This window comes from Salvelinus namaycush, chromosome 7, assembly GCF_016432855.1.
Source record: "Salvelinus namaycush isolate Seneca chromosome 7, SaNama_1.0, whole genome shotgun sequence".
NCBI lineage: Eukaryota > Metazoa > Chordata > Actinopteri > Salmoniformes > Salmonidae > Salvelinus > Salvelinus namaycush.
In genome coordinates, this window is record NC_052313.1 from 37,176,071 (window position 1) to 37,320,249 (window position 144,179).

Consider the following 144,179-nt stretch of genomic DNA (forward strand, 5'->3'; position numbering starts at 1 on the left):
ATGATTAGTTTAATCACATAATTAAATTACACACAGAGAATTGATTTGATAATATACACACATTTAACAAACTCTTCATTTAACAAACGCTACAACACAAGTTTTAAACACGGCAATAGTTATACTTGCTTTCATCAACCAATGGTTGCGTGCCACATCGACTGTCATCGGCTGACAAATTTCTATAACATGTGGTTAGCTGATGCGTAAAATACTTTGCGTTGTAAGATCTGGCAGGCGTCACCCTTTATGTGTAGGCCTAATTTTCCAGCTGTATACTACCTTTAGATCGAGATGACATCTAGATTAGACAAGCCACTATTATAATACCACTTTTATTTTCATATCTGATATAGCAAATGAATTAGACTATTCTTCACATTGCAAAAAAGTTTATAAACCACTCAGCAGCTTCATCCTCCATTGTGCTGTCCAGAATGAACGGTGGGCGGATGCTCACCCAATACCACGTCCACCGCCAAATGAAATTGGCATTGAATTCTCTCCTTCCCACTCCTGTTATTACAGACCTTGACCTTTCAGTACACTGTTTTCAAATATTTGATTTTGCGCTGGCATTGGATGGGAACGGGAGAACCCTTCTCTCGTTTGGGACAATATATATTTTTTGTAATTTTATTTAACCTTTTTAACTAGGCAAGTCAGTTAAAAACAAATTCTTATTTACAATGACGGCCTACACCGGCCAAACCCGGACGACGCTTGGCCAATTGTGCGCCGCCCTATGGGACTTCCAATCACGGCCGGTTGTGATACAGCCTGGAATCGAACCAGGGTGTCTGTAGTGATGCCTCAAGCACTGAGATGCAGTGCCTTAGACCGCTGCGCTACTTGGGAGCCCCAAATATCTGTCTTAAATATCTTTATTTATATATGCGTTATCTAATTTAGATTGGACTATGGCATCTGACCACAGTGCCAGTAGGCACTTGGTTTCAAATGAAGACCATGATCTTAATTCTGGAGGAATAGAGCCCCACGGTGGAGCTGTTATAATACCCATAAAACTTAGCGGTCAAAACATGGAAATGGTTGTTTTTCCACTATAAATTTTCCCCATAGGGGATTTTAGAAACACTTAAAATAAGGGCTGTGTTTAGTGTAGGCTTGCTCTGGTGTGCTAATTTGATAACCATGTAAATCTCTATTGGACAAGGTGATTTTTATCCATATATGTGGCTATATTTACTCTCAGATTTGAAAATGCTAATTAGCATCAAATAATGCAAAACTGCAAATCGCTGCAAGCTCCTGCACGTCATCTCGAGCTGACACCTTTGCTAACAGGTATTGTCAATTTAAAACTTGCACAAGACAGTACACAGAATTGTCCATTTTTAAATAAATGTTGCCAATTTATTCATTACTACATTTAACTATCATTAGATGGTTAATCCAGAGATTCTTACCTTTCCCTCAATTCATCAGTCTCGTCCAGATCATGACATTTGTAGTTCTTTATATTAGTAGCTAATTAGCATTTCCTTTTTGGGGGGGTCAATATAGGCAAATATATTGATAAGTCACCTTGTCCTAGAGCGGCTATTCCCTAACTGGGGTACCAGGGGTATGCGCAATCCCGTCGGGGGTATGCCAAAAAAATGTGATTCACATTTTCAAACAGTACATTTAGATTTTCCAACGGGGCTATACATTTGGCTGATGTTTTTCTCGCCTGAGTTGCCTTGTTTCACTGCCAAAAATAAAATTAAACCATCTAGTGTAGAGCGAAATAACACAATGTCTAATACAGTTAGCCTAGTCAAATAATTAACATCCAACCGTTACTCTCTCGCGGGAATTCCACTAATAGTCCGTATGTAATCAAACATAGCTGCTGCTAATTCCGTTTGCTCGAAAATTGATAAATCGTTAAAAAAAATTGAGACGCATACCAGCTGTACTGGTAGTACTACACCGGTCGACGACACAAGTTGTTCTGCTTCCATGAGCACGTCCAATGCTAGCATCAGTAATTCTACAGTAATTCTATAGTAATTCTACTATTGTTGCTAACCCAGCAAGCATGGACACTGACCGTTGTGAATCTGATGCAGCCGAAGATCTTCTGCCCCTTACCCGGGAAAGCACCGAACAACAGACCGGGACGTTGGACCATCGAAGAGGTGCAAATATGATGAGAACTACATTGATTTGGGGTTCACTTATATTCCTCAGCCACAGTGTGTTATATGTGCAAAAGTACTATCTCACAACTCGATGAAACCTTCACTCTTGCGCAGACATTTAGAAACGAAGCATGCCAATTTGAAAAATAAGCCACAGGAATTTTTTGAGCGAGAATTAAGATGATTTTCGAGTAGTAAAACATGTATAAAAAGCAATAGATACTATTAATAAGAAGAGGCTAGAAGCATCTTATATGGTGAGGTACCAAGTGGCTAGGACAAGCAAGCCCCATACTATTGTGGAGGACTTAATTCTTCCTGCTGCCGTGGATATGGCTGGAACAATGCTGGAGAGAAAAGGCCATCAAAACTATACAGACAATGCCTTCATCAAACAACACTGTTTTACGACACATCAGTGACATGGCAGGAGATGTTTTGAAATAATTACTGCTTCGCAAAGAAGTCAGTGAATTCTACAGCTGGATGAGTCAACAGACGTGGCGGGCCTGGCACAACTCCTGGTATATGTCTGTTACGTTTAATGGGGGATAATTACGGAAGACACCCTCTTCTGCAAACCACTGGAAACCAGGACAACAGGAGAGGATATTCTTAAAGTACTGGACAGCCTTGTGGCATCAAATGGACTTTGGTGGTCAAGATGTTGGTATCTGTACTGATGGCGCAAAAGCCATGACAGGGAGACATAGTGGAGTGGTCGTTGCTCCCGACACCACTTGGATACACTGCAGCATCCACCGAGAGGCTCTCCACCGAGAGGCACTGAGAGGCTCTTGCTGCCACTGGAATGCCTGACAGCTTGAAAGACGTTTTGGATACTACAGTGAAAATGGTTAACTTTGTTAAAGCAAGGCCCCTGAACTCTTGTGTATTTTCTGCATTATGCAATGATATGGGCAGCGACCATGTAACGCTTTCACAACATACAGAAGTGCGCTGGTTATTAAGGGGCAAAGTATTGACATGTTTTTTTGAATTGAGAGACGAGCTTAAAGTTTTCTTTACTGACCATAATTTTCACTTGTCTGACTGCTTGCATGATGAGTTTCTCACACGACTGGCCTATCTGGGTTATGTTTTTTCTCGCATGAATGATCTGAATCTAGGACTACAGGGACTCTCCTCAACTATCTTCAATGTGCGGGACAACATTGAGGCTATGATTAAGAAGTTGAAGCTCTTGTCTGCCTGCATTAAAACCTCTACGGGATCGGTCCCCCCCATGGGACGGTTGAGCTAATGTGCGCTAATGTGATTAGCATGACGTTTTAAGTAACAAGAACATTTCCCAGGACATAGACTTATCTGATATGGGCAGAAAGCTTCAATTTATGTTAATTTAACTACACTGTCCAATTTACAGTAGCTATTACAGTGAAAGAATACCATGCCATTGTTTGAGAGTGCACAATTATGAACTTGAAAATGCATTAATAAACCAATTAGGCACATTTGGGCAGTCTTGATACAACATTTTGAACATAAATACAATGGTTCATTGGATCAGTCTAAAACTTTTCACATACACTGCTGCCTTCTAGTGGCTAAAGTCTCAATTGCGCCTAGATTCCTAAACACCATTTTTTTCCTTTGTATTATTTTTTACCAGATCTATTGTGTTATATTCTCCTACATTAATTTCACATTTCCACAAACGTCAAAGTGTTTCCTTTCAAATGGTATCAAGAATATGCATATCCTTGCTTCAGGTCCTGAGCTACAGGCAGTTAGATTTGGGTATGTCATTTTAGGCGAAAAAAGGGTCCGATCCTTAAGAGGACAAAACACAGGTCTTTCCATCATTGTATGATTTTTTTTGTGTGCAAATTAACTTAAGATTACGGACAATGTCAAATGTGATTTAGCGAAGCACCTGAGTGAGCTGGGTGCGCAATTACGCAAGTACTTTCCCGAAATGGATGACACAAACAACTGGATTCGTTATCACTTTCATGCCCTGCCTCCAGTCCACTTACCGATATCTGAACAAGAGAGCCTTTTTGAAATTGCAACAAGCAGTTCTGTGAAATTTTAATCAGAAGCCATTGCCAAATTTCTGGATAGGGCTGCGCTCAGAGTATCCTGCCTTGACAAATCGACACTGATGCCCTTTGCAACCACGTACCTATGTGAGAGTGGGTTCTCGGCCCTCATTAGCATGAAAACAAAATACAGGCACAGACTGTGTGGGAAATGATTTAAGACAGACTCTCCAATACAACCCAACATTGCAGAGTTACGTGCATCCTTTCAAACACACTCTTCTCATTAACCTATGGTGAGTTATTCACAATTATTGATGAACAAATAAGGTTTTATATGTAAGATGGCTAAATAAAACGCAAAATTATTGATTATTATTATTTGTGCCCTGGTCCTATAAGAGCTCTTTGTCATTTCCCACGAGCTGGGTTGTGACAAAAACTCTCACATTCTTATGTTTAATAAATGTATCTGGATCCCCAATGAAAGGGTGGAGTTAAGATGGAAGAAGCTTTTTCCTTTAACAAGTCTGACGAGAAAGATATACTGCGCTCCCAGGAACAGGCCCAGATCCCCGTAATTTGTGTGAAGTAAAGACAGAGGAAAAGAGGACGCACATCAGGCTGCCTTTTGAGAATCCCACTGCCATTAATTCTACTTGCTAACATGCAATTATTATTATTTATTTTTTTACCTTTTTTTAAACAGTGAGTCACATTGAGATTAAAAATATATTTTACAAGAGAGTCCTGTACACATTACAATAAAAACAGAATATTAAAACACACGTGTATAAAACAATATAATTCAGCACACAATTAACAAAAATAAACATTTAATAAAAGCAATCACATTCAACTAAACTCAGCAAAAAAAGAAATGTCCTCTCACTGTCAACTGCGTTTATTTTCAGCAAACTTAACTTGTAAATATTTGTATGAACATCAGATTCAACAACTGAGACGTAAACTGAACAAGTTCCACAGATATGTGACTAACAGAAATGTAATAATGTGTCCCTGAACAAAGGGGGGGTCACAATCAAAAGTAACAGTCAGTATCTGGTGTGGCCACCATCTGCATTAAGTACTGCAGTCCATCTCCTCATGGACTGTACCAGATTTGCCAGTTCTTGCTGTGAGATGTTACCCCACTCTTCCACCAAGGCACCGGCAAGTTCCCAGACATTTCTGGGGGGAATGGCCCAAGCCCTCACCGATCCCGCTCCAGAGTACAGGCCTCGGTGTAACGCTCATTCCTTCGACTATAAACGCAAATCCAACCATCATACCTGGTGAGACAAAACCACGACTCGTCAGTGAAGAGCACTTTTTGCCAGTCCTGTCTGGTCCAGCGACGGTGGGTTTGTACCCATAGACGACGTTGTTGCCGGTGATGTCTGGTGAGGACCTGCCTTACAGTGTGTTATTAGTTTAAGCAGACTGTGTTTGTATATTGTTGTGACCTAGATGAAGATCAGATTACATTTTATGACCAATTAATGCAGAAATCCAGGTATTTCCAAAGGGTTCAAATACTTTTTCTTGCCACTATATACTTTATTCTATTCTACTGTATTTTAGTCAATGCCACTCCGACATTGCTCAATCGTATCTTTATATCTTTCTTAATTCCACTCTTTAACTTTTATATTTGTGTGTATTGTTATGAATTGTTAGATACTACTGCACTGTTGGAGCTAGGAACACAAGCATTTTGCTACACCCGCAATAACATCTGCTAAATGTGTGTATGTAACCAATAAAATTTGATTTGAATATTTAATGCGTTAAAGACCATGTTATGAGGGTTGATATCCTGCCCAACTAAGAAAGATACACAGTTGCAATCATGCAGATAATGGAATGGAAACATAGAAGTGCATGCTTCACATTGTCACGTTCTGACCATAGTTCCTTTTTTATGTCTTTATTTTGGTTTGGTCAGGGCGTGAGTTGGGGTGGGCATTCTATGTTTTTGTTCTATGTTTTCCATTTCTGTGTTTGGCCTGGTATGTTTCTCAATCAGAGGCAGCTGTCGATCGTTGTCTCTGATTGAGAATCATACTTAGGTAGCCTGTTTTCCCCATTTTGGTTGTGGGTGATTGTTTTCTGTTTTGTGCGTATTCCTTACAGAACTGTTTCGTTTTCGTTCTTTATTATTTTTTGTCATTTCAGTGTTCAGTTTACTTTGTTTATTAAAATGAACACTTACCACGCTGCACCTTGGTCCTCTTCTCCTTCACCAGAGGAAAGCCGTTACACACATGTTCAATACAACCATACATTTATGTTAGTTTTATCAATAGGGGTGCACTTCATATAGGGGTGCACATTTCAATAGAGGTGCACATTGACACTGTCCACATAACACAACTGAAGACTTCAGAGGATTATGACATTTAGAGAAATGTGTGTTTTTGGTCCTGAGGTTAGATGAAACACATGAACAAAGTAGAATAAATATTATGTATGTGTGTGTGTGTGTGTGTGTGTCAAATCAGTTGAATATAGCGGAGTCACTTACCATAGGCCTACGAGAGGAGGGGTGAACGACCAGCTGATCATACTTTAGGTATGCGATGTTGCCTTTTTTTCATTCATCACTTAGTCATGGCAGCAGTTCCTTTCTTTTGAGGCGTACCTTTTAGGAGAAGTCTTCATTGATGAAGATTTTGGTTCCCTTCAGACACTTGGCTATCCTGAAATCTCCTCCTTGTTTTTGAACCTGAGATGTTTCACCACTATAGATCTGGACTGTCCATCTGGGAAGAAAGTGCCATTCCTATGCGCCCTCTCCATCTCGATGAGTTTGGGGTCCAGTTTGAGTTGATCTGCCAGGTGTTTCTTGGCCTTGACTTCGGTGTCATGCCAAGTTTCAGTCTTTACGTCCTCAATTCCATCGATTTAAAATGTTATTGCGCATTGATTGGTTCTTCGTGGTAGTCAAACCAACAACCCTCTGGTTACTGGTCTTTCTCATTCACCTCAAGGCTGCTGCTAGCATGGAGTCAGATATCTGCCAAAGTTTTGAAAGAATGTAAGGATAATAAAAATGTTCTGGTGTAAGAGATGTATTGCAAAACTAACATTGGCACGAATTGGATAAAAATTGTATACAAATTCTGCAAATACAATTCCTCTGTTATGATTACAGATCAACTTTTCACATTCAAATTTAGATCAAAATCTTGTTATGCAATTCTTATGTACAATGTTACAATTATGGTGTTTTGGCGGTCTCATCTCACTGTTGTAAAAATACATCTGAATTTAATGACTGGAACTTGCTTGCCTGGCTAACTCTTTGATGCCTAGGAACTCACTTTGATGTTGTGGGTGTGATGCATTGATAATGAAGGGGGACTTTTACTGTTTGGTTCTCTATGTCTCCCTCACTCAAACACACAGCCACAAACAACCCCTGAGCGCTGCCCCCTTGAATAATAACAAATCCAAACAGCGAGGGGTCTCAACGTTTAAGAGGAAAAGAATGTATGAGAGAACCAATCAATGCACCCACTCTATACAGGGTTTCCCAAACTCGGTCCTGTGGCACCCCCTAGGTGCAAGTTTTGGTTTTTGCCTTAGCACTATACAGCTGATTCAAATAATCAACTCATCATCAAGCTTTGATTACTTGAATCATCTGTGTATTTCTAGGGCAAAAAACAAAACATGCTCTATGAGATGGCTTGAATATTGAATTACAACTAGCTGTTTCCCGGACCAGTGGGGCACAGCTCCTCTCGCTGTGCATGTGGTCTGCGTATCAGCCAGGGAAGGAACTTGCATCAAGCCAACAAAACATTTCCGAGCATTAACAAGTCACCGCAATTTTTGATTTCAAAATAAATCTCTTGATTTGTCATATATAATTAAAGTCCTCAGATTTCTAATGCCAAAATAATAGTCCCTCAACTTGTCAGGTCAAAATGTAAGTTGCACAAAAATACTGTTAAGGTCCATGTGAAGGCCCAGGTCCCCAGTGAAGTCTGAAGTGCCAGTGTGAGTGACTGAGTCAGTGGCACTGTCCTTCAGAGGGGCAGAGTGTCAGCCTCTGTGGATGTTGCTGCTCTGTCTATTCCCTTTTTTGGGGGCTAACTGGCTCTCTCTGATGCAGGGCTGACTGAGGGCCTTGGGGCCTAGAGCTGGTGCATGGGTCACTGTCCTTCAGGGGAAATTCCACCCTATTTCAAAAACAAAATCTCCAGCACTGCACCCCAACATCAAAATCTGTGAAAATAGCAGGTTTCTATGTTTAGTAGTCAAAAGGACACTGATGAATCATCTGGTGTGCGCAATGTGATTTTAACCAACTATGAGCATGTAAAGGTTAGTAAATGTAAATGTATTCTAGTGTTTTAGTTAGTAAATAGTAACCTGTGTTTGAATAACCTTTGCCTGCTGATTGTTGGTTAGAATGTGGTGGTTGCCAATCTCTTCCCCTTTCCCCCCAGTGTATGGAAGTGGGGCCCCCCATTTCAGATTACACTCTTGGGGCCGCCAAAGATTGTGCTTTATGTGCTCAGCCATGTTCTATCTGGACCCCACATCTGGATAATTATTGCAGGACTGGGAGATCAGGCTATTTTCAATCTATAAACAATTTCAGAGGTATTAATATCGAGCATGCATTTGAGGCCAAAACCAAAAGCAATGGTGAGAACTTGATGTGTCTGATCTGCTCTAACCTGAGTCAGTCTTCACTGATCTTTCAGACTACCTGGATGCTTTCCATGAAGCTCAACAAAGAAGTATTACATTTATTTATTGTTATTTAACCTTTATTTAAATAAATTATTAGTGGAAATAAAACTATACCTGGGACATTTTGTCAGTCTTCAGATACAAAGTATACTGTTTAAATTAGGCTACAATTGTATTCATCCATATTCGAATAGTCATATGATTATTGAATGCTGATAAGTGACATACGGCCGGCCAGCAGTGGCTTTTGCTCTAAAACTTGGTGAAGATGAGAAAGGAGATCATACTAATGGAGTGAGGGCTTCACAGCTCCAGAAAAAGTCTCCCGTGTCTCTCGGAGCCCATAGGAAATTTTGTTGGAGACTCTGGAAAATTCTCAGCGCCGAGGGTTGACGTGCGGGAATACGCCGACCAAAGGCAAGTTTGAGATCAAGTGTATATTCAGTCCACATCATCACAACGTTGATATGAACGCTCACACAGAGATTTCCTATTTGAAAGACAGAGATGATGAGCATGTATTCGGAAGTTTCTCCGTATTCATACAGTGATGTAGAGGTTGGATGTCCACTGCTTCACTCGCCTGACAGTCTTAGTGGTACCCAACAAAAAGAAAATAGCATGAAAGTTAACTTTATGCAATTTATTCTAATATCAAAATCTGCTTGACAGCTGTGAATGACCACTCACTGCACAATTTGCCAAGCCTACAGTTTGTCTAGCCTACAGTAGTCCATGAAATGTCGGTCAAATAATTAAATAGTTGTAAGATAATACAACATATATTGAAAAGTACTGAGAAGTCAAGATGACATTTTAATGTAAAATGTATTACTTCTGATAAGCCTATGACAATTGATAATTTACCTACTCTAAATTGGCTAATGATTATTAAAACAAATTTCCAGCATATCTTTAAGCTGATAATCAAGCACTTCTATAATTTTGCTTTAAGGGTTTTCAGATCACAACTCTCCAAACACTAGCTAATCTTCCCTGTCGAGTTTGAGCATGAATGGTTATTCAATTGGAAGCTGCTCGAGCGCAGATCAAGTGAGAAGATGTCGGACTGCTTTCACGAGGGTACAGATAGGAATACTGGAAAAATAGTTATGCACAGAGAATTATGTCTCAAGACCAAGGAGGTGTGAACTGGCCGCATCTCTGAATCTACCTGAAACAATAATTAAGGTTTGTTTGATGCATTACAAATGATCTATCTATATCTCTATCTATCTAAATGATAAGCCTATTTGAAAACTAAATTAGTATTATTTTCACCTTAAGGCTTGTAGTCTACTGCAGGTTTTTTTACACAGCTGTTCACACCGACCATCTGAGAAAATCTAGACTCATCAATTCAACTGTATTTCATCTAAGATTTTCTCTGTTTTGAATGTTGAATCTTGGTCAGTCTGATTTTTTTCTGTGAACATATTCCCTGTGTTCTAAATCTGAACCAGCAGTTGGATCGATTTTCTCAGCTGGTCTGTGCGAACTGTAGCCTATACGGAGGATGGACCAAGTACAAACCACAACATGAATTTATTATTGAATGATGGCCATCCAAAATGTGGTGTTTACTCTAAACATTAAACATACATTTGGTTTATAAGTCAATTTATATTATTTTTGTTGAACAATATTTCAGAGTAGTTGATGTTCAATTCCCAACCCACATTTTTTTAAATGATGCATGCTGATTGATATTTAATTTATTTGGTCCTGGACTATATATAATTTGCAAAAACAATTGAGGTATATAGCCTACAACTGGTATAATTTGGTATCATTTATTTTCCAAATCATGTAGAAAAGTATAAGGCCAAATATTCTATAAAACCGTGAGAGAAAAACAATATAGGCCTATCTTTGAAGTTTTGGCTACACTTGATGAGTATTCATGGATATATATATCTTGTTTTTAGGTTTGGTTCCAGAACAGATGGATGAAAGATAAACGACAGCGTCTAGCGATGTCTTGGCCTCACCCGGCGGAGCCAAGCTTTTACACCTACGTGACGCACGCAGCAATCACCGGGGGCCTATCGTACCCCTTCCACTCTCACCTGCCCCTGCCATATTACCCGCACATATGCGTCACAGCAGCTGCAGTGGCTGCCACAGGTGCCTCGTCATCACCTTTCCCAACATCAATACGTCCACTTGACACTTTCCGTGCACTCTCGCACCCATACTCGCGACAAGAGCTGCTCTGTAACTTTCGGCACCCAGGTCTCTGCCAGTCTCCAACCGGCCTCGCCAGTTCCGCGGCAGCAGCAACATCAGCATCGGTGGCTGCAGTAGTTAGTGCGCCATTGAGCCATGGACCGTGCTTGTGCCTCAGCTGCCACAATAGCCAGGCTTCTGTTACTGGAACCCTGGGATCGAGGAGCAAGAGCTCAGAGTTGACATGCTCATCAACAGGTCAAAGGTCAGAGAGTGTATTTTTGCGGGGGTGTCGCCGGATTAAAGAGAGGAGACCTCACTGAACAGCCTCTGAGGGGACCTGGTGTATGTGTCTCCATTGTTTATGTTTCTTCTACTCGAAATATTCAAATGTGTGTAATAATCTAATACCATTAAATTCATATATCATCAATTTAGACAGGTCAATGTCGCAATGCTCCAAAAGTATTGGGACAGTGACAAATGTTTTGTCCTGAATGAAACGTGAATGATATGTGAGAAAGCTACAGATGCACAAATAACCTCTCAACATTACAATAACAGGGGAGGTTATCATTTATTATATTTTTGCGTCTCTAACTTTCTCACTCATCAATATTCAATATTCATTCAAGATTATCTGTAATCCTTATTTAGAATAAATGTGACTCCAAAATGCCACAATGCATTATTTACCATTAATTTCCATTGGGCACAAAATAATCTGAAACGCAACCAAAACAAACAGCAAATGCATCCAACAAATTTGTAGAGTCCCAAGCTAGATGTAGTCATTGCATGCTATGAATATGGGACCAAAAGCTTACATTTTTACTACTTTAATACATATAAGTGAAATTGTCCCAATACGTTTGGTCCCCAAAAACGGTGGGACTATGTACAAAAAGTGCTGTAAATTCGAAAAAGGTTCACCGATATGGTTGAACATACTCTCAAATGAAAGCTGACAGTCTGTACTGTAACCTCATTGTATCATTATCATGCTGGACTACAGATCCCAAACAACAAAAATTGTGTCAATACTTTTGGAGCTCACTTTTGGAGCTCATTACCCTAGGGTTTTTCTTGGTATTCAATTGGTATACCAAATAGGCTAGCTATCCGGTGCATTAGGCTATAGACATTCAGATACCAGGTATTATAACACTAAACTTGAAGCTAATTTATTTATACAGGCTATATATTTTGTATATATTTATTTTCTTTATTTTGTAGCCAATTATTTTGTTTATTTGGCCAGAGCCATCTTTGTGTTGTAGGCTAATAACCATCGGCTATTGATTTTTTTTACGGTTAAATTGGCGAATGTTGTAATTTGACATTTATATTCGATCATGACTTGTGGCAAACCATTTATTACAGTAGGCCTACAGTGCCCAGCATTTATGTGAAATTTGGAGCAGACATCTGATGGCCTGAGCTCAGACAACTGAGCCACAAAAACAATATCTCCGGCTGGGCTGGTACATGAGAGAGAGAAAACAAAGTATGTAAGATTTCTATTTTATGACAGTCTAATATCAAGGTAATGGTATACTCAAATTGTACTGTATTTCCAGCTCCAAAATGTTATATTTAAATAATCGATTTTCCTTCCAACAGATAGGCTAAGTGGTGACCCGTTTTATTTGCTAAACAATTACACAATTTACATTCCAATTACAAACATTAAAACAATGGCTGGAGTAAGTTTAGAAATTACAGTCATAGTGACTTATTGAACATTTAACACAACGAAAATCTAATCTCTTCATGGTACAAAAACGTGATCTCCGATTTCTAATTGCCAAATTGAAAAATCAAAACAAAATGATATAGGCTTACAGTGCCTTTAGAAAGTATGCTATGTATCAATCACTGCAAATATACAGGTGTCCTTCCTAACTCAGTTGCAGGAGAGGAAGGAAACTGCTCATGGATTTCATCATGAGGCCATTAGTGATTTTAAAACAGTTAGAGAGGTTAATGGCTGTGATAGGAGAGACTTGATGGGTCAACAACATTGTAGTCACTCCATACTAACCTAAATGAGTGAAAAGAAGGAAGCCTGTACAAAATAAAAATATTCCAAAACATGCATCCTGTTTGCAACAAGCTACTAAAGTAATGTGGCAAAGAAATTCACTTTTTATCCTATTATACAAATTGTTATGTGTGGTGCAAATCCAACACAACACATACCTGAGTACCACTCTTTATATTTTCAAGCATTGTGGTGGCTGCATCATGTTATGGGTATGCTTGTCATCGGCAAGGACTGGGGAGTTTTTCAGTATATAAATTGAACAGAATGGAGTTAAGCACAGGTGAAATCATGGTTCAGTCTGCTTTCCGGCAGACAAAGGGAGACTGATTCACCTTTCAGCAGGACAATAACCTAAAACACAAAGCAAAATAGGCACTGGAGGTACTCACGAAGACGACATTGAATGTTCCTGAGAGGCCTAGTTACAGTTTGGATTTAAATCTGCTTGAAGATCTATGGCAAGACTTGAAAATGTCTGTCTACCAATGATCAACAACCAACTTGACAGTGCTTGAAGTATGTTTTTAAAGAATAATGGGCAAATATTGCACAATTCAGGTGTGCAAAGCTCTTAGAGACTTAAACAAATATTCACAGCTCTCATCCCTGCCAAAGGTGTTTTTTATAGGATTTCTTTTATATTACAGAATATTTTGTGTAGATCGTTGACAAAAAATGGCAATTAAAACCATTTAAAACCCACTCTGTAACACAACAAAATGTGTAAAATGGGTGTGAATACTTTCCGAAGGCACTGTATGTTTTTCATATGGCACAACTTTGAGAAAATAGGGGCCTAACCTTAACACGAATTTAATGCTGAAAATGTAACAATTTACAAATGAACATGTTTAAGAGATCTAAACATTATATCAACTAAATATCTTAAAGGACTGCTCCCATTTAAATGCTACTTTATTATGTGACATGAATTCAACAATAACTTGTTAATTAAAAAGGAATGAAGTGGTTGTCATCTATCCACTCCTAATGATGATGAACTATTTTATATTTTTAAAATGTAACCTTTATTTAACTAGGCAAGTCAGTTAAAGAACAAATGCTTATTTTAAAATGACGGCCTACCCCTGCGAGACCCTCCCTTAACCCGGACAACGCTGGAACAATTGTGGCCGCCCTATGGGACTCCCGATCACGGCCGGTTGTGATACAGCTCAGGATCGAACCAGGGTCTGTAGTGACACCTCTAGCACTGAGATACGCACTGCTGCTCCACTCAGGAACCATATAATTAGGTAGGAGGGTTTAGGTTTTTGTGTTTATTTTCTTTTATACTGATGTAGATAGAGCTACTACTGTATATAGGAAACCGTCATTACCACACACTTCAGCACAGTAGGTGGCGGCATGCACCCTAAACGTTTGTTTGCGGAGCGCCATTATACCATAGAAGGAGAAGAAGATGAAGAAGAACCCGACCCCCCCCGTATTGTTTTTTTAAAACTCTTTCTTGCATGACACGAAGCTATCTAACACTAGATAGCTAGCAAGCAACCGTAAGTAGCAGATTTGGATGCATTTCAGTTAGGCCTAAGAATTAAACTGATTAGGCCTGTCTGTTTTTAACACACTAACGTTAGTTGAACGTTACATGCTAGCCAGTTTATATCATTGACAGCTAGCGAGCTATCACTAGCATCACTCTACGTTACGTTAGTCTATACAATTATGTTGAGTAACTCAGGATTACAAAACCGTATCACAGTCGTATCCAACAATGAGCATTTTCCTGCAAGGGCTTCAATGGAACATGTTTGGGCTGTTAAGCGTGAGCTTTGTCTATGAATGGGGCTTCCACTAGTTACCACAGCCACAAAGTCATAATTACGACTACAGTTTACCTTAACATCAATGCTGACCTTATGCCTAACCATAAATGAACCATAAATTAAGACCTAAAACAAATTTTTGTTTTCATAAATGTTTGTTATAGCCAGTAACAACCATCTGAATTGGCTAGTTATCTTTTGAACTTTTCATTTCATTCATTCATTTCATTCAGACCCTACCCCGGTCAACAGCACTGCACCCCCCACAGCAACTCGCCCAAGCCTTCCCCATTTCTCTTTCTCCCAAATACAGTCAGCTGATGTTCTGAAAGAGCTGCAAAATCTGGACCCTTACAAATCAGCCGGGCTAGATAATCTGGACCCTTTCTTTCTAAAACTATCTGCTGAAATTGTTGCCACCCCTATTACTAGCCTTTTCAACCTCTCTTTCGTGTCGTCTGAGATTCCCAAAGATTGGAAAGCAGCTGCGGTTATCCCCCTCTTCAAAGGGGGGGACACTCTTGACCCAAACAGCTACAGACCCATATCTATCCTACCCTGCCTTTCTAAGGTCTTCGAAAGCCAAGTTAACAAACAGATTACCGACCATTTCGAATCCCACCATACCTTCTCCGCTATGCAATCTGGTTTCAGAGCTGGTCATGGGTGCACCTCAGCCACGCTCAAGGTCATAAACGATATCTTAACCGCCATCGATAGGAAACAATACTGTGCAGCCGTATTCATTGACCTGGCCAAGGCTTTTGACTCTGTCAATCACCACATCCTCATCGGCAGACTCGACAGCCTTGGTTTCTCTAATGATTGCCTCGCCTGGTTCACCAACTACTTCTCTGATCGAGTTCAGTGTGTCAAATCGGAGGGTCTGTTGTCCGGGCCTCTGGCAGTCTCTATGGGGGTGCCACAGGGTTCAATTCTTGGACCGACTCTCTTCTCTGTATACATCAATGATGTCGCTCTTGCTGCTGGTGAGTCTCTGATCCACCTCTACGCAGACGACACTATTCTGTATACTTCTGGCCCTTCTTTTGACACTGTGTTAACAACCCTCCAGGCGAGCTTCAATGCCATACAACTCTCCTTCCGTGGCCTCCAACTGCTCTTAAATACAAGTAAAACTAAATGCATGCTCTTCAACCGATCGCTGCCTGCACCTGCCCGCCTGTCCAACATCACTACTCTAGACGGCTTTGACTTAGAATATGTGGACAACTACAAATACCTAGGTGTCTGGTTAGACTGTAAACTCTCCTTCCAGACTCACATCAAACATCTCCAATCCAAAGTTAAATCTAGAATTGGCTTCCTATTCCGCAACAAAGCATCCTTCACTCATGCTGCCAAACATACCCTTGTAAAACTGACCATCCTACCAATCCTCGACTTCGGTGATGTCATTTACAAAATAGCCTCCAATACCCTACTCAATAAATTGGATGCAGTCTATCACAGTGCCATCCGTTTTGTCACCAAAGCCCCTTACACTACCCACCACTGCGACCTGTACACTCTCGTTGGCTGGCCCTCGCTTCATACTCGTCGCCAAACCCACTGGCTCCAGGTCATCTACAAGACCCTGCTAGGTAAAGTCCCCCCTTATCTCAGCTCGCTGGTCACCATAGCAGCACCTACCTGTAGCACGCGCTCCAGCAGGTATATCTCTCTGGTCACCCCCAAAACCAATTCTTCCTTTGGCCGCCTCTCATTCCAGTTCTCTGCTGCCAATGACTGGAACGAACTACAAAAATCTCTGAAATTGGAAACACTTATCTCCCTCACTAGCTTTAAGCACCAGCTGTCAGAGCAGCTCATAGATTACTGCACCTGTACATAGCCTATCTATAATTTAGCCCAAACAACTACCTCTTTACCTACTGTATTCATTTATTTATTTTTGCTCCTTTGCACCCCATTATTTCTATCTCTACTTTGCACTTTCTTCCACTGCAAACCAACCATTCCAGTGTTTTTTTTACTTGCTATATTGTATTTACTTCGCCACCATGGCCTTTTTATATTTTTATTTATTTTTATATATATTTTGTTTGCCTTCACCTCCCTTATCTCACCTCACTTGCTCACATTGTATATAGACTTATTTTTTCACTGTATTATTGACTGTATGTTTGTTCTACTCCATGTGTAACTATGTGTTGTTGTATGTATCGAACTGCTTTGCTTTATCTTGGCCAGGTCGCAATTGTAAATGAGAACATGTTCTCAATTTGCCTACCTGGTTAAATAAAGGTGAAATAAAATAAAATAAATAAAAAATTCCGTAACCTTACCTAGCTAGCCGTCTGAGCTATTGTTTAGGTAGCTAGCTATATCTCACCTTTACTTTTCAACACTTTTAGGCAGCTAGCTACCATTAAGGAAAGAGTGGACAAAGACGAGGAGGGGGACACCAATACATTCTACAGAGATGGGTGCTGTTGTTTCCCGGTGGAAGGTAACTATATGCACGTTTAACAAGTCCGTAACAGTAGGATTATTATAGCTAAACTAGCTAAGTATTCTAACGAAGTAAAGACAGTTTCAAGTTTGATATGTGATGGATATTCGCGCTTTCAAACCACTTGAGCCACATACTCCAAATAAGTGCCATGATGTTGGAGAAATTGCGCACAACATTGCACAGGTCTTATTTTCCCAATTTGGACATTAATTCGCTTTCCAAAGCTAATAAACGTGGAAATGTGAGCAGGATTTTGTATTCCTAGTTGAATTAGTTAGGTAGTGTAAACAAAGTACAAACTTTTGTACATTTACATTTCAATAGCTCCTTAGTCATGTGACTTCCTTGACTCAAACAAGGTTCAGAATGTCCACTGACTACCCTTCTATATTGCACACCCTTTGGTTTGTCCATTTTCATCACACACGTTTTTACATGAATTTTTCCAAATTTAAAATTTCAATAGCTCTTTGGTCATGTGACCTACTGACTTCAAACAAGGTGCAGAATGTACACTGTCTACCCTTCTATATTGCACACTTGTTTGTGTACTGTAAAATATTGCGGTGTAATGTAAATGTTTTATATTTTTACATTTCAATAGCTCCTTGGTCATGTCAATTACACACCTAAGAAGCGTGCGGTGGATATACACCCGTATTGCATAACCTCTAGTCATGTGTCTTCTATATTGTTGTACATTAATATTAGTTTGACAATTAGGGGGTTCAGTCCAGTGTTGTGTTTAGCCTTTTAATATTTATCTATAATAATTCGTAGTTTTAAGTACTTATTTTCCCTGTTTTTTTTATTTTCCACAGTGTTTAACAGAGGTACACAATAGGAGAGAGACAGATAATGTCTCCTTTCATCGTTAATATCAACCATAAAGGAAAAGGGCAAAGTACGAGAGTCATGTTATTAATTGTTTAAAGCAGGGATGGATAGTGAGGTAGGCTGCAGTGGGTTTGCTGGTCAATACATATACTGAACATGCAACCACAGTAATGGTGGCCAGTAAATCAATGAATAAAAATGTTATATTGACAAATTAAACAGAAATTGTAGACCTTTTAATCTTTTCCAACATGTCAACAGACAAATAAGTATGAAACATTTCAGTGTTAACTTTCTCTTTATCCCTGGTTGATGTACATTTCAGAGCCTCTTAAGTGTGGATGGGGTAGAGCATACATTTTCAACAACAAAGACAGCACTTCCAGTTTGTGTTCTTTACTCTGTTGAACTCTTTTGTTTTCATTCCTAGGCACAGCACATGGAACCACCGTTGGCATGCAAAACATTCAGTCTTAAACAAAACAAAGCGTAATACGTTATAAATAATATCAAATATCAATGCAGTATCACGAATTAGCCAGCCATTGTGTTATATCATACATTGTCTTACATGCCGTCACTGTCAAAAGATTCTAAACATGTTAAATAAAGTTACTAACCCAGTCAGTCTTTGGGCCACATCCAGGTTCTTTATCAGTGGCACACATGAAGCAGTTGTTGGCTTTGTTGAACTCTGAAATCATAGGCATGAACTGAACCTATGGCTGTCCCACACAACTACATAAAAATAAAGAATTTACATTTATTTTGAATTAAATGTCATTACATACCAGACATTTTTAGTGTACCCTCAGCCATTTATTTTTGCAGTTGCTCCATGTGTTTTTGTGAAGGTTGTATATGAATTTGGGAGGGGATGTTGGGGAAGTTCTGTGCAATGTCCTTGGCCATCTACACCAAAACATAAAATAGGGTTTTTGACCTAATTGTCACATAACAGCTAACCATTCATTATTGAAAATATAACTATCAAACCTGCATTACGAAGACCCCGTAGCTGAAGGTGTCCTGCTGCATGGTGTGTGTGTGTTATTTCCCCTCCTTTCCACTTTGTCCACCCAGTCGTCTTTTCCATGGCAGGATCTTCTCATTTTGAAGTGTTCTCTTTTTTATGTAACCTTAATGGAATTCTGATTAGTTATAGGCAAATGAATACACAGGCCAAAATTGTATGCTGTTTTCCTTATCACTATAAATCTAGTAGAGGTAATTTCCTTTATGACCCATTCTACACACAGCCTAGATTATAGGCACTGAACCATTTACAGGACAATAATAAAAGTAGCATATAGGATCCAACCCTATCACAGAGTGAATAAATGTAGAGCGTTTGTAGACTTTTAGAAAAAAATATTAAGTGACAGTTTCATCAGTACGTGCTTAAAGAAAGCCGTATTACAAAGATCACAGATGACAGTGCCCATCAAGTCTATGACAATAGAGAATTAATTGTAAGTACCAAAGTGTGTTTGTCAAAATAATATCTGAAAATGTCAGTTGTTGAACATAATACTTCTATTTGCAATGACAATTCATGATATATGCAGTTGAGGAATATTCCATGTACCAACATGAAATGTAGGAACGAACATAAGACATTCCCACATACAGTATACACATACATAGAGGCATTTTTCAGCTATGATTTTACCACTCAGAATCCAGAATGGATAAGACAATGGGGCCAGCACAGGACATAATACACCCTTACAACAATCTACTTTTTGATCTTCTTGACTTCTTATCTGGTAAACTGCTACTGTGTGTCAAGAAAAGAGCCCCAATTAGGGGTTAGTGTACTCCAGTAAAAAATGGCTGGTTTAGATTAAAAACTATTGCCCTGTGTCCTTGTTCATAGGGGCATGAGAGACTAGTCAATGGTAGAATTGAGTTGGCACTTTATTGGCCCAAACACCCACAGACCCACAAGGTTGAGGTTACTCATGGACAGTAATTAGTATATATATATTTTTTGCATTGACACATTGTGTCTTCTAACTGTCCAAGAATAGGGTCCAAAGTGTTAGGAAATATTTGTTCCCATAAATACAAAAGAGTATGTCCCTCCTCATACCTCTGGCAATTTAGTCAGACTGCCAGACTGTGCACCACAGAGCCAATCAGGAGAGAATACATACAGGTCAAGGGTGCCAATTGAAAGTCAAGGGGTGTGTCTGTGCCTTTTGGATTACTCTCTCTACAGAGAACCCCTGTGGTTCAAGTCAAAAGCTACCCTTCCCCTTTCAGTCTGCTCTGCGTATGTCTGAAAGTGACAGAGCCAGCAGCCAAGAGAGTTTTTCACAGTATGTCATAAAAAATTATGAATGTATGTAAAATTGCTATTATGTATTAGATCCAGTACAGGGAATAACCAAGACCTGAATTTGAATGCACAATCCTCTTACCTCTTCACAAAAATGTACCTAAATCAATTTTGGGAAAATGATTTTACTCACAATGAACATCCAGTGTTTTTTTTAAATTGTATTTCCTTTATTTAACTAGGCAAGTCAGTTAAGAACAAATCCTTATTTTCAATGACAACCTAGGAACAGTGGGTTAACTGCCTTATTCAGGGGCAGAAAGACAGATTTTTACCTTGTCAGCTCAGGGATTCGATTTTGCAACCTTTCGGTTACTTGTTCAATGCTCTCACCACTAGGCTACCGGCCGCTGGTTCACATTCAAGAAACTCATGACAGCATTGTAGTTACCGAAGTTCACCTGAAATAAATAATTTCACATGCCACTAAGCCAAAAAAAATGTATCAATAGTTAATCCTTTAAAATTCCACTAACAGATTGTATTAGTACCTTGGGCAGACTTGCGCACTAAACTTCTTTCTCCATTTAGAATGACTTGGGCTGAGTAATGATTTAGGATGTAAATCTTTGTCCCGTGACCGCAGCTTTTTGTGGTTGCTTGAAAGTACTATTCGATTGTCTGTATAAGGAGAGAAAGTAAAACCACAAATGCTATTGAAATTTAAAATTTGTAAAAATTAATGTAAAAATGTGTGAGATGAAAATGGACAAACTAAAGGGTGTGCAATATAGAAGGGTAGTCAGTGTACATTCTGAACCGTGTTTGAAGTCAGTAGGTCATATGACCAATGAGCTATTGAAATTCAAAAATGTAAATAAATCATTTAAAATAGTACGAGATGTAAATCGACAAAAAAAAGTGTGTGCAATGTCTGTTAGCTACAACCCGTTTTGAAAGTAATAGGAGTAATGGTTAAAGAGCTATTGAATTTTGAAAAATGTGATTTGTCGCTATGTTGACGGTCCCTAACTGCTGTTGGTGGACGTAAGGCATACTACAGGTGAATATCCAACCTGAAACTGTCTTTACCTCGGTGAGTATTCTAGCGACCCAGGTTTATATGCGCGGATATCGACTCTGACACTTGAGCTTGCTTTTTTGGCCCAGTCGATGGCTCGCTGGGCTTCGGAACAGAAGGTTCTTCTGTAATTTTGGTAATTAACAGATAATCTATGGCAATCAATGGTACCTTTGGTAATTTATACTTGTATTTATTTTTGTATGTCTGTGTCCATATTGTTCTTGAGTTTCTAGCAGATAGAACATCTGGTTCAAGAGAGAGCCTATTTAATGAAAAAAGTATTTACAATTGCATTATTTTCAATTAACTCTCCAACTCTTCCAACTATTGGCTTTTCTCACAACATTTAGAACAAAGACATAGTAAAATAAAGTATGTTAACAAATATATGAAGGATATTTCATCCCGAGCATCCACACATTTTTCATTCACAAGAAATCTTCCAAGCACAGAGACAGATGTTTTATATTTGTTTCAATCAATAGTTCATCTTATTCCACAACTGTTCTGGTTTGGTGTATCTAATGCCAAATTATTTCTCAATATGTAGGCCTATGCTACTCTTTAGTAGTAAGCACAAATGGTATTCACTTAGTTGATGGTTTATATTTAGGATAATGTTTTACAGCTTTGTCATTCAATTATTTCCTATATTGTAAATATAGCCTACTTTGTCCACTGCTATACATAACCTTAAAGGGGCAATCTAGGATTCAAACAGCAACGTGGTACTTTTTTGGGGGGGGGGGGGGGGGGGTAAACACCTGAGGCATGGGACTGGGGGAATGTAGGGCCAGAGATAATTAGACACCTGTGATAATCTGAAGAACCCCAAAAAGCCACTAGATGTTTTCTGAAATATACACTTAACAAAAATATAAATGCAACATGCAACAATTTCAAAGATTTTACTGCGTTAAATTTCATAAGGAATTCAGTCAATTGAAATAAATTCATATTTTTCACGACTGGGAATAGAGATATGCATCTGTTGGTCACATAGGGGCGTGGACCAGAAAACCAGTCAGTATCTGATGTGACCACCATTTACGTCATGCAGCGCGACATCAACTTCTCATAGAGTTGATCAAGCTGTTGATTGTGGAATGTTGTCCCACTCTTCTTCAATGGCTGTACGAAGTTAATGGATATTGGCGGGAACTGGAACAAGCTGTCGTACATTTAGATCCAGAGCATCCCAAACATGCTCAATAGGTAACATGTCTAGTGAGTAGGCCATGGAAGGACTGGGACATTTTCAGCTTCCAGGAATTGTGTACAGATCCTTGTGACATAGTGCTGTGCATTATCATGCTGAAACAAGAGGTGATGGCGACGGATGAATGGCACGACAATGGGCCTCAGGATCTCTTCACGGTATCTCTGTGCATTCAATTTGCCATCAGTAAAATGCAGTTGTATACATTGTCCGTAACTTATGCTTGCCCATACCATAACCCCACCATGGGGCACTCTGTTCACAACATTGACATCAGCAAACTGCTCGCCCACAGAAACCGGGATTCATCCGTGAAGAGCACACTTCTCCAGCGTGCCAGTGGCCATCAAAGGTGAGCATTTGCACTATGTAGTCAGTTACGATGCCGAACTGCAATCGGGTCAAGACCCTGGTGAGGACGACGAACACGTAGATGAGCTTCCCTTAGAACAGTGGTTCACAATTATTTTTTTTCCCGTACCCCTTCAAACATTCAACCTCCAACCCCTCTAGCACCAGGGTCAGTGCACTCTCAAATGTTGTTTTTTTTGCCATCATTGTAAGCCATTGTAAGCCACTTATATGGTACATTTTATTAAACATAAGAATGTGTGAGTTTTTGTCACAACCCGGCTCGTGGGAAGTGACAAAGAGCTCTTATAGGACCAGGGAACAAATAATAATCAATAATGTTGCTCTTTATTTTGCCATCTTACATATAAAAATGTATTTGTTAATCGAAAATTGTGAAAAACTCACCACAGGTTAACGAGAAGGGTGTGCTTGAAAGGATGCACATAACTCAGAAATGTTGGGTTGTATTGGAGTGAGTCTGTCATAAATCATTTTACACAAACAATCTGTGCCTGTATTTGGTTTTCATGCTAGTGAGAGCCGAGAATCCACTCTCACATACAGTTGAAGTCGGAAGTTTACATACACCTTAGCCAAATACATTTAAACTCAGTTTTTCACAATTCCTGACATTTAATCCTAGTAAAAATTACCTGTCTTAGGTCACTTTATTTTAAGAATTTGAAATGTCAGAATAATAGTAGAGAGAATGATTTATTTCAGCTTTTTTTTCTTTCATCACATTCTCATGTATTGAGATCAACTTTTGTTATTGATCAAATACTTATTTTCCACCATAATTTGCAAATAAATTCATAAAAAATCCTACAATGTGATTTTCTGGATTTTTTTTCCTCATTTTGTCTGTCATAGTTGAAGTGTACCTCTGATGAAAATTACAGGCTTCTCTCGTCTTTTTAAGTGGGAGAACTTGCACAATTGGTGGCTGACTAAATACTTTTTTGCCCCACTGTAAATATATATATATATGTGTGTATGTATAGGTGTATATATATGTATATATATATATATATATATATATATATATATATATATATATATATATAAAATATTTTCTTTTTAATTCATTTATTAATTTATTTTTGATTGGGGGGTACGTTTATTTTAGAAAAATCCTTGTTTCCGATCTCCTAACCCACAATATGTAAATGTACTGCTTTCTATGTCGGTTGCTGATGGTTCATGTTTAGACCGGCATTGCTTAGCAATATAATCTTGTGATGCTATATCTTGCTTATCTCAGGGATTGACCCAAGATGACGCTTAAGTACGCAATATGTTTAAGTTGCAACTTATTCTGTTTAGGTTTATTAGATGCTAATTGAACACTTTATTCGCGGGAGCCTCCTCAGTTCATATGTTAGTAGAAGTTCTAGGATAGTGAGAGGTGAACGTATAGTTGGGATTTTATTTTTGTTTTACCTCTTGTTCGAGGTCGCGCCGTGCTTTTTTGGCATCGGCCAGACAATGTGTTTATTATTTTTATTTTTCATTTTTTTTCTCTCCTATTCGTGTATGCTTGTTAAAGGTGGGTTGATCGGGGGGGGTAAATGTTGGGGAAAGTAGGGGAACAGGGTGGGAAGTAAAGGTGCTTGCAGGGGGGGAGGGGTTGGTTGGATACTGCTCGGGTGTAGGTGCTACATATGCTGATCGTGATGGTTTGGTGCGCTTTCTTACCTTTTTATTGAGTTACATGTTATGCAGGCCACCATAGGAACTACAAACGAGAGGGGGGCGGGGCTTACATTCACTTCCTGGAATGTCAAGGGTTTAAACGAACCAATTAAGAGAGGCAAGGTCCTAGCCCACTTGAAAGCACTCTCGTCTGATATTATATTTTTGCAAGGAACCCATCTGAAAAATAATTCTCATAGCAGACTTAAATGTAGGTGGGTGGGGCAAGTGTATCACTCTAACTTCTCTGCCAAAACAATAGGCAGAGCGATTCTGGTACGGAAAGGAATTCCCTTTCTACATAAAACCACTATTGCGGATAAAGAGGGTCGTTATGTGATCGTAATAGGAGAGATCCACTCTACTTCTGTAACTCTACTAAATATCTATGGGCCAAACATTGACAACCCCTCTTTTTTCAAAAGAGTCCTTGCCCTGATTCCAGATATCTCCCATACTAACCTGGTCATTGGAGGGGACCTTAACTGTGTGCTAGACCAATATTTGGATAGATCCTCTACCCGGCGAACCCCTACCTCCTATTCAAGTGAATTCTTGAATACCTACATAAAGAATTCTAACTTATTTGATATATGGAGGATCACTAACCCTACGGGTAGGGAATACTCCTTTTACTCTCATGTTCACAATGTTTATACTCGAATTGACTACTTTTATGGTTGATGCTAAACTACTCCCCTATACCTGTAATGTGAGGTATCATGATATTATTATCTCGGACCACAGTCCACTCACCTTCTCCCTGAGATTGGGTGACATCGTACCAAACGAGAGGGTCTGGAGGTTGAATCCTCAGCTCCTCACAGAACCAACATTCTGTGTACATCTTAAAGACCAAATTACATTTTTCTTTGATACCAATGACAACACAGAGACTTCCCCAGCATTATTGTGGGAAACACTGAAGGCTTATTTGAGAGGCTGTATCATCTCCTTTCAGGCTGCCAGGAGTAGGCAAAACAGGGGAAAATTGGTAGAACTGGAGGGACAAATTCACTTACTGGATAGGGAGAATGCTAGACATCCATCGTTGGTGAAACATAAAAAAATTACCTCTTTAAAATTTGAATATAATCAGGTTCTCTCAGCTAAAATTGCTAAATCTTTTCTCTATGCCAAGCAAAAATATTTTGAGTTTGGTGACAAACCACACAAATTACTCGCCAGACAACTTCGAAAAAATGTGAGTGACCGAATGATTCACAAAGTTAAATCTGCATCTGGGGAATTACTCTCTTCCCCCAAAGACATCAATGACAGATTCCGTCAGTTTTATGAGACTCTATATACATCTAAAGCGGATCCTAACCCCTTAATTATGCAAAACGTTTTGGAGGACTGTAGTCTTCCTGCCCTGAACCAGGAAGATTCTAACTTCCTGAATAAGGAAATATCTCTTGAAGAAATTCGAGAAACAATTAAATCTCTAAAGAGTGGCAAGACCCCGGGCCCAGATGGATAACCTGGTGAATTCTATAAAACATTCAGCAACATGCTCTCTCCCTACCTGCACAAAATGTTGGTTCAGGCCAAGGAGGATGGAGCTCTCCCATCTACTTTGGATGAAGCATTCATTACAGTTATACATAAGAAGGGTAAAGATCCGGAAGAGGTAGGGTCATACAGACCAATATCCCTCCTTAATACAGACCAAAAGATTTTAACAAAAACTCTGGCTAACAGGCTTAGCACTTTAATTGGCAAATTGGTCCATTCGGACCAGACCGGCTTTATCCCGAACAGAAACTCATTCTTCAATCTCAGGCGCCTCTTCAACATTATGTATTCTCAGAGGTTACCCAACGTGGACCTTGCCGTTATATCTCTTGACGCCGAAAAGGCTTTTGACCAAGTTGAGTGGTCCTATCTATTCAAGGTCCTACAGAAATGTAATATTGGAGATGGGTTCATAAATTGGATCCAGCTTTTATATAGGAACCCCTGTGCGAGAATACTCACTAACCAATCATTGTCGCCCCGATTTAACCTTTACAGAGGGACAAGGCAGGGTTGTGCGCTGTCGCCTATGCTCTTCGCCCTAATCATTGAACCTCTCGCTCAGGCGATTAGATCTCATGCAGCAATACACGGCTATAATACTAAAGATACTCTAAATAAGATTTCCCTATACGCAGATGACATTCTCCTCTATGTAACAGAACCCCAAGCTAGTATTCCAGCTATTCTTGATGTGAATAATTTGTTTGGTACCTTCTCGGGATACAGAATAAATTGGAACAAGAGTGAATTAATGCCCATACGGTTACAAAACACCTCCTGGCTAGAACATCTTCCAGTTAGGTACATTTTTCTGAAGATAACTTATCTAGGAATTGTAGTTACCAAACAATACTCCTTACTATTTAAAGAGAATTTCCCCTCTCTGATGCAAAAACTCAAGACAAACATACAATTTTGGAGAATTCTCCCAATTTCTCTGCTCGGAGGAATTAATGCCATTAAAATGGTCTTCCTCCCACAACTGCTCTACCTATACCAGAACATCCCAGTATTCATATCTAAATCCTTTCATAAACAACTGGACTCAATTATCAATCCTTTCATCTGGGATTATAAAACACACAGGATAGGTAAAAAACACCTCTGCAAATCCAAAATGGAAGGAGGATTGTCTCTCCCAAATTGTATATTTTATTACTGGACCGCTAACCTCCGCGCTGTTACGTTTTTGCTGGATGACGCACGTCCGTCACCCCGCTGGCTTAGTATGGAGCGTGAGGAGTGTCACCCCTTCTCTATTGGTGCTGTGATTTTGTCGCCTGTCAATCTGGAGAGGTCACTTTATCGTAACAATCCTATTATACATAGCACAGTCCGAATCAGGAAGCAAATTAAAATCCACTTTGAGCTTAGACCAATGTCATTCATGCTCCCTGTTGCCAGGAACCCCTCCTTTTCCCCCTCTAACCTTGATAACACCTTTGAGCAATGGGGAGAGTTGGGGGTAAGTACCATAGGGGATTTATATATAGAAGGGACCTTTGCTTCCTTTGAGTTGCTGAGGGAAACTTATAATCTTCCCAGAAGTAACTTTTTCAGATACCTACAAATCAGAGACTATGTTAGAAAACACCTCCCAACATTTGGGAACACTAAGCCTTCCATGTTTGACGGATGCATAAAAACATCCCCCACCTCAGACAAACTGATATCTCGTCTATATGATGCTTTTCAATCTGTTAGCACACCTTCTACAGATGCCATTAAGGCAAAATGGGAGGAAGAACTAGGGACTGACATTTCGGTGGCAGACTGGGAAGATAGCTTGGAGTATATCCACACCTGCTCCATTAACTCCAGACATCGTTTAGGATCCTCTCTGAAGTTCTGGAGACTTCAATTGACCCAGACCCGCTTCTGATAATCCTGGGAGTGATTCCCTAAACGGATTAACCAACCCTCAAAAACAACTAATCTCTTACAGTCTCATTTCGGCAAAAAAACTAATGTTGTTGTTTTGGAAAAGGAGGGATGCGCCCACTACCAAAATATGGCTCAGCGAATTGGCAAACACTGTACACTTAGAAAGAATTAGATATATACTGAACAATAAATTATCAACATTTGATCAAATCTGGCAACCTTTCCTCTCTTACTTGGCCCATTCGGCGCTGTGAATTTGTACTTTTTAACGCACTCTCAATTGTAATATTTTAACCTCTTTGGGCTGCAGGGGCAGTATTGAGTAGCCTGGATAAAAGGTGCCCATTTCAAACGGCCTCGTACTCAATTCTTGCTCGTACAATATGCATATTATTATTACTATTGGATAGAAAACACTCTCTAGTTTCTAAAACCGTTTGAATTATATCTGTGAGTAAAACATAACTCATTTTCCACTTCCTGACAGGAAGTGAAAAATCTGAAATCGATGCTCTGTTCTAGGGCCTGCCTATAAATGTCCTTGATATTTATTAGTATACATGCACTTCATACGTCTTCCACTAGATGTCGACAGGCAGTGAGAGAAGAAATGGAGTGTATAACATGATCTGAGGTCGAATAAAAGCTCTTGGCATGACGTGACCCCAATTTCCTGTTTTCTGGAACGCGCGAGAAGTGACCTGGTATTGCCTTCTGTAAAGCTGTCGTTATAGACGACTAATATCTCCGGCTTTGATTTTATTTGATACATGTGACAATATCATCGTAAAGTATGTTTTTTCAATATAGTTTTATTAGATTATTGAAATTTTTTCGGGACGTTAGGCGTGTTGCTTTGTCTGCGTATGTTCAGGAAGGAGAGCTTCGCGCCACTTTGCTAGCTTTCCGTGCTAATTGACTGGAGAAGAGGACATTCTAAATCCAAACAACGATTGTTCTGGACAAAGGACCCCTTGTACAACATTCTGATGGAAGATCATCAAAAGTAGGACCCATTTTATGATGTTATTTCATATATCTGCCGTACATGTGTACTAGTAGTTTGCGGCCAGGTTTTGGGCACGCTCTCGCCATAACGTAAACTGCATATCGTAATGAAGTTATTTTTAGAATTCTAACACGACGATTGCATTAAGAACTAGTGTATCTATCATTTCCTATACAACATGTATTTTTTAGTAATGTTTATGAATAGTTATTTGGTCAGAATATGTGAGTGTCAGAAAAATATCCGGACGTTGTGGGAAAAAGATGCTACGTTAGCACAATGTATAACCACTGATTTCAGCTCTAAATAGGCACATTTTCGAACAAAACATAAGTGTATGTATAACCTGATGTTATAGGACTGTCATCTGATGAAGCTTATCAAGGTTAGTCAAAAATTATATATCTTTTGCTGGTTTGTTACGATCGCTAACTTTTGCTGCTGGGGAATGGCTTGTGTTTCTGGCTATTGTGGTAAGCTAATATAATGCTATATTGTGTTTTCGCTGTAAAACACTTAAGAAATCGGAAATATTGGCTGGAATCACAAGATGCCTGTCTTTCATTTGCTGTACACCATGTATTTTTCAGAAATGTTTTATGATGAGTATTTAGGTATTTTACGTTGGTGTCTGTAATTACTCTGGCTGCTTCGGTGCTATTTCTGACGGTAGCTGTGATGGTAGCTGCAATGTAAAACTGATTTATAGCTCAAATATGCACATTTTTCGAACAAAACATAGATTTATTGAATAACATGTTATAAGACTGTCATCTGATGAAGTTGTTTGTTGGTTAGTTTGGTTGGTTCTTGGTTAGTTAGGTTGGTTTTGTGCATGCTACCTGTGCTGTGAAAAATGTCTGTCCTTTTTTGTATTTGGTGGTGAGCTAACATAAATATATGTGGTGTTTTCGCTGTAAAACATTTTAAAAATCGGACATGTTGGCTGGATTCACAAGATGTTTCTTTCAAATGCTGTATTGGACTTGTTAATGTGTGAAAGTTAAATATTTCTAAAAAATATATTTTGAATTTCACGCCCTGCACTTGAGCTGGCTGTTGTCATAAGTGTACCGACGTCGGGCTTGCAGCCAGAAGAAGTTAATCCATCTTTGGGCAGCATGTGCTGGCACCGCCACCCGAGCAGTCGGGGAGGGGAATAAGGGGAAGGGATAAAGGGGGGAAGAAGTGGGGGAGGGATAAAGGGGGGACATCTACCCTCTTTCTTTCTACCTGTCCTTGTTCTGTATGTCTTGTTTTGTAATATTTGTTTTGTACCCAGAACTCTGGGTCTTTTTGTTTCTGTCTGCTCTTTTATGTTTAGATAAGAATTGTATACCTGTCTTTTATACCTATACACCATTCTTGTGTGTGTTCAATAAAAAATATTTGAACAGAAAACTGTACAGATAAAGAAAAACCATTCAATGAGTAGGTGTGTCCAAACTTTTGACTGGTACTGTAAATATATGATATACATATATACACACACACACATTAGATTACAAAAACACATTCATGTTAAGCAGAAATAAAACTTCACAAATCACCCAGAAAAACATTTACATTCATCCACCAATAAATCCCCAATCAATACTTTATATTGCCCGAACGGCACCAGAACATCAAGATTAAATGTATTTTGAATTTTGTTCCAGCATTACGGTGCATTAAAACTAAAAGCAGATTTACCTAGCTAGGTGGAGACCCTAGGAACCTCAAGAGTTAACCAATCCTAGCAACTCAACAGCAAGGTTAGATACGATGGAAGTTTATGGAGTAGGACAAAAAGGGAGTAATGTAGAGATCTACTGGTCTTTAGCAAAGTCCAGCCACCTTTTGATACAGGATACAGTGATGAGTATCAAAACTGTCACCTGTAACAAAACAAAGGGCACTATGCTAGATGGCATCCAAAGGTTTAATAGTAGTAGCAGTTGCACTTTGATAAATAACATCACCATAATCAAGAACAGATAAAAAGGTTGACTGAATAATCTGCTTCCTATTGCTTAGAGAATGACAATATGTTTCTGTAGAAAAAGCCAACTTTAAATCTTCGCTTCTTTTAAACGTAAAATCCATATCAATCTAAATGCCTAAGTATTTATATGCGGGAACACATTAGATTGGAGAACCATCTAATGAGTGAACATGTAGTTCATCTGAAACATTTTTCCAAGAGTTTAAAACATGTTTTCGTTTTGCCCATAGTTTTAAATCAGCAAGGGATTACTTGTCGGCATTTTTTTCCTACGAAAACTGAGAAACTCAAGTTAGAATAAATTTCACAACTGAAATATGCAAAACAAAGACACAGGGTTTTGGTGCCAAATATTCTAGCATACAAACTCTTTATGGACAAACACTCAAGTCTTATATCCAAATCTGAACAATTATTGCGTAAGCTTCAAAGCTGCAATAATGTGATCTTTATCACACCATCTATCAATATTGCTCTCCTAGTGGCAGGCGAGGAGATCGGTGGCTAAGGAGTGAATGCAAAAATCCTTGTCTCAGTGTTAACACTGAGTTTTTTACCCTTAGCCTCCTCTCTTGTAAATGACACGGTTTGATGTGAGACAAGCAACTTGCCAAAGGTGGTGGAGACATGTAGGCATTTTCTGCCATGTAGCAGTGACATACCACTGAATATTGGGCCCATTAGGGGCTTATTAGTGGATAAATGACCAGGGAGCTCAGCCATGCGCGGAGATGGACAGAACCGGAGACCACTAATCAAGCCTGTCTATTAGCCTGCTGTCAGATTGCCAGCCAACTGGTAACCCATGGCAACGGAAAGAAAAGTGAACATTAACATCAATTTGAGATCCGTGTGCTGTAAACAGCCTTATAGCTGGCCTTATGGTGCTCCAGAAGGAAAAGCGAGGATATGTCTATATACCAACAAATATGATTTTATGTATTTTTTTATGTTGTAGTGTATCAAATACAATTGTGGAAGCTAGGACTGGTTTCCCTCCACACTTGAGTTTGTACTTTCTAATGACCTTTTTTTAAGAGGACTCTAATTACCTGAAGAGCTCAATTGGCCCCTTTGGGCTGTACAAAAGCATTGATAGTTGCATCTAAAGCTACATTCTGGAATTCGAAAAACAACAAAACAGTAGCGCTGACATTTTTTCATTTACTGAGGGATAGTGCTCGTTATCCCCTCTCAAATTCATAGACAGTGCTCTAGATGCAAGAACTGACAGTTCATGACATCTTATCCACATGCTGGTTTTAAAAAGGAATACAACCTTTTACTAGGAAATCCATATACAAAAAAATGAGGGTTCCTCAATGATTCTTTGGGAAGGGTGAAGGTTCTATGTGGAACCATAATGATTAAAAAAAACATTTGAGTCCTTCAATGGTTCCTTACAGTTCTTTGCTCTTTTTTTGGTAATTAAAATGTAGGGGAGGAGGCTTGTTACAATATTATGGGGCGTGGTTTGCTCACAGCTCTTTTTGTGCAACCGTAAGTGAGAGCGTCATTCCAGTTTATCTAATGTGTTGTGTTATGGGGCAATATATTATATATGACTATGACCAGTGACAGTGTCTTGTGAAAGACTCGTGTATGTGTCACGCCCTGACCTTAGATATCTCTGTTTTTCTATATATTTTGGTTAGGTCAGGGTGTGACTAGGGTGGGTACGCTAGTTTTGTATGTCTAGGGATTTTGTATGTCTATGTTTGCCTGATATGGTTCCCAATCAGAGACAGCTGTTTATCGTTGTTTCTGATTGGGGATCATATTTAGGTAGCCATTTTCCTCATTTGTGTTGTGGGATCTTGTCTATGTATAGTTGCCTGTCTGCACTAGTCGTATAGCTTCACGTTTCGTTTGTTGGTTTTGTTGTTTTTGTTAAGTGTTTCTTTCAGTAAAGAGAATGTACGCATACCACGCTGCGCCTTGATCTCATCATTACGACGATCGTGACAGTATGGCTTTGTGTCAATTGAGAAAGGTTGATAAAATCAGTCAGTGGTTCTCAATTCTCTCATCAGGGACCTCCAGCTGTTAGTTAACTCACTTGATTCAACTTGTCACTTAACACAATAAATATTGGAATTTTAGCAATATAATATGGCTGACCAGAATAACAAATCCTGTATGGTTCTTCAAAAGGATCTGCAAAGAACCTTTCAGATTGAAGAAGGTTCTTTATAGAACCATTTTCTATAAAGATTCTATAAAGAACCATAATAAAGGGTTCTACGTGTATACACCTGTTCTGAAAGGCCCCAGAGTCTGCAACACCACCAAGCAAGAGGCACCACCAAGCAAGCAACACCATGAAGACCAAGGGGCTCTCCAAACAGGTCAGGGACAAAGTTGTGGAGAAGTACAGATCAGGTTTGGCTTATAAAAAAATATGCAAAACATCCCACGGAGCACAATTAAATCCATGATTAATAAATGGAAAGAATATGGCACCACAACAAACCTGCCAAGAGAGGGCCGCCCACCAAAACTCATGGACCAGGCAAGTAGGGCATTAATCAGAGAGGCAAAGATAACCCTGAAGGAGTTGCAAAGCTCCACAGCGGAGATTGGAGTATCTGTCAATAGGACCACTTTAAGCCATGCACTCCAAAGAGCTGGGCTTTATGGAAGAGTGGCCCGAAAAAATTGCTAAAGAAAGAAAAGAAACAAATAAGCAAACACGTTTGGTGTTAGCCAAAAGGCATGTGAGAGACTCCCCAAGCATATGGAAGAAGGTACTCTGGTCAGATAAAATGTAGCTTTTTGTCCATCAAGGACAACCCAATGTCTGGTGCATACCCAACACCTCTCATCCCCCCGAGAACACCATCCTCACAGTGAAGCATGGTGGTGGCAGCATCATGCTGTGGGGATGTTTTTCATTGGCAGGGACTGGGAAACTGGTCCGAATTTAAGGAATGGTGGATGGCGCTAAATACAGGGAAATTCTTGAGGGAAACCTGTTTCAGTCTTCCAAAGATTCGAGACTGGGACAGAGGTTCACCTTCCAGCAGGACAATGACCCTAAGCATACTGCTAAAGCAACGCTCGAGTGGTTGAAGGGGAAAAATGTAAATGTCTTGGAATGGCCTAGTCAAAGCCCAGACCTCAATCCAGTTGAGAATCTGTGGTTTGACTTAAAGATTACTGTACACCAGCGGAACCCATCCGACTTGAAGGAGCTGGAGCAGTTTTGCCTTGAAGAATTGGCAAAAATCCCAGTGGCTAGATGTGCCAAGCTTATAGAGACATGCCCCGAGAGACTTGCAGCTGTAATTGCTGCAAAAGGTGGCTCTACAAAGTATAGACTTTTTGGGTGGGGTGAATAGCTATGCACGCTCAAGTTTTCCGTTTTATTTGTCTTATTTCTTGTTTGTTTCACAATAAAAAATATTTTGCATCTTCAAAGTGGTAGGCATGTTGTGTAAATCAATTGATACAAACCCCCCAAAAAATCTATTTTAATTCCACGCTGTAAGGCAACAAAATAGGAAAAATGCCAAGTGGGGATGAATACTTTCACAAGCCACTGTATATTGTGCACATTTTTGAATTTCCAAGCATGTGTTTATATATTTAAATGTCATATTGATGTGAAGAAAAGGTCAAGCACAATACATTAATGATACATATCTCCAAGCCTTTTAATCAGCTTCAGACTTCCGTTATTTAAGAACCATGGAGATGCAGTATAATATCTTTATTTAAATGTTTTACTCTATCCTTATTTTAGAGGTAAGTTCACTGAACACATTCTGATTTACAGCAATGACCCGGAAAACAGTGACAGGGGAGAGGAGGGGGGATGGATGAGCCAATTGGAAGCTGGGGAGGATTAGGTGGCCATGATGGTATGAGGACCAGATTGGGAATTTAGCCAGGCTACATCTACATGTCCTTGAAGACAAAAGCAGAGACCCTGTCTATGAACCAATCATTGCATGTCCGTCCACCCCTGTCATTCCCTCACATACCCAAGTACAGGCATGGACCCAGACACACACACGCACAGGTTTAGAGCTGCCAATCATGTTGAGGACAGATCTTTGAGGGAGGTAGGGCATGAAAATAGTAGTTTATAATTATTTCGCTCTCATCTCTAAGTCCATTCATTTCATGGACAAGGAATGTCGAGCCAATTCTTTTTTTAAGCTGGTCATATGTTTTTTGTTGTTGTGTGTGTGCGTGTGCTTATGCATGTATGCACCTACTTAATACACAGTGGCCAAATCTCAATTTTAATCATAAGACCATACGACCTTCAAACTCATTCTGGACTTCGAAGCCAGTTTGACTACATTTTTCCATTGTTCCCTTCTAATCAGGGACTGATGCAGACCGGGGACACTAAGTGTGTGCAAATAATTATCAAGTGTAACAGAAAACTAGCAGGCTCCAGACCTAGTAGGGTAAGAGTTGATGCCCCTGACCTACGCCCTGTGCAGTTTGGACATCTGAAAGGGCATGGCATAGGTATGGTAATAGCTCCACCTATGCTTCAGATAGGCTAGTTAGATTTAATGCACTATTGCTAACACCTGTCAAACCTTCTCAGATCTCTGAAGTGCACAGAGCGTTAGGGTTGAAGTTTCACATTGGGATTGGGTCAGTATACTAGGAATGATACCTTGCCTAGCTGCCGCTACATAACATAGGCCTACACAACAGATCCCTCTGCTGGACATGGATCATGTTACAACTGATCTGCTCCAAATAGTGAAAACCAAACTCTATAAATAAATCTTATGGTTTTATCAATTTTTGTTAAATTCTAATAGACAAGAGAATATTTGAAAAGGATGGCACTGGCCATATATGAATACACAAAAGGCTAAAGAGCAGGAAAACTAGAACTCAAAATGATTATTGGGTTAAAACAAATATGTGGGGTAAAACTGATACATACATTCCCAGAGAATTAGAAAATAGCATTTCAACATCATTGGTGAGCAGTGTGGCACACACACAAGTAGAAAGAAACCCTTTTGAGTTTGTCCTACTACCACCTTGAGTTTGAGTTTATTATCACTAGTAGCATGAGTAAGACATGTCACATTTTCATTGAAACGAATACAATAGATATTTGATTGATATATAGAAACAACATTGAAAACGCCGTGATTTTTTCTTTCCAATGTTCCAATAACGGCGTTAGGGAATGACGTCTGATGTCGTAAATCCCAACATCCGGGAATCTGAGTAAACACGGCTTCTGGCATGCGCAGTTGTTCCTCGGCGCTTTGACTTCTGCAGTAGGTAAGTGAAGGGGAGGCAAATGGAGGTCTGCGCGGAAACATTTTAACAATCGATCTTCTATCTAAAGTCGTTTTGGATCCACTCCGACACATAATTTATGTGAAGACAGTTGTTTTGCACAAATTGTTTTGCACAAATTAATAATAATTTATGGATTCGCTGTTTCTTAGAATTTTTTTGTGAAATTCTCATTGAACTTGTTTTTCTTCCCAGGAACCCCTCCCTAAAACAGCAGCTTTTCTCTTACGCTATCCTGGGATTTGCCCTGTCTGAAGCCATGGGTCTGTTCTGCTTGATGGTTGCTTTCCTGATCCTGTTTGCAATGTAAATATGTCTTCTGCAGATGGTGATCATGATTTTGAAACTACAGCTTATACTACCCCTTTTACTCGAGCAACCAAAATTGTTCCTTGTTGGTCATGAAATTGTACATTTTCCAAGTTTTTGTTGAAGGATGACAAAACAAAAGGCATGTATTGTAAAGATGTTACCAATTACAAAATTAAAATTCATTTATTTCACAATTTAAAATGTATGAGTTATTTTGTGTATTTCCTTGCAAAACACTTTCAAAGGAACACTCGATTTTGGATTAAGATGTATTGCTCTATAGTGTGTGCCCTTGAGCTCAAAACAAAGCATATAGTTATGTTAACTGCAGGTTGGTTGCAATCAAGTGAGTTTAAGTAAATTACACTGTACTTTTGGTTATATGTGTTTCTTAATTGCAATAAATCAACTTTCACTGGTGTAATACAATTTCCTCTATTGCTGTTCCATGAAGATAAATGGTCAACATGATTCTGCTTTACATTTAGTTTTGGGGCTTTTTGAACTTCCATTTGATGTATGTTAAAGTTGCCCATAGATGCTGATGTTGGGTCAGTTTTGCATTAGGATTGGGGAAGTTGATCTGAGATCTTTACCTAGGGGAAAATGTATCACGACGCCATACATTCCTCTCGATCTTGGAAAATATTTTAGATTTGGGATGAGATTTAGTTCAACTGTTGGATTGCATTTGAATAGACACTTCCAATCTCTTTGTAGTGAGGTGGGTCACGAACTTGCATTTTGAGATTCTAAACTTCTTGAGCGCTTTATTAATAGCGTTAAGTAAATATCTCACAGTGGTTGGATCCTGTGCAGAGACATGAGCACTAGGCTTACTCCCTGTGACACAAGTGCCTGGGCTTTTGAATTGACCCCCGCATTATAGCTCGCATTGCTTTGTAGTACTGGGATAGCCTTTGTTGGAGCATACCTGTTGGCTTTGGCTTGGCACAAAGGAGGATGCTGTAAGACAGGGAAGGGGGGATTAATGCAACTGGCTGTATGTGAGTGGACGGTGAGCTGTGCTGATAAATGGCTCTGGACCTGTCTGATCCTGAACCCCCCTGGCTATGACCATTATTCTTCAACTGCTCAGCCCATTCACACTTCCAAAAATAAACTGCTTCTGCTCCCATCCTGATTTGTAGCTGTTTTTGTTTAATTACTTATGTGCTATGTATGTAATTCAGCTCTTAGCTGCTAACTACAGCCTACATGTGTAATAAAACGACTGCTATTATGGTGCCTGGCACAAGGCCTGGGCTTTATCTGGCTATCCTGCTCATGACCCTACAAGATCGAGTTGGTAGCACACACCTTCCATATGTATTTTGTATTTCTGTTACTCTTCCTGGGGTCCAGCAAAATGAAGGCAGTTATACAACTTTTTTAAAAACATTACAATGCATTCACAACAGATTTCACAACATATTAAGTGTGTGCACCTCAGCCCCCTACTCTACCACATATCTACAACACAAAATCCATGTGTACGTGTGTATGACCGGTGGCACAGGAAGTAGTGCTCTTGCCTCCGCACTGCAGGATCTATGAATCGATAGCTCAAACATTGCCTGTGTTAGGCAACATTGCATGTAATAGGCTTATGGCTTTCAGGGATCCTTGGGACTTCCCAACTCTGACGTTACTACATTGAAGTTGACATTTAAAATGGGTAGGGACATCCTAAGGATCCCGGATAGCACTAACCCTGCCCCATTCTATTCTGAGCAGCATCACATGGTAACCATGGTAACAATTTGTGATATCACGTGATATCACAAGATGGCGACTTCGTTATAGATGGATACGGTGATGTGGTGTAAGTACAATCTGTTGGGCTCAACTATATTATCTATATGCATCGGATAGAGTACATATTGGCTTTATTCTCAATGCAGATAAATGAATGTTTGCATCTACGCCTGTTCGCGATCTTTGTATTTGTTTATTTTTGCAATGAAGTCGGCGGCGCTAGCGTAGCGGTGACTCACAGTGTGAGCAAACGCGTTAACGTTAAGTGGCTAACGCTAGCTAGCCTGGACTGGCTCTGTTATTGTTGTAGAAACGTTTTATACAGTTTAACATTTTCTTGTTGCTATATGTTTTCTCGCAAATTAATATTTATTTACTGTATTCCCATTATCAGCTTTCTAACTGCGGTGGACATTGTCATCTATTGCGCATCAGTTATCGCACCAAGAATGGCTCTAAATGTCTTTGGTAAGTTATCTAGCTAGCAAACTGTTCGCCTCTGTCAGTTTGATACATCTCTAGTTCCAATACCAGCTCTAACGTCATCTTCCTAGTAATGCATGTGACAGATATGCAAATGTTATGCTATAGAAATGTGGTCAGTGTTTGGCTATCCAGCTACTTTTTTTGGGCATTGTCGGGAGGCCTGTAAGAGTTCTTTCGCGCGAGATGAAAACAACGTATTTTGCGTCAGCAGATTTGTAGATAAGATGTTGGCTAGCTAACTAACAGTTTAGTCCAGTCATTATCAACGTTAACGAATTAGCGTTACAGCCTTTTAGGTCATGTCAAAACCCCTTGATCACCAGAGGGCATCACAAGGTGTTGAATGACACACTTTGTCAGCTTGTCTGTGATGATTGACAAAGGACCCTTTGTTGTTGTTGCATCAAACAAAAAACAATGATAGGGGTAGGCATCGACATGTCTGTCACTTTTGGTCCGACTAGGAAAGGGAGAGAAAATACATAAAGAACAGTTAGGGGACAGGAAATTGCATTTCAAGTTTAAGATAGAGCTGACATCCAGGCTGTGGGGGATGAGACGGCAAGCTCTGTGCTTCTGACAGATATCCAGTGTATTCTGTCGGAACACGCATGCCATAGTCCTTTCAGGATGTGGGGTGTGGTTGAAAGCACAGTCTGCAGCAGTCTGTAGTGCAGTCATTTTTTGAAGGTCAGAACATCCTTGTAGTAGCCTAATTCAAATCTTTGGCAGTAGTAAGTAGTAGCTATCTTTTAAAGGTATCCTAGGCAATGGTATTGACCCAAACTGCATGTGCTACAGTAGTGGTACGGTTTAGTATAGAACAGTGGTCATTTTTTGTAAGGATATGTTGCTATGAGTGGAGACAGTGCGACCATATCAACAATGGCAGACGTGTTAGAAGAGTTTTGTGTTCTGCCTCTTTTATGTTTATGCTTCCTACACTGCTATGTGGCTGAGGCATTAAAGGAGAGCATAACTGTCTCTTGAACTCTGCTCTACGAGTTAAATGACAACAAAATGGTGCATTACTGCCAGTCCACCACCAACATGGATGGATGTGCGGAGGCTATGTCATAACTCCATGGCCAGATACCACGTCTTGGGGCCAGCTGCACCTCCTTTTTAGCGAGGTGAGCTGCGCTGAAAAAAGTGTAATATGAAAAGTAAATTCCATGCCCCCATAAAACAGTTTGGCTTGGCACCATGATGTATAAATGTTTTAATGTATGCATGCTCTTACTTCTCAAGTACAATAAGTGTAAGCTAATATTAATGTTAGATTTATTGTGAATGTGCATAAAATCCACTGCATTAGTTTGGTATTGTTGATTAGGCTAGTCTCAAAGTATCTTTCGTGTAGCCTAAAATGAGTAACCTATATTATCCTCGAAGGCAATTCAGATGTGCTAAAGGCCCGCTAGTGTAATACATTTTTTTGTAAAAATATGATGTCTGTGTTACTGAATCTGTTCACTTGCTGTAGATGTAGCAAATAAAATTTGTCAGGGTGGCTTAATCAGCACTGTTTAAGTGTAGTGTGATAAATTGATCACCTGGAGGCACTGTAAATCAGGAAACAAAGATTTTTGTTAGTCTGTCAATGTTGAGTTAAAAAAAAAAAAAAAATGCAAGACTTGATATTATGTTCTTCCTTCCTCAGACCATGATGAATACAGACCACCAGTGTGGAAATCTTACCGTGAGTATAAATGTATTCTAATGATGAAAATATTGTAGGGAGCACTGTAATCATGATGTTTTACTTGTGTTCTGTTTTTGCACCAGTGTATCAGCTCCAGCAGGAGGCACCACATCCACGGCGATTGACCTGCACCTGTGAGGTAAGCAAACAGATATAGATTAGAGACAAATTTCAGACAGTCGTAATAGATTCTCAACCTTAATATAAGATTATTTAACAAAATTCTTCCAATATGACAATTTTATATTAACTGAAAACAATTTACTGCAACACTTGATGAACTGTGACAATATAGGTTTGCACAGGACTCATTTCTTCATCCTGCTCCCGCAGCTTTTTATACCGCACCCACCACTTCCTCCTGTTTTTTTGTCTAACTCCCACCTGCTCCTGCAACAACTGGTCCCCCCCAACAGCAGTTCCAAAATGTTATTTTAGGCTTAACTAACTTGGGAGCCCTGGTCCCAGCAATTTTGCCCCCCTAGGCAATATCAAAATGCACAAAAACAGCCAAATAAATAGGTTAAATGATCAGATATTCTCACATGGCCAGTTTGTTAGGCTACCGGTAGGCTATTATTGGGCTACATATCAGCCAATAGGCTAGGGGTAATTTGAAAGAGTTCCAGAGTTGGAGAGAAGTAGAATAGAGTGGGTACTTGACTTGAGCTACGTTTTGCATAATTTTTAGGATTGGGACGATTTTCAGGCGGAGACGTGTTATTTCCAGTCAATGTAGTAAACGACACTCACCGGCCAGTTAGTAGATACAACCATCTAGTACTGGGTCGGACCCCCACACTTTGCCTCCAGAACAGCCTGAGTTCTTCGGTGCATTCTACTAGGTGTTGGAAACATTTCACAGGGATGTTGGTCCATGCTGACACAATGGCATCATGCAGTTGCTGCAGATTGGACGCCAGTACATTCATGCAGCGAACAACCCGTTCCATCTCATCTCAAAGATGCTCTATTGGGTTGAGGTCTGGGGAGTGCGCAGGCCACTCAAATAAACTGAACATGCTGTCATGTTCTAGGCAAAAAAATTTTACTTCTCAATTGTCCAGTGTTGGTGATCGTTTGCCCACGAGCTGCTGCTTCTTGTTTTTAGCTGATAGGAGTGGAACACTGTTCACACCCCTCTTGTTGGGGAAGGTAAAATGTTTCAATTTTAACCTAATTTCGTGCAATACAACACATTTGGCATGGGGGAGAGATTTTTTGTTGCTGTTTTTTAAAGCTAATTTCCTGTAATTCTATCGGTTCTTCCATACCTTTTGTGTGTTTATATGATACCAGGGGTCAAAGCCCGGTACGTATTGACCCCATTATGGGTCCGGATTCGGTCCACAGTCCGCCAGTTGATTATGGAGGTCCGAGATAGACACTGTCATGCTTGAAAAACCCAGGAGGGTGGCAGTTTGGCCGGCAGCGACGGTCATACCCCGCTCAAAGTTGCTTAGGTCACTAGTTTTGCCCATTCTAATGTTCAATCAAACAGTAACTGGATGCTTGTCTGCATATTTTATATAGCAAGCCACAGCCACGTGACTCACTGTCTGTAGGAGCGATCCATTTTCATGAACTGGGTGGTGTACCTAATAAAATGTCTGGTGAGTGTATTTACGTTTGTCATTTAGCAGACTCTTATCCAGAGTGACTTACAGTTATAGCTCATATTTAGGAAGTTTCAGAATCCCAGAACTAAAATCTAACGTAATTGTGGCAGATGCTCAAATGTTCTAGGAGGAGATTAGAGCTTGGCTTATTTAAAGTTATATCTGTATAGATTCACATACCAGTATAGATTTTTACAATACTGTCTATAATGGTATTTTAAAGATGCAATATGCAGAAATCGCTCCACCATTTCCTGGTTGCTAAAATTCGAATAGTTCGCCTATTTTCAATTTGTATGACAAAACAAGCGGCCGTTGTGTAGATAATGATTGTACATCTAAACCGCTGTGAAATACAGTATTTTCCATAACCAAAAATATTGTTTTGAAGATGGTGTAAAAGATGCAAAAACTAAACTTAAGAATATGAAGCATAGAAATAGCGCACCGAGAACAGAGATGGCGCCGGAGATGAAGGCAGACTTTTTACATGTCCCCAACCGATTGTGTTTTTTTGTTTGTTTATTTGCCTTGTTTGTTACACATTTTTTAAACTTATTTTGTACATAATGTTGCCGCTACCGTCTCTTATGACCGAAAATAACTTCTAGACATCAGGACTGCGAATACTCACCACGGACTAGCAGAATCCTTTTTTCCCTTTCACGAGGATGATGAGCTCGATGCGAAGGATATACTGCTTTCTCGGGAATAGGCCCTGATCCCCGTGATATGCGGAGAAAAAGGGGCCGAAGGGCGGGAATAAACCACTTGCAAACGTGCAATCTTTGGAGAATAAAATCGATGACTTACGCGGAAGATTAAACTACCAATGGGACATTTAAAAACTATCTTATGCTTCACGGAGTCGTGGCTGAACGAAGACACTTAACATACAGCTAGCTGGCTGGTTATACACTGTATCAGCAGGATAGAACAGCGGCATCTAGAAAGACAAGGGGCAGCGGACTATGTAAATAACAGCTGGTGCACGATATCTAAGGAAGTCTCGAGCTATTGCTCGCCTGAGGTATAGTATCTCATGATAAGCTGTAGATCACACTACCTACCTAGAGAGTTTCTGTATATTTCGTAGCTGTTTTACATACCATCACAGTCAGGCTGGCACTAAGACAGCTTTGAAGGAGCTGTATTCCGCCCTTAAGCAAACACACACCCAGAGTCGGCACTCCTTGTAGACTGGGACTTCAATGCAGGGAAACTTAAATCCGTTTTACCAAATTTCTGTCAGCATGTTAAATGTGCAACCAGAGAAAAACAAATTCTGGACCACCTCTACTCCACACACAGAGATGCATACAAAGCTCTCCGTCGCCCTCCATTTGGCAAATCTGATTCCTGCTTACAAGCAACAATTATAGCGTGAAGCACCAGTGACGAGATCAATAAAAAAGTGGTGAGATGAAACAGATGCTAAGCTACAGGACTGTTTTGCTAGCACAGACTGGAATATGTTCCGCGATTCTTCCAATGGCATTGAGGAGTACACCACATCAGTCATTGGCTTCATCAATAAGTGCATCGATGACGTCAACCTCAGTGACCGTACGTACCCCAACCAGAAGCCATGGATTACAGGCAGCATCCGCACTGAGCTAAAGGGTAGAGCTGCCGCTTTCAAGGAGCGGGACTCCAACCTGGAAGCTTATAAGAAATACCGCTATGCCCTCCGACGAACCAGCAAACAGGTAAAGCATCAATACAGGACTAAGATCGAGTTGTACTACACCTGCTCTGACGCTCGTTGGATGTGGCAGGGCTTGCAAACCATTACAGACTACAAAGGGAAGCACAGCCACGAGCTGCCCAGTGACACGAGCCTACCAGATGAGCTAAACTACTTCCATGCTCGTTTCGAGGCAAGTAACACTGATACATGCATGGGAGCACCAGCTGTTCCGGGAGACTGTGATCACGCTCTCCGCGGCCGATGTGAGTAAGACCTGTTAACTTCTCTAGGATAGGGGGCAGCATTTTCACGTTTGGATGAAAAGCGTGCCCAGAGTAAACTGCCTCCTACTCAGTCCCAGATGCTAATATATGCATATTATTATTAGTATTGGATAGAAAACACTCTGAAGTTTCTAAAACTGTTTGAATCATGTCTGTGACTATAACATAACTTATTTGGCAGGCAAAACCGAGGACAAACCATTCAGATTTATTTTTTTGAAGTCACTCTCTTTTCAATGGGTATTCATTGGGAATCCAGATTTCGAAGGGACCTTCCTGCAGTTCCTATCGCTTCCACTGTATGTCAACAGTCTTTAGAAATTGGTTGAGGTTTTTCCTTTCAGAAATGAAGAAGTAGCCATGTTCAGAATGAGGCTCCAGTGAAGTGTACTGTTTGTTAGAGGCGCGTGACCAGAAAGCATGCTACACATTTTCCTCTGATATTGAACACAGATCAGCCCGTCTTCAATTTTATCGACTATTTACGTTAAAAAAGACCCAAAGTTGTATTACAAAAGTAGTTTGAAATGTTTGGACAACGCTTACAGGTAACTTTTGAGATATTTTGTTGTCACGTTGTGCAAGTTGGAACCGGTGTTTTTCTGGATCAAACGCGCCAAATAAATGGACATTTTGGATATATATCGACGGAATTAATCGAACAAAAGGACCATTTGTGATGTTTATGGCACCTATTGGAGTGCCAACAGAAGAAGCTCATCAATGGTAAGGCATGAATTATATTTTTATTTCTGCGTTTTGTGTCGCACCTGCGGGGTTGAAATATGCTTTTCTCTTCTTGTTTACTATGGTGCTATCATCAGATAGTAGCATCGTTTGCTTTTGCCGTAAAGCATTTTTGAAATCTAACACATTGGCTGGATTCACAACAAGTGTAGCTTTAATTTGGCATATTGAATGTGTGATTTTATGAAAATTAAATTTTTATAGTAATATATTTGAATTTGGTGCTCTGCATTTTCACTGGATGTTGGCCAGGTGGGACGCTACCGTCCCACATATCCCAGAGAGGTTAAACAGGTCACCATTCACAAGGCCTCAGGGCCAGATGGATTACCAGGACGTGTACTGCGACCATGCGCTGACCAACTAGCAAGTGTCTTCACTGACATTTTCAATCTCTCCCTGTCTGAGTCTGTAATACCAACATGTTTTAAGCAGATCACCATAGTGCCTACGCCCAAGAACACAAAGGTAACCTTCTTAAATGACTACCGACCTGTAGCACTCACGTCTGTAGCGATGAAGTGCTTTGAAAGGCTTGTCATGGCTCACATCAACACCATTATCCCAGAAACCTTACCCCCGCTCCAATTTGCATACCACCCCAACAGATCCACAGATGATGTAATGTCTATTGCACTCCACACTGCCCTTTCCCACCTGGACAAAAGCAACACCTATGTGAGAATGCTATTCATTGACTACAGCTCAGCGTAGTAGCTAAGAACCCTGAGACTAAACACCTCCCTCTGCAACTGGATCCTGGACTTCCTGACGGGCTGCCCCCAGGTGGTAAGGGTAGGTAACAACACATCCGCCACGCTGATCCTCAACACAGGGGCCCCTCAGGGGTGCGTGCTCAGTCCCCTCCTGCACTTCCCTGTTCACTCATGACTGCACGACACCAACACCATCATTAAATTTGCGATTGACACCAGTGTCAGCCTGATCACCGACAACGATGAGATCACCGACAACGATGAGACTGCCTATAGGGAGGAGGTCAGAGACCTGGCTGTGTGGACAACAACCTCTCCCTCAACGTGATCAAGACAAAGGAGATGATTGTGGACTACAGGAAAAAGAGGGCCGATAACGCCCCACTTCTCATCGACGGGGCTGCAGTGGAGCAGGTTGAGAGCTTCAAATTCCTTGGTTTCCACATCACCAACAAACTAACATGGTCCAAGCACACCAAGGCAGTCGTAAAGAGGGCATGACAAAACCTATTCCCCCTCAGGAGACTGAAAAGATTTGTCATGGGTCCTCAGATCCTCAAAAGGTTCTACAGCTGCTCCATCAAGAGCATCCTGACTGGTTGCATCACTGCCTGGTATGGCAACTGCTCGGCCTCTGACCGCAGGCACAACAGATTAGTGCGAATGGCCCAGTACATCACTGGGGCCAAGCTTCCTGCCATACAGGGCCTCTACCAGGCGGTGTCAGAGGAAGACTCCAGTCACCCAAGTCATAGACTGTTCTCTCTGCTACCGCACGGCAAGCGGAAACAGAGCGCTAAGTCTAGGTCCAAGAGGCTTCTAAACAGCTTCTACCCCCAAGCCATAAGACTCCTGAACATCTAATCAAATGGCTACCCAGACTATTTGCAATGCCCCTTCTCCCCCTCTTTTACACCGCTGCTACTCTCTGATATCATTTTAAAATATATACACTGCTCAAAAAAATAAAGGGACCACTTAAACAACACAATGTAACTCCAAGTCAATCACACTTCTGTGAAATCAAACTGTCCACTTAGGAAGCAACACTGATTGACAATACATTTCACATGCTGTTGTGCAAATGGAATAGACAAAAGGTGGAAATTATAGGCAATTAGCAAGACACCCCCAATAAAGGAGTGGTTCTGCAGGTGGTGACCACAGACCACTTCTCAGTTCCTATGCTTCCTGGCTGATGTTTTGGTCACTTTTGAATGCTGGCGGTGCTTACACTCTAGTGGTAGCATGAGACGGAGTCTACAACCCACACAAGTGGCTCAGGTAGTGCAGCTCATCCAGGATGGCACATCAATGCGAGCTGTGGCAAGAAGGTTTGCTGTGTCTGTCAGCGTAGTGTCCAGAGCATGGAGGCGCTACCAGGAGACAGGCCAGTACATCAGGAGACGTGGAGGAGGCCGTAGGAGGGCAACAACCCAGCAGCAGGACTGCTACCTCCGCCTTTGTGCAAGGAGGAGCACTGCCAGAGCCCTGCAAAATGACCTCCAGCAGGCCACAAATGTGCATGTGTCTGTTTCTGACCGTTTGAGCAGACTCCATGAGGGTGGTACGAGGGCCCGACGTCCACAGGTGGGGGTTGTGCTTACAGCCCAACACCGTGCAGGACATTTGGCGTTTGCCAGAGATCACCAAGATTGGCAAATTCGCCACTGGCGCCCTGTACTCTTCACAGATGAAAGCAGGTTCACACTGAGCACATGTGACAGACGTGACAGAGTCTGGAGACGCCGTGAAGAACGTTCTGCTGCCTGCAACATCCTCCAGCATGACCGGTTTGGCGGTGGGTCAGTGATGGTGTGGGGTGGCATTTCTTTGTGGGGCCGCACAGCCCTCCATGTGCTCGCCAGAGGTAGCCTGACTGCCATTAGGTACCGAGATGAGATCCTCAGACCCCTTGTGAGACCATATGCTGGTGCGGTTGGCCCTGGGTTCCTCCTAATGCAAGACAATGCTAGACCTCATGTGGCTGGAGTGTGTCAGCAGTTCCTGCAAGAGGAAGGCATTGATGCTATGGACTGGCCCGCCCGTTCCCCAGACCTGAATCCAATTGAGCACATCTGGGACATCATGTCTCGCTCCATCCACCAACGCCACGTTGCACCACAGACTGTCCAGGAGTTGGCAGATGCTTTAGTCCAGGTCTGGGAGGAGATCCCTCAGGAGACCATCCGCCACCTCATCAGGAGCATGCCCAGGTGTTGTAGGGAGGTCATACAGGCACGTGGAGGCCACACACACTACTGAGCCTCATTTTGACTTGTTTTAAGGACATTACATCAAAGTTGGATCAGCCTGTAGTGTGGTTTTCCACTTTAATTTTGAGTGTGACTCCAAATCCAGACCTCCATGGGTTGATACATTTGATTTACATTGATCATTTTTGTGTGATTTTGTTGTCAGCACATTCAACTATGTAAAGAAAAAAGTATTTAAGAATATTTCATTCATTCAGATCTAGGATGTGTTATTTTAGTGTTCCCTTTATTTTTTTGAGCAGTGTATAATGTGAACAAATGAGCTGAGATAAGGGAGGTGAAGACAATAAAAAAGGCCACGGTGGTGAAGTAAATACAATATAGCAATTAAAACACTGGAATTGGAGATTTGCAGTAGGTGAATGTGCAAAGTAGAAATACTGGGGTGCAAGGGAGCTAAATAAATAAATACAGTAGGGGATGAGGTAATTGTTTAGGCTATTTATAGATGGGCTATGTACAGGTGCAGTGATCTGTGAGCTGCTCTGACAGCTGATGCTTAAAGCTGGTGAGGGAGATAAGTGTTTCCAGTTTTAGAGATTTTTGTAGCTCGTTCCAGTCATTGGCAGCAGAGAACTGGAAGGAGAGGCGGCCAAAGGAGGAATTGGCCCTGGGGGTGACCAGTGAAATACACCTGCTGGAGCGCGTGCTACGGGTGGGTGCTGCTATGGTGACCAGCGAGCTGAGATAAGGCGGGACTTTACCTAGCAGGGTCTTGTAGATGATCTGGAGCCAGTGGGTTTGGCGACGAGTATGAAGCGAGGGCCAGCCAACGAGAGCGTACAGGTCGCAGTGGTGGGTGGTATATGGGGCTTTGGTGACAAAATGGATGGCGCTGTGATCGACTGCATCCAATTTGTTGAGTAGGGTGTTGGAGGCTATTTTGTAAATGACATCGCCGAAGTCGAGGATCAGTAGAATAGTCAGTTTTACGAGGGTATGTTTGGCAGCATGAGTGAAGGATGCTTTGTTGCGAAATAGGAAGCCAATTCTAGATTTAACTTTGGATTGGAGATGTTTGATGTGAGTCTGGAAGGAGAGTTTACAGTCTAACCAGACACCTAGGTATTTGTAGTTGTCCACATATTCTAAGTCATAATTGTCCAGAGTAGTGATGCTGGGTGGGCGGGAAGGTGTAGGCAGCGATCGGATGAAGAGCATGCATTTAGTTTTACTTGTATTTAAGAGCAGTTGGAGGCTACGGAAGGAGAGTTGTATGGCATTGAAGTTCGTCTGGAGGGTAGTTAACACAGTGTCAATCATCTATGCATAGTCACTTTAATAACTGTTTGTACTTCCTCGACTAACCGGTGCCCCCGCACATTGACTCTGTACCGCTACCCCCCTGTATATAGTTTCGCTATTGTTATTTTACTGCTGCTCTTAATTACTTTATATTTCTTATTGTTATCTGAACTTTTTGAAACTGCATTGTTGGTTAGGAGCTCGTAAGTAAGCATTTCACTGTAAGGTTTATACCCATTGTATTCGGTACATGTGACTAATAACATTTGATTTGACTTTAAACAGGTCTCCCGCTTCTTAGACTTGCTTTCAATGAGAATGACAGATCTATAACTAACTTTTTTTTTTTCAGGTCGCCCAAATTGTTACATATTGCAGCTTTAAGTGCTAAATAAATGAAAAAGTTCTACAAATGATCTTACTTCATTGTCAGGTTAGTTCAGTAAAAATGGAGATAGCCCATTTAAAAACCACTTCACTCAAAACATATTTAGAACTTTTATTATGCAGTCCACAAGAGCTTAGGAAGTTGGAGAATTGGCCTGTGCTTTTCCACCCATACCTATAGGCTACTTAATTGAGACCATACAAGTAGACGCACTTCATCTCACACACCTAATGTGGATAGGAACCTGAAACAGAAAGGATGAGTGTGTGAATATTGCGACAGAAGTGCTTTTAATTCAATAGATTGTTTTTTAAATAATCTGTAGCACTGAACCATATTTAATCCCGACATTGTCTTGGCCACCTGCTCCTGCCCGCAGCATTAAATATGCAGACTGCGCCACAATGACCTCTATGGAGCTCTCTACTGTACAACAGATGTAGTACAAAGCCTGAATCATTACAGGTTAACTTCACATTGCATTTGGGACTTTTGTATTTCAACCACAACACAAGCTGTTCTGCAGCAGTGACACGCTGTTCCGTAGGTGGTTCCCTACCACCCTCTAGCCTAGAGAGCTCTGTAGGCTCCTTTAGACAGAATGAGCTGATTTGCTCTCTCATTGCTGCACACCCTGCCAGCACACCCTGCCTGGCCATTTATCATCTGACCCCCACAACTCTACCTTTAGGGTTGACTTCTGAAAGTGTCTGTTTCCTCTACAACTGTGGTCACCAACCAGTCGATCATGATTGACTGGTCGATCGCCAAACATTTCTGTAAAAAAAAACAACCATCAAGCCTTGCGTTCCTGTATTTTTAAAAATTAGTTTCGCACTGTTGGTGGTAGGAGCACTTGTTTCAGCAGCCATAGCGCCGGGATGGCAGTGTTCCCATTTTGAACCATTTCATGTGTCTGAAGGTAGAACTCTGCCTCCCTGGCTCAATGAATACAGTGATGAGCTCATGTTTAAATTATTCAGCACTACCAACACTGCGCATTTTATGGCTTATAAAAAAGTGTTGAACATTCTCTCTACTTACAAACGCAACAATCAGCACTGAAGCTGCAATGAATGAGTATAGCCAAGTATTCCGATAAGCTAGCTGCTTGTCTTAAAAATAAAAATAAAAAACATTTATATTGAGGAATATTTCACCTTCTCTGGTTATAGGAATAACAACATGAATTGGTGTATGAGGCAGAAATAATGCAGTGGGACTTGAGTTTTGCCATCTGCTGGAAGACTGTGTCCCCTTTTCTCAGCGGAAGGATGGTGAGTCGGGTGATAGGCAGCCTCAACGCTCCTCTCTCCCTCCCCTCAGACTGACCAGCAGCTGCAGGCTAGATCCAGTAAAAAAACAAACAGAAGCAAATTATTATGCTCACTTAGCTGTGGCTCACAAGTAGTACAGAATTTGATCTATTACCGTGGTCTGAGAACAACAACATTGGCAGGGCAATTCAAGCATAGGCAATATGCAGTGATAATGTATTGAGCCTACGGCACTAACCTCTTTGCTACAGAACTGTTTTAATTGGTTAATGTTAAAAAATAAATAGCATATTTTGACTCTGATCTTGACTCAGAAAAGGTTGGTGACCACTGCTCTTCAAAGATGGGACAAAACCACAAAGGGTTGCTCTCATTGTCTGTGCTTGTGAAGTGCTGAACAGTAGCTGAGGTCTGTCTTTTGTGTCAGAAGTGGTGATAAGCAGTATTGGTTTCCTCTACTAACCCACAGGGAGATAAAGTTTTGTTGAAAACCTGCTTACGCTAGCTGTTGTACAAAGATATGAAATTGCTCTCTTGATGAGCCTACTTGTCATTTGGGTATTGTCATAGTTTTGAAGGATTTCCATACTTAGTGTGTTTCCTAAAACAGTCTACATTTCCTAAAACAGTCTACATTTCAACACATGTTTTTAAGGTAATCTTCTCTACAAAGCATAGCCTATTTATGAATTTAGAATACATTTCTATATTCTTTATTTTAGGCTTAAAAATAAAACCTTACCAAGGTTTGGTCTCCTTAAAAATTGTGCGCCGTCAACCAATCATGTCAATGGGGAGCTATATGGTGCCCTCTACATTGTTACAAAATTTGAAAGGCGCACAGCAATGCGGTACGGAGATCAATTTGGCCTATGTATGCATAAATTGGTTTTAAATTCCCTCTACACCGACACAAACAGTATCCCGCAGACACTAACACACACCCTTGTTCTCAGCCATATTTGTCTTGAATACTTTGGCCTTTACTATTATTAGGTAAAGAAGCACAGATGGGATGATTTATAAATAATTTAATTGCATGTGTATTATTTGGAATTGAAGGGGCTCAGTCACACAGGCCATTCTCTCAGTGACACAATTGTGCCATGACCCTCTATTGACATTGAGGAGATGGGGAGCCCATTTGCATGAATTGTATCTCAGAAGCCAGTTTACTGGGTTTGGAGTGGGGGTTAATTATAAATAATTCAGTCTGAACAGTAGCTTTAGGAAATATAATATATAAATATAAAGTTAAAGTTGAGAGAGTGTTGATTTTAGGGGTTTCCATTTAATGTTTAGTCCACAAATCTTAGGCTATTCCCTGGAGGTGATGCCTTCCTCTGTCTGTCTGCTTTTTAACCTTCATAAAACTAAAAGTCATTATATAAGGTTACATGAGGTGAAACCAGGCAATTTAATAAGTAGAGCTGGGACTATAAACCCAAAATTATCGTCATCAACCATACTGATCAGGCATTTTGCTGATATCGTTTGTTACGATAAGTAGCCTATACTATAGCAATGTGAAGTTTGAAATTAAATACATTTCCTAATATGGGTGATTGTTAATGGGACAATTTATGGCCACAACTATTCGACTTGTAGTTTTAAAGGATAAAAAAAAAACTGTTGCAGATTAATGTTATAAACTTATTGTTCTATTTGTTATCGTCTCAATTCAGGCAATTTATCGCAATATGGATATTTGTCCAAATTGCTAAGCTCTATTAAGTAGTCTGCTCTTTTGCGCATACTGTATATAGCACTTTCTCTTGTCTGACACAGTACTGTATTTTAGTTTGTAATATGCTAAATGTTTTAATCGCAAATTATCATTGCAGACTATGCCTATTGTAGTTTTGTCTATGTTGCTTGCTGCCAGATTGGAAGTGATGGAAAGATTCAGATTTTGTCTGGTTGTTTTCTGCTCATTACTGTATGTCTGCCCGAAGGTAAATTGTTAGCTGACCTCTCGTGTGGACATGCACTCTTTACTGGGAATGTAAACACATGCTGGTGTAAGTGGAGGATTCAAGGGTGATTACCCTGCCTGTATCTAATAGCTTGTTCTGCCTGCACCAATAGAAATCAGATGCCCTGGCAGCCAGCCATCAGCTTTGATCTCTGACGCGAACTACAACGTCCGTCTGTCCGCCCGCCCAGTACCGGTCAAAAGTTTGGACACATACTCATTCCAGGGTTTTTCTTTTATTTTGACTATTTTCTACCTTGTGTAATAGTGAAGACATCAAAACTATAAAATAACACACATTGAATCATGTAGTAACACAAAAAGTGTTAAACAAATCTAAATATATTTTAGATTCTTCAAAGTAGCCACCCTTTGCCTTGACAGCTTTGCACACTCTTGGCATTCTCTCAACCAGCTTCACCTGGAATGCTATTCCAACAGTCTCGAAGGAGTTCCCACATATCCCGAGCACTTGTTGGCTGCTTTTCCTTCACTCTGCGGTCCAACTCATCCCAAACCATCATCTCAATTGGGTTGAGGTCGAGTGATTGTGGCCAGGTCATCTGATGCAGCACTCCATCACTCTTCTTCTTGGTCAAATAGCCCTTCCACAACCTGGAGGTGTGTTGGGTCATTGTCCTGTTGAAAAAATATATATATTCCCACTAAGCGCAAACAAGATGGGGTGGCATATCGCTGCAGAATGCTGTGGTAGCCATGCTGGTTAACCTTTCTGCGCACAGATCCCGATTTTCGGGATCATTTCCCTAAACAACCGCTGAATTGCAGGGCGCCAAATTCAAAAATATTACTAAATATATTTATAATCATGCAATCACAAGTGAAATATACCAAAACACAGCTTAGCTTGTTGTTAATCCACCTATCGTGTCAGATTTTGAAAATATGCTTTGCAACATGTTGTTCTAGCATTGATTGTATCAATCAATGCTAGAACAGTTAGCCTTATATTAGCTTGGTCACGAAAGTCAGAAAAGCAATAAAATTAATCGCTTACCTTTGATCATCTTCGGATGTTTGCACTCACGAGACTCCCAGTTACACAACAAATGTTCTTTTTGTTAGATAAATATTACTTTTATAACAAAAAACGCCATTTGGGTTGCGCGTTATGTTCAGAAAACTACAGCCTCGTTCCGTTCGACGAAAATTCCAAAAAGTATCTGTAATGGTCGTAGAAACATGTCAAATGTTTTTTATAATCAATCCTCAGGTTGTTTTTAACAAACATAATCGATAATAGTTCAACCGGACCGTAACCTATTCAATAAGAGAGAAAAGGAAAATGGAGAGCTCCCCTCTCGCGCGCACGCACTATTCAGAGAACACCTGACTACTTTTGAAAAATCTCGTTCATTTTTAAAAATAAAAGCCTGAAACTATGTCTAAAGCCTGGTCACAGCCTGAGGAAGCCATTGGAAAAGGAATCTGGTTGATACCCCTTTAAATGGAAGAAATACTGGCCAGGAAACAGAGAAAAAAGAGAAAAAAAATGAATATCACTTCCGGGTTATATTTTCTCAGGTTTTCGCCTGCAGAATCAGTTTTGTTATACTCACAGACAATATTTTGACAGTTTTGGAAACTTTGGAGTGTTTTCTATCCTAATCTGTAAATTATATGCATATTCTACGATCTGGACCTGAGAAATAGTCCGTTTACCTTGGGAACGTTATTTAAAAAAAGAAATAATAATAATAATCTGACCCCTAGCGTCAAGAAGTTAGGTGAAGCTTGAATTCTAAATAAATCAACAAAGCACCATCTCACCACCACCTCCATGCGTCACGGTGGGAACCACACATGCAGAGATCATCCGTTCACCTACTCTGCATCTCACAAAGACACGGCGGTTGGAACCAAAAATGTAATTTGGACTCATCAGACCAAAGGACAGATTTCCACCGGTCTAATGTCCATTGCTCGTGTTTCTTGGCCCAAGCAAGTCTCTTCTTCTTATTGGTGTCCCTTAGCAGTGGTTTCTTTGCAGGCATTTCTACCATGAAGGCCTGATTTTTAAACTCCGTCTCCTCTGAACAGTTGATGTTGAGATGTGTCTGTTACTTGAGCTCTGTGAAGCATTTATTTGGGCTGCAATTTTGGAGGCTGGTACCTCTGAACTAATGAACTTACCGTCTGCAGCAGCAGTTACTCTGGGTCTTCCTTTCCTGTGGCGGTCCACATGAGAGCCAGTTTCATCATAGCCCTTGATGGTTTTTGCGACTGCACTTGAAGAAACTTTAAAAGTTATTAATGTCCCGCATTGACTGACCTTCATGTCTTAAAGTAATGGACTATTGTTTCTTTTTGCTTTTTTGAGCTGCTCTTGCCATAATATGGACTTGGGTTTTTAACATCTTCTATATACCAACCCTACCTTCTCATAACACAACTGATTGGCTCATGAAGCTGGTTGAGAGAACGTGCAAAGATGTCAGCAAGGCAAAGGTTGGCTACTTAGCATAATCTGAAAAATATTTTGAATTGTGTAACACTTTTTTGGTTACTACATGATTCCATATGTGTTATTTTAAATAATTTTGATGTCTTCACTATTATTCTACAATGTAGAAAATGGTTAAAAAAAACTAAAAAACTTATGAGTAGGTGTCAACTTTTGACTGGTACTGTAAATACATATACAGTGCATTCGGAAAGTATTCAGACCCATTTACTTTTTCCACATTTTGTTACATAACAGCCTTATTCTAAAAAATACTTTCCGTAAGTATTCAGACTCTTTTGCTATGAGACACAAAATTGAGCTCAGGTGCATCCTGTTTCCATTGATCATCCTTGATGTTTCTAAAACTTGATTGGAGTCTACCTGTGGTAAATTCAATTGATTGGATATAATTTGGAACTGCACACACCTGTCTAATACAAGGTCCCACAGTTGACAGTGCATGTCAGAGCAAAAACCAAACCATGAGGTCGAGGGAATTGTCTGTAGCGCTCCAAGACAGGATTGTGTCGACCACTTCTGGGGAAGGGTACCAACAAATTTCTGCAGCATTGAACGTTCCCAAGAACACAGTGGCCTCCATAATTCTTAAATGGAAGAACTTTGGAACAACCAAGACTCTTCCTCGAGCGGGCCGCCCGGCCAAACTGAGCAATCGGGGGAGAAGGGCCTCACAATTTTTAAAACATTACAATACATTCACACATTTCACAACACTGTGCGCCCTCGGGCCCCTACTCCACCTCTACCACATATCTACAGTACAAAATCCATGTGCATAGTGCGTATGTTATCGTGTGTGTATGCATGCGTTTGTGTTGCTTCACAGTCCCCGCTGTTCCGTAAGGTGTATTTTAGTTTTTAAAATCTAATTTTACTGCTTTCATGATTTTCTTGATGTGCAGTAGAGTTACAGTGGGGCAAAAAAGTATGAATGGGGCCATTGTATCGTGAGATTTTGAGTGAAAACCTCCTTCCATCAGCAAGGGCATTGAAGATGAAACGTGGCTGGGTCTTTCAGCATGACAATGATCCCAAACACACCGCCCGGGCAACGAAGGAGTGGCTTCGTAAGAAGCATTTCAAGGTCCTGGAGTGGCCTAGCCAGTCTCCAGATCTCAACCCCATAGAAAATCTTTGGAGGGAGTTGAAAGTCCGTGTTGCCCAGCAACAGCCCCAAAACATCACTGCTCTAGAGGAGATCTGCATGGCGGAATCGGCCAAAATACCAGCAACAGTGTGTGAAGACTTACAGAAAACATTTGACCTCTGTCATTGCCAACAAAAGGTATATAACAAAGTATTGAGAAACTTTTGTTATTGACCAAATACTTATTTTCCACCATAATTTGCAAATAAATCCATTAAAAATCCTACAATGTGATTTTCTGGATTTTTTTTTCTCATTTTGTCTGTCATGGTTGAAGTGTACCAATGATGAAAATTACAGGCCTCTCATCTTTTTAAGTGGGAGAACTTGCACAATTGGTGGCTGACTAAATACTTTTTTGCCCCACTGTACATGTAGTCATGGCTCTATGTAGTACTTTGTGCCTGCCATAGTCTTTTCTGGACTTGGACTGTGAAGAGAACTCTTGTGGGGTATGCATGAATGTCCGAGCTGTGCGCCAGTAGTTCAAACAGACAGCTCTGTGCATTCAACATGTCAATACCTTTCTTAAATACAAGTAGAGATACAGGTAATTAGAGGTCGACCGATTATGATTTTTCAACGCCGATACCGATTTATTGGAGGTCCAAAAAAGCCGATACCGATTAATCGGACGTTTTAAATCAAATAAATAAATGTATTTGTAATAATGACTGAATGAACACTTATTTTAACTTAATACATCAATAAAATCAATTTAGCCTCAAATAAATAATGAAACATGTTCAATTTGGTTTAAATAATGCAAAAACAAAGTGTTGGAGAAGAAAGTAAAAGTGCAATATGTGCTATGTAAGAAAGCTAACGTTTCAGTTCCTTGCTCAGAACATGAGAACATATGAAAGCTGGTGGTTCCTTTTAACATGAGTCTAAAATATTCCCAGGTAAGAAGTTTTAGGTTGTAGTTATTATAGGAATTATAGGACTATTTCTCTCTATACCATTTGTATTTCATTAACCTTTGACTATTGGATGTTCTTATAGGCACTTTAGTATTGCCAGTGTAACAGTATAGCTTCTGTCCCTCTCCTCGCTCCCACCTGGGCTCGAACCAGGAACACGACAACAGCCACCCTCGAAGCAGCGTTACCCATCGCTCCACAAAAGCCGTTGCAACAGTTTGCAGAGCAAGGGGAACAACCACTCCAAGTCTCAGAGCAAGTGACGTATTAGCGCACACCCCGCTAACTAGCTAGCCATTTCACATCGGTTACATCAGCCTCATCTCAGGAGTTGATAGGCTTGAAGTCATAAACCGCAGAGCTGTTTGAATGAATGCTTACGAGCCTGCTGGTGCCTACCATCGCTCAGTCAGACTGCTCTATCAAATCATAGACTTAATTATAACATAATAACACACAGAAATACGAGCCTTAGGTCATTAATATGGTCGAATCCGGAAACTATCATCTCAAACGAGACGTGTATTCTTTCAGTGAAATACGGAGCCGTTCCGTATTTTATCTAACGGGTGGCATCCCTAAGTCTAAATATTCCTGTTACATTGCACAACCTTCAATGTTATGTCATAATTACGTAAAATTCTGGCATATTAGGCGGTCCAAACTGTTGCATATACACTGACTCTGCGTGCAATGAACGCAAGAGAAGTGACACAATTTCACCTGGTTAATATTGCCTGCTAACCTGGATTTCTTTTAGCTAAATATGCAGGTTTAAAAATATATACTTCTGTGTATTGATTTTCAGAAAGGCATTGATGTTTATGTTTAGGTACACATTGGAGCAACGATACACACCGCATCGATTATATGCAACGCAGGGCACGCTAGATAAACTAGTAATATCATCAACCATGTGTAGTTAACTAGTGATTATGATTGATTGATTGTTTTTTATAAGATAAGTTTAATGCTAGCTAGCAACTTACCTTGGCTTACTGCATTCGCGGAACTGGCAGGCTACTCGTGGAGTGCAATGTAATCAGGTGGTTAGAGCGTTGGACTAGTTAACTGTAAGGTTGCAAGATTGAATAACCCGAGCTGACAAGGTAAAAATCTGTCGTTCTGCCCCTGAACGAGGCAGTTAACCCACCATTCCTAGGCCGTCATTGAAAATAAGAATGTGTTCTTAACTGACTTGCCTAGTTAAATAAAGATAAAATAATAATAATTTAAAAAAAGAAATCGGCCAAATCGGTGTCCAAAAATACTGATTTCCAATTGTTATGAAAACTTGAAATCGGCCCTAATTTAATCGGCCATTCTGATTAATCGGTCGACCTCTACAGTTAATCTCTCCTCCACTTTGAGCCAAGAGAGATTGACATGCATATTAATAATATTAGCTCTCTGTGTACATCCAAGGGCCAGCTGTGCTGCCCTGTTCTGAACCAATTGCAATTTTCCCAAGACCCTTTTTGTGGCACCTGACCACACGACTGAACAGTAGTCCAGGTGCAACAAAACTAGGGCCTGTAGGACCTGCCTTGTTGATAGTGCTGTTAAGCAGGTAGAGCATCGCTTTATTATGGACAGACTTCTCCTCATCTAAGCTACTGTTGTATCAATATGTTTTTACCATGACCGTTTACAATCCAGGGTTACTCCAAGCAATTTAGTCATCTCAACTTGCTCAATTTCCACATTATTTATTACACGATTAAGTTGAGGTTTAGGGTTTAGTGAATGAGTTGTCCCAAATACAATACTTTTAGTTTGAGAAATATTTAGGACTAACTTATTCCTTGCCACTCACTCTGAAACTAACTGCATCTCTTTGTTAATGCACATTTGTGGCCTGCTGGAGGTCATTTTGCAGGGCTCTGGCAGTGCACCTCCTTGCACAAAGGCGGAGGTAGCGGTCCTGCTGCTGGGTTGTTGCCCTCCTACGGCCTCCTCCACGTCTCCTGATGTACTGGCCTGTCTCCTGGTAGCGCCTCCATGCTCTGGACACTACGCTGACAGACACAGCAAACCTTTTTGCCACAGCTCGCATTGATGTGCCATCCTGGATGAACTGCACTACCTGAGCCACTTGTGTGGGTTGTAGACTCCGTCTCATGCTACCACTAGAGTGAGAGCACTGCCAGCATTCAAAAGTGACCAAAACATCAGCCAGGAAGCATAGGAACTGAGAAGTGGTCTGTGGTCACCACCTGCAGAATCACTCCTTTTTTGGGGGTGTCTTGCTAATTGCCTATAATTTCCACCTTTTGTCTATTCCATTTGCACAACAGTATGTGAAATTTATTGTCAATCAGTGTTGCTTCCTAAGTGGACAGTTTGATTTCACAGAAGTGTGATTGACTTGGAGTTACATTGTGTTGTTTAAGTGTTCCCTTTATTTTTTTGAGCAGTGTGTATATATATATATATATATATATATATATATATATAAATTAGCAAAATGTCTGAACCTGTTTTTACTTTGTCGTTATGAGTTATTGTGTAGATTGAAGGAAGAAAATACATTTTTTTTATCTTAGAATAAGGCTGTAACTTAAAGTGGAAAAAGTCAAGGGGTCTGAATACTTTCCGAAAAGCACTGTGCATTTTTTAAATGTCGCCCCTTGTGTGCACATTCGGTAATACTGTATATCCTGATATGGTACAGAAACGTTCTGAAAATATGAATACCACCCGACTCTAATTGCAACAAAACATTTTCAACACTTTTTATTTTTTTTATTTTTTTTTTACCCCCTTTTCTCCCCAATTTTCGTGGTATCCAATCGCTAGTAATTACTATCTTGTCTCATTGCTACAACTTGTACGGGCTCGGGAGAAACGAAGGTCGAAAGCCATGCGTCCTCCGAAGCACAACCCAACCAAGCCGCACTGCTTCTTAACACAGCGCGCCTCCAACCCGGAAGCCAGCCGCACCAATGTGTCGGAGGAAACACCGTGCACCTGGCCCCCTTGGTTAGCGCGCACTGCGCCTGGCCCGCCACAGGAGTCGCTGGAGCGCGATGAGACAAGGATATCCCTACCGGCCAAACCCTCCCTAACCCGGACGACGCTGGGCCAATTGTGCGTCGCCTCCCGGTCGCGGCCGGCTGCGACAGAGCCTGGGCGCGAACCCAGAGACTCTGGTGGCGCAGCTAGCGCTGCGATGCAGTGCCCTAGACCACTGCGCCACCCGGGAGGCCCTCATTTTCAACACATTTTGATATGGGAATATCCAGTAGCATAGGCCTAGACAACTGCACAATTAAGTAGTAATCTGTGGCACCATGGGACATTTATTTAACGAGTTTCCGTTTCTCGAATTAACTCAAGAATATCAGAATCTCTATACTATCCGTCATCCATCAATCATTTTCTCCTATTTCCGTCTCATTCTGAACGTCGTAATATTCTATAAATCTACACAAACCCTGGTCTACATGATGACTCAGCGATACACAAATTGGCTTAGTTAATTTATTTACTAAATAAGCATACAGAATTACATAAACACACACACACAGGAGATATTATACATTGATTACTAACATAATGCAATGACAAGTCCCTGGTGAACTTTCCCGATATGATGGCTGGTTACACAATGAAAGGGGTGGTGTAAGAAAGAGCGGGAGAAGGAGAGACAAAGGAATTCAACTATCGTACATAATACGCTCATTGTGGATATTTAGCACCCTAACAATCACTCGTTCGGATTTAGAAATGCAATGTACATATTTACGCTTATGTCTTTGTCGTCTCTCTTTGTTGAAATCGCCAGGCCTATTTTATGGGGAGTCAGTCGACAAAGTCTTTGGTTGTCCACCAGAGGTCACCATGCTGTTTGTAATCGTAACTTCTTGGTCTCGGAGTGTCTGTTAGAACCGATCCTCCAAAGGTGTACCACGCATTGTTCAGAGATGCTTGTAAGAATAGTTATTTTTGACGTATCTATGGTGGTGAAAGGAAATTGTTCCTTGTCTCTCGTCTTCGGTCGAGTTTCCTAGACTATTTTACATATACAGCTGCTGACTGAATGTGTAGTCTAGTTTTCACCTTCACTCGTCGAGAGTGTGAGGGTCTTACCATTTTCAGGTCTAGTAGTTTTAAACCATTTTACACGCCAATAGCAACCCGGCATGTTTTGGTCTGGTAGAGTCTAACCATTCATGACGTTCGGCTCAACAGCTTCCGCCTGCTTGGTCTCTAGAGATATAACCATTTGTAACGTATTCAAATCAAATCAAGTTTATTTTATATAGCCCTTCGTACATCAGCTAATATCTCGAAGTGCTGTACAGAAACCCAGCCTAAAACCCCAAACAGCAAGCAATGCAGGTGTAGAAGCACGGTGGCTAGGAAAAACTCCCTAGAAAGGCCAAAACCTAGGAAGAAACCTAGAGAGGAACCAGGCTATGAGGGGTGGCCAGTCCTCTTCTGGCTGTGCCGGGTGGAGATTATAACAGAACTATGCCAAGATGTTCAAAATGTTCATAAGTGACAAGCATGGTCAAATAATAATCATGAATAATTTTCAGTTGGCTTTTCATAGCCGATCATTAACCTGTTTGGGCTGCAAGGGGCAGTATTGAGTAGCCAGATAAAAGGTGCCCATTTCAAACGGCCTCGTACTCAATTCTTGCTCGTACAATATGCATATTATTATTACTATTGGATAGAAAACACTCTCTAGTTTCTAAAACCGTTTGAATTATTTCTCTGAGTGAAACAGAACTCATTCTGCAGCACACTTTCTGACCAGGAAGTGGAAAGTCTGAAATCGAGGCTCTGTTCTTCTTCCTGCCTATAAATGGCCATGATACGTAAGAGTCTACGTGCACTTCATAGACCTTCCCCTGGATGTCAAGAGGCTGTGAGAGAAGAAATGAGGTGATTATCTTGGTCTGAGATGGAACACATCATCTTGGAATGACGTGTCCCCCATTTTCGGTACTCTGAAGAGCGCGAGGTGGACAGTGGGATTGCCTTCTGTTTACCTGCCGTTATAGGCGACTACCAGCTCCGGCTTTGATTTTATTTGATACATGTGACCATATCATCGTAAAGTATGTTTTTTCAATATAGTATATAGAACATTTTTCGGGAGTTTTGCCGTGTTCCGTTCTCTTCCGTTTGTTGACATGGAGAGCGTCGTGCCACTTGGCAAGTGTGCATGCTAAATGAAGAGGGAAAGTTGACGTTCTAAATCCTAACAACGATTGTTCTGGACAAAGGACACCTTGTCCAACATTCTGATGGAAGATCAGCAAAAGTAAGAAACATTTTATGATGCTATTTCATATATCTGTCGTAGATGTGAACTAGTCGTCGGCGCCCAAGTGTTTCTGGCTATTGTGGTAAGCTAATTTAACGCTACATTTTGTTTTCGCTGTAAAACACTTAATAAATCGGAAATATTGGCTGGAATCACAAGATGCCTGTCTTTCATTTGCTGTACACTATGTATTTTTCAGAAATGTTTTATGATGAGTAATTAGGTATTTGACGTTGGTGTCTAAATATTATGGCTGCTTTCGGTGCAATTTCTGATTGTAGCTGCAATGTAAACTATGATTTATACCTGAAATATGCACATTTTTCTAACAAAACATATGCTATACAATAAATATGTTATCAGACTGTCATCTGATGAAGTTGTTTCTTGGTTAGTGGCTATTTATATCTTTATTTGGTCGAATTTGTGATAGCTACTGATGGAGTAAAAAAGTGGTGGAGTAAAAAAAGTGGTGTCTTTTGCTAACGTGGTTAGCTAATAGATTTACATATTGTGTCTTCCCTGTAAAACATTTTAAAAATCGGACATGTTGGCTGGATTCACAAGATGTGTACCTTTCATATGCTGTATTGGACTTGTTAATGTGTGAAAGTTAAATATTTAAAAAAAATATCTTTTGAATTTCGCGCCCTGCACTTGAGCTGGCTGTTGTCATAAGTGTACCGACACCGGGCTGCAGCCAGAAGAAGTTAAGAGTTGAAAACAGCAGGTCTGGGACAGGTGGCGGTTCCATAACCGCAGGCAGAACAGTTGAAACTGGAATAGCAGCAAGGCCAGGTGGACTGGGGACAGCAAGGAGTCATCATGCCCGGTAGTCCTGATGTATGGTCCTAGGGCTCAGGTCCTCCGAGAGAGAGAAAGAAAGAGAGAACGAGAGAATTAGAGAGAGCATACTTAAATTCACACAGGACACTGGATAAGACAGGAGAAGTACTCCAGGTATAACCAACTGACCCTAGCCCCCCGACACAAACTACTGCAGCATAAATACTGGAGGCTGAGACAGGAGGGGTCAGGAGACACTGTGGCCCCATCCGATGATACCCCCGGACAGGGCCAAACAGGAAGGATATAACCCCACCCACTTTGCCAAAGCACAGCCCCCGCACCACTAGAGGGATATCTCCAACCACCAACTTACAATCCTGAGACAAGGCCGAGTATAGCCCACAAAGATCTCCACCACAGCACAAACCAAGGGGGGGCGCCAACCCAGACAGGAAGATCACGTCAGTAACTCAACCCACTCAAGTGACGCACCCCTCCTAGGGACGGCATGAAAGAGCACCAGTAAGCCAGTGACTCAGCCCCTGTAATAGGGTTAGAGGCGGAGAATCCCAGTGGAGAGAGGGGAACCGGCCAGGCAGAGACAGCAAGGGCGGTTCGTTGCTCCAGAGCCTTTCCGTTCACCTTCACACTCCTGGGCCAGACTACACTCAATCATATGACCTACTGAAGAGATAAGTCTTCAGTAAAGACTTAAAAGTTGAGACCGAGTCTGCGTCTCTCACATGGGTAGGCAGACCGTTCCATAAAAATGGAGATCTATAGGAGAAAGCCCTGCCTCCCGCTGTTTGCTTAGAAATTCTAGGGACAATTAGGAGGCCTGCGTCTTGTGACCGTAGCGTACGTATAGGTATGTACGGCAGGACCAACTCGGAAAGATAGGTAGGAGCAAGCCCATGTAACGCTTTATAGGTTAACAGTAAAACCTTGAAATCAGCCCTTGCCTTAACAGGAAGCCAGTGTAGGGAAGCTAGCACTGGAGTAATATGATCAAATTTCTTGGTTCTAGTCAGGATTCTAGCAGCCGTATTTAGCACTAACTGAAGTTTATTTAGTGCTTTATCCGGGTAGCCGGAAAGTAGAGCATTGCAGTAGTCTAACCTAGAAGTAACAAATGCATGGATTCATTTTTCTGCATCATTTTTGGACAGAAAATTTCTGATTTTTGCAATGTTACGTAGCACTCTGCAATGTTATAAGCACTCTGGTATTCAGCTCGGGCTGCACGTATACTGGTCTAAATGGTTGATTTATTCAGGGTACAGCTAGAACCACTACACACCGGTAGCAACCCGGCAGTTTTTGGTCTCTATTTAAATGGCAACCATTTCAATGTGTAGCCACCGCTCCACGTTTTCTGGTCTCATGTAAATTTCATTAGGAGTCCTTTTTATAAGCACTCTGGAAAAAGTGGCATTCCATCCTTTTGGCATAATGTTCGTGTTGTTACTGACTGGCTAAAATCCCATTTCATCTTCTCACAAATAGTTTCATATTTAATCATAAGTTTTACAACATTTAGATGTAACTCTGACATACATTGTGAAAGCTTGTAAAGTTACAATGTTTTCGTGATAACGTCTTTAATGATATCACAAATGATATGACATAATCATTGTTTGGATCCCCACCGACCATTTCCCACATTCTTTATGTTAGGAATATTGTTTCATTATCCATTTTTGGATGTTGAAGTTCTTTGGGCAAGAACCTCTGTATACCACTCACATTCCATTCTTGGATACTGAGAGGCAGAGGGAGAAAGGTAGAAACCATTTGAGACTGGTCGTTAAGTCATTATACCAACCCCCCCCCCCCTCTTGGTGGGGGGGGCGGGGGCTGCTGCTATCTTTGATCCTCACCCAGGAGGGAAAGTCATGACAGTCTTGTCACATTTCCATAGAAGTGCTGAAACCCCTCACAGATATTTATTTTACTTCATAGCCAGTTGAATATATAAAAGCAAAGGCTTGCATGAGTGTGATAAGCGATGCAAAATGTGTTCTGTTCTAGCTGCCACATTGAGTATTACATTCCGGCTTGGCCAGTCCCTAGATGGACACCGGTGCCTGCTAGCGTTGTCTCTGACTATGGTGCTTGTCCAGTGACCTTCCTCTGAAACACTAGATGGGCTAGTGGGCATTAGATCCTATTTAAGTTTGCTATACGTCTTCACAGTAGTCAAGTCGCGCAGCATACGGTGCATAATTCTTTACTTTATCCTCCATGTTAAATAGTGCCCTATGCATCCCAGTGTTATAGCTGATGCAAGTAGAGTACTATTGGGATGACTTAGTTCTCATCTGGTTGTCTAACTTTGACAATCCGAAAACTAGTCCGTCTATTTTTTACTTAACAATAGAATATTTATTTGCTTTCAGGTGGATAATCGACCCAAATACTATGGGAGAGAGTAAGTTGGCTTATTTCCATTTAGAATTTAAACTAGTTGTTTATCCAGTCAGTATCAGTATTTCCAATGTTCTGTCTTCTCCCCAGGTACCATGGGATGGTCTCCAGAGAGGAGGCTGACCAGCTGCTGAGTGTGGCAGAGGGCAGTTACCTCATCAGGGAGAGCCAGAGGCAGCCTGGGACCTACACACTGGCCCTACGGTTAGGCACACGCACACCCTTTCTACAGATAGACTTTCCAAAAAAGTGTGATTCATGACTTGTTTTTGGTTAGTTTTTAAACTTTATATATCTTTTTTTGTTTGGAGTTTTACCGCTTTTTTCTCCCCAATTTAAGGGAGGTTTTGGCCGGCCAAACCCTCCCTTAATCCGGAAGACGTAGGGCCAATTTTGCGACGCCTCATGGGTGTCACGGCCACCTGTGAGAGAGCCTCGAACCCGGGTCTGTAGTAACGCCTCAAGCACTGTGATGCAGTGCTTTAGACTGCTGCGCCACACAGGAGGTAGTTTTAAAAATTATTTTTAACACATTTTTATAGCCTTGTTATTTAACCTCAAGTCTAAGCCATTTGGTAGGGCGGGGTTTCTACTAAGCTAACATATGGAATTGCTTTAAGATAATCATAACATGGATCATTTAGCTATTTGATTTGGAATTTTAGGAACCCTTTAGGTACGCTATATATACAAAAGTATGTGGACACCCCATCAAATGAGTGGATTCAGCTATTTCATCCACACCTGTTGCTGACAGGTGTATAAAATTGGACACTCAGAGATGCAATCTCCATAGACAAACATTGGCAGTAGAATGGCCTTACTGAAGAGCTCAGTCACGTTTGACGTGGCACCGTCATAGGATGCAACCTTTCCAACGAGTCAGTTATCAAGTTTCTGCCTTGCTAGAGCTGCCCCGGTAAACTCTAAGTGCTGTTATTGTGAAGTGGAAACGTCTAGGAGCAACAACGGCTCAGCCGCGAAGTGGTAGTGATCGGCCGTGACCGGCCAGTGCTGAAGCGCGTTGCGCTTAAAAATCGCCTGTCCTCGGTTGCAACACTCACTACTGAGTTCCAAACTGCCTCTGGAAGCAACGTCCGCATAATAACTTTTCGTCGGGAGCTTAATGAAATGGTTTTCCATGGCCGAGCAGCCGCACACAAGCATAAGATCACCATGCGCAATGCCAAGCGTCGGCTGGAGTGCTGTGTAGTTCACCGCCATTGGACTCCGGTGCAGTTGAAACGCGTTCTATGGCGTGATGAATCACGATTCACCATCTGGCAGTCCAACAGACGAACGCATAATGCCAACTGTAAAGTTTGGTGGAGGAGGAATAATGGTCTGGGGCTGTTTTAAATTTTTTTCAGTCTGAGGCTTCCCTAAAACCCTTTTTGTCCCATATCTCTTTTGGTCACACTAAAGCAGATCAGCAGAGGTAATGAGTGTTTTGGGCTCTGATTTAGTGTTTTTATGTACTAGGGCAGCGTTTGCAATTCTCATAAAAATGCATTTTTCCAAACAAGCAATGAGGTTTTGAAATGCAAATAAACCGCATTGCTTCCTCCTGAATATCTGATATAAGAACAAGAAGGCTTTCTTTTCTCTCTGCTTAAGTGTCTCACTCTTGCTGATTCTCTGCTATAGTTGCTTTCCATATATACAATCACCTCCTGTGTAAGGGTGGGAGGAAAATGGTGTCCCACTATGGGCTGCCTTGGTTCTGAATTTGGAAAGGTTGTATTTTGGGTTAGGTAATGAACTTTGGGTCTGGTAAGGATTCTTAGCTAGTTCGTTTAGTCTCCTGAGTTCTTTGGGCCGGTTAGTGTTTGTTTTTTTTCACCCAGGAGGGTGAAGCATCTCCCTTTATTTCCCATTGACAGATGAGATTGAAATATTTGTCTCTGGCATCTACCCAATGATGAAGAATTCCTTGCATTGTTCTGGCTCATGTTGTGCACAGTGATGGGATTTATGATTTGTTGGTTGGCTCTTTTGTGGCCTTTTTCCTGTGAGATGAGGATGTACTTTTATTTATTTATAAATTTTTTGCATTCGCTATACAGTTGCTGTATTGACCAGCTCTAATAACCACTAAATGCAGGGAAGAAATTATTTGATCTAGCAGTCATTAACCTCTCTGGTACTTCGACAACAGCCAGTGAAATTGCAGGGCGCCAAATTCAAAACAACAGAAATCCCATAATTAAAATTCCTCAAACATACAAGTATTACCCACCATTTTAAAGATAAACTTCTTGTAAATCCAACCACAGTGTCCGATTTCAAAAAAGCTTTACTGCGAAAGCCCACCAAACGATAATGTTAGGTCACAAAAAGCAGAAATAGAGAAAATGAATCACTAACCTTTGATCTTCATCAGATGGCACTCATAGGACTTCATGTTACACATGTATGTTTTGTTCGATAAAGTTCATATTTATATCCAAAAATCTCAGTTTACATTGGCGCGTTATGGTCAGAAATGCATTGTCTCAAACAAACATCCGGTGAAAGTGCAGAGAGCCACATCAAATAACAGAAATTCTCATCATAAACATTGATAAACGATACAAGTATTAAGCATGGAATTATAGATAAACTTCTCCTTAATGCAACCGCTGAGTCAGATTTCAAAAATGCTTTACGGCGAAAGCACACTTTGCGATTATGTTAGGTTAGCTCCTAGCCACAGAAACCCATACAGCCATTTTCCAAACAAGGAGAGGTGTCAGAAATAGCATAAAAAATAATCACGTACCTTTGATGATCTTCATCTGGTGGCACTCCCAGGTTTCCATGTTAGACAATACATGTTCGTTTTGTTCGATAATGTCCCTCTTTATGAGCAAAAACCTCCTTTTTATTCGCGCGTTTTGTCCAGTAATCCGAATGCACAAGGCGCGTGCACTAATTCCAGACTAAAAGTTTTTTTTTAAATACAATAAAAGTTAGTAGAAACATGCCAAACGATGTTTAAAATCAATCCTCCGGTTGTTTTTGTCATAAATAATCAATAATATTTCAACCGGACAAAATCTTCGTCAATAGGAAAGGAGAAACAAGAAAGGCGCGTTCACGATCAGGGCGCATGGCTGATGAAAATTTCCACTGGTCACTGATTGAAAGTGCTGTATCTCTCTCATTTTTCAGAGTAAAAGCCTGAAACAATGCCAAAAGACTGGTCACATGTTGAGGAAGCCACGGAGCTCGTGAACTGGGTCCTAAGTCTTTGTATCGTGGATAGGCTTTCAATGGAAAAACAGCCTTTCAAAATAATAGTACTTCCTGGTTGGAAAGCCTGCCATATCAGTTCTGTTACACTCACAGACATTATTTTAACAGTTTTGGAAACTTTAGAGTGTTTTCTATCTAAATATACTAATTGTATGCATATCCTAGCTTCTGGGCCTGAGTAGCAGGCAGTTTAATTTGGGCATGCTTTTCATCCAAAATTCCGAATGCCCCATACCCTAGTGAAGTTAATGGATATAAAAACCTCTTAGAGCTTTTGTGAAAATTATTTCATTTTGTTTTCCACTGATCTAGGGTATGAGGAAGCAGAGGCAGGCAAAGGTTTTTTTATTCCTTTAGGGTCGGCTCTTTTTAGGTGTATGTTTCATCCTAGAATTTTCCTTTTTCCACCCAGCTGTACGGCCTCCTTATTCTTCCCGGCTAAGACAGGGTGTAAAAACGCTCTCCTACCCATAGAAATGGATTGTCACCGATGTTTTATTTTTCTCTTCCTCTTCTCCCCTTCTATCCTGGACCCAGCTTTGGAAATCAAACCAAGAACTTCCGCCTCTACCATGATGGGAAACACTTTGTCGGGGAGAAGCGCTTTGAGTCCATCCACGACCTTGTGACAGATGGGCTGATCACACTCTACATCGAGACTAAGGCAGCAGAGTACATCGCTAAGATGACCATTAACCCAATCTATGAGCACATTGGCTACACAACACTCAACAAGGAGCCCACGCTGAAGAAACACTTGCCTGTGTGCCAGGAGGTTCCCGATGGGCCTGCTCCACAGGGAGAGCGGGCTGACGAGGAGAAAGGGGTAAGGAACAATCTCACACTGTTCTGAAAATGTCAGTATTTTACTGTACTAGGAAAGGAAACAAATGGAGCAGGTGCTGAAATGAATCCAATGTGAAAACCAGGCAGAAGTAAAATATTTTACATGTCAAGTAATTCCAGCTCTACTATTCTAAAGTGCAGAAAGTTGGTAGCACTGGTCTTGTTGCTCACCAAAAGAAAGTAGACAGAACATTTGCTGGTGTGTGGTTGTGTGTGTATACAGTGCATTCTGAAAGTATTCATACACCTCGACTTTTTCCTCATTTTGTTATGTGACAGCCTTATTCAAAAATGTATTAAATTGTTTTTTCCCCTCATCAATCTGCACACACTACCCCATTATGATGAAGAAAAAACACATGTATAAAAATACAAGACTGAAATATACTATTTATATAAGTATTCAGACCTTTTACTCCGTACTTTATTGAAGCACGTTTTGGCAGCAATTACAGCCTCAAGTCTTCTTGGGTATGACGTTTCAAGTTTAGCACACCTGTATTTGGGGAGCCTCTCCCATTCTCCCATACAGATCCTCTCAAGCTCTGTCGGCTTGGATGGGGAGTGTTGCTGCAGAGCTATTTTCAGGTCTCTCCAGAGATGTTTGATTGGGTTCACGTCCAGTCTCTGGCTGGGTCACTCAAGGACATTCAGAGACTTGTCCCGAAGCCACTTCCTGCATTTTCTTGGCTGTGTGCTTAGGGTCGTTGTCCTGATAGAAGGTGAACCTTCGCCCCAGTCTGAGGTCTTGAGCACTCTGGAGCAGGTTTTCGTCAAGGATCTATCTGTACTTTGCTCCATTAATCTTTCCCTCGATCCTGACTAATCTCCCAGTCCCTGCCGCTGAAGAATATCCCCACAGCGTGATGCTTCCACCACCATCATTCACCGTAGGGATGGTGCCAGGTTTCCTCCAGACTTGGCATTCAGGCCAAATAGTTCAAACTTGGTTTCATCAAACCAGAGAATCTTGTTTCTCATGGTCTGAGAGTCCTTTAGGTGCCTTTTGGCAAACTCTAAGTGGGCTGTCATGTGCCTTTTCCTGAGGAGTGGCTTCCGTCTGGCCACTCTACCATAAAGGCCTGATTGGTGGAGTGCTGCAGAGATGGTTGTCTTTCTGGAAGGTTCTCCCATCTCCACAAAAGAACTCTGAAGCTCTGGTCTGATGAAACCAAGATTGAACTCTTTGGCCTGAATACCAAGTGTATACCAAGTGGATGTTCTTCAGCGGCAGACACTGGGAGACTAGTCAGGATTGAGGGAAAGATGAACGGAGAAAAGTACAGAGATCCTTGATGAAAACCTGCTCAGGACCTCAGACTAGGGCGACGGTTCACCTTCCAACAGGACAACGACGCTAAGCACCCAGCCATGACAACGCATGAGTGGCTTCGGGACAAGTCTCAATGTCCTTGAGTGGTCCAGCCAAAGCCCGGACTTGAACCCAATTGAAGATCTCTGGAGAGACCTGAAAATACTTGTGCAGCGATGCGCCTCATCCAACCTGACAGAGCTTGAGAGGATCTGCAGAGAATAGGAGACTCCCCAAATACAGGTGTGCCAAGCTTGTAGCGTCACACCCAAGAAGACACGAGGCTGTAATCGCTGCCAAAGGTGCTTCAACAAAGTAAAGGGTCTGAATACTTATGTAAATGTGATATTTTTATTTTTCATACATTTGCAAACATTTCAAAAACTGTTTTTGCTTTGTCATTATGTTGTATTGTGGGTTATAAAATGTAAAGAGGTCTGAATACTTTCAGAATACACTGTATATCATTTATATTGGATCATTGTGTATTCATAGCAACCCACCTTCTAAATCCAACAATTATATGTGGGAACTGAGTTTTCCACATTGTACTGGATGCAACAATCCAGTCTAGCACTCAATTTCATCATGATGACCTTATATTCCCATTGAGACGAATGCTGTTCTGCCACATTGGACTGGAGTGGAGCAGCACTGTCTGATTTGAGTGCCATTTTGAGTGGCTGGCTGCTCAGTCATTGAGGCATTTTAAACAGCACCACTTTGCATTATAGCCCTAGATCAACTGTAATAATAATATAATAATTAGGGGGTGCTTATTTAGTCCTGTTTCACTTATTTACAAATGGGTAACCTGTACAGGTGTGAAATGGAAATGTTTCCATTTCACAGCCAAGGGATCAGCCATTATTGAGCAATTACGTGGAGAACACTAACACAAACACATTTGTTTAAAATTATATTAAGGAAAGCATGGTGTTCTTTAACTAAAGTGTGGTTCATTCTAATTGAAAGGAAGCTCTGTTGCGTAACATGACGACAAATATTTTTGGGTAAATAGCTGTTTTGAATACATGCAGATCCTATATTGTTGTTTTTACTCTGAAAGTTACAACCATGTAGGACTTAATTGTCTGAAAGTTCAATCAATTGCACCATATCCTAACATTTTGGGATTTGTAATGATTTTTTTTCTGTATGTGGTAGATGTTTTTGTAGCATTCAGATTGTTAATGCCCAGTCTCTCAACCCTGAAACTACAGTGGCAGCGTCAAGCAACATTGAGCTGTATTGTAGGATTGAGCTCTCATTCAGTCCTCTCATCTCTCACTCACTCTGCCTGTGGGGTAATAGGAATATACTATAGCACTGTTGATAAAGCCGAGCCTGTTCTTTTCTCTGATTGGCGTATTCTTAATGTGACATAAATCCAGCAGTGACACAATGCTTCACCAGCGCTCACTCTCTTGCTTTCCCCCCCATGGCCTGTATTCACTCTGGGTTTTGTCTGTGCACCAGTGACCGTATCAGTGCGACATAGGGAGGAGCGGGTTAACTCCGCCACACACCTCATCTGCATAGATGCACCCAGTCAAGCTGGATTTTTTGAGGAATAATCTCGTTTCAGACACCCTGACCAGCACAGGGTTAAGGACAAAACTATGTGGCACTGTAATTTAAAGGAATACTCCAACGACTTTCATTTTTTTCCTTTCAGATCTTTGCATTCTTAGTGGATTCTACCTGCTGCTTTCGTTGGCTTGTTTTGGTTTACCTGCTGCATTGATTTTAATGATGCAAGCAGCGGTGCTGAGTACAGGCTAGCTCTGAGCTGCTCCAAGTTGACTTCTGTGAGCTCGCACTCCAGTTTTGTCAGTCCTCCACGTAGGCATCACTTCAGCTGTTCTCTGAGAAAACGGGGGGAATTTATCTTTTATTACCCACCCACCATGTTGTACATAGTCAGGGAGGGGAAGAAGTCTCTGGTACACAAGGCTATGAAGGGGGCGCAGAAGGACCTTCTGGCCACAGCCTGGGTTTGAGGATGGGGTCAGGGACCCAGAAGTCCCCTGCCACCTTCTGGAAACCTCTCAAACTGTTTGCCTATTCACAGCTCACCTCGCTGGTACGTCGAGCCACCCTGAAGGACAACGACCACGCGACCAAGTATGAGAAAGTCCACAATTTCAAGGTAAGACCTGAACCTACCTGTTCAGCGCTTCTTACTTTTCTTCTTCCGCTCTTCCTTTTTCACTGCCTTTACGGTGGTTATATCACATTTGAGGTTGTTTGATTGGCATATTCTATGTTTTTGGAATGACAGAGGTGGAGAATTGCCTGTAACTTTAAAAAAATATATATATTTGTGGAGTGGTTGAAAAACGAGTTTTAATGACTCCAACCTAAGTGTATGTGAACTTCCGACATAAACTTCCGGCAAAATGGATTAAGGACAAAGTCAAGGTATTGGAGTGGCCATCACAAAGCCCTGACCTCAATCCTATAGAACATTTGTGGGCAGAACTGGAAAAAGCGTGTGCGAGCAAGGAGGCCTACAATCCTGACTGTTACACCAGCTCTGTCAGGAGGAATGGGCCAAAATGCACCTAACTTATTGTGGGAGCTTGTGGAAGGCTACCTGAAATGTTTGACCCAAGTTAAACATTTTAAAGGCAATGCTACAAATAATAATTGAGTTTATGTAATCTTCTGACCCACTGGGAATGTGATGAAAGAAATAAAAGCTGAAATAATTCTCTATTCTGACATTTCACATTCTTAAAATAAAGTGGCGATCCTAAGACAGGGAATTTCTAGTAGGATTACATTTCAGGAATTGTGAAACTGAGTTTAAATGTATTTGGCTAAGGCGTATGTAAACTTCGGACTTCAACTGTACTTCGTCAAACATTTTATCCAACCTTTTAGATGCAAGACTCGTAATTGAGGACCTTGTATAAACAGAGTTAGGGTAATGTGGCTGTGCTGTCTTTTCATGGCATCACAACGGTGAACAAAGTGGACGGATTGTAGCTGGCCCTCCCACCGACCGTTTCCACATTCTCTAAATTAGGAATAATGTTAAATTCTTAAATTCTGGGATGTATTAGAATTGGGCCCTTTGTTTTACTGTGAAACTCTCTCCAGACTGCATGGTGAAGGAGAGGAGCCTCTGCATGGAATTTATGACGTGGGTGTTAGTTATAAAACTACCCCCTCCTAACGGGACAAACGGGTCATGACAATACATACATAAAAAAAAATAATTTGAATAACTTTTTTTTGTTGGTGTTCCCCCGACGGCATTGTGCGTGCTCCCGTTTGGGAATACCTGCACTAGAGCATGGGACATAAAGTGAAAACCTCATATTGCGTATCTGTTGTTTTTATAAATTCAATGGATTCATATTTTATTCATAAATATGTATAATTTAAAAGGTATAGCATTTTCACAATAATTAATTTTGTTTTGTGAGATTTAAAAAAAAAACGACTGCATTAACACCAGTCCATTAGGGTTTTCTAATTTGTTGTTTATCTTGTCATCTGCACAAGATGCCTATCCTCCACGTTCCCATTCACAAAATAACAATCTAAAACAAGGGGTGTGATTTTTATTTTTTGGGTAAATATTTTGGTAATCATGAGCCTTTTCACTGGAGATAAATGTTGAGCATTTCTGATTTGGTCTAGCCAATACGTGGCAGAACTAGGCATTTGTTTGTGATGTGGTCCCGTTTAGATTTCAGTGATAATCATGGCATTGTCAACCATGGTACTCACAAACACTCCCGCCACACTCCAACCACCATTAAGACTTGCTAGTCTGCTTTCTAGCGCTGCTTATCTCTCTCACAGGGATAATTCCCAATTGGCTCCTTCAGTGTGCACAGGCTGTGGAGAGCCAGGGGAAAGCCTAGTATGTCCATCTATCCTTCCATCCAGTAAGAGAGTGACCAAGTTTTCCATCCTTTCTTCCTCTCCCCTGCAGGTGCACACCTTCCGGGGACCCCACTGGTGTGAATATTGTGCCAACTTCATGTGGGGCCTCATCGCTCAGGGAGTGAAATGTGCAGGTAAAGGGAGGGTGGGAAGCAAACTGTGATCTCTGCTTTGTCTTTTGTCTTTTTACACACATCTAGTTTGAACCTGGTTTTGAGGAGATGTCACATACAGCACCATACAAGTGTCTACAGGGCATTCGTAACTTCACTCTGGTAATCTATTTAGAGTTCAGAGCACTCTGGTGTGAGAGTGTCAGAGCGCAGAATAAGTGATGAATTTACGAACGACAAGTTGTGCCTGTTATGACAGGTGCCAGTAAATATTGGCTAAAAAAACAGAATTGAAATGTTGCCTGTAAGTGACTATCACTAACCCTCTTGATAACATGAAAATAGTCTAACCAGCTCTGGAAAGGTGAATGAAATGGTCAGTGTGATCTGTTCTCTCATTTTTGTATTTAAAGTAGCTAGCAAGCTAATCAATGTTAGCCAATTAGCTTGGGTGCTTGACTGCTGTTGTTTTATTTTTGTTTAACCTTTATTTTAGGGAAAACAGATTCAAACCTACAGTGCATTCGGGAAGTATTCAGACCCCTTGACTTTTTCCACATTTTGTTATGTTACAGCCTTATTGTAAAATGGATTAAATTGTTTACCCCATAATGGAAAAGCAAAAACAGGTGATTAGAGATGTTGGCAAATGTATTAAATAAAAAGCTGATAACACATTTGCATCAACACATCTACCACACTGATCCTCAACACTGGGGCCCCTCAGGGGGGTGTGCTTAGTCCCCTACTGTACACCCTGTTCACCCACGACTGTGTGGCCAAACACGACTCCAACACCATCATTAAGTTTGCTGATGACACAACAGTGGTAGGTAGGCCTGATTACCGACAACGATGAGACAGCCTATAGGGAGGAGGTCAGAGACCTGGCAGTGTGGTGCCAGGACAACGATCTCTCCCTTAATGTGAACAACACAAAGGAGTTGATTGTGGACTACAGGAAAAGGCAGGCCGAACATGTTCCTTGGTGTCCACATCACCACCAATCTATCATGATCCAAACACACCAAGACAGTTGTGAAGAGGGCACAACAATAAATTTTCCCCTTCAGGAGACTGAAAAGATTTGCCATGGGTCCCCAGATTCTCAAAAAGTTATACATCTGCGTCATCAAGAGCATCCTGACCGGTTGCTTCACCGCCTGGTATGGAAACTGCTCGGCATCTGACCGTAAGGCGCTACAGAGGGTAGTGCATATGGCCCATCACTGGGGCCAAGCTTCCTGCCATCCAGGACCTATATGCTAGGCGGTGGAGGAAAGCACAAAAAATTGTCAGACTCTAGTCACCCAAGTCATAGACTGTTCTCTCTGCTACCGCACGGAAAGCGGTACCGGAACGCCAAGTCTAGGACCAAAAGGCTCCTTAACCTCTCTGGAATATGTGGGACGGTAGCGTCCCACCTGGCCAACATCCAGTGAAAATGCAGAGCACCAAATTCAAATAAATTACTATAAAAATTAAACTTTCATGAAATCACACATTCAATATACCAAATTAAAGCTACACTTGTTGTGAATCCAGCCAATGTGTCAGATTTAAAAAATGCTTTACGGCGAAAGCAAACAATGCTATTATCTGAGGATAGCACCCCAGCTAACAATCACAGACCATCATATTTCAACCCTCCTGGCGCGACATAAAACGAAGAAATAAAGATATAATTCATGCCTTACCTTTGACGAGCTTCTTCTGTTGGCACTCCAATATGTCCCATAAACATCACAAATGGTCCTTTTGTTCGATTAATTCCGTCGATATATCCAAAATGTCCATTTATTTGGCGCGTTTGATCCAGAAAAACACCGGTTCCAACTTGCACAACGTGACTACAAAATATCTCAAAAGTTACCTGTAAGCTTTGTCCAAACATTTCAAACTACTTTTGTAATACAACGTTAGGTATTTTTTAACGTAAATAATCGATAAAATTGAAGACTGGATGATCTGTGTTCAATACCGGAAGAAAACAATGTGTAGCATGCTTTCTGGTCATGCGCCTCTAACAAACAGTACACTTCACTGGAGCCTCATTCTGAACATGGCTACTTCTTCATTTCTCAAAGGAAAAACCTCAACCAGTTTCTAAAGACTGTTGACATACAGTGGAAGTGATAGGAACTGCAGGAAGGTCCCTTCGAAATCTGGATTCCCAATGAATACCCATTGAAAAGAGAGTGACTTAAAAAAAAAAAAAATCTGAATGGTTTATCCTCGGTTTTGCCTGCCAAATAAGTTATGTTATAGTCAGACATGATTCAAACAGTTTTAGAAACTTCAGAGTGTTTTCTATCCAATACTAATAATAATATGCATATATTAGCATCTGGGACTGAGTAGGAGGCAGTTTACTCTGGGCACGCTTTTCATCCAAACGTGAAAATGCTGCCCCCTATCCTAGAGAAGTTAACAGCTTTTACCCCAAGCCATAAGACTGCTGAACAATTAATCAAATGGACACCCGGACTATTTACATTGACCCCCTCCACCCCCATTTTGTTTTTACACTGCTGCTACTTGCTTTTTATTATCTATTATCTTTACCCCTACCTACATGTACAAATTACCTCGACTAACCTGTACCCCGCACATTGACTCAGTACCAGTACCCCCTGTATATAGCCATTGTTATTTTATTTAATCAAGTGGTAAATTGCATTGTTATGAAGGACAAAGCTTTTTTATGATGCCTTTCACAACCAAAATTACTACAACTTCTTATATCTGCTTGGCTGGGTAATTAACCTACTTGTTTATAAAAGCATTATTTGTTTTTTTAATACAACTTTTCACATAACAGACGGCTTCATCAACGGTTGTGTTATCAGGGCAGTAACTCAAGTCAAGCTAATTCTAAATCTTCACTAGTTACCACAGCCACAAAGTCATAAAGCACGCCTATTTCTATAATTTATCTTCTGAAAATGTGATTTTAACCCCAACCTTAACCACACCGTTAACCTTATTCCTAACCATAAATTAAGGTGGTGTTCTTGTCTTAGAGTAATGTTATACTATGCTACAGTGATTCTTGGGGACCTTCAATGCTGCTGACAGTTTTTGGTACCCTTCCCCAGATCTGTGCCTCGACACAATCCTGTCTAGGAGCTCTACGGACAATTTCTTTGACCTCATAACTCAATTTCGAGTCTCATAGCAAAGGGTCTGAATACTTATAGTACCAGTCAAAGGTTTGGACACCTACTCATTCAAGGGTTTTTCTTTATTTTTTACAATTTTCTACATTGTAGAATAATAGTGAAGACATCAAAACTATGAAATAACACATATGGAATCATGTAGTAACCAAATAAATTGTTAAACAAATCAAATAATGTTAGATTCTTCGAAGTAGCCACCCTTTTGCTTTTTTATTTTTAATATTTATTTAGGGGGTAGATCAGCTTTAATATTGCAGATTGGTGCTTCCATCAATGTAATTGTCTGCATAACTTCCAATCCCCCATATTTTTTTTGCATACATATCTTTAAAAAAAATATATATATTATTGATCGATTGACTATGACTTTTCAGATCGCCCAGTAGTGCTATCTGCAATGTTGTATCTCCCATATAAATAACATTCTGTTAGTTGCAAGAATTCTATATAATTTAAATTGAGTTTTGAATCTGGCGTCGTTTTGCCATAAATCATGTGTCATGGAATCGGTAAGTCAAAAATCTCTTCCCAACTATTTAGTTATCTATATGGCATGGCTGTCAATTTTTTGGTCCTTACAGTAAATGAAACTGGTATACTTTTTTTATTTATCATAATTTTCTTGAATCAATTATGGTCTTTAGCCTGTCTAGCCCCGTGGTTCCGCTAGCGGAACTCCTCCCACATTCCACTGAAAAGGCAGAGCGCGAAATTCAAAAAGTATTTTTGAGAAATATTTAACTTTCACACATTAACAAGTCCAATACAGCAAATGAAAGATAAACATCTTGTGAATCCAGTCAACATGTCCGATTTTTAAAATGTTTTACGGCGAAAACACCACGTATATTTATGTTAGCTCACCACCAAATACAAAAAAGCACAGACATTTCTTTCACAGCACAGGTAGCTTGCACAAAACCAACCAAACTAACCAAGAACCAACCAAACTAACCAAGAAACAACTTCATCAGATGACAGTCTTATAACATGTTATTCAATAAATCTATGTTTTGTTCAAAAAATGTGCATATTTGGGGTATAAATCATAGTTTTACATTGCAGCTACCATCACAGCTACCATCACAAATAGCACCGAAGCAGCCAGAGTAATTATAGAGACCAACGTGAAATACCTAAATACTCATCATAAAACATTTATGAAAAATACATGGTGTACAGCAAATGAAAGACAAACATCTTGTGAATCCAGCCAATATTTCAGATTTTTTAAGTGTTTTACAGCGAAAACACAATATAGCATTATATTAGCTTACTACAATAGCCAACCACACAACAGCATTGATTCAAGGCAACAGTAGCGATAGCGACAAAACCAGCAAAAGATATTAATTATTTCACTAACCTTCATAAACTTCATCAGATGACAGTCCTATAACATCATATTACACAATACATATATGGTTTGTTCGAAAATGTGCATATTTAGAGCTGAAATCCGTGGTTATACATTATAAAAACGTAGCAACTATTTTCCAGAATCTCCGGATATATTTCTGACACTCACCTATTCTGACCAAATAACTAATCATAAACTTTACTAAAAAATACATGTTGTACAGGAAATGATAGATACACTAGTTCTTAATGCAATCGCCGTGTTAGAATTCTAAAAATAACTTTAGTACGACATACAGCTTACGTTATAGCGAGAGAGCGCCCAAATCTGGGCGGAAACTAATAGTAAGCATTTTCGACAGAAATACGAAATAACATCATAATTGGGTCCTACTTTTGGTGAGCTTCAATCAGAATCTTGTACAAGGGGTCCTTTGTCCAGAATAATCGTTGTTTGGATTTAGAATGTCCTCTTCGTCTGTTGATTTAGCAACCAAAACTTGCCAAGTGGCGCGAAGCTGTCCATCGTCACCAAACGCAGCGAACGGAACACGCCAAAACTCCAGAAAAAATGTCAATAATCTGATAAAACTATATTGAAAAAACATACGTTACGATGATATTATCACATTTATCAAATAAAATCAAAGCCGGAGATATTAGCCGTCTATAAGGAAAGCTTTTCAGAAGCCAAAGCTGATGTCCTTCCCGCGTCTTCCTGAACAAAGGAAATTGGGGTCATGTCATTCCAAGACCTCTCTTTTGACCATAGATATAGCTAGACTCCCCATTTCACCTCTCACTGCCTATTGACATCTAGTGGAAGGCGTATGAAGTGCATGTATAGTCATAAATTTCTAGCAAATTGATAGGGAGGCCCTGGAACAGAGCCTCGATTTCAGATTTTTCACTTTCTGACAGGAAGTTTGCTGCAAAATGAGTTCTGTTTTACTCACAGATATAATTCAAACGGTTTTAGAAACTTGAGTGTTTTCTATCCAATAGTAATAATAATATGCATATTGTACGAGCAAGAATAGAGTACGAGGCCGTTTAAATTGGGCACGATTTTTCCCCAAAGTGAAAATAGCGCCCTCTATCCTCAACAGGTTAATGCAGGGCCGACAGACTTTTTCCCACTTCCACTTTCCTCTTACATGTTTGCGATAATGCCGCAATTAGTTAGTTGTAATTTTGGGTAGAGCAGACATTTTCATGTTTTAGTTATGTTTTAGTATGACAACTCCACCACTTATGACGATTATACCTTTTTTTATTTTCTGGCGGATTAAATTGAAATTGCAACCAACTTTCTATGGCTTGTTTTAAAAATAGCAATATTTGGGAGATTTCCTTTTCAAATTACTGAAGGTGAGAGGTTATAATCAGAATAAAGGGAAAGAGGTGTTTCTTGAACAAAGGGTGAGACATTCTTCCGAATTTGCTAGAGAACCATTTCGGATTTAAGTATAACTTTTGTATGATGTCTAATGCTTTAATAATTAATAATTTCTTCCCTCCAAATTCATATTCATTATATAAATAGGCACATTTTAATTTTGTCTGGCTTGCTGTTCAAAATACAATTTTAATGTTTTTCCTCATATATATATACTTTAAAAAACTGTTTTATAGGTGTAGGCAAGACCATAAGCAAATAGGTAAACTGGGATATGACTATAGAGTTAATCAGGGTGAGGTTAGTAAAATTATCTAGATCCTCTGAGGCATACAACTTGTGGATTTAAAAGAAAACATGAATCAGCATATAATGACACTAGAGGTCGACCAAATATGATTTTTCAACGCCGATACCGATTATTGGAGGACCAAAAAAGCCGATACCGATTAATCGTCCGATTTTAAATTGTATTTGTAATAATGACAATTACAACAATACTGAATGAACACTTATTTTAACTTCATATAATACATCAAAAAAATCAATTTAGCCTCAAGTAAATAATGAAACATGTTCAATTTGGTTTAAATAATGCAAAAACAAAGTGTTGGAGAAGAAAGTAAAAGTGCAATATGTGCTATGTAAGAAAGCTAACGTTTCAGTTCCTTGCTCAGAACATGAGAACATATGAAAGCTGGTGGTTCCTTTTTAACATGAGTCTAAAATATTCCCAGGTAAGAAGTTTTAGGTTGTAGTTATTATAGGAATTATAGGACTATTTCCCTCTATACCATTTGTATTTCATTAACCTTTGACTATTGGATGTTCTTATAGGCACTTTAGTATTGCAAGTGTAACAGTATAGCTTCTGTCCCTCTCCTCGCTCATCCCTGGGCTCGAACCAGCAACACAACGACAACAGCCTCCATCGAAGCAGCGTTACCCATGCAGAGCAAGGGGAACACCTACTAGAAGGCTCAGAGCGAGTGACGTTTGAAACGCTATTAGCGCGCGCTAACTAGCTAGCCATTTCACTTCGGTTACACCAGCCTCATCTCGGGAGTTTGAAGTCTTGAAGTCATAGGCTTGAAGTCATAAACAGCACAATGCTTGACGCACAACGAAGAGCTGCTGGCAAAACGCACAAGTGCTTTTTGAATGAATGTTTACGCGCCTGCTTCTGCCTACCACCGCTCAGTCAGATACTTAGATACTTGTATGCTCAGTCAGATTATATGCAACGCAGGACATGCTAGATAATAACTAGTAATATCATCAACTATGTGTAGTTAACTAGTGGTTATGATTGATTGTTTTTATAAGATAAGTTTAATGCTAGCTAGCAACTTACCTTGGCTTACTGCATTCGCGTAACAGGCAGTCTCCTTGTGGAGTGCAACGAGAGAGAGGCAGGTCGTTATTGCGTTGGACTAGTTAACTGTAAGGTTGCAAGATTGGATCCCCCGAGCTGACAAGGTGAAAATCTGTTGTTCTGCCCCTGAACAAGACAGTTAACCCACCGTTCCTGGGCCGTCATTGAAAATAAGAATGTGTTCTTAACTGACTTGCCTAGTTAAATAAAGGTCTAAAAAAAATCGGCATATCGGCGCCCAAAAATACCGATTTCCGATTGTTATGAAAACTTGAAATCGGCCCTAATTAATCTTCCATTCCGATTAATCAGTCGACCTCTAAATGACACATTTGTTTTTAAGCCCTGTATTTCTAATCCCTTGATATTATTGTTGGATCTGATTTTAATAGCTAACATTTTGATGGCCATAATAAATAGATATGCCAAACCTCCAAATGAGCTTCAATGCCATAACACTCCTTCCGTGGCTTCCAACTGCTCTTAAATGCTAGTAAAACTAAATGCATGCTCTTCAACCAATCGCTGCCCGCACCCGCCCGACCGCCTAGCATCACTACTCTGGACGGTTCTGACTTAGAATATGTGGACAACTATAAATACCTAGGTGTCTGGCTAGACTGTGAACTCTTCTTCCAGACTCATATTAAGCATCTCCAATCCAAAATTAAATCTAGAATCGGCTTCCTATTTTGCAACATAGCCAGCCTCCTTCACTCAAGCTGCCAAACATACCCTCGTAAAACTGACTATCCTACCGATCCTTGACTTCGATGTCATTTACAAAATAAACTCCAGCACTCTACTCAGCAAATTGGATGCAGTCTATCACAGTGCCATCCGTTTTGTCACCAAAGCCACATATACTACCCACCATTGCGACCTGTATGCTCTCGTTGGCTGGTCCTCACTACATATTCGTTGCCAAACCCACTGGCTCCAGGTTATCTATAAGTCTTTGCTAGGTAAAGCTCCGCCTTATCTCAGCTCACTGGTCACCATAGCAACACCCACCCGTAGCAAGCGCTCCAGCAGGTATATTTCACTGGTCATTCCCAAAGCCAACACCTCCTTTGGCTGCCTTTTCTTCCAATTCTCTGCTGCCAATGACTGGAACTAATTGCAAAAATCACTGAAGTTGGAGACTTATGTCTCCCTCACTAACTTCAAGCATCAGCTGTCAGAGCAGCTTCCCGAAAGCTGCAGCTGTACACAGCCAATCTGTAAATAAATACAGTTTAGATGAGAAACTCTGCTCACATTGAATAACTAGCCTACTTTTATTTGTCTACATATACTGATCAAAAATATCAAGGCAACAATTTCAAAGATTTTAAGGAGTTAGTTCATATAAGGAAATCAGTCAACTGAAATATATTCATTAGGTCCTAATCTATGGATTTCACATGACTGGGAATAAAGATTGCTGGATATTGGCGGGAACTGGAACACGCTGTTGGACTCATCGATCCAGAGCATCCCAAAATGCGACATGTGGCTGTGCATTATCATGTGATGGCGGCGGATGAATGGCATGACAATGGGCCTCAGGATCTCATCACCGTATCGCTGTGAATTCAAATTGCCATCGATAAAATGCAATTGCGTTGGTTGTCTGTAGCTTATGCCTGCCCATAGCATAACCTCACCGCCACCATGGGGCACTCTGTTCACAACATTGACATCAGCAAACCGCTCGCCCACACGACGCCATACACGCTGTCAACCATCTGCCTAGTACAGTTGAAACCGGAATTCATCTGTAAAGAGCACACTTCTCCAGCGTGCCAGTGACCATCAAAGGTGAGCATTTGCCCACTGAAGTCGGTTACAACGCCGAACTGCAGTCTGACCCTAGTGAGGAAGACGAGCGCGCAGATGAGCTTCCCTGAGATGGTTTCTGACAGTATGTGCAGAAATTCTTTGGTTGTGCAAACCCACTAGTTTCATCACCTGTCCGGGTGGCTGGTCTCTGACAAGTGAATGTTAGTGATGGAGTGATGAATCACGCTTCACCATCTGGCAGTCCGTTGGACGAATCTGGGTTTGGCGGATGCCAGGAGAATGCTATCTGCCACAAGGCATAGTGCAAACTTTAAAGCTTGGTGTAGGAGGAATAATGGTTTGGGGCTGTTTATCAAGGTTCGGGCTAGGCCCTTTAGTTCCAGTGAATGGAAATATTAACGCTACAGCATACAATGACATTCTAGACTGTTCTGTGCTTTCAACTTTGTAGTAACAGTTTGGGGAAGGCCCTTTCCTCTTTTAGCATGACAATGCACCTGTGCACCAAGCAAGGTCCATACAGAAATGGTTTGTCAATCGGTGTGGAAGAACTTGACTGGCCTGCACAGAGCCATTGAACATCTTCGGGATGAATTGAAACGCCGACTGCGAAGCCAGGTCTAATCGCTTAACATCGACACTAATTGTGTGATGGCGGGGATGCAGGGCTTTGTTCCAAACAAAAAACGACAAGTGTGCTTGCTTTATTTCTTCAATGACAATGCTAGGAGAGGGGGAAAAAAGTTTAAGGCTCTTTCCTGTAGTAATAAAAGTGCTTTGGAATTAGATTGGAGACGTGTGTATGGCCACTTTGAGACACCAGTTAGACCTCTCACTCAAACCCTTGTAATCATTTTTTATCTTGCACCTCTGTCCTAACTGACGCCGGAACTTCTACAGATGTGTAAGCTGGAGCATTGGTACATTGTGGGAGGCAACTAGTCTGTCTGGAGAGACTAATTTCAAGGAGTAATATAACTGTTTATTACGGCTTTTCCTGGCACGGAGGCTTGCTACACTCGCACGCAAATTTCACGCCGTTGACGGAAGTCTCCCCATGTGATTTCGGCTTAAGGATATGAGTGATTTGATCTGGAAACTCTTTTCAGAAACTCTGTTCGACAGAGGCAATGCCTGTGAGGAACAACACCAAAGCTTGTGTGTCAAATTTAATGAAAAAAGCTTGTCATATAAACGTGTGTGTCTCAAGATCACGTGGTGGTCATTAGTTCATTGCCTACTAACCTTTTCATCCTTGACCGTAAGATGCCAAATCATATCAAAGCGTCATCTCACCACTGACCTTGCACTGAGAAAGAAGCTGACGTCACAGGATTTAGACTGCTGTCTGTGGGTGCATGTGTGTGCTGTATTCTAGGTTCTTTATCAGCCAACACAAATACCACTCCGATAGTAAAGTTGGCAGGATGTCAAGAGCATTCACTAACGCCAGTACATTGGCACTGGCATACGTGGCTGTAACAACCTAAGCATTTTGAAACTTTAATTATTTCAAATAGGCCTAACGTAGCAAGTTAGCAATAAATGTATGTTCGACACTTTCCCATTTGCCCTCCATACAACAACAAAAAAACTACCACTGCTTAATGCGTTATTTTCGCTAGGAAATAATTAAGAGTGGAGTTAGATCTTGCTTTTTCTATTCTTCTCTTGAGTGCTCAAGGTGACACCAGCAGCCTTGGCAACCCACCCGGAACTGACATCATGCTCTAGTTTTCAATGCCACTTTAAGGGCAAATTGATCAGAGACCTTAAGAAATGATGTGCATGAGAGTGGGTTCTTACTCTTGTACTTTTTCTTGATTAGAAGTATTTGTCTCTCTTTCTAATGTGTAATTGCTTGATGCTCTTGTAATACAGGGCTCCCTTGCAAAGGAGATTGATCTCAATGGGACCGCTTGCATAAATAAAGGTCCAATTAAATAAATACACAATTAATCTCCAATTGGAAATAACATTGAGGACAGTCTTTATGCATTGTAACATAATAATACTTTAGTGCTGCTGCTCTACTACCTGCCATTTTTAATTGTGATAATGAGACTTCATTTAGACAGGACTCCCCTGCCTAAATAAAGGTTAAATTAAATGATACAGCATTTTTGCAAATCCCATCTTTTTTTCCCCCCAGATTGCGGTTTGAATGTCCACAAGCAGTGTTCCAAAATGGTGCCAAATGACTGCAAGCCTGACCTCAAGCATGTCAAGAAAGTATACAGTTGTGACCTTACGACACTGGTAAAAGCCCACAATTCCAAGCGACCCATGGTGGTGGACATGTGCATACAAGAGATTGAGTCTAGAGGTGAGCAGTAGAAAATGACCCACTTGGTATGTTTTTTTTGATATAGGGTTATGGTTTGACATCCTCCAGTAACAATGTTCATGTTACTTTGTTCAAATTTCCTGATGAGTAATGGAGAGATGTTAATTTGATGAAAATGTAAAGCCGTTTAATTTGTCATTGTCTTTCTCTCCCCTCCTCCTCCAACTGGAGGTGTTCAGTCTGAGGGCCTGTACAGAATCTCAGGCTTCAGTGATCTGATTGAAGATGTGAAGCTGGCTTTCGACAGAGGCAAGGTCCTTTTTCCTTTGCCACTGTATCTCATTCAGTTGCCTGCTTTCTGGGTGGGGCAGTCAGTGGGTATCAATTGGACTTAGGCCTGGACAGCATTTTTCAAGGACTATTGTTGCAAGATTCGGGAGAACTAGGTTGTACAAAAAATGATTTCATTGTTCATTAATTACAGTTATTTCATTGTTGATTGGCCTTACCTGATAACTGCAATTGAGTGTCAACTGAGTTTATAATCTCTAGACCGGCTGCACAGCCACAGAACTATGTCATTCTAAGTTATCCCTTTGGATACTTGCAACCTTTGTGGCATCTTTTAATTAACTGCCCCATCTATAGCCAAGTTAAAATCCTCCCTCTGTCTCCCAATAGATGGTGAAAAGGCGGACATTTCTGTGAATGTGTATGAAGACATCAACATAATCACTGGCGCACTGAAACTGTATTTCAGGGATTTACCTATTCCTCTTATCACGTACGACGCCTACCCAAGGTTCATGGAGGCAGCAAGTTAGTCCTAAACTTAGCACGTTTTATGAATTTTTGTTATTGGGTGTGTGTATTATGGTTCCTGTACTGCAGACGCTGACTGTGTGCGTTTGTCGGGTTCTAGAGATAACGGATCCAGACAAGCGGTTGGAGGCCCATCATGAAGGTCTGAAGCTGCTGCCACCTGCACACTGTGAAACACTGTGTTATCTTATGGCCCACTTAAAGAGGTAAGACCAGATATCGTTGTATATTATGGTAAAACAGGCATACAGTGCCTAGTCATTGAGGAGAGACAATGATTAGATGTACAGTCTATTAACAACAATTAAAAAAAACATCTGGAGATGTCTGGATTGCATAAATATTTGCGCCCCTGAAGCAATACTTGGTGGAAGCACATTTGACAGCCATTAGGATGTTAGTTTTTTGGCCACAATTTAAAAAGAGCTAATATTTGTGATTTTCACACCACTTTGCACTGAGCTGGAGGCAGTATACGTTTTTATAACATATACTGTGGCTACTTAGTTGTTTGAAACCTGAGCATTTTATTACATATTATGAAGCATGTTTTACCTTACTTCAATGTAGCCAAGGCAAAATCTCACTATCAGTGGACGCAATCATTTTATTCTGACATTAAAACTAGTAGCTTATTTCTCATGTTCTATTGGTTTTCAACTTTCTTTCATTGTCCGGTAGCCAAATACAAATGTGTGCGTAGCCTACTGCCTTGTGCGTATTGCTGCCATAATAATGTTAAGAAATAGTTTATCAACGTTTTAAGATAAACGTTCTGATCTGTTGCATCAGATTCATTGCTTAAAATTTTTTTATGGCACCTAGGCCTACTGGTTTTATGAATTTGAGATATATCGTCCCACAACTCTCCTAGAGTCTGTTTGGGCTATTTCTTTCTCGACAAGCTGACCAATAGAGTAGGTAAACTTTTCTACTATGGGAGATAGTAGATATCCCAAAGTAATTTGAATTAAATTGATTAAATGATATTGCCTAATTAGCCTACTCCCGTCTACAATAATTCAAAATGGATTACTAAAGCATGATTTGGCCACAGAGGATCATTAACTTCAGTCGGAAGGAAAGGCCGCGAGCGCTGCAAATACAAAATAGATGATTGTTGAGTTGCAACTGTCACTGAAAAGCAGAGGCATATTACAGTATTTCTAAATTCAATCGCAGGAAAACATAGTTTGGAAAGCAAATGGCTATTGCTGTAAAGAGAAGCAATGAAAATACATTAGTATTTTAGTTATCAAAATGTTCAATTTAATTCAGAAACAAACAGTAGGCCCTATAGTCTATCTTATTGGCACCAGCGGAGAGCATCGGCCACCAGCTGAGAGCATCTGTAACGGGTGTCGTCGGAAGGATGAGACCAAGGCGCAGCGTTCTTTGTGTTCAACATAATTTATTAACGAAGTGAAACTTAAGAAAAGACAAAACAATAAAGAATATACCGACCGAACAGCTTCGTTGTGCAAACTACCTGCACACAAACAAAGAACAAGATCCCAAACAGAAAAAGGGAAAGGGCTGCCTAAAGATGAACCCCAATCAGAGACAACGAAAGACAGCTGCCTCTGATTGGGAACCACACTCGGCCAGAAACAAAGAAATACAAAACCTAGAAATACAGAACATAGAATGCCCACCCAAATCACACCCTGACCAAACCAAAATAGAGACATAAAAAGCTCTCTAAGGTCAGGGCGTGACAGCATCGGCCATATGAATATGCACACTGCGCATATTCACACTCATTCTCATTGTTGGGTCAGTACCACTTAAGTTTGTTTTTGGACAATAATTTCCTCCTCCAGTTTAGATGGACGTCATATTCTATTTGTGTCTCCCCTTATCGTTGGCCTATTATATGGACAAAGTTGTTTTTATTGCTTGTCAATTTCAGCAGAGTAGGCTATTTGCCTAATTAAAAAAGATTCTGCTAACGTCTCCAGTCATATAAAGTGTAGTAGAATTGCATGAAATGTGTTTTTCACATGCAAAGAAAGAAGAAATGTATCTGATATAGCCCAGGCCCTTACACTATATTTACTCAGCCATGCATTGATTGGTCTTTTTTTGCAAACAGTGATTGAGTTATGATTGAGTCATCACATTACAAATAGTAGGCTATCTTACATACGTCTGCAAATGGGATGATGCATGGTATTTTATGTTATAAAGTTGCATTTTTATGGTGAACATTTGCTTCCCCAAACTTTAAACTAACGCGCCGCCTATGCATAGATTTTGCTGTTCATTACTGGTCTTGTTGGCTGAGAAAGTAAATGTGGACAGTTATTCTAACATCTTCAAAGTGTGCTGTAAGGACACACGTCATCCTCGACTTGCATGTTCTGTTAAGATTAATTACCATAATCTAAATGTGATTTAAGTTGTTCTGAACACTGTGTGTGGACGCCGTAATCATGTTTACGCACCCAATGCATTTCTCAAATGTCCTGTAAATTAAAATGCTGCCAGTCAAATGTCCGGCACCACATTTTCTTAACGTCCCTGGCATGCACATATTTTGCCGCTGTTCCAGTGGAATCTAACAGCATCTCTCATGTTGAATGGTTGATTCCTGCCATGTCAATTTATTTCTGCTGTTATAGTATTTTATAACAATACAATAAAATAGAACATATTTAAAATATAATGTTTTTCCATATGAATAACTTGTGAGATGTTCCAAATTCTAATGCATCTCCAATACAGTCTGCGCATCCATTCACTTTGGTTTTCTTGCCATTGTAAACTACTCTTTGTACATTGTAAATTCAGTCACCCCCTTAATCGTCATGATCCTTATTCAGATAATTCAATCATGAAGTGAGGAAAGACACATCAGCGTGTTGGTACCAATGCTGTTTGTCTTGGCAATTAGGTGTTACAACAAACAAACATCTAAAAAACGATTTTGTTTGTCTTTTAAGAGCATTGTAAAATACAAATACTTAGGAAAAGTCAGGGAAGGACGACGATGTTGCAGATTTATTTTAATGGAGTGGCTGCAGTCCCGTCTTCTCTGCACCCCTCTTCACAAAAGCTAAAGGTCCGAAGCGTCGGCGCTGGATTCTCTACTTTGCACAGTCTCTGCTCTATTCGTTCAGCTCGAACAGGCTACTCTGGCAAATGATGCTTGTTTAATAAAGTTCGATCAAAGCTGAATCAATGTCTACAAGATCACATAATGATAGTATTCTATATTACAGAACCTAATATTATTTTTTATTTTACCTTTATTTAACTAGGCAAGTCAGTTAAGAACACATTCTTATGTTCAATGACGGCCTAGGAACAGTGGGTTAACTGCCTTGTTCAGGGGCAGAGCGACAGATTTTTACCTTGTCAGCTTGGGATTCGATCTTGCAACCTTCCGGTTACTAGTCCATCGCACTAACCACTAGGCTACCTGCTGCCCCAATAATAGCATAGTATAACGTACTAATTTCTTATGAGATTTTAGGATGATTGTGCGAATGGTCACATTTTTCTCATGCGGCTGGTATTTATTGAAACAAAACACAGGTATGCTACAGTTAACACCATCTGCTCTGAAATTTCCTCACTGTACATAATTCAAAGCAACACTGTAGGCCATAAGGACATAATTGAAGATCTAAATATATATTCCCATCAAGAGATCAAATGGTTGGCATGCAGATGCTGCATGGATGTTTCAATGATAAAACTTGAAGAATTATCATTCACAATTGACAGTGAGAAATGTGGAGGGTGACCACAAAAATGTGTGCGTAACGTAGATGTAAAGAATCACATGCACAACGTGATTCGGATCTTCAGTTCTGGGGAAAAGGGATCCATGAGGGCGGGATGGGGAGGTTACCTCCGGATCTGCAACCTCCTGCCTTATTTTAATTACAAAATCAAATGCCAGTGACCAACTGCCAATGGTGGTTCTAGTGTTAAAATGAGTAAATGTTTGTATAGCAACTTATTGTGTGGCTTAAGGAAATTCTTAGCACAAATACTTATGCAATCAAGACAAAGGCCTTTTTTTATTATTAAATGTTCATATTTTTTACTAGGCATGATATGTTAACAGTAGGCAATAATTGTTTTATGGTAGAATACTCATTGGTCTTGAATGAGCATGTCAATTACACTTTTTTTTGCTGTTACCCTTTCCTGCTCCTCTTCAAAGGGTAACCCAAAATGATAAAGACAACCTGATGAATGCAGAAAACCTTGGCATTGTTTTTGGGCCCACCCTCATGCGTGCCCCAGACTTGGATGCGATGACGGCACTCAATGACATCCGCTACCAGAGACAGGTGGTGGAGACGCTCATAAAGAACGAAGACATTCTGTTCTGAAAGGGGATGACAAACAATGAAGGAATCTTAAATCATGAATAAGTGATTTACTCATCATTTAGAGAGGAGGAAGTGACAATTGTGTTTTGAATATTTTCCCTTTGTTAAACCAAGACTTTAATAATAATGGAGTATTTGAGCCATTGTACATTCTCTCCCACTCCCAGTGAACCCTGTCTGAAGAGATGTCTGTTGGGTTTGGATCACGTACCTTAGACTTGTCTTTTGCATGTTCACCCCCCCCCCCCCCCATTTCTGTCGGGGGTAATTGATGGAACACACATTCCTTCTGGATAGCTAGTATGTGTTTTGTTTTCAGATATTGGGTCACACCAAAGAGATAGAGGACTCATCTTTAGCTCTGACATTATAGCGTCTGTGACAGCATGGGCAGTGCCATTGAAGCTACAACCCATAGGAATCCCCACTGTTGGCTACTTTTACTACTTTAAAATGGCAGAAGCATGGTGTAAGCCCTCAATGTCCATGCCAAAACAGGTTATATCCATGATGAGTCCTATCTATCTTTATGGGTCACACTCACTCATTAACTGCTCTCTCTGATCTTGTACTGTAGATGTGGCTCATTGTTTCATGATGGGTTTATTCTTCCTGTGAATCACTAATGTACCTGGATATAACATCGGTTAAAAACCTTTTTTATTTTGTTTAATGTTGTTTGTATGTTATTTTACATTCAAACACCTTTTTGAGGTGACTTATTTTTTAAGAGATGCAGTGGGATATTTATATAATTTCAGCCAGTAGTCCTAGCACTCACAAGCCATAATGGGCGCCTTAAATGTACTATGTCATATTAGGGGTGTGTCCAGTGTACATCTCCACTGCATTTACATTATAATGACATGCCACACAATTGGCACTCACTGCCCCTACTGTCAAAGAGCAGCCAATGTGATCAAGCCTCCCACTTTTACCTTGCAGCATCATTGTATGTGATGGTGCCTTTCAACCTTCCTATCAACATTGTCTATCTGTTTTGGTTGTTTGAAGTTTATTTTTAATTGTACCTTTATTTAACTAGGCAAGACAGTTAAGAACAAATTCTTATTTTCAATGACGGCCTAGGAACAGTGGGTTAACTGCCTTGTTCAGGGGCAGGACAACAGATGTTTACCTTTTCAGCTCGTCAGACTTGTAACCTTTTGGTTACTAGTCCAACGCTCTAACCACTAGGCTACCTGCCGCCCCAGTGTCTGTGTCCCTTTATTCCCTGTTCAGACTATGGCAAAATAACTTAAACTGTACATTTCCTGAAGAAAATGTGTGTGCTTTCTTTAGCTGTCTAAAAGTAGTAGTAGCAACCGTAGTAGTGGTAGTTTTGATTGATTGTATTAATATCAATAGCATTAGTGACTGTGGTAAAAGTAGTGTTTTCATTTTAACATTCTGAAAGTTTCAACAGTGGGAAGTTAATGTTGAGGTAAATCAGCCTATCAAAGTTTGGTCATACGCGCATCCTTAAAAACATAGGCATTGGGCTAATAAAGAATACTAGTATAGAACAAGAAGGCCTGCACACTATTAAAGCTCCCAATTCACTGCTTTATTGACAACGTTTCGATCTGAAACGGATCTTCGTCAGGTCAAACACACTGAGTGTTCACATCCCAAAATATACCGTCGTGGCCAAAAGTTTTGAGAATGACACAAATATTAATTTCCACAAAGTTTTCTGCTTCAGTGTCTTTAGATATTTTTGTCAGATGTTACTATGGAATACTGAAGTATAATACAAGCATTTCATAAGTGTCAAAGGTTTATATTGACAATTACATGAAGTTGATGCCAAGAGTCAATATTTGCAGTGTTGACCCTTCTTTTTCAAGACCTCTGCAATCCGCCCTAGCATGCTGTCAATTAACTTCTGGGCCACATCCTGACTGATGGCAGCCCATTCTTGCATAATCAATTCTTGGAGTTTGTCAGAATTTGTGGGATTTTGTTTGTCCACCCACCTCTTGGAAATTGACCACAAGTTCTCAATGGGATTAAGGTCTGGGGAGTTTCCTGGCCATGGACCCAAAATATCAATGTTTTGTTCCCCGAGCCACTTAGTTATCACTTTTGCCTTATAGCAAGGTGCTCCATCATGCTGGAAAAGGCATTGTTTGTCACCAAACTGTTACTGGATGGTTGGGAGAAGTTGTTCTCGGAGGATGTGTTGGTACCATTCTTTATTCATGGCTGTGTTCTTAGGCAGAATTGTGAGTGAGCCCACTCCCTTGGCTGAGAAGCAACCCCACACATGAATGGTCTCAGGATGCTTTACTATTGGCATGACACAGGACTGATGGTAGCGCTCACCTTGTCTTCTCCGGACAAGCTTTTTTCCGGATGCCCCAAACAATCAGAAAGGGGATTCATCAAAGAAAATGACTTTACCCCAGTCCTCAGCAGTCCAATCACTGTACCTTTTGCAGAATATCAGTCTGTCCCTGATGTTTTTCCTGGAGAGAAGTGGCTTCTTTGCTGCCCTTCTTGAGACCAGGCCATCCTCAAAGTCTTCGCCTCATTGTGTGTGCAGATGCACTCACACCTGCCTGCTGCCATTCCTGAGCAAGCTCTGTACTTGTGGTGCCCTGATCCCGCAGCTGAATCAACTTTAGGAGACGGTCCTGGCGCTTGCTGGACTTTCTTGGGCGCCCTTAAGCCTTCTTCACAACAATTGAACCGCTCTCCTTGAAGTTCTTGATGATCCGATAAATGGTTGATTTAGGTGCAATCTTACTGGCAGCAATATCCTTGCCTGTGAAGCCCATTTTGTGCAAAGCAATGATGAGGGCACGTGTTTCCTTGCAGTTAACCATGATTGACAGAGGAAGAACAATGATTCCAAGCACCACCCTCCTTTTGAAGTTTCCAGTCTGTTATTCGAACTCAATCAGCATGACGGTGATCTCCAGCCTTGTCCTCGTCAACCTGTGTTAACGAGAGAATCACTGACATGGTGTCAGCTGGTCCTTTTGTGGCAGGACAGAAATGCAGTGGATTGTTTTTTGGTGATTCAGTTCATTTGCATGGCAAAGAGGGACTTTACAATTAATTTCGATTCACCTGATCACTCTTCATAACATTCTGGAGTATATGCAAATTGCCATCATACAAACTGAGGCAGCAGACTTTGTGAAAATTAATATCTGTGTCATTCTCAACTTTTGGCCATGACTGTACACATTTCACCTCACATGACCATTGCGGACATGACGCATGGTGGGTTCAAAAAACATGTGTATATCTCCAATAATTACATAACATTGAGATGGGTGCATGTAATGGTTCCAAAAAATATATATTTACAAAATGACCAAGTGGGTAACCTGGAAGGCAAAACAAATCAAAGTAAAGTAACATTCAGGTAGGAAGTGGTCTGATATCAAACCTCTAGGAGACATAGTACACAAACGGTGAATCAATACAATTCCCTTCTCAATAATAGTTATCAGTATCTCCACCCCTCCTAAGAGTCTTAACACGTTCGATGCCAATGTATCTCAGAGTTAATGTTGTGACGAGCCTCCATGAAATGCGCAGCAACAGGGTTTCTCTGGTCAAGGGTTTTGATATTACTCCTGTGTTCTGCCATCCTTGTTTTCAGAGCTCATTTTGTTTTTCCTACATAGCATAGACCACAAATACACTTGATCAGGTATATCAAATTTTTTTGTGGAACATGTAATGATGCCCTTAATCTTAATGGCCTTGCCCGTAAAAGGGTGATTGAACTTGTGCATTTGTGGTTTAGTAAGGTACTCTATGTCACCACTTCATTGCTCCAGACCAGCGCAAGTGGGAGTTAGAGCACTGATTGTGCTTTTGGGTCCTACTGTGTCTCTGACAATGAATGGGTGACATAAACCTAAATAGAAACTGATAATTGTGCACGACTTCAGTATTACTTACTAAAACTGTTGTTACACTAAGGTTTTTATTATTTTATTTTGTTAGAATTATTTTGTTCTTACTGTAGGCCACTCCCGACCGATCACATTAGTAGTGCAACAGTCTAAGACACTGCATAGCTGTGTCGCTACAGATGCTGGTTAAATACCTGTGCTGGCCTCGACTGGGAGACCCATGAGAAGACTAGGTTTTTGGTTTCTCTCCCTCTAAAAACATAAATAAATAATTCTAAATAACAAACTGGCTTTATTTACAAATTATTAACCGTCTCACTCCATGTTCAAGAATTGCATTTTTCTCACTCATTTTATGTTATTTGAAGACAAAATCATATCCAAAATATTGTTATTTTCTAAACAAAGTGATTATTAATTTAGAATTATATAAAAGCCCATTGGATATTCTCACAGATATATTACTAACCCTGTTATTAGCAGGACAATATATATTGGTCATGGCTCCCGAGTGGCACACAATGGGCAACCTTGCAGTCTCCAGCTGTATCCACTGAAAGTGTGCAGGGTTCAAGGCACGAGGGTATGGGATGGGCCGCAGAGCCGCACACAGAAGACTGACCTAGCCCATGGGGAAGGGAGGAGGGTGTGGACCCCCACCGCGCCACACTTCAGGGGTCATTGCACTAATAATGGCGCTGACTAAGGACATGTTCCTGCTGTTCTGTTCTTAGTGCCAGTCTGCACATTCAAACTAAAACAATGTAACTAATAAGGACATCTTTATGCTTTCATTAATAAAATAATGATAAAAATACTCTTTCAAACAGCCAATGTTTATTTTGTTATGGATCCATAACGAATTACTATGGGAATAAATATGACTGAATTACAGAAATATCCTCCAATCCTCTATGTAATTATTGGCGGAGAGTCACGTCATATTTTTCAATATACTTTAGGCCTACTGTAGGCGACATGAGTCTCACTAGTGTTGAGTAATGTGCTGTTAAAAGTGGTGTAGGTCTTATTTATTTAAAGAGCATATTGAAGTTAGAAGCAATAGGATTTGAAGCAATAACCTACAACTATTTTAGCACCGTTTCAGGCTGCTCTGAGACAAGCATGGGGACTGGTCTTGATAAATCAATGAGATTTTTATTTTCACTGAATCTCTGTTTGGGTATTGGTTAGACTAGAATTAGAAAATGAGGGTGTAGAAATGTTACGCTCTTAGTGTAACCTTTATTTAACTTGGCAAGTCAGTTAAGAACAAATTCTTATTTACAAGGACTGCCTACTCCTTCCTCCCCGTCGGGGAATTGAACCCCGGTCTCCCACGTGCCCACAGGAGATTTTTTTTAGCTAAATAGCCAGGCACTGTACTCCCGACCGTCACGTTGTACATATTTTCCGTTCCATCCTAACGGAAACAGAGGGTTTTTCGTGTTCCTTGGAATAGAAACACCATAATATTAATCAAATTAATTAAGCAAGTACCAGTCAAAAGTTTGGACACATCTACTCATTCCAAGGTTTATCTTTATTTTTACTATTTTCTACATTGTAGAATAATAGTGAAGACATCACAACTATGAAATAACACATATGGAATCAGTTAAGAACAAATTCTTATTTACAAGGACAGCCTACTTCTTCCTCCGCGTCGGGGAATTAAACCCCGATCTCCCGCATGCCTGCATTCTCTAGTACAGCCATTATTGAAGGCTATCAAATGCTTCTCAAAGATGCCCTCTGGTGTTCAAACTAGCACGCCCTCTGGTGGTCAGACTAGCACTAACTACCATTAATGGTACCAGTGGTTCACACTTAAATAACATGACATAGAATTATGCTGCACCATGCAAGCTGCGCCACAGTATGCTGCAACTTTTAAAGGAGGAACGACTGTATGCTAAGCCTGTAACAAGGTCTGTGAGAGGGTTTTAGTCATGTATGCTATTTTGGCATAACAGTGTAGGTTAACAGGAAGAATAAACCAATATCACGACATGCCTTGCTCATATCGCTATCAAAATATTAGATTCCTATCGAATTATCAATATTGGTGCCCACCACCAATAATTTGCCAAAATGTAGGGCCCTATAAAATCAACATTTGTTTGTCTTCTCATTTTTTTCCCAAATTCGTTTTGGTTTCAGTTTTTCGCTCTCAAAATGCCTGTAGCACTCGTAATTGTAGAGTTTGCTAAACAAATAGCCACTGGATTGATGCAAATAATCATATAATTCTGCCAGGTAGGCATACTGTAGGCTACTTTGTAGTAACATTTAATTGAGAAGGTTTTTGGGAAAGCCTTCCCATCTCTACCAGAAGACGGTTATCATTAGCATCATCGATAACGGCTATACAAAGTGTGGACATACCCTCGCACCACACACACATATGGGGGCATTCCTGTGCTGTTTCAGGAAAATACGAATCACTGATGAATTTTGTTCAGGTCTTATGATTAATTTAGTATAAAAGTTATTCATTTGCCCAAGTCCAATACATTTTTGAACACTGTTGAATTCTGTTCTAATGTTTGTATTCCGTTTCCTTCCACAATCTCCGGAACACAGATTTGATAGAGCCCTAAAGATTATACCAAACCACGGCAAAACTGCCTTCCTCGAGCAAGGAAGTGGGAGTTGTGGCGGGATAGTGTAATTAAAATGTTTAAGTACAAACACTAACGGATCATTTATACTAGGCACTACCTCTAGCAATCAAACTACTGGAAACCAGTAATTTTCTATGGGGGGAGGAGACACGAGGATACATTCAGCTACTTAAGTCGGAAGCTATGAGCTCAGAGGAGGGATGGTCTTGCTAGCTTTAACACCGTGCTGGACAGGCTAATTACAAATGTGACGTTGTGCAAAGGAAGATCTTGGTGATTCCTAGTCTTGAAGGGACAATCTGCAGTTGCTACATCCATTTATAGAATTTTAAATGAATGATATACTCATTGATTTCTCAAGAATATAACTTGTAGATGCCTCATGAACCTAGTTCAACTGTTGAGCTTGTTTTACTACACTGCTCAAAAAAATAAAGGGAACACTTAAACAACACAATGTAACTCCAAGTCAATCACACTTCTGTGAAATCAAACTGTCCACTTAGGAAGCAACACTGATTGACAATAAATTTCACATGCTGTTGTGCAAATGGAATAGACAAAAGGTGGAAATTATAGGCAATTAGCAAGACACCCCCAAAAAAGGAGTGATTCTGCAGGTGGTGACCACAGACCACTTCTCAGTTCCTATGCTTCCTGGCTGATGTTTTGGTCACTTTTGAATGCTGGCGGTGCTCTCACTCTAGTGGTAGCATGAGACGGAGTCTACAACCCACACAAGTGGCTCAGGTAGTGCAGTTCATCCAGGATGGCACATCAATGCGAGCTGTGGCAAAAAGGTTTGCTGTGTCTGTCAGCGTAGTGTCCAGAGCATGGAGGCGCTACCAGGAGACAGGCCAGTACATCAGGAGACGTGGAGGAGGCCGTAGGAGGGCAACAACCCAGCAGCAGGACCGCTACCTCCGCCTTTGTGCAAGGAGGTGCACTGCCAGCGCCCTGCAAAATGACCTCCAGCAGGCCACAAATGTGCATGTGTCTGCTCAAACGGTCAGAAACAGACTCCATGAGGGTGGTATGAGGGCCCGACGTCCACAGGTGGGGGTTGTGCTTACAGCCCAACACCGTGCAGGACGTTTGGCATTTGCCAGAGAACACCAAGATTGGCAAATTCGCCACTGGCGCCCTGTGCTCTTCACAGATGAAAGCAGGTTCACACTGAGCACATGAGCACATGTGACAGACGTGACAGAGTCTGGAGACGCCGTGAAGAACGTTCTGCTGCCTGCAACATCCTCCAGCATGACCGGTTTGGCGATGGGTCAGTCATGGTGTGGGGTGGCATTTCTTTGTGGGGCCGCACAGCCCTCCATGTGCTCGCCAGAGGTAGCCTGACTGCCAATAGGTACCGAGATGAGATCCTCAGACCCCTTGTGAGACCATATGCTGACACATGCACATTTGTGGCCTGCTGGAGGTCATTTTGCAGGGCTCTGGCAGTGCACCTCCTTGCACAAAGGCGGAGGTAGCGGTCCTGCTGCTGGGTTGTTGCCCTCCTACGGCCTCCTCCACGTCTCCTGATGTACTTGGAGTTACATTGTGCTGTTTAAGTGTTCCCTTTATTTTTTTGAGCAGTGTAGTTTGTTTACATTTACATTGCTTACAAACTGTCTCAGCTTCAACATGATCAAATCAAATCAAATGTTATTTGTCACATGCAGTGTTGCCAACTCCTCAGTAAGGAAAGTAGCTATTGGCTGTCCTAAAAGTCGCTAGAAGTCGCTAAATGACGTCATCACCTAATTTGCATAATTGGCCATGTGCATGTAATTGTGATGGACGCTGTAGGAGAGACAAAAAGTGAGTAAAAAAACACCCTAAATATGTTAAGAACTACACATGAACTTTCTTCTGACTTCTTTTTTTTAATGTCACAATTCCAACCCTCCTCCTTTATCCGGGCTTGGGACCAGCAAAAGTGACCCAAAAGAGACACTGGTGGAGTTACTTAGTTTTTTATTTTTTTGTTTTGTTTTCTAAATTTGGTTTGGTTTTTATGGACCTTGTGGTCCGCTTAGGAGCCTACAAGTCAAACATGAACATTTTTAACCATAACATTTTTCCCATTTTTTTTGTATACAATCTACCTTAACAATCTAAATGGACCAAAAAGAGACAATAGAAAAAACTGTCAATGGCAATGTGAGAAATTGATGGTAATTAGTCTGGCCCTAATTCAGGTTAATAGTTTTTTCCCCCAGACCCCCCTCCACACACACACACACACACACACACACACACACACACACACACACACACACACACACACACACACACACACACACACACACACAGGCTGTGCTGGATCACAGAAAGAGTGGGTCATCGTCATTTTGGTCAAGGCTCTCTATGGCAGGTTCAGCAACTGAGGGAGCTGACTTAAATGAGTAAGCAGCTGATGTGCCAAAAAGCTGCAAAACATTATCAGGCAGCTGATGCTCATAGCAAGCCTTACCAGACAGCTTCAGTCCATATTGAATGTACTGTATACATCAATGATGTCGCTCTCGCTGCTGGTGATTCTTTGATCCACCTCTACGCAGACGACACCATTCTGTATACCTCTGGCCCTTCGTTGGACACTGTGTTAACTAACCTCCAGATGAGCTTCAATGCCATTACAACTCTCCTTCCGTGGCCTCCAACTGCTCTTAAATACAAGTAAAACTAAATGCATGCTCTTCAACCAATCGTCGCTGCCCGCACGTCCAGCATCACTACTCTGGACGGTTCTGACTTAGAATTTGTGGACAACTACAAATACCTAGGTGTCTGGTTAGACTGTAAACTCTCCTTCCAGACTTACATTAAACAGGTCCAATCCAAAATGAAATCTAGAATTGGCTTCCTATTTCGCAACAAAACATCCATGCTGCCAAACATACCCTCGTAGAACTGACCATCCTACCGATCCCCCAAAGCCAATTCTTCCTTTGGCCGCCTCTCCTTCCAGTTCTCTGCTGCCAATGACTGGAACAAACTGCAAAAATCTCTGATGCTGGAGACTCTTACCTCCCTCACTTGCTTTAAGCACCAGCTGTCGGAGCAGCTCACAGATCACTGCACCTGTACATAGCTCATCTGTAAATAGCCCATCCAATCTACCTCATCCCCATATTGTATTTATTTATTTATCTTGCTCCTTTAGACCCCATTATCTCAACTTGCACATTCATCTTCTGCACACCCTACCATTCCAGTGTTTAATTGCTATTTTGTAATTACTTTGCCACCATGGCCTATTTATTGCCTTACCTCTCTTATCCTACCTCATTTGCACATGCTGTATATAGATTTTTCTACTGTATTATTGATTGTATGTTTGTTTATTCCATGTGTAACTCTGTTGTTGTATGTGTCGAACTGCTTTGCTTTATCTTGCAGTTGCAAATGAGAACTTGTTCTCAACTAGCCTACCTGGTTAAATAAATTTAAAAAACAGGATGGAGTTAACCCCTCTTGGGCACGTGAGACGGTAGCGTCCCACCTCTTCAACAGCCAGTGAAACTGCTGGGCGCCAAATTCAAATACAGAAATACTCATTATAAAAATTCAGAAAACAAAACATATTTTACATAGGTTTAAAGATTAACTTCTTGTGAATCCAACCACGGTGTCTGATTTAAAAAATGCTTTACGGCGAAAGCATACCTTACATTTTGAGAACATAGCCCACGAGACAAATCATTACAAACAGTAGCCAGCCAGGTAGAACAGTTACACAATTCAGAAATAGAGATAAAATTAATCCCTTACCTTTGATGATCTTCATATGGTTGCACTCAGCAGACATAAATTTACTCAATAAATGTTCCTTTTGTTCGATAATGTCTCTTTATAACCAAAAACTTTCGTTTTGTTCGCCGTTTTCTTCAGTAATCCACAGGCAGTCAAAACAGGAAGACAAAAAAATCCAAATTGTATCCGTAAAATTCATAGAAACATGTCAAACGATGTTTATATTCAAACCTCAGGTTGTTTTTAGCCTAAATAATCGATAATATTTCAACCGGACAATAACGTCTTCAATTTAAAGGTAAACAAGAAACGCACTCTCTCGGTCGAGCGCATGAAAAAGCTCTGTGACACGGCAGGGTCCACTCATTCAGACTGCTCTTACTTCTTCATTTTTAAGAATACAAGCCTGAAACAATTTCTGAAGACTGTTGACATCTAGTGGAAGGCATAGAAACTGCAATTTGAGTCCTAAGTCAAAGGATACTGTCATGGCATTGAATAGAAAACTACAACCCCCCCCCAAAAAAAAAACTTCCTGAATGGATTTTTCTCAGGTTTTCGCCTGCCAAATCAGTTCTGTTATACTCACAGACACTATTTTAACAGTTTTGGAAACTTTAGTGTTTTCTATCTAAATCTACCAGTTGTATGCATATCATAACTTCTGGGCCCGAGAAGCAGGAAGTTTAATTTGGGCATGCATTTCATCCAAAATTCCGAATGCTGCCCCCTACCCTAGAGAAGTTAAGGGTCTGCAAGGATATCCGATTTCTGCTTTTGCTTTTTACCACACTCATCTGGCTGAATACTCTCTCGACTTCAGCATTCGAGTGTGGCAAGGACAACAGACACAGCAGCCATGGCAAGTTCTTGAAACGTGCTGATATCAGCTGCCTCCCTGAACTTCCAAATCTCACTCCAGAAGCCCAGTGTGTTTTTTGTCTCATTCCATTTACTAAGATGGATGGCACGCCATTGCTGGACAATCTTGTCTATCTCTGCAGGGGAGTAGCCAAGGAGCTTGGCTAATTTTTCTATTTCTCCAGGGCTCTTATTGTGCTTTAGAGTTTCCTCCACATTGAAAACTGACATGTACTGCAATGCTTCAATGTTGTCCGGCAGTCTCACCCTCACCCTCAACTCATTAGTGAGGGAGAAGGCTACACACCGCTTTCGGGCATTGTTTTCATCCTCAGGCGCAAGGTGGAGCTCAGCTGCCTTTGACTCAAAAAGGTAACCAAGGTACGGTTTGGGTCTGATGTATCCATCTATTGGCCCTTTGAGTACATCAAGATTTGCCAGTGGATTCAGCACCCTGCTGCTCACAGACTTGATCAGGCTAACCTAGCTGTCAAGTAGCTTAAGTAGCTTAAGAGGATCTACTTGCTCTCCCTCAAAAGCCTTGATGGCCAACTGTACCTCACCCAGCACTGACTTCAAAAAGGTCAGATACAATATGTTTTGAGGATCCCTGTACATGGAGTATAAAACCTCAGCCATGTAGCAGTGTTCACTGGACTTGGTGACTGCGAAATGCAGCCTAAGCTCCTCCCACTGGTCCAAAATGCATGAAACCGCGGGTTCAATGGAGAGCCAACGTGTGGCACACACCTTGGTTATCTGTAAAGGTTTCTCTCCACAGTTGATGGTCTCATATATGGCCTTGTAGGCATCCCTGCGCTTTGGAGACACTGAAAGCCAGTTATAAGTCTCTCGTACCAAGTACTCTACACTACGGGGGATGGTGTCATTGGAAGTATGACTTACAGCAAGCTGCAGAGAGTGGCACACACAGCGAATAAGAACCAGATATTTGAGGCCATACTCCTCCTTCAGCACTTTATGGACCCCATTGTTAATCACCGTCATAACAGAGGCATTGTCAGTCCCTATCCCCAGGAGTTTCTCTTTTTTAACACTTCTCGAGGAAAGCCACAACAGCACGGGCTATAGATTTTGCATCTCCTCCCTCCAACTCAACAAGCCCCATAAATGTTGATACAATTGTTTGCTTGGTGTCACTAAAGTACCTTATCACAACCCCCAGGTACTTAGAAACACTTACATCCGTGGACTCATCGAAGAGGAGGCTGAAACGCTGGTCACCCACATCTGCGACCAACTTTTTCAGAAAGTATGGTGCCAGAACACCATTAATAATTTCTGTGCAGTTTGAAGTGGGTAGCAGCAGTGGAGTCTGAGAAAGCAGCTCTACATGCTTCTCCAATGTGATCACATGCCAGCATGGAACAGTGTTCAGCGATAGCTAATGCCATGGTGGCCTCAGTCTTTTTTGCAGAGTACATTTTTTAACCATAAATGGCAGCTTGTTTTGGGTGGAACTGTTATAAGGCTTTGCCTTTTGAGTATGTTTTTGAGTTGTCATGTGTTTTTTTTACATCACTAAGTTGGGCGTAGAAATCAGCCTTACAATACAGGCAGTATGCCCGTGTATCGTCTCCAATAAACAGTTTCAACCAACCTTTGAATTCAGGGTTTGATTCCCACTCTTTTCTGTATTTTTGAGTGTACAGTTTAGACTGAGAAATGATGAGCTAGCCAGCTAGATATTTAGCTTATGTCACAGAGAGTCACACACAGTGGACAAGGTGAGTAAGTGACTGAGGCTGTGTGAGTCAAATGCAGTGATTTATTTTTGTGCAGTGATTTATTTTAGTCAAAGAACATTTTACATTTACATTTTACATCCCAGGGCGGGATCAGCCAGCGGCGGCTTCCCGCATGCGCGATTCATTTGCAGTCTGGACGCGGAGGGGTGAACATCTCCTGCTCTGACTGCAGCTGGGAGGGACTGCTTCGCGAGGACTGGGCCGCCTGTGAATGCTTTGGAACAGGGGTAGGGCCCACGGCAGCACCCGCTGCTCGTTGAGAAGAGTAAGAACGATACGTGCTTTCACGTCAGTCTCCAAAAGTCTCCAATAACACCAGAAAAAGTTGCTATATTTGTCGCTAGCCGATGTTTTGAAAATGTGTCGCTAGAGGGGTCTGAATACTCACTACATATAGCGACACAGTCGCTAGGTTGGCAACACTGGTCAGATGCGCCGAATACAACAATGCAGTTAAAACTTCTTATGGCTGCAATCCCGTTAACGGGATGCTATGACAACAGCCAGTGAAAGTGCAGGGCGCCAAATTCAAACAACAGAAATCTCAAAATAAAAATTCCTCAAACATACATGTATTTTATACCATTTTAAAGGTAATCTTGTTGTTAATCCCACCAAAGTGTCCGATTTCAAATAGGAGTCACAATCGAAAGCACCACAAACGATTATGTTAGGTCACCACCAATTCAGCCATTTTTCCAGCCAAAAAGCACAAATAGAGATAAAATGAATCACTAACCTTTGATGATCTTCATCAGATGACACTCATAGGACTTCATGTTACACAATACATATATATCTTGTTCGATTAAGTTCATATTTATATCCAAAAACCTCAGTTTACATGTTCAGAAATGCCTCCAAAATATCCAGAGAAATTGCAGAAAGCCACGTCAAATAACATAAATACTCATCATAAACTTTGATGAAAGATACATGTTTTACATAGAATTAAAGATACACGTGTTCTTAATGCAACTACTGTGTCAGATTTCAAAAAGCTTTACGGCAAAACACAATATTCAATCATCTGAAAACAGCGTTCAGCCACAAAAGCAAGCCCTACAGTTACCCGCCAAATTGTGCAGTCAACAAAACTCATAAAAAGCATTATAAATCTTCACTTACCTTTGCTGATCTTCGTCGGAATGCACTCCCAGGACTCCCACTTCCACAAGAAATGTTAGTTTGGTTCGGTAATGTCCATCATTTATGTCCAAATAGCTATTTTCGTTAGCGTGTTTGGTAAACAAATCCAACGTCAGGAAGCGCGTTCACTAAAAGCTGAAGAAATGTTCAAAAGTTCCGTAACAGTCCGTAGAAACATGTCAATCGATGTATTGAATCAATCTTTAGAATGTTTTTAACATAAATCTTGAATAACGTTCCAACCGGAGAATTACATTGACTTCAGATGAGCGATGGAACAGAGCTCCCTCTCATGTGAACGCGCATGGTGAAAGCATGGTCAGGTCATGGCAGACCTGACTAATTCCCCTCTCATACGGCCCCCCCTTCACAGTAGAGGCATCAGACAAGGTTCTACAGACTGTTGATATCTAGTGGAAGCCGTAGGAAGTGCAAACTCATCCATATCTCGCTGTGATTTTAATAGGATCTTGGTTGAAAATCGACCAGCCTCAGAATTCCCACTTCCCGTTTGGATTTTTTCTCAGGTTTTTGCCTGCCATATGAGTTCTGTTATACTCACAGATATAATTCAAACCGTTTTAGAAACTTCAGAGTGTTTTCTATCCAATACTAATAATAATATGCATATATTAGCAACTATGACTGAGCAGGCCGTTTACTCTGGGCACCTCTGTGCACCTTTCATCCAAGCTACACAATACTGCCCCTGCAGCCATAAGAAGTTAAGAAAAATGATTTGATGTATGTATGTGTATATATATACACTGCTCAAAAAAATTAAGGGAACACTAAAATAACACATCCTAGATCTGAATGAATGAAATATTCTTATTAAATACTTTTTTCTTTACATAGTTGAATGTGCTGACAACAAAACCACACAAAAATGATCAATGTAAATCAAATTTATCAACCCATGGAGGTCTGGATTTGGAGTCACACTCAAAATTAAAGTGGAAAACCACACTACAGGCTGATCCAACTTTGATGTAATGTCCTTAAAACAAGTCAAAATGAGGCTCAGTAGTGTGTGTGGCCTCCACGTGCCTGTATGACCTCCCTACAACACCTGGGCATGCTCCTGATGAGGTGGCGGATGGTCTCCTGAGGGATCTCCTCCCAGACCTGGACTAAAGCATCCGCCAACTCCTGGACAGTCTGTGGTGCAACGTGGCGTTGGTGGATGGAGCGAGACATGATGTCCCAGATGTGCTCAATTGGATTCAGGTCTGGGGAACGGGCGGGCCAGTCCATAGCATCAATGCCTTCTTCTTGCAGGAACTGCTGACACACTCCAGCCACATGAGGTCTAGCATTGTCTTGCATTAGGAAGAACCCAGGGCCAACCGCACCAGCATATGGTCTCACAAGGGGTCTGAGGATCTCATCTCGGTACCTAATGGCAGTCAGGCTACCTCAGCCCCCCAAAGAAATGCCACCCCACACCATGACTGACCCACCGCCAAACCGGTCATGCTGGAGGATGTTGCAGGCAGCAGAACGTTCTCCACGGCGTCTCCAGACTCTGTCACGTCTGTCACATGTGCTCAGTGTGAACCTGCTTTCATCTGTGAAGAGCACAGGGCGCCAGTGGCGAATTTGCCAATCTTGGTGTTCTCTGGCAAATGCTAAACGTCCTGCACGGTGTTGGGCTGTAAGCACAACACCCACCTGTGGACGTCGGGCCCTCATACCACCCTCATGGAGTCTGTTTCTGACCGTTTGAGCAGACACATTTGTGGCCTGCTGGAGGTCATTTTGCAGGGCTCTGGCAGTGCTCCTCCTTGCACAAAGGCGGAGGTAGGAACAACGTTCTGCTGCCTGGATGATCCAGAGGAGGAATGGGAGAAGGTCATGTGGTCTGATGAGACAAAAATAGAGCTTTTTGGTCTAAACTCCACTCGCCGTGTTTGGAGGAAGAAGAAGGATGAGTACAACCCCAAGAACACCATCCCAACCGTGAAGCATGGAGGTGGAAACATCATTCTTTGGGGATGCTTTTCTGCAAAGGGGACAGGACGGCTGCACCGTATTGAGGGGAGGATGGATGGGGCCATGTATCGCGAGATCTTGGCCAACAACCTCCTTCCCTCAGTAAGAGCATTGAAGATGGGTCGTGGCTGGGTCTTCCAGCATGACAACGACCCGAAACACACAGCCAGGGCAACTAAGGAGTGGCTCCGTAAGAAGCATCTCAAGGTCCTGGAGTGGCCTAGCCACACCTGAACCCAATAGAAAATCTTTGGAGGGAGCTGAAAGTCTGTATTGCCCAGCGACAGCCCCGAAACCTGAAGGATCTGGAGAAGGTCTGTATGGAGGAGTAGGCCAAATCCCTGCTGCAGTGTGTGCAAACCTGGTCAAGAACTACAGGAAACATATGATCTCTGTAATTGCAAACAAAGGTTTCTGTACCAAATATTAAGTTCTGCTTTTCTGATGTATCAAATACTTATGTCATGCAATAAAATGCTAATTAATGACTTAAAAATCATACAATGTTTTTTTCTGGATTTCTGGATTTTTAGATTCCGTCTCTCACAGTTGAAGTGTACCTATGATAAAAATTACAGACCTCTACATGCTTTGTAAGTAGGAAAACCTGCAAAATCGGCAGTGTATCAAATACTGGTTCTCCCCACTGTAGATATTAACATACTCAACTCAAATCAATCCTTCAGTTTTAAAAATCATTGTTTCCAAATAAATTCATAATTAAAACCCAATTAATTATCCAACTAAAATTTAGAATGACATTGCTCAGTGATTCAAATTGGTCCTGTCACTCAAAGTTTTAAAAAAAACTAAATTTAACACACATCAACATTGGCAGAATGTACATTTATATTAACTTCCAGTATAATTATCCCATAATTCTACTAACTTTTTTATCACGATTATAATACAGATCAGTATCTCAATGCATTCTTACTCTAAATTACTATAATTGTATGTGGTGTAGACCTCTACAATCAACCTGATACCCCAAAAGTCTAAAACAATTTTGTGAACAGTTGACCAACCCCCTCCTTCAGGAACTGATTCTTCTGGCATCCTTTTCGTTGTCTTCAGATAGCTTTACAGTTCAAAGTGGATGGCCATGATAATGTTCCTATTTCAGTGTCTCACCTGATACGCCATCACCTTTACCACTCATTATGTCTTGTCCATTCATCAACCAGTATACCAGCAACATAAGAGAAGTTTAGAACAGATTTCTCTCCATGCTCACTTCACGTGGACTCCTCTCACACTCCTGAGAGAAACATGAGAGAAAACCAGTTGATAGCTTAGATCGGATGCTGTGTACCGGTTGCTGGCTCGGCTCATTTCTCTCGGTAGAAGTGGTGCGGACAGGGCCGTATTCAACGCCTTTGTCACTCTTCTTCAGCCAGTTAGAGGGGGTTTGAGGTACACACACTGTTCGATCCAATTATCTCTTCCATCCATTAAGATACCGTCTGATGTCACTTTTCATGATAACCTCGAAAGGACAGATCAGAACAAGAGTTTAGTTCAGTTCATTAACTATATGATAAATTATTACTTTTACCAATTATTCTTAATACAAATGTCTAAACATATGTCAAAGAGAATAACAACTCATTCCATTGAAACTATTCTTTCAAATTGGCTTATACTCCCCAACACACTGTCAACTTCATCGTAGAGCCACAGGATCAGGAAGTTAGACCTATAACCCATCGGGAACATAACAGAACAAACAACACAACAATACACTCCTTCACATATCACTCCAGGTGTAAACTTCAATCCAAAACCTCAAAGGACTGAATCCAAAACCTCAAAGGACTGTACCCTCCCCCATTTTTAATGCATAGCTCTCCATGAGAGTAATGTGAGAAAAAAAACACTACTACTGGTCAAAAGATAAAACAACATTTCAAATAACATAATCAAATTAAAATCACTACTCTGAAGAACTCCACAAAGAAAAATTATTGTACCCATATGGTCATAGGAAAATAGACTTAAGGCAGCCTACCCTTAGTCAAAGCCAATGCCCTCTCCCTTCTTCACATTGGTCCAAATTACAAATATGGCTAAGAACTATAAACTCCATCATAATTATCAATTTCACGAATTACCTTGAAATCAGTATTACAAATTACCTTACATTCATTATCCAAATGGCTTTTCAATGAGAGCGATCAAACCACAATGGAAAGTCATGATAGAGGAACTTTCCCAAACAACTGCCGTTTTGATCCCTTTCGCAACATTTTAGAGAAAAAAATGTCTCCTATATAAAATCTCCCCCTACTTCTCTGTTTTTCAAATACGAAGTCGGATTTCAAATCGGGGCTACCAATCTGTAACTAGAGATGTTTTCGTAACCCATCGCCTGTCTTTCAAGCCTCTGTAAATCATGTCAGAAGTTAGCAAATTCATTCATTTCCAAACAACTATCATTTTAAACCACTAAATCAAAGAGTTAGACAAAAAAGATTTTGGATTAAAACCTTCCTCTACTTCTCTCCTTGTCATATGCGGAGACGGTTTATTCAGTATGGAACTTGCGTTACAGCAGTTTTACTAACTGCAATACCACGTTTTTTTCAAACTTTCCCAAACAACTGCCGTTTTGACCCCTTTCGCAACCTTTTAGAGAAAAAAATGTCTCCTATATAAAATCTTAAATTTTTGTTATGGCCTTGGATTGAATTAGAACCTATTATGTGAATAATGTTGTTGACTTAGCAGAAACGGTGTCCTGTGGTTTACAGTTTCACTTAAAATACCACTTAAAAACATTGCAAAACCATAATTTCTGCCTGGTGCTGTCTTACTTAAATTCTTTTGTGGTAGTTTTCTTAGAGATAAATAAGATATTGAAACAACTTGCTAGATAAGGTATTTTGCATAACTGATTGTTGGCTGCAGTTTGAATATCTACTGAAACTTCATTGAGGTCATCAATGCACCATGTTTTTAACTCAACAAAGTTTAGAAATGCTACTTTATAAACAAACCTGATTACTGCTGATGTCATTATTACAATGTTTTACGCAGAACTGAATGATCACAAATCGCCAAGGCATTGATTCACACAAACGCATTGATTCACACAAACGAAACTCCTTGTCAAAAACAAGGAGTTTCACAGGGAGGAGAAATCCTGCAATACAGTGAAGGACAGCGTGTACACCTGGGGCTGTATGTTTTAAGCATCCCACTGAGTAAAGTGCTGTATAGAATCAGGTTTCCCTTGTCAATGTAATTTTATTCATAGTGATGTAAAAGGAAAAACTGATCCTAAATCTGTACTCCTACTCTGAGATTCTTACGGCCCCTGAAGGTGTCAGGGATGAGCCCTTCAGCACTTCAGGCAGTTCTTTGTTTGATTTGTATTTTTTTTAAATTAATTTATGGTAAAAAGCATATAGATTAAGTTAACACGCCAAACATGTCACGTCATTTATTCAATAATTTTAAATGAAAATTGCATCTCTATGGGAACACTGCAGCCCCACAACAATATTTTATCCATCATCAATATTGATCGTGGCATCTCCATATTGAATGCTGTTTTTTATACATTGTCTAGATTAGCCCAGCAGAACTGAATGACAAAATATGTCCAAGGCTCGAGCTCTGCATATAAATATGAGATATTATTAAAAGCAAACACTCTAAGCCCATTGCTCATATTGATCCACAAGTTTCCCATCCATCTTCAATATTTATTGTGGTTTGGAATGAATTATTGAGCAATTAATTTGCATTTTAATTGCTTTTGTCACTGAAGTTTGACAGAGAATATTACATAGTTCTCTCAGAAAATATTGAAGGCAAAGGACTTCAAACAAAGGGAAATCAGGAATTTCACTCAAAATAATGTTTTTCTTTCCGGAATATGTTAATACTTGTATTTAACTTAATTGACATAGTAATAATACACATGGATGTGGTGCCTTGGGCCTTCTGTCTAATAACTCTGCTTGTGCTTGTAATGTCACATCACCTCCCTACTCACAGCTTCAAGGTCATGGCCACTGTCAGCAGAGTGAATGGAGGATATAGTCGTTTTATATAATGGATGCACAACCGTCGGGTATGCATTAACCACGGCTCTGGTAATGACTGGGCAGACACTAGCGCACATCCCTCCACCGGCCAATACATCACTACACTGACAGGGTGGGAGGGCCAATTATGCCTATTACTCACCTGAAATGTTTCAAAGGCACAAAAGGCTTATGCACACATTTTCCACATACCTGTTAGTGAACATTTCTCTTTTGCTTCGATAATCCATCCACCTGTCAAGTTTGGCATATCAAGAAGCTGATTAAACAGCAGGATCATTATACGGGTGCACCTTGTGCAGAAGACAATAAAAGGTCACTAAAATGTGCACTTTTGTTAAACAACACAATGCCACAGATGTCTCAAGTTGAGGGAGCGTGCAATTGGCATGCTGACGGCAGGAATGTCTACCGGAGGCAGATAATAAATGTTAATTTCTCTACCAAAAGCCGCCTCCAATGTCATTTTTCCAACCGGCCTCACAACCACAGACCACGTGTATGGCGTCGTGTGGGTGAGCGGTTTGTTGATGTCAACGTTAGTTATAACCAATCTCATGGTTATATTGCTCATACTCTGATTGCAAACCTTTTAAAAATGTTAACAAAGTATAGTTATTTAAGTTGCAATAAAAGGGCTGTAATAGCAGACCACAGTATTTTTTTATAAAAATAATTTAGTGCAAAAGTACTGGTGTCATAATGTCTGAGTGATTTCATAGTATTAGAAAGAATAAATACATGTACAAATGTAGAACATTCCTACACTAATCCACATTTCTGTCAAGTTCAGGTAAGAAATCACCTATAATAATCAAACATTGTATAAAAAAAGTGTAGGCCTCAGGACTCATCTTAAGCACCTCCAACTCCAACCTAACAATAGAAGGGGAGGGAACATTGTTTGAATCGTAAAAAAAACACCCCGACCTAACCTCAAAGGAAACCTTGTGTTCTTGGTTGGCGATTCCTTGTGTTCTTGGTTGGTGATCCCTGTTCAATGCTAGCTCTTGGTTCTGCTCTCTCTCAGTGCTCAGTTGTGGTAATTTGTTTGCTCAGTGAGGGGTTTCTAACTGGGATGAGGTAAGTGGGACTGGATGGGAGGTTTCGCTAGCTGTGTGGAGCTGAAATCGCTGAGGGAGGTTTCGGAACAGATCCATCCTTATCTCGGCTTCATTATTCCTGAGCACCAGAGGAGTTCAGATACGGGAGGAGCAGGGAAAAGGGAGTAAATATGGGCAGTGTGAGCAGAGACCTGTTTTCCACCCACAGCATAGGCACAAGGCCAAAACTGACAACAAAAATGATTATTAGCATGCATCTCTGACAGGAGCTATACTGTAGTTCATTCTGATTTGACCCTAAAATATGGATGTTATTTCCTAATGACAAACTGCAGAATTCTTGCCTAAAATGTCATTTTAATTTATTTTTCCAGTTAGTATGCCAAAAATTACATATGTAAACTTTTAACTGGAAGCTAGCTGACTGAATGCTACCAAGGGCTCGAATGTGCTTTACAGTAAGGCCATCGTTGTAGTATCAGCATTGTTGACCCATGTTTCATTTAGCATAAGAGATGTCTCTTGGCACAGAGCAGAACTGCATTGCTTTGTAAAAAAATATATAATACACCATTACAATACAGTTAATCCTGCAAGTGCCTTACATTGCTCACTCCATAGCTCTCCTCCAACACATCTCCATGGTATTTTCTGTCAGTGTGTATTGAAAACGACCTGTGCTCACACACACACACACACACACACACACACACACACACACACACACACACACACACACGGTCTTAGATAAGAAGTGAAACTTCAATTTCTAAAGTATCCCTGACCTTTCAAAGTTAGAGGGATGAAGAAATGTCTGTGAACAATGACCCACCACCAAAATGCTAAACATAATACATAAATAGGCCCGCCCGGGGAATACTTCAACGAGCAGTAAAACTCAGATCAAGTAGACATAATTATACTGCATGTAACGCTTTTCTTCTTCTTCTGATGAGGAGTATGAAGGATCGGACCAAAATGCAGCTTGGTACGTGTCCATTTTTTGTTTATTAAACTGAACACAAAAATAACAAAGGAGAAAACACAAAAAAACTAAACAGTCCTATGAGGTGACAAAACACAAAACAGGAAACAACTACCACAAACACAGGTGGGAACAGGCTACCTAAGTATGGTTCTCAATCAGAGACAACGATAGACAGCTGCCTCTGATTGGGAACCATACCGGGCCAAACACATAGAAACAGAAAACAAAAACATAGAATGCCCACCCCAACTCACGCCCTGACCAAACCAAAATAAAGACACAAAAAAGGAACTAAGGTCAGAACGTGACACTGCATCTTGCGGCAGTCTTTTTTGCCCTCTCCATTTATATAGGCAAGATCATTTGAATTTGTAATTGCATTGGGTACATTATCCAACATTATTACAGTTCAATAGGTACTGTAATTGTTTGCTCCCAGGCAACAGGAAGGCACCGTATCAGTGAAAGACAGCCTTAGAATACTGCTTATTGCAGTAACCATGCAGGCAAAACTGAGCATCAGGTTCTGGACCAATTTCCTCACCTGCCTTGACACTACTCCCCCACAATGAGGTTCTGTAAAAATCATACAAATGACTGTGATTATGGAAATGCTCTGCAAGAGCCGTGTGGTGTTTTTTCACCCCACGTACGTGTATCTACCCCCCAGGTCCGAAGCACGTTGACGTGAACACACAAGAGAAGCAATCTCTCCTTTTCTCAGTGACCATAAATGCCCAGATGGCTGAGAAGCTTTGGACCAGAAACGCTAGGAATCAAAATGCCATCATTTTAAGAGCTGATTTCCCTCAGGGCTGTTCAGATGCTCGATTGTGGGTGAAGGAATGACTATGTTTAGACTGCTTGCCATGACTATATGTCCCTGGGGAATGACCTGTGCAATTACAGTGGCTTGCGAAAGTATTCACCACCCTTTTTTGGGGGTTTGTATCATTTGATTTACACAACATGCCCAACACTTTGAAGATGCAAAATATTTTTTATTGTGAAACAAACAAACAAAAAAACAGAACTTGAGTGTGCATAACTATTCAATACACAGTCAATACTTTGTAGTGTGAACGCTGCGTGTAACACATCCGGTGTCAGGATAAATAAAAAGCAAGGTCTGCTAACTTTCTTTAATTATGTTTAATTACCGCAAACAATGAATGGCAAATGCAATTTTCGTATATACGGGTTCGCTGTATCACCGCGCAGGGTAAACAGGGAACTGGCAGGAAGTACGTAAACAGCTGTTCTTATACCGTGATGACGTAGTTCCAACGCGTCTGTTGGCCTATCACAGTAGAGGCTGGGCGCGGTTTAGACTTTGCCCCGCCTTTGCTGGCCCTCGGACTTGTCCAAGCCCCTTGGCGCGTTCCTTTGTCCACATCTGGTTGCTGGGTAGATTAACTCCGTCTTGTGTCTCCCCTTGATTCTTCACTCACACAATTCCTAATATGGTACTGAACAGTCTCCCAACCACCCTGGTTGGCCTAGAGTGATGCACCCCTCCCCTCTCCAGACTGACCACAGCTTTTATGGCCTGTGTTGGTCAGTCCTTACACACCTACCCATCTGTATTGTTTGTGTGTGTGTGTGTGTGTGTAACAAAACAATATTCATCTTCAAACAATATGCTAACAGGCTATAGTGCATAAACATAAATCCTAACAGTAGAGACACCTTTTGCTGCAATTGGAGCTGCAAGTCTTTTGGGGTATGTCTCTAAAAGCTTGGCAAATCTAGCCACTGGGATTTTTGCCCATTCTTCAAGGCATAACTGCTCCAGCTCCTTCAGGGTTATCTTTGCTCTCTTTGTTGCCTCTCTGATTAATGCCCTCCTTGCCTGGTCCCTGCCCTCTCTCGGCAGGTTTGTTGTGGTGCCATATTCTTTCCTTGTTTTAATAATGGATTTAATGGTGCTCTGTGGTATGTTCAAAGTTTCAGATATTTTTTTATAACCCAACCCTGATCTGTACTTGTTTGGAGAGCTCCTTGGTCTTCATGGTGCCACGTGCTTGGTGGTGCTGCTTGCTTGGTGGTGTTGCAGACTCTTGGGCCTTTCAGAACAGGTGTATATATACTGAGATCATGTGACAGATCATGTGACACTTAGATTGCACACATGTGGACTTTATTTAACTAATTATGTTACTTCTGAAGGTAATTGGTTGCACCAGATCTTATTTAGGGGCTTCATAGCAAAGGGGGTGAGTACATATGCACGCAACTCTATAACGTTTTTTATTTTCTAGACTTTTTTGAAACAAGTAATTTTTTTCATTTCACTTCACCAATTTGGACTATTACATGAAATCCAATAAAAATATACTTAAATTACAGGGTGTAATGCAACAAAATAGGAAAAACACCAAGGGGATGAATACTTTTCCAAGGCAATGTACTTTACTGTTGATATCGCATGCATTTTATACATATTATCCAGATACTTGTTTATTCCATGTAACTCTGTGTTGTTGTTTCTGTCGCACTGCTTTGCTTTATCTTGGCCAGGTCGCAGTTGTAAATGAGAACTTGTTCTCAACTAACTTAGCTGGTTAAATAAAGGTGAAATAAAAAAATAAAAAAAATAAACTGTTAGCACTTGGTCTATAGCAGCTACCCACAAGAATGAGCTTTAGTTGAGGCAGATGAACCTGTAGCCATATTACTTCAACAGTATTGAACATCAAAACAAATGTTATTGCTCACATACACATGGTTAGCAGATGTTATTGCGAGTGCAGTGAAATGCTTGTGTTCTAGTTCCGACAGTGCAGCAATAGCTAACATGTAGTCTAACAAGTCTAACATTAAATTGTCTCTAAGCTTTACAGGAATGTGGATCTGAACGTAGACCGCAACACCGCCCCGTTAGCGTTTCTGTCATTTCGGTAGATGTTATAACCATGTATTGCTACCACTATCATCAAAGATATTATCAAAGTGAGTTTCAGAGACTCAGAATATGAATGTCATCTGTTACAAACAAGTTTTATTGACTTCATGGACCTTGTTTCTCAGGCTGCATATGTTCATATGGGCTATTTTTTAGCACTTTTCTGGTTTGCTTGATTGTTTTTAAAGCTTTACTGGGAAGCTTATTAAGTATACTTGCTCATGTTATTTATATTGGAGCTGATAGTGCAGGGTGAGCTGCATAAAGTGGTCTTCCTACTAGGGCACACTGCCTCAGTGCTAACAGTGTAACTCTGGTTCATAGGCTCATGATTACTGCATATAATATCTATAGGATCAACAGAGGTATTCAGGGTAATTAGGAGGACATAAATTAAGTTACTTACATTGTGTCTGCCAACACCCCTAGAATAATGTACATTTGATGCAGCATTATGACAACTCATTGTCACAATGGTAGGGATTAACAGAGCTGGTCTTGGGTCATTGATAAGTCATTGTTTCAACACAGCCTTAAAATGCGTAGACAGAGTCCAGTAGCCAAGATGATTTGGATGGACTCCATCATGTCATAATGCTTTGCAATGATGAATGGATTTGCCTTCGTACATCTTATCTAGCATCTCCCAGGTTGGGTTTTCCACATGCTTCCAACTTAGTCAATTTTTTTAATAGCTTATGTGTTTATGCATCTTTTACAATTATTCCACCAATCTTATAACCCCTCAGGGTGGATGTCAGTGACAGAAACTACCACAAAAGTGTCTTTTGAACACTCATATCTGGGCACAGCAGAACATCAGAGTAGGAGATTAGGGTGACTATCATAGGAAACAATATTCTGGACGAGCCCCCATTTTGTTACGTTCCACAGCAAGAGAACCAAATAGCATCACTCAAACAGAAGGGGGAACTAACAAAGAGTCACTGACCATAACCAAAACGAAACAGGTGGGGTTTTAAGAGGGGTTCTGAAAGACACTCATGGGTGTTTCCACTGAAAGTAGACTAGCAATAACAACTGGAACCTAAAAGACACCCACCTTGAGTGCTCACTAAATTTGCCCAAGAAGCGGCAAACAAAATTAAAACCTACACCAAACTTAAAGACAGGAAGCAAACCAATAGTGGGGCAAAATGAAACCTGGGAAGATCAGATAAAGGATTGTTTTTTCTAGAAATTGAATAGCCAACTAAAAGGTGTTAACACTCCACATCTCTCATGATAACTGGAGCACTGGGCTACCCACTCTTAAATATCACAAGATGGACAAGCCAGCTGAGGTGTAACACATACTGATTAACGAGGTGACACCAATTGGTTCGCACCACGTGCTAACCTACAACCTCGAAATATAAATGGAAAAACCAAAGCCTGTAACAGTTGCAACTTGAGATGATCAAGTCTCCAAATCTACAATTAAACAACACCTCCATGCCAATAGGCTATTTGGAAGGGTTGCCATTAAAAAGCCTTTATTGAGAGCAACCAACACATGTTAAATGTCTGTAGTTTGCTCAACGGCATTCACACTTGGATAGGAACCGGGTGCTATGGTCAGATGAGATGAAAATAGATCTCTTTGGACACGCACACCAGTGGTGGGTTGGCCTCGAAAGAAGGATGCATATGCAGAAAATAACCTCATACCGTCTGTAAAATATGGTGGTGGATCTTTAATGTTATGGGTCTGTTTTGCTTCCACTGGTCCTGGGGCCCTTTTTAAGGTCAAAGGCATCATTAACTCTACTAAGTACCAGGACATTTTAAGCAAACCTGGTTGCCTCTGCCAGGAGGCTGAAACTCGGCCACAAATGGATCTTCCAGCAATACAATGACCCCAAGCACACATAAAAATCCACAAATCAACATTTTGCAATGGCCATCACAGTCTGCGGACTTGAACCCCATTGAAAACCTGTGGTTTGATTTGTAGAAGGCAGTCTGAAGGATATCAAGGATCTGGAAAGATTCTGTTTGGAGAAATCCCGCCCCAATGTGCTCTCCAAACTCATAAAACATTATAGAAAAAAGCTAAGTGCCATTACCATTGCAAGGGGCTAGTGCACAAAGTATTGATCACAGGGGTGTCAATAGTTTTGACATCTACAGTACCAGGCAAAAGTTTGGACACACCTACTCATTCCAGGATTTTTCTTTATTTTTACTGATTTCTACATTGTAGAATAATAGTGAAGACATCAAAACTATAAAATAACACCTATGGAATCCTAAAGTAACCAAAAAAGTGTTATACAAATCAAAATATGTTACATTTGAGATTCTTCAAAGTAGCCACCCTTTGCCTTCATGACAGCTTTGCACACTCTTGGCATTCTCTCAACCAGCTTCATGAGGTAGTCACCTGGAATGCATTTCAATTAACAGGTATACCTTGTTAAAAGATAATTTGTGGAATTTCTTTCCTTCTTAATGTGTTTGAGCCAATCAGTTGTGTTGTTACAAGGAAGGGGGGTATACAAAATATAGCCCTATACTTGGTAAAAATCAAATCAAATGTATTTATATAGCCCTTCTTACATCAGCTGATATCTCAAAGTACAGAAACCCAACTTAAAACCCCAAACAGCAAGCAATGCAGGTGTGGAAGCACGTTGGCTAGGAAAAACTCCCTAGAAAGGCCAAAACCTAGGAAGAAACCTAGAGAGGAACCAGGCTTTAAGGGGTGGCCAGTCCTCTTCTGGCTGTACCGGGTGGAGATTATAACAGAACATGGCCAAGATGTTCAAATGTTCATAAATGACCAGCATGGTCAAATAATAATAATCACAGTAGTTGTCGAGGGTGCAGCAAGTCAGCACCTCAGGAGTAAATGTCAGTTGGCTTTTCATAGCATCTCTACCGCTCCTGCTGTCTCTAGAGAGTTGAAAACAGCAGGTCTGGGACAGGTAGCACGTCCGGTGAACAGGTCAGGGTTCCATAGCCGCAGTTGAAACTGGAGCAACAGCACAGCCAGGTGGACTGGGGACAGCAAGGAGTCATCATGCCAGGTAGTCCTGAGGCATGGTCCTAGGGCTCAGGTCCTCCGAGAGAGAGAAAGAAAGAGAGAAAGAGAGAATTAGCGAGAGCATACTTAAATTCACACAGGACACCGGATAAGACAGGAGAAGTACTCTAGATATAACAGACTGACCCTAGCCCCCGACACATAAACTACTGCAGTAAAAGACCAAGTACATATTATGGCAAGAACAGCTCAAATAATCAAAGAGAAACGACAGTCCATCATTACTTTAAAACATGAAAGTCAGTCAATCCGGAACATTTCAAGAACTTTGTTTCTTCAAAAGTTTCTTCAAGTGTAGTCGGAAAAACCATCAAGCTCTATGATGAAACTTGCTCTCATGAGGACCGCCACAGGAAAGGAAGACCCAGAGTGACCTCTGCTGCAGAGGATTGCAGCCCAAATAAATGATTCACAGAGTTCAAGAAAAAGACACATCTCAACATCAACTGTTCAGAGGAGACTGCATGAATCAGGCCTTCATGATCAAATTGCTAAAAAGAAACCACTACTAAAGGACAGCAATAAGAAAAATAGTCTTGCTTGGGCCAAGAAATACGAGCAATGGAAATTAGACCGGTGGAAACCTGTCCTTTGGTCTGATGAGTCTGAATTTTTGATTTTTGGTTCAAACCGCTGTGTCTTTGTGAGACACAGAGTAGGTGAACGGATGATCTCCGCATTTGTGGTTCACACCCTGAAGCATGGAGGAGGAGGTGTGATGGTGTGGGTGTGCTTTGCTGGTGACACTGTCAGTGATTTATTTAGAATTCAAGGCACATTTAACTTGCATAGCTACCACAGCATTCTGCAGCGATACGCCTCCCATCTGGTTTGAGCTTAGTCCCACTATCATTTGTTTTTAAACAGGACAATGGACCCAACACACCTCCAGGCTGTGTAAGGACTATTTGACCAAGAAGGAGAGTGATGGAAAAAAAAGATAATGGTGCCGGAGGAGGTGGCTGCCGTTTTATGGTCCTCCTAACCAATTGTGCTATTGTGTGTTTTTTGCGTTATTTGTAACTTATTTTGTACATAATGTTTCTGCCATGTCTCTTATGACCGAAAATAGCTTCTAGATAGCAGGAGAGCGATGACTCACCCTGGAAGAAGATTTTTTCTGTAACGAGTCGGACTTACTTCAGACGCCCGTCAAGGCCCTGATTCCCGTCATTCGCAGGAGAAAGACACAGAGATATCGGGGACGTAGGTCTGGGTGGCATGTCAGGATCTGTCGGCGAGTTGGTAATCTGCCTTCGCCATCCTATTAGCCAACGTACAATCATTGGATAATAAGTTAGACGAACTAAGAGCACCTATATCCTACCAACAGGACATAAAAAATGTTAATATCTTATGTTTCACCGAGTTGTGGCTGAACGAAGACATGAATAACAAACAGCTGGTGGGTTTTATGCTTTTTGGCAGGATAGAACAGCTGCCTATGGTAAGAGAAGAGGTTATATCTGTGTATATTTGTAAACAACACCTGGTGAACGAAATCTAAGGAAGTCTCGAGGTTTTGATTACCTAAGGTAGAGGATCTCACGATAAACTATAGACCACACTTTTACAAAGAAAGTTTTCATCTATATTCTTTGTAGCTGTCTATTTACCACCACCAACCGATGCTGGCACAAGGACCGCACTCAATGAACTGTATACGGCCATGAGCAAACAGGAAAAGGCTCATCCAGAGGCGGCGCTCCTAGTGGCCGTGGACATTAATGCAAGGAAACTTAAATCCTAGTTGCACATTAAACCATCATGTTAAATGTGCAACCAGAGGTGAAAAAACTCTAGACCACCTTTACTCCACACACAGAGATGCGTACAAAGCTCTCCCTTGCCCTCCGTTTGGCAAATCTGACCATAATCCTATCCTCCTGATTCCTGCTTACATGCAAAAACTAAAGCATCAAGCACCAGTGACTCGGTCAATAAAAAACTGGTCAAATGAAGCAGATGCTAAACTACAGGACTGCTTTGCTATCACAGACTGGAACATGTTCCGGGATTCTTCCGATGACATTGAGGAGTACACCACATCAGTCACTGGGTTCATCAATAAATGCATCAATGACGACATCTCCAAAGTGACTGTATGTACATACCCCAAACAGAAGCCATGGAATACAGGCAACATGTACACTGAGCGAAAGAGTAGAGCTGCTGCTTTCAAGGAGCGGGACTCTAACCGGGAAGCTTATAAGAAATCCCGCTATGCCCTCCGATGAACCATCAAAGAGGCAAAGCGTCAATACAGGAGTAAGATCACAGACTACAAAGGGAATCAAAGCCGCGAGCTGACTAGTGACATGAGCCTACCAGACGAGCTAAATTTCTTCTATGCTCGCTTCAAGGCAAGTAACACATGCATGACAAATCAAATCAAATCCTACCCTTAGCACTCCTCCTCTCTTTGGACGGAGCACTCCTTCTCTCTCTTCTACCTGGTTCTAGGTCCTTGTGTTTGAGAAGGGTGAAGGGCATGCCTAACTGCACTAGCGCACAACTACAGGTCCAATTGGTAGGCAGGTCAGGCCACAGCCTCATCCCTCCACATAACCACCAGACATCCGCTCCGGGCCTTTTTATCTTACTAAAATCCTCGGAACTCAACCACCCAGTCAGGTCCCTCATTGTCTTGTCAGCTGTAACATTCTCTGTCCTATTGTATGTTCTTACTTCCCCTACGTCCCATCCGTTTGTGATGTATCGGGCCATACAATAATAATGTCCTCCTGTAACTGTGAAAGGGGGAAGTCTGGATGTGATGGGTGCATGGGGATACAGATAATGCAGATCAATACAACTGTCATTGACTGGTTTTCCTGCCTTCATGAACAGCTTTACCATACAGGCCATTCCCCATACAGGCCATTCAAAACTGAGGCTTTGCTGTGGCGCAGGCATAACCTTCTTCTTTCGCTACTGATCTGGCTGTATACTGAATCCATTCTAACCATAGGTTAGAATCCCCATAACCAGTTTCCACCTCAATCACTTCCTTGAGATCTTGTTGTGTATATCCGCACCGGTCCTTGTCTCTGGACTACTCTGCTGTCAGTATCTGCAGAATATTCTAATCATTCAATTAACAGATAATTCTCACCTAACAATTTTATTAACCTTTACTTTAAACAGGGGAAACAAGCTTAGTCTATTTTACAGTTGTGCTCTGTGATACAACAATAAAAACAACACAGCAATTAATAAGAATTTAAAAACAAACAAAGTTAAAACATATAAAAAGTACAAGATGGAGATTAAAATAAATAAACTTCTATAAGAAAAACACACATTACAAAAAGCAATTACAGTTTATAATAAAAAGTTAATGTAATGTGCATTTAAACTGTCTTACAGGTACCAAAACATCTAACTGGAGTTCTCTCTGCAGTTCATTCCATGAGTGTGGAGCATGATATTCAAATGCCGTTTTGCCTAACTCAGAGTGAATCCGGGGTATCTCTAGCACTAGCATGTCCTGTAATTGAGTGATAGATACTGTTTGACCACTGGATTTTTGAGTTAAGATAATTAGTAAGTTTCTGTAACACAGATTTATAGACAAATGTCAACCAGTCTGGCCCTTCTAAAAGTCAAGGAGTCCAAGCCAACCGAAGTGTTCAAAAGGCAATGATGTGTGCAAAAGTTTGCACCAGTAACAAAGCACAACGCTGCATGATACACTGCATCCACTTTCTTCAGTAATGATGCTGATCCATGCATACAGTGGGGAGAATAAATATTTGAGACACTGCCGATTTTGCAGGCTTTCCTACTTACAAAGCATGTAGAGGTCTGTAATTTTAATCATAGGTACACTTCAACTGTGAGAGACGGAATCTAAAACAAAAATACAGACAATCACATTGTATGATTTTTAAGTAATTAATTTGCATTTTATTGCATGACATAAGTATTTGATACATCAGAAAAGCAGAACTTAATATTTGGTACAGAAACCTTTGTTTGCAATTACAGAGATCATACGTTTCCTGTAGTTCTTGACCAGGTTTGCACACACTGCAGCAGGGATTTTGGCCCACTCCTCCATACAGACCTTCTCCAGATCCTTCAGGTTTCGGGGGTTTTGCTGGGCAATACGGACTTTCAGCTCCCGCCAAAGATTTTCTATTGGGTTCAGGTCTGGAGACTGGCTAGGCCACTCCAGGACCTTGAGATGCTTCTTACGGAGCCACTCCTTCGTTGCCATGGCTGTGTGTTTCGGGTCGTTGTCATGCTGGAAGACCCCGCCACGACACATCTTCAATGCTCTTACTGAGGGAAGGAGGTTTTCACTCAAAATCTCACGATACATGGCCCCATTCATTCTTTCCTTTACACGGATCAGTCGTCCTGGTCCCTTTGCAGAAAAACAGCCCCAAAGCATGATGTTTCCACCCCCATGCTTCACAGTAGGTATGGTGTTCTTTGGATGCAACTCTGCATTCTTTGTCCTCCAAACACGACGAGTTGAGTTTTTACCAGAAAGTTATATTTTGGTTTCATCTGACCATATGACATTCTCCCAATCTTCTTCTGGATCATTCAAATGCTCTCTAGCAAACTTCAGACGGGCCTGGACAGCAGGGGGACACGTCTGGCACTGCAGGATTTGAGTCCCTGGCGGCGTAGTGTGTTACTGATGGTAGGCTTTGTTACTTTGGTCCCAGCTCTCTGCAGGTCATTCACTAGGTCCCCCCGTGTGGTTCTGGGATTTTTGCTCACCGTTCTTGTGATCATTTTGACCCCACGGGGTGAGATCTTGTGTGGAGCCCCAGATCGAGGGAGATTATCAGTGGTCTTGTATGTCTTCCATTTCCTAATAATTGCTCCCACAGTTGATTTCTTCAAACCAAGCTGCTTACCTATTGCAGATTCAGTCTTCCCAGCCTGGTGCAGGTCTACAATTTTGTTTCTGGTGTCCTTTGACAGCTCTTTTGTCTTGGCCATAGTGGAGTTTGGAGTGTGACTGTTTGAGGTTGTGGACAGGTGTCTTTTATACAAGTTCAAACAGGTGCCATTAATACAGGTAACGAGTGGAGGACAGAGGAGCCTCTTAAAGAAGAAGTTACAGGTCTGTGAAAGACAGAAATCTTGCTTGTTTGTAGGTGACCAAATACTTATTTTCCACCGTAATTTGCAAATAAATTCATAAAAAATCCTACAATGTGATTTTCTGGATTTTTTTTTTCTCATTTTGTCTGTCATAGTTGAAGTGTATTACAGGCCTCTCTCATCTTTTTAAGTGGGAGAACTTGCACAATTGGTGGCTGACTAAATACTTTTTTGCCCCACTGTATGTGACCGACCGGCTCAAATCGGTCTTATGTAGCAACATTTGAAATTGTGTTTTTTACATTGGATAGACACTCAGTGTTTTTTACATTGGATAGACAAAAGTAGACACTCAGAGCTACAAACTGGTACATCATACACTACAGATGAGGAACAATGGGAAAGTAATTTTGCTTTGAAAGTTGATAAACTTGTAGACTCACTTTTTAGAAAATGGCCTTTGAATGTTTTGGTACTACTATTGGAGAGCCCTTCTTTGTCTGCACCCATTCAGCATCGTTCACACCCTCTTAAGCTTTAGCCCCACCCATGTCTTTAAGGGTTGATCCAAGTGTTCTGTACTAACAGCAGTCAAATACCCAAGCTAGCTACTTCCAGACATCTAAGATGTTTTCCAGCAGCATACCACCCTGCATCCCACTGCTGGCTTGCTTCTGAAGCTAAGCCGGGTTGGTCCTGGTCAGTCCCTGGATGGGAGACCAGATGCTGCTGGAAGTAGTGTTGGAGGGCCAGTAGGAGGCACCCTTCCCACCCTTCCCAAATACCCCAATGCTCCAGGGCAGTGATTGGGGACATTGCCCTGTGTAGGGTGCCATCTTTCGGATGGGATGTTAAACGGGTGTACTGACTCTCTGTAAGAGTAGGGGTGTTAACTGCAGTGTCCTGGCTAAATTCCCAATCTGGTCTTCATACTGTACCATCATAGCCACCTAATCATCCCCAGCTTACAATTGTCTCATTCATCCCCCGTCCGCTCCCCTGTAACTATTCCCCAGGTCGTTGCTGTAAATGAGAATGTGTTCTCAGTCAACTTTTTTTTAAGTGAGAGAGAACAGCTCACTGAACATAACTCGCCCTAGCAGAGCTGGTTATGCTTTTATGTTATCCATAGCGCTGGTGACTGCAGAGCGTTTTGCATTCAGAGCGTACACTGGATGCTCTGGCCGATGAGTAGGGTTTATTCGAACATTCTGACCTCACAATGGCAGTCAAGCATCCAAGCTAACATTGGCTAGCTTGCTAGCTACTTACAGACACATAATGAGAGAATACCCCACTCTGACCATTTTACTCACCCTAGCAGAGCTGGTTAGGCTGTTTGAATGTTATCTAAAGTGTTGGTGACTGTAACTGTGCTGTTTGCAACAATTTAATTACGCTTTTTTGCCAACGTTTACTGACACTGGCCATATTCAACTTGTCTTGAGCGTTCGTAAATTCATCAGTTATTCTGCACTCTGGAAAACTAAGACGAGATTGTAGCTAGCTAGCTAGCTAGCTAGGTAAACAATGAACCATAATCCCAACCCACAATGTTACTATCCTGCATGAATCTGCAGGTAGCTAACCAACCAGGTCCAATGTTAGCTAGCTAACATTAGGCTAGAACTAGTGGCTCTGAGATACGAATTATAAGATCATACACAAAATGTTAGTTGGTGAGCCAGCCAGCTAACGTTACCTAGCTAGCTAACAGTACACTTTAACTTGAAATGAAAATACTTTGTCAAAATTAGAAACGTGTAATATCTGAAAATGTAGCAAGCTAGACTTTCTTATCCGTGGTCTGAAATCGGAGTAGATAGCCAGCGTGAATTTACCAACTAGTATGTCTATCAACAGTTATTGCAGTGACATTCTATTGAAATGGATTTTGTTAAGACATGTAGCTAGATAGCTAGCTATCTTAACAATGAACCATAATCCCAAATCATGACGTTACTACCCTGCATGAATCTGAAGGTAGCTAACCAACCAGGTTCAATGTTAGCTAGCTAACATTAGGCTATAACGAGTCAACCAAATGTGTTTGAGATACAAAGAATAAGATCATACACATAACATTAGCTAGCGAGTCAGCCAGCTAATGTTAGCTAGTTAACAGTACACTTCAACTTGAAATTAACCCACATTCTGTCAAAATTAGAAATGTATAATGTCTGAAAATGTAGCTGGCTAGTCTATCTTACCCATATACATCATGGTTGGATGCATCTCCTTCCGGATGCCATGGTTGCCCTTAGTTTGAAGATGTAATCCGGAGACAGGTGTTTTCTCCATCTCATTAGCTATTGTCGTGTCTTTGACTATGCCAGATTAATTGCTATGACATGCTATTCTATAAAATAATTTCTCCGTAATTAATATTACCTGATTGAACTAATCATGTAAATATTAATTAACTAGAGAGGGACACCACGAAAGAATATTTATAGAGCTGTTATCTTCCGAATAAACTCTTAAAGATTTAGTAATATTTTACATCCATAGCAGTCACATAAATCGTCAGTTTATTCAGTCTCATCTGAAAGTTATAAGTCCTTGGTTATCTGCAAGAATCCTGGCTAACAAGTTGAATCAGCAATACGAAATTGGGTTTAATTATTTATTTACTAAATACCTAACTAATCACACAGAAACACACATACACAATTAAATCATAACTTGATTACAAAGTGCCGTCATACAGAAAACGTCCCTAGCGGGCGGCATAGACATGACAGCTTGTTACACAAAGGAAAGGGGGGGCTGGGTTTTAGTGAAAGAGCGGGAGACTGGAACAGAGGCGAAGCTGTGCTATCGTAAATACAGTATCTTATGCATTCTAAATTACCGCCCATTTGAAAAGGAAAATGCAATAAATATTTACTCTGAGCTGCGCTTCAGTAGGTTGGTGGTAGATGGACCGTGTCGCCAACCCGAGTCCTCTGTCCTTTGAAGAATGTCACTGGTAGTCACTGGATACGTTGGAGTAACGTTGTGTGTAGTAGACGGGATACTCGGACTGTCCTTCCTAACCTGCGTTTGTAGCAACTGTTGCTAACTCAACGGCTAGGAGATATCACTTCTGTAGTGAATAAGAGTTCAAAGTTCATACCATTCACAATCAAAGTCCATGCTGCTGTTGGCTTAGTTCTGTAGTTATTATCTGAACCATTCTGACACCGGATCGTCATCCTGGTGTGCCCGGAACAGAAAGTTATATTCTTGTCAATGGCTTTTATAGTGGAGGGAGAGGGGTGTGTCTGAAAAGTTTATAACCCATGCCTCTTCACAGGGGCGGGCCACTGTGAGCAGAGGAAAACTTATGAAAGCCCAGATCTCTCATTTGGAAGCTAAAATTACATTTCACCTCTTCACAAATAATGTCATATTCAAACATTTGAATTAAACAACAATTCCATGTGAATCCGATACCTCTGACGTTTAGACTTTCCACAGTAGAGTTTATGTCATTCTATCATTGATGAGAATGTGTCAGAGGGCAACCGAACTGACATAATATACCTTAAGTACCACCGCATATGTTCAGTTGGTCGGATTACCAGAATATAGTTCATTTCCCCCCACTTCTGATGTTCCCAGAATCTCTATGTTAACCAAGGGGTTTTCTTATGTCACATCAGTTAGTAGTAGGGAGAGAGAAAAAGGGGGAAAGAGGTATTTATGACTGTCATAAACCTACCCCCATTGCCAACGTCATGACACTATCATACTCGAATTCCACTGATTTCAAAACTCGGTCCTCCAGAAAGTGAAGAGCATACACGTAACGTTAGCTAGCGAGCCAGCCAGCTAACATTAGCTAGCTAACAGTACACTATAACTTGACATTAGGTTTATGCCGTTTTACTACACGATACATTTAAAAAAAAAAAGCTGCGTTAGGCAGGATTACCTAAACACAGATTTAAAAAAAAGTTCATGTGCAAACGGCTCTCCTGTGAAGTAGTGACCTGTGAAGTAGTTTACACCTAGTTTCCTGAAACGGGTCACATATACAGTATATGCAGATGACGCAGTCCTGTTCTACTCAGTTAATACCACCAGGGAGTGTGAAGAGTCAGTCTCAAATGACATCAAGAGGGTAACAGCTTGGTTTGCTGACATGAAGCTTTCCCTTACCCTCAGAAGACCAAGGCAATGCTGATTGGCAACCCAGAAAAGCTGAGATACACAGGCAAAAGTATCACAATAACAGACAGACAAAACAATTATGAAGAACTAAACACCATAAAGTAAGGACAAAAGGACATGAAGCCCACAATGTGTCCAGCACACACAAACATGGCCTTTTGCTGTCCGCATTCCATTGACTGGCGCTACCGGAGTTGGGATGGAATTTCCTCATGTCTAGAAAAAATATGTCAGAGTAGGTGTCTAAATGACTAAGAGTAACTGTGTTATCACAATACTGAAGTCAGCCATGAGAGGGTGTGTAACTGAGTTGAACAGACTGTATATTCTCCCATCATGTCACATTTTTACACACACAGCTCTAAGACCATTCAATGTAGACTACAGGGTAAGGGGAGAGGTGTAAAAATATCCTCTTCATTTGCTTAAAACTTAGGCCAATAGTAGGCCTACTGTTGGTTGCCTCACATCTCAAACAAACAAAAGCTCCAAACATTACAACACAATGTAAAATTAGGATATTATACAATGTATTTTAAAAATGTAGTGCCACCACTGTTTTCACAAGAGAATTACAGGCATAAGGAGTTGAATTTGAGTGTTTTAGACAGACATATTTTTCCCAATGAATGGGACACAATACAAACAAAACAAAAGAGATGTGAATGTATAAACTGTGTGAATGAATAAATTGCAACCAAGTTGAGTGGGAAATCATGTTGGGTTTTTATTTTAGTGGAATATCCACACCTTGAAATAAAGGAGTAGGCTACCTACCGTACTTACACACGCATGCACACATTTGAAACTGGGTAGTTGTCTGTGGTCCTGAAAATGTTCCCTATGGGGACATAAGGACATTAGGCTATTGAACAATCAACTAACACTTTAACAAATAACTTTCCTATGTTTGTTTTAAAATTGGCATGGATGGTCTTACCACAGTCTACAGCAACCTGCCAGCAAATATCCCTGGCTAACTTATTCGGTCAAGCAAGTATTTAGGCATATAACTCATCATGACACATGACACATAATCCCAAAGTGATATCAGCAGAGCAACGGTCAAAACGTCAATTACTTTTTGGATTACGTTGAATAGAAAAGAGCAGCTGTTAAAGTCCGACCAAGTTAGTGAAGCGGAAAACACTGATATTTTGTTATTGCATTTGCGGCTCGCGTGCCCAACCCTGGTTGAGAAGGACTATTGGCTCAGACCTCGCATCGACCATCTCTCGAGCCACCAGCCAAGGCACGCACAAATAGAGAGATTACACTCTGAAAGTAGAATATTTTATAACCCAATTAAATCCATGTTTAGAGTTGTCTGACCCACTGGCCTACCTCTCTTATTGTGCATTTAGGCCTGGAACTTTCTTGTGAAGGGCACTCTTTAGGGCTACAAGCTTTTCCCTTTATGCCTAGAATACGCTACAAGTGTTAATGAAAAGTTATACGTCTTCTACTACCCGAAATTTCTAATAATAATAGGCCTATGTCAATTGCCTAGGCTATTAGGCTAATCCAACAGTCAAATCCAACATTTGACCAAAACAAATTCACACTGTAGGCCTATAACCAACCTAATCTATCTCTCTGTCATAACTCTAGGCCTTTAATGGAAACAAAATTCAGGTCTATGCTGCTGAGTGAAATAGGTTAGGGTGAATGTGAGGATGCTTCTTTCATGGCACATGCCTGCTAATTGGGGTTAATTTATCCTGCGGGTGCAAACAGGTCCTTGCAGTCTCTGACTGGTGACAGATGGTAGTTTTATTTTCAGCCTCGATTGGGAAGGCACCCAGAGGTCCGGTGAATCTAAATTGGAAACGTCACATGAGGCTTGAGGCCTTTTGCCGGAGTCTTGGCTCGCCATATGGCACGTGTCGGAGAAAGGGGAGGTCATTGATCACACCATTGTCAGGCATCCATAGGTGCACTACACCATCAGTCAGCCTCAGCATCAATACTATAAAACTGCAGCATCCGAGGTTTGCAGACAGATTGAATCAGGACTTATCAAAGGATATGGAACTCTTTTAACAACATAAACTGCATTAAAAGGTAATTATTTATAGTTTCAGTTTTAAGAATGTCTCCTGTCAGCTTTTTATTACATGTAGACTGCTATTTGTGTTGGGTATAAACATTACTCTGCTAGTGTTTTTTTGTGTGGCAAACTGTGGAGTTTTATAGCCTATATTTTTACACTTACTAGTACATCGTACTGAGAAGTGGATTTATAGAGCTATTCAACATAAGGGTCAACTTGTTGTGTTATATAGGCCTATTTATGAAAACAATAGCAAAGGCACTTTATTATGCGCAGGGATGATGCATAAGGATGATAATGATGAATGTATCAGTGCCTCATTCAGCCTACCATGCCTCATAACATGATTCATTGCTTGCATGGCTATTTGGCAGGCATTAATAGTTGAATCTGTCTAAGCTCAGATCATGCAGTTACATAATCATACATGGGCGTTAGGATTACATAGAGTTACACACATTTGCCGCAGGTGTTTTGTATCAGCAGTTTTGAACTATGTAAGTAACTTTCTCCTTCTCTGCCCTGACAGACCGTCTAACACAGAGGACAACGCCATGCCAGTGTCACAGCAGGATGTTTCCAAATGGACCGAGGAATGCCGCGCCACTCAGAACATGGAAACAGTAAACGGTGCGCACAATACCATGAGTAATGACGATGATGATGGATTCAACAGAATGGAAGAGAATAATGACGATGAGGAGCAGGGGGAAGAAGGAGGGTCGGGGGAAGAAGAGAGCCTTGAGGAGAGTCCTAAGAGGCATGGTACCAAGAGGAAGAAAATGACAAAAGCCCGACAACAGAGGTTTAAGGTCCGGCGCATTAAGGCCAATGAGCGAGAGAGAAACCGTATGCACGGGCTCAATGACGCGCTTGAGAGTTTGCGTAAAGTTGTACCTTGCTACTCTAATACTCAGAAACTTTCCAAAATAGAAACATTGAGGTTGGCAAAAAATTACATATGGGCTCTCTCTGAGATCTTGCAATCGGATGAAAGTCCAGAGTTGATGTTGTTTGTGCAGGCTCTATGCCAAGGACTGTCCCAGCCCACCACCAATCTAGTGGCAGGATGTCTGCAGCTCAACCCCAGGACGTTTTTACCAGAGCAGGCCCAGGACATCCTGTCTCAGGTGCACCAAACATCGACTGCATCCTTCTCTTTGTACCCCTCCTATCCTTACCCTAGCCCGCCGTATGGTACCATGGACAGCTCCCACATTCACCACGCCAAGCCCCACACTGTCGACAATGCGCTTGAGCCATTCTTTGAAACTACATTCACAGACTGTACCAGCACCAGCCCCCGGTTCGAGGGACCACTAAGTCCACCATTGAGCGTGAATGGGAACTTTTCCTACAAGCACAAGTCAATGGCGGAGTTCGACAAGAGCTATGCCCTTTCGATACAATATGCAACTCAAGGTCTGGCGGGAGTACAATGTCTTCATCCGTTTTATGCAAGCTCATCACAATGCTTTGATATTCCCATGGACAACTTTATGTCGTATGAGACTCATAAGGAGAGGATGCTGAACGCTTAGCTCAATGTCATATTCCAGAAAACATGAAACCCATGGACAATGAATGCACTTGTAAATGATTTATGTATTTATTTATGTGTTACTACCTTTACGGGTAGAATTATCTTTTTTGTATGACATACAATTATACTGTTTCATTCTTCTATGCGAACTTCTTGATAGAAAGAGCAAATGAATGTGTATTGCCCAACCCAATCATATACCAAGAGCAATAGTTTGGATTCATCAAATAATTGTTACAACAAACAATAATGGAAATAAAAGCGTTTCTATATGTATGACTTTGTTTGTGTATTTCTCAACCAATGACTTATCCCTCTTTGTAATGATTATGCTATCAATGTATACCATTAATTAGGCTACTCACTCTTTTACCCAAGCATTAGCCTGCAAACAAGACACTGTATATGCTGTCCAGTGCTTAAATTAGAACCTGGAAAAAGATGTAGGCTAACTAACGATAATGGACATCCAGCTTTGCATTGGTACAAAATGTGCCAAAATTGGCTAAGTCCAGCTGACTGCCAAAAAAAAGATGTCAATAGTCATCATCATGTCTTTCTCCTTTCAATGGGTCAATACTCTAGCTGCTCTGAAGTTGTTGGACTTTCATACATATGATTATTAGTCAATAACACAGTTATTATTCCATTTGTCATTAGCCTCTGATGTTTGCCTATCAATTACTTTGGTAGTCAAAACACAACAGGATACTGAACACAACAAGATGCAACATGTGGCCTTCCTCCACCATTCAAGCTTCAGACAGAGTCAGTAGACATCAGATCACGGGTTCAAATAGTATTTGTTTTCTTTCAGATACTTTAGCTGCGCTTGATTAAGCTTGCCAGGCTTAATGGAACCGGTGCAATAGTGCCAAAATTGCAAACCCCACCCATCTGGCACTCCAGGAAGGTTAAATTATACCACAAAGTATTTTAAATAAAGCAAATACTATTTGAACCCAAATATGGACATAAAACAATCAGCACAAACTGCTGCCAAATGTTTTGTATTGTAGATATGTGGTAGTAGAGTAGTGGCCCGAGGGCACACACTTAATGTGTTGTGAAAAGTGTTATGAAATGTAATGTCATGTAATATTTGTAATTGTATATAACTGCCTTAATGTTGCTGGACCCCAAGAAGAATAACTGCCTTGGCAGCAGCTAATGGGGATCCTTAATAAATACAAATGCAAACATTACACGCTACTGTACAGTATAGTAATATGTAGTACACAGTATGAGTATACTATAAACTCTGAAGCCTTATATTATGAATGTGTGAAACACTATTAGACCTGAACCCGAGGACAAGTAGATTGATAAAGAAGAGTGTCTCTCCGAGTGCTGATGTAGTCTATAATGCTTTTGCTGGCTAAGGCTATGCACTGTAATAAGACTTAATGATATAATCCCTGTTATTGTTGTGCAGATGTTATGAAACCATATTCCTCATCTACGGCCATTTTATGAGATCATTACGTCCTTTATCCACCTCTGCATTAGAAATGACACTCTGTAGTCTCCAAGGTTAATGAGGTGGCATCCTTGTTGTCCACATTATTTCCACAATACACTATTTACAAGGTAGTAGCCTATACTGTGCTTTTGATTTGAAATGATCAGGGGGCCCATAAAAATATAATTCACACCACATATAGTATATGCAGTACAATGCAAACACAAACAGTGACAACCTATTTGTGCGTTGGTTACGCCCTCATGATACAAAGCCAAGCTTGACAAGGCTAGCTAAGTATTAAGGGCCAACCGATTTAGGTGTCATGAGATTAAATGAGGAGAAGACTCTCTTAATTGGAAACAACTTCAAAACTATTTACTGAAGTCGTTGTGTGTAAAGAGGGAAAATGTGTATATTTTGGGATGTGAACACTCAGCGTGTTTGACCTGACGAAGATTCGTTTCGGATCGAAACGTTGTCAATAAAGAGGTGAATTGGGAGATTTAGCAGTGTGCGGGCCTTCTCGTTCTGTAAAGAGGGCAAAACCATCATGTGAATGAGATTCTGCCTATATTGCAACAACACCCACCCCCGTTAGACAGACTGCTGTAACTATTATCCGCTGAGATAGTTACCCTTTCAAATAATACGCATAAAGCATCATACCTGAATGTTTAAGTATTATCGTATATGTTATCTTATATTGAATACTATGGTGATGTGGAAAGACAGAGGGACCAAACAAGGAATGCCAGAGTGGAGGGGGCTGCATGACTCCAGTGCTCCCAACTCTATCATGATCCCGACAAAAAATTCAGTATGTCCAAAATATTATATGTCAATGTGTTCCCAACAAATATGTCTAGCGGCACTCTAGCCAATAAAAATGTTTGGTTTCAGAAGTGTCTGAGTAAATGTTCCACTCCATGACTTATTACCTGACTAAATAAAGACTATTAACTGTAAATGGTATGATAACTAAATGAACCCTCAACCGGCTGGTAAAGCATGTTTTGATAGTAGAATTAAAAGTAGATATGAAACAAAACTTAACTTGAACTTGATTGGTCATCTCTCCAAGCTCTCCTTTCAAATACATGTAAAATAAATACTGCCCATCTGTGTGTGTGTGTGTGTGTGTGTGTGTGTGTGTGTGTGTGTGTGTGTGTGTGTGTGTGTGTGTGTGTGTGTGTGTGTGTGTGTGTGTGTGTGTGTGTGTGTGTGTGTGTGTGTGTGTGTGTGTGTGTGTGTCTAAGTGATCTACTTTAGGGTCAGCTCCAGAGATTGGGTTAACCACTTCTGAGAATCAGCCCATGCTCGGGTGGGGTGGGTTCACGGGTGCTCATTTAACCCCGATTGAAGAGGGTAATCCTGGGGCTTGGAATAAGTCACTGGATCAGATGGTCAAGGTCGAGGCATGTAATGGCATGACAGGTTTGTGTTCGTAAGGCACCCAAATGGGAGCAGTGGGCCCATAATCCCAGTTACCTTCTAGGGATTTACTTTCCAATCCAATTTTAGCCTGTCATTTCAGTTAAGATTGTCAGACTAATACAGATTAGCCTATTTACTGAGCCAAGCATGTTATGTCTTCCTTGAGCATTCAGAGCAGTGAGGCCACCTTTGTTTGTTAAATGACCTACAATCTATGTACATACAAAGTAAACAAAAAGTGTTGGCATGGACCAAGCCAATGTTTGCAGACTTCACTGACCTCAGATACTTTAGTGGATACATTTTGGGCTGACATTGTCTGATATTTAATCTGATTGAGTGGAGGTCAGTCCAGGTAGGAAAGGAAGAATGTACCTCCATTTTAAATTTGAGAACATTTTAAAACAATATTTAAGGAATTTAAAAACAAACGCCATACAACTTTAATATTCTGATTATAGGTTAGCAAAACAAGCTTCATTCGCTTATCACAGCTATTCAACTGTCATTGATGGCCAAAAATTACAAAATGCAATTACAAAACACAAATACAAAATACCATAAATATCGATGCATCAAATTATACAACGGGTGGTTCTAATCCTGAATGCTGATTGGTTAAAATCGCATTCCAGCCGGTGTCTATTCCACAAGTTACCACCGGCTAAATCTATGATTTAAAATGCCTATTTACTCTGTTCCCTCTGACTGCACAATCCACTGTCTCATCATTCCAGCCAGGCAATTTATAAACTTGATCTCCACTACAAAAAACACATTTTATTGGTCACATACACATGGTTAGCAGATGTTTTGCGAGAATAGCGAAATGCTTGTGCTTCTAGTTCTGACAGTGCGGCAATATCTAACAAGTAATCTAACAATTCCACAACAACTACCAAATACACACAGATCTAAGTAAAGGGATGGAATAAGAATATATACATATAAATATATGGATGAGCAATGACCGAGCAGCATAGGCAAGATGCAATAGATGGTATAAAATACAGTATATACACATATGAGGTGAGTAATGCAAGATATGTAAACATTATTAAAGTGGCATTATTAAAGTGACTAGTGATCCATTTATTAAAGTGGCCAATGATCTCAAGTCTGTATCAGCCTAGTGATGGCTGTTTTAACTGTCTGATGGCCTTGAGAGAGAAGCTATTTTTCAGTCTCTCGGTCCAAGCTTTGATGATACAGACCGACAGGATGCTCTCAATTGTGCATCTGTAAAAGTTTGTGAAGGTTTAATTTTTATTTGTTAAATTTTTTATTGAACCTTTATTTAATTTAACCTTCAATGACGGCCTACCAAAAGGCAAAAGGCCTCCTGCGGGGAACGGGGGCCTGGGATTTAAAAAAATTACATAAATACAGAACAAAACACACATCACAACAAGAGAGACAACACAACACTACATAAAGAGAGACCTAAGACAACAACATAGCAAGGCAGCAACATATGACAACACAGCATGGTAGGAACACAACATAACAACAACATGGTAGAAACACAACATGGTAGCAGCACAAAACATGGTACAAACATTATTGGGCACAGTCAACAGCACAAAGTTCAAGAAGGTAGAGACAACAATACATAACACAAAGCAGCCACAACTGTCAGTAAGAGTGTCCATGATTGAGTCTCTGAATGAAGAGATTGAGATAAAATTGTCCAGTTTGAGTGTTTGTTGCAGCTCGTTCCAGTAGCTAGCTGCAGCAAACTGAAAAGAGGAGCGACCAAGGGATGTGTGTGTTTTGGGGACCTTTAACAGAATGTGACTGGCAGAACGGGTGTTGAATGTGGAGGATGAGGGCTGCAGTAGATATCTCAGAAAGGGGGGCCTACGAGGGTTTTATAAATTAGCATCAACCAGTCTTGCGACGGGTTGTCGTGGAAAATTGCAAGATTATGTTATAATGCTTGTAAGATTATGTTATAATGCTTGTATTACATTATAATAGTTGTTACATTCGACAGAATAGAGTATTGTGTGTGTGTGTTCCACTAAGGATGGGCCTCTATGAGATAACACGGACAGAGGAGATTTGTGATGTCTTTGGGGTGATAAAACCTAAAGAGCATTCCAGATAACATGAGCTAATTGTTCTGTTCTATGCCGTACCAGGGAGAGACGGTTCCCTTTTGGAGTGAGGGGGCCAGACACTGGTCTTTACAATGAGAACTGTTGACACAGCAGTAACTGTCTGCTATGTTTTATAGATATCTTTCATACAAATCTTAATCTTTGTGAACTGTTCCTAAGATCTGTGGTTCGTCAGTGTAAGTTGAGAGGGGTGTATCTTGGCTATAAAAGATCTTTGTACTTTTCCGGTGGTACTTCTCAACGGTTCATTAGAAATAATGACTTGTTGAAAGTCAAATGCTATTGCAAAGCTTATTATTATTAAAGATGTAGGTCAAGTGTAACTGACTGGTGTGTAGTTTGTACCTCTCATTTGATAAAGCAGAAATATGCCACCACATTTGGCAACGGGGATGGGAAGTGAATCTTCACTCGGTGACCGCTACTGAAGATCTGGGCAAATCGTGCACGAGGGATCCCTCAAACTTGGGATCTCAGGGAAACCGCACTTCGGGAATGAAGCAGATGGACCCACCGTTGATCTGAGAGGCAGCGAGCCGAGTGGATACCACATCTCAAACTTAGTTTTCTTTTAAAGAAAGAGGTGAGCGAACCACACTTGAAGTCGCGTTTTTAAATAAGCCTCTGTTTTGTAGGCTCTGAGTGTGTGTTCCTTTGTGAGGGGGGCACCTTGGAGGCGTAAGCAGGGCCGAGTCAGAGGAGAGTAATCTGAGAGTTTGCGGACTCAAAGATACTCTGCTACTGGTCGGTTACGGGCGACCTAGAGCCGTCCTGACACTGAATTGATCACAGTGGGGATTGGTGCCGTCTGTGGGGGTGAGGGGCCAGGGTGACTGTGCGTTCTATGTGAAACACGGTACTTGGTGAAGCCCTATTGGAAGAAGGACCTCGTTCTGAAAGTGTCTGTGTGACTGTCTAAGTGACCCTCAGAGGTGGTGATTTCCAATTATTTTAAATGTGCTAGCCAGTTATGCCCTGGGTTACTCTGTGTGAGTATTTTGTTTTGGGACCACTAGGTAATATTTTGATTACATTATGGGTTTCCCTGTACATATAGACAGGGTGTGAAATCCTGTGTGGGTAATCTTTGTAGGAGCATTCTGTGTGAGCGCGGTAGGTTGACTCTGTGTGGGTAACCTTTTAATTATGTTCTGATGTTCTGTGTGGACATCTGACCAGTTCTGTGTGAACATCTGACCAATCCTGTGTGGGTGATCCTTAAAGTTCTGTGTGAGTACCTAAGAATTTCTTACGTTTTATATGGATTCTGTGAATATATGAAAACATGATAAATTATATGTGTGTATAATCGATTACTAGTGATAACGATGAAAGTAATGCTGAGAATATAATTAGATACAATTTAAACCACTCATTCATAGACGTATGTAGGTTTTGAGTTGGTATCTTTAATGGATAATTTGATAAAGATGAGGTGTTAAGCACTATTAAACTGTCTAAAAATATCTGGGCAATTGTGCTCTAGAAACTGATTGGAGTGTGTCCACTTTTAGTTATCTTACCCTAACGATGTAACTATAAATGCTTATTGGATTATCTCCGTCTGGGTACAACATTTGAAATAAAACTGCCCTTAACTTCTTATGGCTGGGGGCAGTATTGAGTAGCTTGGATGAATAAGGTGCCCAGAGGTGCCCAGAGTAAACTGCCTGCTCCTCAGTCCCAGTTGCTAATATATGCATATTATTAGTATATTTGGATATAAAAAACTCTGAAGTTTCTAAAACTGTTTGAATGATGTCTGTGAGTATAACAGAACTCATATGGCAGGCAAAAACCTGAGAAAAAAATCCGACAGGAAGTGGGAAATCTGAGGTTGGTCGATTTTCAACTCAGCCCCTATTGAAGATACAGTGGGATATTGGTCATGTTGCACTTCCTAAGGCTTCCACTAGATGTCAACCGTCTTTAGAAACTTGTTTGAGGCTTCTACTGTAAAGGGGGGCTGAACGAGAAGGGACTGAGTCAGAGGTCTGGCAGAGTGCCAGGAGCTGGTCACGCGCATTCACATGAGAGGTAGCTCCCGTTCCATTTGCTTTTTCTGAACACAAAGGAATTCTCCTGTTGGAACATTATTGAAGATTTATGTTAAAAACATCCTAAAGATTGATTCTACACATCGTTTGACATGTTTCTATGGACTGTAACGGAACTTTTTGACATTTCGTCTGCAACTAGTGAACGCGCTTCGTGAGTTTTGATTTGTTTACCAAACGCGCTACAAAAGTTATTTTGGGCATAAATGATGGACATTATCGAACAAATCAAACATTTATTGTGGAACTGCGATTCCTGGGAGTGCATTCTGATGAAGATCATCAAAGGTAAGTGAATATTTATAATGTTATTCCTGACTTCTGTTGACTGCACAATATGGCGGATATCTTTTTGTCTTGATTGGGCTCTGAGCGCCGACCTCAGAATATTGCATGGTTTGCTTTTTTCGTAAAGCTTTTTAAAAATCTGACACAGCGGTTGCATTAAGGAGAAATGGATCTAAAATCCATGTATAACACTTGTATCTTTGATAAACATTTATTTTGAGTATTTCTGGAAATTGATGCGGCTCTCTGCAGAATCACCGGATGTTTTTGGAACTACTGAACATAACGCGCCAATGTATACGGATTTTTTAAATATAAATATGAACTTTACCGAACAAAACATACATGCATTGTGTAACATGAAGTCCTATGAGTGTCATCTGATGAAGATCATCAAAGGTTAGTGATTCATTTTATCTCTATTTCTGCTTTTTGTGACTCCTGTCTTTGATTGGAAAAATGGCTGTGTTATTCTGTGAATAGGCACTCACCTAACATAATCGTTTGGTTTGCTTTCCTCGTAAAGCTTTTTTGAAATCGGACACCGTGGCTGGATTTACAACAAGTGTATCTTTAAAATGGTGTAAAATACATGTATGTTGAGGAATTTTAATTATGGGATTTCTGTTGTTTTGAATTTGTCGCCCTGCACTTTCACTGGCTGTTGAAGAGGTGGGACGCTAACGTCTCACGTACCCTACAGAGGTTAAACAGGTCAACATTCCCAAAGCTGCAGGGCCAGATGGATTACCAGGACGTGTACTCAAACCATGCGCGGACAAACTGGCAAGTGCCTTCACTGATATTTTCAACCTCTCCCTGACTGAGTCTGTAATACCTACATGTTTCAAACAGGCCACCATAGTCCCTGTGCCCAAGAAAGTGAAGGTAACCTGCCTAAATGATTAGCGCTCACGTCGGTAACCATGAAGTACTTTGAAAATCTGGTCATGGCTCACATCAACACCATCATGCCGGAAAACCTAGACCCTCTCCAATTTGCATACCATAAATAAGAATTTGTTCTTAACTGACTTGCCTAGTTAAATAAAGGTTAAAGATGACGCAACCTCACTCGCACTCCACACTGCCCTTTCCCACCTGGACAAAATGAACACTTATTTGAGAATGCTGGTCATTGACTACAGATCAGCATTCAACACCATAGTGCCCACAAAGCGCATCAGTAAAATAAGGACCCTGGGACTAAACACCTCCCTCTGCAACTGGATCCTGGACATCCTGACGGGCTGCCCCAAGGTGGTAAGGGCAGGCAACAACACATCTGCCATACTGATCCTCAACACTGGGGCCCCTCAGGGGTGGGTGCTTAGTCCCCTCCTGTACTCCCTGTTCATCCACGACTGTGTGGTCAAGCACGACTCAAACACCATCATTAAGTTTCCTGACAACACAATATGGGTAGGCCTGATCACCAACAATGATGAGACAGCATATAGGGAGAGACCTGGCAGTGTGGTGCCAGGACAACAACCTCTCCCTCAATGAGAGCAAGACCAAGGAGCAGATCGTGGACTATAGGAAAAGGAGGGCCGAACAGGCCCCCATTAACATTGACGGGGCTGAAGTGGAGTGGGTTGAGAGTTTCAAGTTCCTTGGTGTCCACATCACCAACAAACTATCATGGTCCAAACACACCAAGACAGTTGTGAAGAGGGCACGACAAAACCTTTCCCCCTCAGGAGACTGAAAAGATTTGGCATGAGTCCCCAGATCCTCCAAAAGTTCTAAAGCTGCACCATCGAGGTCATCCTGACCAGTTGCATCACCGCCTGGTATGGCAACTGCTCGGCATCTGACCGTAAGGCGCTACAGAGGGTAATGCGATCAGCCCAGCACATCACTGGGGCCAAGCTTTCTGATATCTAGGAACTATATACTAGGCGGTGTCAGAGGAAGGCCCAAAAAATTGTCAAAGACTCCAGTCAGCTGAACAATTAATCAAATGGCAACCCAGACTATTTACATTGACCCCCCCACCCCTCCCCCTTTGTTTTTACACTGCTGTTACTCGCTGTTTATTATCTATGCATAGTCACTTAAAAAAATTACCTAGAATTACCTGTACCCTTGCACATTGGTACCGGTAACCCTGTATGTAGCCTCATTTTTGTTATGTCATTTTCTTTTGTTACTTTTAGATTTTTTTTAATTGTAATTTTTTTCACTTTAGTTTATTTAGTATATATTTTCTTAACTCTATTTCTTGATCTGCATTGTTGGTTAAAGGGCTTGTAAGCATTTCACAGTAAGGTGTGCACCTGTGGTATTCGGCTCCTGTGACAAATAATATTTGATTTGAAATAATATCCGACTTTGGAAAAACACTCACACTGCTTGGAAAGTTCAGTAAAAATATTTAATGATCTACATTCATAATGGATGGCAATGAAAATGTTTCTTAAATGAAATTAGGATTATAGTACAGATATAGACACCTATACAGCTAGAGTATTTGGGTTAAGTATGGTACTGGTGAGGCGTGTATGTTGTTAACCAGTGCCACCATGTGGGTCCTTGAAGTGTTGCAAAAGCTTTCAAACCAGTGGTTTCTAGAATAAGCACTTTCCTTACTTGAAATCAGTTCAACGTCATGTAATGGGTAACATCCTAAAGAGAAGTACCATTTTGTGGAATTGACATACATAGGTCATGCAATTCCAAAATAACTGAGTGTGTCAAGCTGTCTTTATAAAAGTTATTAACAGACTATTTAAGAAAATGAAACATACAACATTTCAGTGCAATAGAGTGCTGAGGAGTGCCGATGTCATTTTATAGTTCACAAAGCAAATTACTGTTGCTGGTACATCGATAACGATAAGGTTACTTGCTTCCTCCTCTGAATTTAGGAGGCGGGATTATGTGTGACACCACATAAAGCCAGTAATTTTAATACACCAATCGTAATATCTTATAATCTTGCCTAATTTAAAATAAGTACTGCCTTGTAGAAGGCGTCGCAGAAGGCACGTTCACAGAAGGGTGTGGTTTACATAGCTAGCTAGCTAGTACTGGTGCCAAAATTTGACTGTAGGGTGTCAGCAAATATAATTAATGTTAGATGATTAGACTACTTTCAGGTTGAAGAACCATCTACCATTATGTGGTACTGAATTTCCCCTTTAACAATGATATTGTATCATATATTTGTTATGAATCAATGTCCGTCCTCAGTAGTCCCAGCTGTGCCTTCGTATATTCTCCATCTTTTCCTCATACTTACTCTTAAAGAATCCACTCTGTGAACAAAGTCCTTGATTTCGTATACCATGAAAACAGACATGCATAGTTTTAATTAACAATGAACAATTGTTAAATGTTACTTTGTTAAAATATACTGATATTGACAATGTATGGCCTTAAAGACTGTAGATGAAAAGCAGTAGTAGCTTAGTTTGGCATAATACACATTCACATTGTCACGTCCTGACCATAGTGCTTATGTGTTTTGCTTGTTTTAGTGTTGGTCAGGACGTGAGCTGGGTGGGCATTCTATGTTGTGTGTCTAGTTTGTCTGTTTCTGTGTTCAGCCTAATATGGTTCTCAATCAGAGGCAGCTGGCAATCGTTGTCCCTGATTGAGAATCATATATAGGTGGCTTGTTTTGTGTTGGGATTTTGTGGGTGGTTGTTTTCTGTGTCAGTGTTTGTGCCACACGGGACTGTGACGGTTAGTTTGTTTTGTTATTTTGTAATTGTATATTGTTTTCATGTTATTAAATCATGGAAACTTACCACGCTGTACATTGGTCCTCCGATCCTTCTCGCCTCTCCTCGTCCGAGGAGGAGGACGAAATAGACTGCCGTTACACACATGATGCATAACAATTACATAAAGAACCAGTAAGAACCAGAAAATTAA

The 144,179-nt window shown here is 40.9% G+C and overlaps 2 protein-coding genes and 1 pseudogene across 2 annotated transcripts; all 3 read left to right on the top strand.

Moving 5' to 3' along the window:
• Positions 1-9,877: 9,877 nt before the first annotated feature.
• Positions 9,878-19,658, top strand: LOC120050707 (annotated as a pseudogene).
• Positions 19,659-38,606: 18,948 nt separating this feature from the next.
• On the top strand, positions 38,607-93,132 carry LOC120051206 (N-chimaerin). The gene is made up of 14 exons (XM_038997944.1): positions 38,607-38,645; positions 38,973-39,046; positions 40,728-40,766; positions 40,853-40,908; positions 66,014-66,045; positions 66,132-66,245; positions 69,816-70,104; positions 73,511-73,588; positions 75,389-75,473; positions 86,705-86,878; positions 87,071-87,148; positions 87,521-87,658; positions 87,762-87,867; positions 91,839-93,132. The coding sequence occupies exons 2-14, from the start codon at positions 39,028-39,030 to the stop codon at positions 92,008-92,010; spliced, it is 1,380 nt and encodes a 459-aa protein (XP_038853872.1). The 5' UTR covers positions 38,607-38,645; positions 38,973-39,027; the 3' UTR covers positions 92,011-93,132.
• Positions 93,133-131,891: 38,759 nt separating this feature from the next.
• On the top strand, positions 131,892-132,925 carry LOC120050439 (neurogenic differentiation factor 1-like). The gene has a single exon (XM_038997029.1). It carries the CDS (start codon positions 131,939-131,941, stop codon positions 132,923-132,925), a length of 987 nt encoding a protein of 328 aa, XP_038852957.1. The 5' UTR covers positions 131,892-131,938.
• The last annotated feature ends 11,254 nt before the right edge of the window (positions 132,926-144,179 follow it).

Bases quoted from the DNA above. Each gene is read 5' to 3' on its own strand.
- LOC120051206 (XM_038997944.1), top strand. The intron at 40,909-66,013 runs GTAAGCAAACAG...ATTTGCTTTCAG, and splicing joins GATTGACCTGCACCTGTGAG to GTGGATAATCGACCCAAATA. The intron at 87,149-87,520 runs GCAAGGTCCTTT...GTCTCCCAATAG, and splicing joins GAAGCTGGCTTTCGACAGAG to ATGGTGAAAAGGCGGACATT.
- LOC120050439 (XM_038997029.1), top strand. From the start codon at position 131,939: ATGCCAGTGTCACAGCAGGATGTTTCCAAATGGACCGAGGAATGCCGC.